The 144179-nt window shown below is 38.0% G+C and overlaps 1 protein-coding gene, 1 long non-coding RNA gene and 1 other non-coding gene across 9 annotated transcripts; 2 read left to right on the top strand and 1 right to left on the bottom strand.

Annotated features, from left to right (window-relative positions):
- Window positions 1–6964: 6964 nt before the first annotated feature.
- Window positions 6965–120560, top strand: CHIC1 (cysteine rich hydrophobic domain 1). 7 transcript variants are annotated; one of them, XM_058291623.2, is made up of 7 exons: window positions 6986–7418; window positions 23579–23633; window positions 39739–39894; window positions 91429–91485; window positions 91760–91819; window positions 105969–106076; window positions 120380–120467. In XM_058291623.2, exons 1-6 carry the CDS (start codon window positions 7153–7155, stop codon window positions 106041–106043), a joined length of 669 nt encoding a protein of 222 aa, XP_058147606.1. In that variant the 5' UTR covers window positions 6986–7152; the 3' UTR covers window positions 106044–106076; window positions 120380–120467. The 7 variants fall into 7 exon arrangements, with proteins under 7 accessions (XP_004470859.1, XP_058147606.1, XP_071069108.1 ...); XM_004470802.3 differs by lacking the exons at window positions 105969–106076; window positions 120380–120467 and adding an exon at window positions 93025–99573 and having other exon boundaries at window positions 6965–7418; XM_071213007.1 differs by lacking the exon at window positions 105969–106076 and having other exon boundaries at window positions 120380–120560.
- On the top strand, window positions 12860–12966 carry LOC111767156 (U6 spliceosomal RNA). Its single transcript, XR_002799045.1, has one exon. It is a non-coding gene; the product is annotated as a U6 spliceosomal RNA (small nuclear RNA).
- Window positions 120561–124714: 4154 nt separating the features above from the next.
- LOC139438029 (uncharacterized) lies at window positions 124715–132904 on the bottom strand. The gene is made up of 3 exons (XR_011647892.1): window positions 131562–132904; window positions 125463–130329; window positions 124715–124875 (listed from the first exon to the last, which is right to left on the bottom strand). It is a non-coding gene; the product is annotated as an uncharacterized lncRNA (long non-coding RNA).
- Between the last annotated feature and the right edge of the window lie 11275 nt (window positions 132905–144179).

Genomic DNA, 144179 nt, shown 5'->3' on the forward strand with positions numbered 1-144179 from the left:
CAAGAAGGCAGTAGTTATATTTAAGATACTGCAAGAAAAAAACTGCCAACCAGGAAGACTGTTTTACAAAATGAGGGTGAGTTTAGAATATTTACAGATGAACAGAAACAGAGAGAGTTTATAACAAACAGACAGGTTTGCAGGACATACTAAAGGATGTGCTATAGCCTGGAAAGTAAGGATGGAGAAAGAGTCTTGGAAGAGAGACTAGAAATGAAAATTATATCAGTAAAGGTAACTAAAAGTGTCAAAAGAGTGGTGAAAATAAAATATGACAGATAAAACCCAAAGGTGAAAATGGGTGAAGAACTGTCTTTATAGTAATAACATTGAATGTTAATGAATTAAATTCCCTAATCAAAAGACACAGACTGGAGAACTGGATAAGAAAATATGAGCCATCTATATGCTGTCTACAAGAGACTCACCTTAGGCCCAAGGATACCAATAGATTGAAAGTGAAAGGCTGGAAAAAGATATTCCATGCACACAGGAACAACAACAACAAAACAAACAAACAAACAAAAAACCCAGAATAGCTATACTTACCAGATGAAATAGACTTATAAGCTTTAAAAGCAAAACTATTATTAGAGACAAGGAAGGACAATTATATATTAATAAAAGGGATAATTCACCAGGAAGAAATAACAAACATATATGTATAAGCACCTAACCAGGATGCCCCAAGATACATGAGGCAAACACTGGCAAAACTGAAGGGAGAAATTGATGTCTCTAAAATAATAGTTGGAAACTTTAATACAACACTCTCAACACTGAATAGAACAACTGGGCAGAGGATCAGTAAAGAAATAGAGAGCTTGAATAATATAATTGGACTAAACCTAATAGACATATACAGAATATTGCACCGCAAATGGCAGGATATCTTTGAGAAGATTAACAAATCAAGAAAGCCTTAGTTAACCAGGTCAGATGGCCCCTCTTTGGAAATGGTGTTTATGTGTGATGAATCTGGACTCAGATGGGATCTCCCTTCATAAGACTTTCATGCTAATGTACTGGAGGTGCAGTTAATGTTGGGGTTTAAGATATATTTAGGGGATTTGAATCTCTGGACTGACAATGTGATAGCCAGGTCCTGAGCCTCAACAGACTCCAGCACCTACAATCTGTTTTATTGGACTTACCACACTCAGCTAAGATGGAGTTGAAGAAGGACAACCACCACACCATGGAGCCTAGAGTGATTACAACTGAAAGTGGGAGGATTGCATCCAGCATCCATGTGGAATCTAAGCCTCCTCTTGACATAGAGGTGCAATGGACACAACCAATCCAATGTCCACATAGAAGAGGTGGCATTGGATTGGGAATAGTGGACATGGTGGCTGATGGGTATGGGGAAAGGCAGGAAGAGATGAGAGGTGGAGGCATCTTTGGGACATGGAGCTGCCCTGGATGGTGCTTCAGAGACAATCATCGGACATTGTATATCCTCACAGGGCCCACTGGATGGAATGGGGGAGAGTATGGGCCATGATGTGGACCATTGACTATGAGGTGCAGAGGTGCCCAAAGATGTACTTACCAAATCCAATGGATGTGTCATGATGATGGGAGGGAGTGTTGCTGGGGGGGGGGGGGAGGGGGGGGTGGGGGGGTGGGGTTGAATGGGACCTCACATATATATTTTTAATGTAATATTATTACAAAGACAATAAAAGAAAAGAAAAAAAAAAGAAAGCCTTAGTTAGACTGACAAAGCATATTACCTAGTTTCAGTGTAAAAACAACATGGTACTGGCATAAGGATAAGCACATTGACAATGGAACTGAATTGATGGAACCGATCTATGGTCAAGTGATTGTTAACAAGCCCATCAAATACACCCAGGTTGGTCAGAACAGAATATTCAACAAATGGTGCTGGGAGAACTGGATATCCATAGCCAAAAGAAAGAAAGAGGAGCACTATCTCACACCTTATACAAAAATTAACTCAAAATGCATCAAAGAGGGAAACGGACTTGGCCCAGTGGTTAGGGCGTCCGTCTACCACATGGGAGGTCCGCGGTTCAAACCCTGGGCCTCCTTGACCCATGTGGAGCTGGCCCATGCGTAGTACTGATGTGCGCAAGGTGTGCCCTGCCACGCAGGGGTGTCCCCCGTGTAGGGGAGCCCCACGCATAAGGAGTGCACCCGTAAGGAGAGCCGCCCAGCGAGAAAGAAAGTGCAGCCTGCCCAGGAATGGTGCCGCCCACACTTCCCGTGCCCCTGACGACAACAGAAGCGGACAAAGAAACAAGACGCAGCAAATAGACACAGAGAACAGACAACCAGGGGAGGGGGGGAGTTAAATAAATAAAGAAATCTTAAAAAAAAAAAAAAGTTCATGATTACTTTTTTAAAAAAATTGGATCAAAGACCTAAATATAAAAGCAAGAACTGTAAAGCTTCTAGAAGAAAATATAAGAAAACACCTTTAATACCTGGTGGTAGGTAGTAGATTCTTAAACCTTAAACTAAAGCATAAGCCATGAAAGAACACATGGATTAATGGGAACTCCTCAAAACACTTTTGTGATTAAAAGGACTTCATCAAGAAAGTGAAAAGGCAGCCCACTCAAAGGGAGAACATTTTTGGAAACCACATATCCAATAAGGGTTTGATTTTCATTTATATAAAGAGATCATACAATTCAACAATAAAAGAGCAAATAATCCAATTAAAAATGGGCAAAAGATTTAAACAGACATTTCTCCAAAGAGGAAATACAAATGGGAACAAAAGCACATGAAAAAATGTTCCATATCACAAGTTATTAGGGAACTGCAAATCAAAATGCCAATGAGATCTCATCTCCCAACATACAGAATGGCCATTATTTAAAAAACAAACAAAAAACAATAAGTGCTGGGAAGGATGTAGAGAAATAGGAATACTCCCTCACCATTGGTGGGACTGTAAAATGGTACAGCCTATGTGAAGGACAGTTTGGTGGTTCCTCAGGAAGCTAAATATAGACCTACCATATGATCCAACAATTCCTCTACTGGGAATATATTCAGAAGAACTGAAAACTGTGACATGAACAGATATCTGCACACCAATGGTCATAGTGGCATTGTTCACAATTGCCAAAAGATGGATACAACCCAAGTGTCCTTCAACCAATGAATGGATAAGCAAAACATGGTATATACATACAATACAGTACTATGCTGCAGTAAGAAGAAATTAAATTGGGACACATATAACATGGATGAATCTTGAAGACATTTTGCTAAGTGAGGTGAGACATAAAAGCACAAATGTTGCATAGTCTCACTAATATGAACTAAATATGAAGAATAAATTCATGGATTTAAAACCTAGAGTATAGGTTATTAGGAAATAAGAGGAGGGCTGAGAAGGACTACTGATGCTTAATGTATGTAGAAGTTTCAATTAATTTAAGCTAGTGGAAATGTATAGAGTTGATCGTAACACATTATAGTGAGTAGCAGCTGGTTTGCAAATGGTAACAAAGCTGGAAAGGGTAGTCTAGGGATGTAAATGTCAGTTGAAAGAAAGCTAGAGGATAATCTAGGGACTGAACAACACAGTGAACCCAGAGGTGGATGAGAATTGTGGTTGATGATAATGATGCAAGAGTGTACTTCTGTGAGCTAGAGCAGATGTGCATCACTATTGCAGGGTGGTTGAAACGTGGAAAAACATGGGAAAATACAATTGATGTGACTGATTGACTGTGGTTAACAACAATACTGTAATATTCATGCATCTATGCCAGAGATGTACTGTGTTGATAATGGGGGAGTATGGAAAAAATGTGCCAAATGTATGCTATGGACCATAGTTGGTGGTAATAGTCTGATGATATTTTCTCATAATCTGTAACAAATGTTCCACCAGTGTGGTGTGTTGATGAAGGGGTATTGTATGAGGATTCTACACATGTGCATGATTGTTTTGTAAGTTCACAACTTCTGTAATAAAAATATATTAAAAATTAATAATAGGGTGGATTTGGGGGAAAATACACCAAATGTATGATATAGAGCATAATTAGCAGCAACATTTTGACTGTATTCTTTCATAATTTGTAACAAATATCTCACATAATTCGTAACAATGCAAGGTGTTGGTGGTGGGTTGATGTATGTAACCCCTGTATGGTTTTATGCATGTTTTCTTTGTATGTTTATAACTTTTACTATGCACTTATTGTTTATGTATGTTCATGTATAAATGACATACTTCAATAAAAATTTTTTAAACATCAAGAAATGGGCAAAAGTCTTGAACAGACATCTTAAAAAAGGGTATACTAATGGTTAAAACCATCTGAAAAGATGCTCAACATCACTACCTATCAGGGAAATTCAAATCAAAATTACAATGAGATAACATTTTACACCCACTAGAATGGCTACTATTTAAAAAATACAAGTGTTGAAAAGGATATGGAGAAATAGGAACATTCAGTGCTGGTGGCAATGTAAAATGGTGCAGCACCTGTGCAAGACAGTTGGCAGTTCCTCAGGAAGTATTCAATTACCTTATGACTCAGTAACCCTGCTACTAGATATATACCCTGATGTATTGAAAGGAGGAACATGAACAAATATTTGCACATTAACATTCATAGTGTCATTATTCGCAATTGCCAAAAGATGGAGGCAACCCAAGTGTCCATCAACTGGTGAATGGATAAATAAAATGTGGTATATACATGCAATGGAATATAATTAGCCATTAAAAGGAATGAAGTCTTGATGCATGTGACAAAATGGATGAACCTTGAAGACATTATGCTCAACAAAATAAGCCGGACAGAAAGTGACAAATATTGTATGCTCTCACTGGTATGTTCCCACTATATGAATTAATTAAAATAAGCAAACCCATAGAATTAGAATCTAGGGTATTGGTTACCAGAGGCTGGGTAGTTGGTACAGAATGAGGAATTAATGCTTAATTTGTACAGAATTTCTGTTTAGGTTGGTTGTAAAGTTTTAGAAATGGATGGTGATGATGGTAGTACATTATTGTGAACGTAACTAACAGTACTGAATTATATATTGAATGTGGCTAAGGGGAAATTTTAGGTCTTACACAAGTTACGAGAATAAAAATTCTAAAGCATCTTTTTAAAAATTTAAAAAGTATTTTAAAAATTTAAAATATAAAACATAGGACCATATAACACAGTGGACCCTATTTTAGACAATGGACTAGAATTAATACTAAGTATAAGACTGTTATTTCATGAATAATAACAAATGTTATTAATACAAGGTGTCAATAATAGGGTGGTATATGGGAAAATACATTTACTTGTAAACTACAGTTCGCAATACTATTTTAATATTTTCTTCAATTTTAACACATGTACCTCACCAACGCAAAGTATCAGCAATGAAGGGGGGTATATGGGACCGCTGGGGTTTTTTTTACATGATTTTTCTGTAAACGTACAACTTCTCTAATTAAAACAAAATTTAATAGGACTTATTTCACAGGTCTGTTTATTGGGTGTTTTAAATGTGGTAACCCATGTAAATTGCTTCACATTGTCTAGAACATAGAATCTCTTGATAAATACTGGCTAGTATTGCTTTTAAAAAGTACAATTATTAAAAAGTGCTATTGAGTTATAGCAAATGTTCCTCACCAATGTAAGGTGTTGCTGGTGGGGTGGTGTATTAGTCTGCTAAAGAGCTTCTGATGCAAAGTACCAGAAATCTGTTGGCCTTTAGAGAGGGTATTTATTTGGGGTAAAAGCTTACAGTTACAAGGCCATTAAAAGTCCAATTCAAAGTTGCTTTCTCACCAAAGTCAGTTGCCCCGTGTTGAAGAGAGATGGTCTCTGATCTCTGGCTTGTCTTTCCTGGCATAGTGCCTGTTTCCTTCCAGGCCTACTATATCAGTCTCAGCTGTAGACTCTCTTCCCAAGGTCAGCTGCAAACTATCCCGGAATGGCTTCTGTCTCCCCAGGACTCCAGCTGCTCAAGCTGTCTCCTTTCTGTTACACGGCAGGATAAAAAATGGCAGAGCTCTCTCCTCTGTGTGTGTGTCTAAGTGTCTGTTTATATTAGATCCAGCAAGGACTCAGCAAGGGGGGGACTCAACCTGAGTCACGCCCACTCACATAGGCAAATCAAAATGCCCTAATCTTAACAGGTAATCTAATTAAAGACACCACAGCTGAATATAGTGCAATCAAAGGGTATCGCACCCAGAGGAATAGATTAGTTTACAAACATAATCTTTTTGTGTTGGGATTCATAAAATAATCTCAAACTGCCACAGATGGTGTATGGGAATCCTATATTTTTGTAGGTTGTTCTGTAAATTCACAACTTCTCTAATAAAAATATCTTAAAAAAACAAAACAAAAAGAGTACTGGCCTTTTGAAATCAGAAGAGACCCCCAACTTTAAAACCAGGTCTGCCATTAATTAACTCCATGACCTTGTGAAAGTTACTTATCCTCTTTAAGTTTCCCATCTGTAAAATGAGTTCACCACCGTACATACCTCACAAGGTTGTGGAGGATTTAATGAGATATATACATAGAGCACTTAGCACATTCCTTAACATTTAGTAAGTCCTCCATAAATGTTATATGGTATAAGTAGTAATCGAAAGTTTCCTCTTCAATTAAATGTTAATAAAAATGCTTACACTGCTTCCTAGGCAAAGTTCTGATGCAAAAAAATCTTTTAGATTTTGATGCTGAACGGATGTAAGGTATTTTGGACACAACTCTAACCTCACTTTTATAAAATTTGCTTTCCCTTCGCCTGCCTGTAAATACCCAGTATTAATTAAAAGAAGAAAAACACAAGCTACGTTCCCCAGATACAAGTACCAGAAGCCCAAAGAACAGTATTAAGATCAGCACCCGCAGACCGGACCTCGGTAATTCCTTGGAGTTCACCTCTAACGGCCCCCTCCCCTTGGAGCCGCGCAAGCGTACACTGAATTAGCTCTTCTCTCCCACGTTTCCTCGCCTCCAACCCCCTTTTCCCCAGCTCCCCCAACACGCAGGCGCGTCTCCTCAAATCCTGTCCCTAACCCCCTCCTCTTTCTCGTCCTTTTATTCCCCTTCCTCGTCCAACGAATAAGCAGGTTCAAACGCTGCTCTGTGCGGGTGGAGGCGATAGTGAGGTCACGTGATGAGCATCCTGCTGCCCAACATGGCGGAGTTCGACACCATCTCAGAACTGGAAGAGGAGGAGGAGGAAGAAGCGATAACGTCGTCGTCTTCGTCGCTGTCGTCTTTATCGGGGCCCAACGAGGATGATGAAGATGAGGAGGAGGAGGAAGAGGAGGAGGAAGAAGAGGAGCAGGAGCCGCCCCCGCCTCGGGTAGTGAGCGAAGAGCATCTGAGGCGATACGCCCCCGACCCTGTATTGGTTCGGGGCGCCGGCCACATCACTGTGTAAGCGAGAGGGGGCCGTGGGGGTTGAAAAGGCTGAGATTTGGCGACAGAAGAATGAGAAGGTGATTGAGTGGCCTATGGAGTGGGGGAGGGTAGACTGAGGCTTACAGTTAGAAAAGGACACTTGGTCTAAATGGAGAATCCTGAGGGACGGGTGGAAAGGACTTGAGGCGAATGTAAGTGTGATACCTGGCACCAAGGTGCAGAGAGAGTGTAGGATAGGGAAATTAGAGGTTTGGGAGCCAGCGGGATTGGAGTAAGGGTGATATCTCCTTTCTTCTGCGTATTCTGGTAAGAGAGTAGTCTTTGAACTGCAGGATGTACCATGATTTTGTCCTGCTAAGATTGGCGTCTAGTGGAACACAGTGCTATGACATTTGACAAGGTTAAACCTGGATTCTTCAAAACCGAAAACATGCCATATTTTGTGAATAATATGATAGTCGACCTATCCACCCACATATTCATCCATCCATTCTTCCTGTCAAATCCTTGTCTGAATGAACACAATAATCCTTTCCCTGACCTTATCTCTCCTCAATCTGACATTACTTAAGCATTAGAGGTTAACTTTGAGAGGTGGTTATGGAAAATAGAGCCAGGGATTTTGGATAAGAGTCCCAGCTTTGCTTATTAGCTCTGTGAACTCAGGTTACTTCTCCATCTGTAAAATGAGGGGTTTGGAGTGGATGGGTTCTAAGGCCTTTTCCAACACTGAGATAATTCTAAGATACCACCAGGGGATTTTGTAGGCACAAATATTAAATATGCAAATTTTAATATATATGAAAATTAGTCCCCCAGGAGCTGAGGATGATTTCTTGAAAACTTTTCCAGAGTGACTTTTTGAAAAACTGAAATCTGGAATCATATTTGGGAAAATAAAAGGGGAGGGACTTTGTAATAGTAATTGCAAAGCAAAAGAAAAAAAATTAAGGGATCTCTGAGCTTTAAAGGTGCTCCCTCATTTTTATGTGCTTGTACTTGAAAATTTGAGTATTGTGTCATATCCTTTCAATTATGCTATGTTTGACTGCATTTTCAAAATAGACTTTTTTTTCCTATTAAGTCATGTTGCCTCTAATTTTGATGATGGCTCACCTAGCCCCTTTGTCAATTGAGTTCATATTATATGAAATCATATTATAATAATATGCACCAACTCCCCCCATCATGTTAGGTTTTAATTTTGACATGTTGAGGATTTTGCTTATGCATTTTTGTGATTTTTGCATGAAATATATTAATAACGATTTTGGAATTGTGAAGGGTTTGGGGAGATTTTTAGGTCTGCCCTTCGATTAGGCAATTTTAATAGTTTTTCTTGGTCCAAGAATTTTGCAGATAGCCTACATCATTCAGATGCCTCCTTACTGTGCTGATATACTTCCATTACTTTCTGTCACTAGGGAGACGGTTTATTGCTTGAACTAATTATGATTCTGACACCAGAGGTTACTTTCATTGCAGATTATTCCACATGACTAAACAGAAACGTTTTCTTATAACAGTTCATAATTTTATACTCCATTTCAACTCACCCCCTTCATTATTTTCTAAATTCAGACAGTAGAGAGGGAAGAGCAACGAAACAGAATTTCAGTTCCCTGAAAGTTAATTGTTGTTCCAGCCTAATCTCCATTAACATGGTAAAATAATCAGTTTTCTTCATTAAAAGCAAAGTATTGTCATTTGCCTTGCCCAGACCCTTGTGATGGGTATTAGATCCCTCCCAGCTCAAAAATTCTGGAATTGGATGGAGCAGATGTGGCTCAAGCAGTTGAGAACCTGCCTCCCACATGGGAGGTCCTGGGTTCTGTTCCTGGTGCCTCCTGAAAAAAAACAAAAATGAACAATAAAACCAACTCAGCAAAGCCAATGTAGCTCAGTGGTTGAGCACTGGCTCCCTACATATGAAGTTCCGGGTTCAATCCCTAGCCCCCAGTACCTCAAAAAAAGAATTTTGCGATTGGGAGTGTGAGTAGTGGTGCTGGTAATAATTATTGGTATTAACTGACTTCGAAGTCAAAACCTGAAAACATCAAACCAATACTGGGACTGCTGGCCAATGTATATAATTTGAAAACTTATTTAGTTGTATTGTATGCATTCTCTCTCCTGGAAAGCACATTTGATATACAATGTCTGGGATTTGATAAAAGATTAAATGTTTAGAAAAAAGTGTTACTGAACCTGAGAAAATGGTCTTCCTATGGGAAAGCCTTCCTTGGATCAGGTAATATTAGGAAATATTTAAGCTTATCCTGTGACATCTGAAATAGCAGCTTGTGTTTAACTTTTTCTGTCTGGTAATTGTTAGAGTTGACCTAAACTGTGTGCCTTATCTGAATGAAAATTTCTTATTCTCACCCAGTACTTATTTTTTTTTCATTCTGTGTGCAGTCTTCTATAGAGTTTTTTGTTTCTCTTCAAAGTGTAAAATTTGTGTGTCATCACTTCAAATTCAGTATATGTTAAGTCCAACATTTTTCCCTCCCCATATTGGCTGTTTTCCAAATGCCCTCTTTCTGACCCTGATATCATCATTCTAATATATATATTAATATATATTTATATTTTATATCATATTTAATATCCTGGAGTCATTTTAACTCTTCTTTCTCCTTGAATTGCCCTATACCACTTTGTTCCAGAATTATGTCATTATAGCACTTGAAAGGGCTCTTAAATTTTTCATTTTCTCTGTTCCTACTGGTACCACTGTAGTGTGAGATACTATCGTCTGCTTGAATCACTGCAAGATTTGCAGTCTCTCGCCACTTCATTCCATTCTGCATGATTTTGCCAAACTAATTTTCTTAAAACGCATTTTAATTCTGTCTCTTTTCTACTGAAAACACCTGCATTGAATCTTAATTAGGTTTGAATTCCTGTGCCTTTCTGCAGCCTCAGAGCTCAAGGAGTCCTTCCATTTGCCCAAAGCTCATTCCTCCACTCGTGTCTTCAATTCCTTTTTCTTCCAGCTTCCAGACCTTGCTCCATTGGGCAGCACCTTTATCTCCAGCATTACCTCTCTCTGACTCTACTGGCACAGCCTGTAAACATGCCCAGAGACTCTCATTCTTTAGAAGCAAAACAAGTCCCCCTTAACCCAGATTCCCTTTTAGCTACTATCTAGTCTCTTTTCTTTCCTTCTCTAATTTCTTAAGAGTGGCTATATTCACTATATCGACTTCCTTTTCATCCCTCTGTAATCTGGATTCTGCCACCGTGACTACAGGGGGACTGGCTTCTTGAGAGATAACTATGTCCTTGTTGCTAAATCAATAATCATCTTTTATCCTCTATTTTTCTGGGCCTCTCTGCTGCATTTCACACTTAAATGATTTCCTCCTTCTCAGGCTTCTATTCCAGGGGTCACAAGCACACAGGCCTTCAAGGGCTAGGCACATCACAGAAAATGGTACAGCATAAAGAGCCATGGGGCCTTAGTTGAACTAGAAGGTATACGTCATGCCTAAGGATATTTCATGATTCCAACTACATGATGTCTCCCAAATAATTATCTCTGTACCAGACTCTATTCAGACTTTTATCTAGTTGCCTGCAAGACTTCTTCATCTGCTAGCCCACTGTCATATTAAATTTAATATGTTCAGTACAGAATGCATCCCTCCACATCCCTGCACATTCCCACTACCACCCATCAAAAAGAAAACCTTCATATTTCTATATTCTCCATCTCAATTGAATGTACCTCCATTTATTCCATTACCCATACTTGGTTCCTCCTTCCCATTCACTAATCATTAGCAGTCAGCAAATATTAACAATATATAACCTAAACTTTTTTCCTGTCTACCACCTCTTTCCGGATTCAGGCCTTTTTCACCATCCTAACTACCCATCCTTCCTTCATCCTTGTTACCCTCACATGTATCCTCCAGCCTACTGCTAGACTGAGATGCAGATCTAGCCAAGCCAACTCCCCGTTTAAGACAATTATATGGTTTTCCCTGTACTTATAGGATAGTTGAAGCTCTGTAACATGGCATATAGAACCCTTCATGAACTGAACCCTGCCTATCTATCAACCTAATCTCCTGTCATTTCCCTTGCTGCTTGTATTCATGTTATGGCATGTTCTTTGCCTCTACTTAAGCTGGGACCTCTATCTAGAATGCCAGTGTCTACCTCCTCCTGACCAGCTCTTCATATGTCATCACTTCCTTTCAGTCTTCTCTGTTCCCAATAAATTGTAGCCTGCAATGGCAGGAACAATGTCTGGTTTCCTCTGAATCCTCAGTTCTTAACAGAGTTCCTGGCATGAAGGAGATACTTTGTAAAAATGAGTTGAATGAATACTGGTTTGCTTTAGTACACTCAATATACCCATTATAGTGCAAGTTATATTACAGGCCCTTATTAAATACTAGTTGGTTGACTCAGTCTGTTCAGACTACTTCTCTCTGAGCACAGATATATGCTGATACAATAATATCACCAGTCCCAGGGATGGAGTTTATGGCATAACCTTACCTCTGAAAGCTTTAATAAGTTAGTTCCTAAGTGTCAGAGTACCTTTGTCTACTTTTATCATCTTAACCTTTTGAAATTCTATTTTCTTTAATGCATTATTACTATTTTAACATGCAATTCATTACAATAATTTCTTAAGAAGTAGTGACTTAACCACACTAATTATATATTTTAAAGAATTCAGATTGCACATCCAGTTCTGACTCAGTGATCATAAGTGGTTATTTGGGGATATTTATCCACAATTTTTTAAATGTAGCTAAATTAATTTCCATGGATTTGAGGCTATGGAAACAGAAATAATGAAATGTCTCTTGGAAGTATAGTGTTTCAGAAATATTACACATGTAAGTGATAAAACTTAGTACCTATCACTTTTCCTCTTGATTTTTAATGAAAAATATTTAGATTCAATGTATTGAAATATAAGGAAAATTATATCTCATGAGATTTTTTTTCTTATTTATAGGCAGTGACCACATTTTTGTAGTATTTAAAATATATAGAGGGCGGCGGACTTGGCCCAGCAGTTAGGGCATCCGTCTACCAGATGGGAGGTACACGGTTCAAACCCCGGGCCTCCTTGACCCATGTGGAGCTGGCCCATGCGCAGTGCTGATGTGCGCAAGGAGCCCCATACGCAAGGAGTGCGCCCCGTAAGGAGAGCCACCCTGCGCAAAAGAAAGTGCAGTCTGCCCAGGAATGGTGCTGCACACGGAGAGCTGACACAACAAGATGACGCAACAAAAGGAAACACAGATTTCCCATGCCGCTGACAACAACAGAAGTGGACAAAGAAGATGCAGCAAATAGACACAGAGAACAGACAACCGGGGTGGGGGGAAAGGGGAGAGAAATAAATAAAAATAAATCTTAAAATATCTATCTGTATATATAGAGATATTTACCTTTCATAGTGCACCTGTATAGATGTTAGCAGAGTGCTCACTTTGGCAGCACATATAATAAAATTGGAACAACATAGAGAAGATTAACATGCCCTCTTGCGAAGGATGACATGCAAATTCATGAAAAAGTTAACAGATGCTAGGTTACCAATTCTCAGGGATTTATAAAATTGGCACATTAAAATTAATCTAAAAGAGCTGAAGTTATTACATATAACTTGAATTGAAAAAGATGGCCAAATATGCCAAGCTGTCAGTGAATTTCTGCAAAAATTCACAGTACTCTACACATATTGATACTTCTAAAATCAGAGAATGAAGTGCCTTTTTATAAACAGTTATCTTTGAGGAATTATAGTAATACATTCTCAATTTGTGTTTATGTAAGGTGAATAATTTATAAGGTTCTTAGATTTTGAGAAGGTTATAGCTACAGTAATTTGCCAATCGTATGTCATGGTAAAATGTGATTATTTCCATAAGAAAAATTAAAGAGATTTAACCAGAAGTTTTTTTAAATCCCTTTGAATTGCATGGCATAGACTTGCTTTTTCCTTATAGCAAATAGTTAAATGGGCATGCTTCAGAATGAGTGTTACTATAGGTGCATGGTTTCCTAGTGAGATTATGTTCCTTGTTGGCAGAATTTATTCCACTTTTGATCTATTTGTATAGTTCCCTACCTTTCTTAAACAACCTCAGCATATGAACTTTCATTTCTACAAGTGTTTTTAAAATATGCTATTATTTTTTAAAAGATACTTAGGTTATATAAATGTTACATAAAAAATAGAGAAGATTCCCATATACCCTGCTCCCTTCACTGACTCCCACATTTTCCCACATTCACAACATTCATCATTAGTGTGGTACATTTGTTACAATTGATGAACACATTTTGGAGCTTTAACATGGATTATAGTTTATGCTGTAGTTTACACTGTGTCCCACCAATTTTGTAGGTTATGGGAAGATGTATAATGGCCTGAATCTCTCATTGCAGTATCATTCAGGACAATTCTCAAGTCCTGAAAATGCCCCCATATTACACCTGTTTTTCCTTCTCCCTGCTCTCAAGGTTTTGAAAGCCATTTTCACAAAGATGAAAACCAGTGAGCGATGTGGAGAGGGAGAGAAGAAGGAAGAACAACTAAGAGGATTCATCTTTCTTTGCGTCAATGTTCTTTATTCCAAAGAAATGTTCTTTATAACTTGGGCATTGATACTTGAACTTGGCAAATAAATTACAATCAAGGAGAACCACCAACCAGTTTGGCTTCAAACATATTATTAAAACATACTATATTCTGTATTTAATAAGGCCACTAAAATGACAGTATAGGCAGTTCCTACATGCCTATTTGTCTAATATTGAAAAGCTCTACATCTTGGCTAATGTCAGTAAGTGATCAGTAATGAGTAGATGAGCTTGTTTACCCTTGTGAACTTAGTTGGAACTTAATGGGTGGTTTATGAGACAGAGCTGAGGTGTTTGTTCACCAGAAGCTATTTCAACATTTTCCTAGAAGCAGTTATATGAAGTGTTGTGCCTAAGGTTGTCTGAATTTAACACTTTTTTATATGCTGAGTCTCTAAAGGAGAAAGTTAAGGAAAGAAATACCTGGTAGGCAAGAATAGCATTGCTACGGCTATTAGTCAAAATTATAAAATTGTGTTGTCTAGTTTGCTTAAGGGTATGTGGGACATAGAGGAACATTTTTCAAAGTAATCGTACTTTTTTTACTATTTATAATGTACTTTTTAAAGATAGAAAGAAAAATCCCTTTTTATTTTAGAGAAGAAAATTGATAACCTGAATATAACAAGTATTTCTTGAGAACTCGAGCGTTGGGCTAAGTACTGTGAAGAATTCAGAGAAAACAAAGTATGGGCCTTGCCCTACAAAGCTAATGAGTAGTTTGCCTTTAAGATACTGATATGGGCAGCAAATTATAAGAGACAATAGTTTATTAGCTCTTGAATTTTAGAAATCAGATTAGAAGTGACTGTGAGTGTTCAGAGAAAGGTGGGGGTATCCATGAAGGCTTGAATGTTGAAGGCATCACAGAAGGGTTGGAACTTAAATTTAGCCTTGAAGGCTGAGTTGGATTTAAACTAGCGAGAGGAGGCAAGAGGAACCACATGTGCAAAATCAAGAACAACATGGCAGTGGCAGTAGAAATGAATGAAACATTATGTGAATGATTTCAAAAGAAGAAACAACAGAACTTAGGGACCATCTGGATGTAGGGAAGGTGCAAAGAAATAGAGGGAAAGTACAAAAATAATGCCAAGGTCTAGGTTAAAGGAAGAGATGAATAGTGCCATGGATAGAGCTGAGGAATTTGAAAAGGAGAACCAGCTACCAGAAAAAGGTAACATTTAATTTTAGCCATGTTTCACTTGAGGTGGTATTTGGGAACAAGATAGCTAAATGGAAATTTTCAGTATATAATTAGAGGTGAGGGCTAGAGCATGTTTGAAAACATAGGACTAGAGGTATAGATTTGATGGTCATGGACATAAAAATTGTCAAAGTTATAAAGATGGATGAACTGTTATGGTGCCCTTAGAGACAGAAGCAAGTAAATAAAAGCTAAATTTTGGGAAAAGTCAAGAGTTAGTGAGAGGAGAGTGGAAGAATGGGACAGTTAGGAAGGGAATGATCAACAGTGTCACAAGCTGCAGGCAAAGTCAAGGAGAAAACAAAGGAGAAAAGTCAAGGAGAGAACATTTAAATTTGGCGATAAACAAAATGAACTTTGAGAGATTATTTTCAGTAAAGTGATAGCATCAAAATCAAATTTCAAGACTGCACAACACAAGCAGTGAACTCTATTGTAAATGATGGACTATAGTTTTTGGTACAGTTATAAAAATGTTTTTTCATGAATTGTAACAGATGTGCCACACTAATGCAAGGGGTTACCAATAAGGTAGTATATGCGAACTCTATATTTTATGCATAATTGTTTTGTAAACCTACAACTTTCTAATAAAAAATGATAAAATTTCAAGAGGTTAACAAAGGAGGGTATTTAGGGAAATGGACATAGTGAAAATTCATTTGTCTGGCAGTAAGTACAAAGAGAATAGCAAAGCTAAGAATTGAAAAAAATATATTCCATTCATTTTGAGGGATTTATCTCTCTGTGTCCCCTATATATTTGATATCTAGTAGAGGTATGGCAGCTGGAAAAAACTATAATGGCAGCAGTCTCTAAAAAAGATAGTAACATGTTATTGACTTTGCATCTAAAAAACATTTAGGCAAGATATGGAAATAGAGCTGTACTTTAAAATGTATCATTTCTACTTTCTAAAAATAAAACTTGCATCTATTTCTCTGTTATACAATAAGAATTTTTTAAAAGTTTTATTCACACCCCAAATAGTCCATCCAAAGTGTGCAATCAGTGGCTCTCCGTGTATCAGAGTTATGTATTCTTCATCACAATCAATTTTAAAACATTTTCATTGCTCCAAAAAGAAAAATTCCCTACCCTTTATACCCCCTATTATTGACATTTAGCATTGGTGGGGTACTGATGAAAGAATATTAAACTATTACTGTTAACTATAGTTCATAATTTGCACTAGGTATATTTTTGCCCATATACCACCCTATTATTTACACCTTGTAATAGTGACATACATTTGTTCTAATTCTTGGAAGAACATTCTCATATTTGTACTATTAACCACATTCATCACCCTCAACAGGGTATACTATGCTATATAGTCCCATGTTTCATCCTCTAACTTTCCTTCTAGTGACATACATGACCCTAAACCTCCCCTTCAACCTCAATTACGTGCATAACTCAGTGTTCTTCATTACACTCACGATTATGTGCTACCATCACTTCTATCCATTTCCAAATATTTACAGTCACCTTTTTAAAAATTCTGCACAAATTAGGTATCAGCTCCCTGTTCACTATCCTAATTCTCTCTCCTGGTAACCTGTATTCTAGATTTTAATCCCATAAATTTGCTCATTATAATTAATTCATATTAATGATTTTCAACAATATTTGTCCTTTGTGTCTGGTTTATTTCACTCAACATAATGTCCTCAAGGTTCAGGCATGTTGTCATATGCATCAGGACATCATTCCTTACAGCTGAATAATATTCTATTGTATGTATATGCCAACATTTTGTTTATCCATCAGTTGATGGACACTTGGGTTGTTTCCATCTTTTGGCAACTGTGAAAATGCAAAACATTAGTGGGCAAATGCCTGTTCACATTCCTGCTCTTAATTCTTCTGGGTCTAAACCTAGTAGCAGGATTGCCAGATCATATGGCAATTCTACACTTAGTTTCCTGAGGAACCACCAAACTGTCTTCCACAGCTCCTGTACCATTTTACATTCCCACCATTGTTCCTGTTTCTCTACATCCTCTCCAACATTTGCAGTTTTCTGGTTTTTTTAAAAAATAGTGGCCATTCTAGTAGATGTGAAATGATCTCATTTTGATTTTGATTTGCATTTCCCTAATAGTGCTGCTGAGTATCTTTTCATGTGCTTTTTAGCCATTTGTATTTCCTCTTTGGAAAAATGTCTTTTCAAGTCTTGCCCATTTTTTTATTGTGTTGTCTTTTTATTGTTTAGTTGTAGGATTTCTTTTTATATTCTAGATAGTAAACTCTTATCAGGTATGTGGTTTCCAAATATTTTCTCACACACAGAATTTACTCTTGTAGAATAATGAATTAAATTACATCTTTTTGACTAGTACTATAAGTCACTATTTAACTAGCTAAATAGTGATTTAAATAAAATGTTTCCTCTAGTATTAAATATCTATGATACTGATTGCTGACTTAGCACATAATTGCAAATACATGTTTAATACCAGAGTGTCAGTTTCTCAAACAATGAATGAAAGTTTTCATAAGAAAATTCTTGTACAGGGGTGTACTGTTTTAAGTTTGACTATATTCCTGTGTCTATGTGTAGATTTAAAGGCAGTGTATTTTTCATATTATATTCTCAGTGGATGAACAAACACCTGAAAAACAGAAGTAATGAACTTTTTTAATAGAGTTAAGTTTTTTCAAAATTGTTTATTCAGCTCTTTTAAAAAGTATAATTTGTTTTAAAATAAATTTTAAACATACAATATATAGTGTATTTATGCACAGGTATGTATCTTGTCCCTAGCTGCTAAATATAGAGAATCTCTGTGCTTAAGACTGCCTTGTGTCCTTGAAAAGGAACTATAAGCATAAATGGTAAAAGGTGAATATGATTTCACCACATAGGTATTTTAATAGGACATTGGATTCCTAACTAAGGACCTGATGTCCACATTTCTTTAAAGTGACCCTAAAATCAAAGTCCTATAAATCAGTTGAGTAAAACAGTACAAACCTATTATTTAACATTTCTTAAATATCTACTGGTTTTTAATATATATATTAAAAACTACAATTGAAGAAAGCAAAATAAATAAGCTACAGTCCCTACTCTTAGTATTGTTAGGCTAGTACAGAAAGGACTTTGGGGTCAGCATTTGAATATTAGATTCTTCCTGCTTATTACATACATGACTTTGGGCAAGTCATTAAATTAATTAGTTATTTTTAATTTTTTCTGGGTATCAGCTTCCTTGTCTGTAAAATGGAGATGACAATATTTCTCTTGTTGGGTTATAAAATTTACAAGTAATGTATTTATAGTGACTATCACAGTGTCTGACCTATAGTGACTACACAGTTAATAGTAACTCTTTTTTTTTTTTTTTTTAAATTTTTTAAATTTTTTATTGACTTTGTAATAATATTACATTAAAAATATATATGTGAGGTCCCATTCAACCCCACCCCCCCACCCCCCCCTCTCCCCCCCCAACAACACTCGTTCCCATCATCCTGACACATCCATTGGATTTGGTAAGTACATCTTTGGGCACCTCTGCACCTCATATACATTGGTTCACATCATGGCCCATACTCTCCTCTATTCCATCATGTAGGCCCTGTGAGGATTTACAATGTCCGGTGATTACCTCTGAAGCACCATACAGGGCAGCTCCATGTCCCGAAGACGCCTCCACCTCTCATCTCTTCCTGCCTTTCCCCATACCCTTTGTCCATTATGTCCACTTTTCCCAATCCAATGCCACCTCTTCTATGTGGACACTGGATTGGTTGTGTCCATTGCACCTCTATGTCAAGAGGAGGGTCAGATTCCACCTGGATGCTGGATGCAATCCTCCCATTTTCAGTTGTAATCACTCTAGGCTCCATGGTGTGGTGGTTGTCCTTCTTCAACTCCATCTTAGCTGAGTGTGGTAAGTCCAATAAATCAGATTGTAGGTGCTGGAGTCTGTTGAGGCTCAGGATCTGGCTATCACATTGTCAGTCCAGAGATTCAAATCCCCTAAATATATCTTAAACCCCAACATTAACTGCACCTCCAGCACATTGGCATGAAAGTCTTATGAAGGGAGATCCCATCTGAGTCCAGATTCGTCACACATAAACACCATTTCCAAAGAGGGGCCATCTGCCCTGGTAGTTAACCCCATCGGCCATGACCATAACTCCCGTGGGTCTCTTTAGCCCTCAAAGGAACCAATATCTGGGGGTTGTATCTGCTTTATCTGTCTCTCTGACTCTGCTCAGTTGTGCATGAGGGCAAACCTTCTGCCAGCCTCCAGACTCTTTTTTAGAAACTCGTAGCCATATAAACTCATTTCTCTTTTCCATTTCCCCCTTACTTTAGGTCAAACAGCATTTTAAAGTCATGGTATTTTATGTAGACATGGATATTCTGCTGATCCGCATTGAACCTTCCGTATAAGGTCATTTTCCAGTTGCATCATCAGTTGGTAGTTGATAGTGGTCCCTCGTTGCCAGGGAGGCTCATCCCCGGGTGTCATGTCCCACGCTGGGGGGAAGGCATTGCATTTACATGCTGAGTTTGGCTTCGAGACTGGCCACATTTGAGTAACATGAAGGCTGACAGAAGGAAATTCCCAGGCACAAAGTTGCTCTAGGCCTTGTTATTATTTTGGGTTTATCAGCTCACAAGCATAATCATTAGTATCAGGGGCTCACTGTTGAACCCTCACTCCCTCCCGGTCCCCACCACTGTACCTGGGAGACTGTCGCTGCTCCCCTAGGGACCACGACAGAGCACCACTGGCCAGGAACCCAGTACCCCCCTTACTGTGGTTTTTAATTGTTGCCACTATGAGTATATCCAAACATTACCATGCACCCTGGACATATGTTCTGTACAGCTCCCTGTCAGTCATATATCACCTGTCGTTGGTATCCCATACCAGTATCCCTCCATTGCCATTGTTGAAACACTCTGTGATCCAGAACTCCCCGAAATTTGAAGCCCAATATAATGTCATGGTCCCTTACTAGGGAATGGCATATAGCGATGAGTTTAAAGGATAGATAAAGAACTTGGATAAAGTTAGATAAAGAACTTAGATAAAGAATGTTGACTTGAAAAAATTCCACATCCTATTTTTTTCTTTTTCTTTTTTTTTTTTTCCCCCCCCCCCTAATTATTCAGCTTTTCTTCACAGGAGTCCTAGACCACAGCAATGTATATATATAATATACAGCACTCCCACACATCCACCAGAAAACCTTTTCCCTTCCACAGTGATACTCTTACGCCCTATTCATATCATATTTACTTAAAGTGATGTACAGAGTCTGAGACATTAGCTTTCTAACAAGGTGACATCTGTGTTTACATTATGGTGCATACTTTAGGATACACAGTTCTTTACATTTTTAGTTATCCTATGTTTTACATTATGGTTTACATTATCAGTCTGTCATCTCCTATATGTTATGGTGTAATATTACATGTTTTATATCCATCCTTGTGTACTCTCAAGAAACTCCTCTCTTACCCCCCATTTACTTTGGTTCCACACATTTAACGTCCATTTTCCCTTCCACCTTGGTGCCCTCAGTGATAGCCAACCTCCGTTTCCTGAGGAGCCACTTCCAGAGATAGATGGAATAGTGTTCAGGGCCTAACTTGCTCAACTGCCCCAATGCCCTGGGAGCCACCCTTTCTCTCGAGGGATACAGTTCCCTCTATTGGATGGCATTAGTCCTCCCCAGGATGTGGGTCCACCCCCACTCTCACTACTTGGGTTTCTACCCCATGGTGTCACCCACTCTGGCAGAATGAGCATTTAGACATTCCCCAGGAGCCCGTCCTGCATCAGACCCTCCCCTCCGAGCATTCTAAACAGGTAACCCTCTTTATTATATTTTGATATGATTTTCTCGGCATTTTACTCTCCACCAACACCTGACCCTCTCCTGGTTCGTATGCTACCCCTCCCTCCCCCCACTTTTGGGCAACGTTACCCACCCGTCCCTCCCCAGCCACCCTCAAACCCGCAAAGCCCCAAGCAAAGGCAACCCCTTGCCCCCCTTTTATCTCTTCTTTGTGTTCATACTTACCACCATCTCGTCTTAAATTCCACCCCTGCAGACATCGGCTCATATCCTTCCTCCACCCTCCGATTTCCTGCAAGCCTATCGTTCAGTCTCTTGCTATCTAGGGCAGCTTGTTTATTTCATATCATTGAGGTCATGTAGTATTTGTCCTTCAATGTCTGGGTTGTTTCACTCAACATAAGGTTCTCAAGATTCATCCATGTTATCACATGTGTTTGTAGTGTGTTTGTTCTTACAGCCGAGTAGTATTCCATTGTGTGTATATACCACATTTTATTGATCCACTCGTCTGTTGATGGGCATTTGGGTTGATTCCAACTTTTGGCAATAGTGAACAATGCTGCTATGAACATTGGTGTACATATATTGGTTTGTGTTCTTGTTTTCAGTTCTGCTGGGTATATTCCCAGCAGTGGTATTGCTGGGTCATATGGCAAATCTATGGCTAGTTTTTTGAGAAACCGCCATACTGTTCTCCAGAATGGTTGGATCCTTCTGCATTCCCACCAGCAGTGGATGAGTGTTCCCCTTCCTTCACATCCTCTCCAGCACTTGTATTCTTCTGTTTTTTTCATAGCTGCCAATCTTATGGGTGTAAGATGGTATCTCATTGTGGTTTTGATTTGCATTTCCCTGATAGCTAGAGATTTGGAACATTTTTTCATGTGCTTTCTTGCCATTTGTATTTCTTCTTCGGAGAAGTGTCTGTTTAAGTCTTTTTCCCATTTTTTAAATGGATTGTTTATCTTTTTATTTTCAAGATGTAGGAGTTCTTTATATATGCAAGTTATAAGTTTCTTATCAGATATATGATTGCCAAATATTTTCTCCCACTGTGTGGGCTCCCTTTTTACTTTCTTGACAAACTCCTTTGAGGTGCAGAAGGCTTTAATTTTGAGGAAGTCCCATTTATCTATTAGTTCTTTTGCTGCTCGTGCTTTTGGTGAGATATTCATAAATCCATTACCTATTACAAGGTCCTGTAGATGTTTCCCTATACTGCTTTCTAAGGTTTTTATGGTCTTGGCTCTTATATTTAGGTCTTTGATCCATCTTGAGTTGATCTTTGTATAAGGTGTGAGATGGTAATCCTCTTTCATTCTTCTACATATGGCTATCCAGTTCTCCAGACACCATTTGTTGAATAGGCCACTCTCTCCCAGTTGAGAGGGTTTGGTGGCTTTATCGAATATTATGTGGTTGTATATGTGAGGTTCTATATCAGAGCTTTCAATTCGATTCCATTGGTCTATATGTCTCTCCTTATGCCAATACCATGCTGTTTTCACCACCGTAGCTTTATAGTATGTTTTGAAGTCAGGTAGTGTGATTCCTCCAATTTCGTTTTTCTTTTTCAGTATGTCTTTGGCTATTCGGGGTCTTTTTCCTTTCCAAATAAATTTCATAGTTAGTTTTTCTAGTTCCTTAAAGAAGGCTGCATTGATTTTTATTGGGATTGCATTGAATGTGTAGATCAATTTTGGTAGGATAGACATCTTAATAATGTTCAGTAATAGTAACTCTTATTGCCAATCTCATGAGATTTTCTCAATAAATTTTAGTGTCTTTTCCTTTTTCCTTATAACCTATCATCCCCTAACATAAAATTGTAGTGTGATATGGTATTATATAACCTATAGGAAGTGATATTTGTTTCCTTACTGAAATCAAAAAGTAGGTATATGAAGACTTGTAAAGTTAATTTTGACTTTTTAGTACAGGTTTCAGTGGGTGTATATAAAGAGAGTGAGGGCTTTAAAGGCTAATTTTATTTCCTCAAAATTAGCTGAGCATGTACATGAAAGTCAGCAGTAAGGATATTTGAATAGTAACTGGTTATAAGTTGTTAAATTCTGTAGTTCCAAAGCCTAAATTAGTGTGATGAGGGAGGATTTACACAAAAATAGAAAGAATAGTATAATGCACTCCCAAAGACTACCTGTCATCCAGCTCCAATAGTTATCAGTTGAAGTGGATTTTAACAGAAACATTTCAGTCAAAAATTATGACATTTCCAGCACTGTATCAATGTTTGTCTAATTTAGTATTTTTTAAATACCATATCATGGGTCTAGTTAGAATTCAACTTTAACATTTGCTTCTTGTCAAGCTTCTTTTGCTGTTAATTTGGATCAGTAGTCAAAGATTTATTTTCGCTGAGTATTATATACCAGTTTTTTCAGGACATGTTTTTAAAATCACAAGAATAAAAAAATGCATGTCTGTCACTTTTTTGAAAAAGGGAAAGAGTTAAATATGCTAAGTAGAATATATTTTGTTTTTTGTTTTTAAGGTTTGGCTTGACCAACAAGTTTGATACTGAATTTCCCTCAGTTCTAACAGGGAAGGTAAGTAAGAGTTTGCTTTGAACTTTCCAATTCTAAAAAGCACTGTTTTATGGCTTCTTTGGTGTTATAACAGACACTTTAAATCAGTGATAATGAAGTAAAATAACAGAAGGCCAGGGTACTTGCATGCTCTCTTGTTAATGACTGAAAGCTGTCTCCCTGACTACTAATCTAAGACCAGTTATTTTGTCCATTGTCCATGAATGACAGACATATTTATTTATCTGTTCAGGTTCTCCAGTTTTACATTTTATTCCTCAACATGTAGCTGTAATCTGTCTTCATTTTGATCAGTAACTTCCTATGTTTTAAAATTTTGGGACCCATATCATTGTTTAACTTTGTATCACTCTTTGATTACTTGAAGTGGTATGATTTGTTATAAATGAAAAGAATCACATTTTGTTAGATGTTTTTCTACCTTTTAGATAGTTTAAGATTCTAAAATTAGACTCACTACAATAAATTGTTATTGCCTTTCTGTTCCGTAGTTCCTTTATATTCAGTAGTATCTTCTAGTGTTGAAACTCAATATTCAAAACTTTCTAAGACTTGAAACTTTGTTTAGAGCGTCCTCTTACAATATTATTACTAACTTTTTAGGCCTAAAAGAGAAGGCTTTGACTAGCAAAAAGTTATTTATACGCTTTTGTTCCTTGAAGAGGAAATGTGAAAGAGGAGAGAAAAGCCATTATAATACAAAGCACTCAATAATTTCCAAATGGTCAAATAGCTGAATGATTCCATAGTTACTTGATATGATGACTTGGGGTTAAAGAAGCTAACCTTTGGTGTTTTGAAGCCTGTAATTTACTTTCATTCTCTTTAATTTTAGTATTAGAATAATGCTATTTGTCAGTTTAGATTTCAGTCATTTTTTTTCTGTTGCCCCTGACTACTCCTTGCATTGCAAAGAGCCACAGGAGCATGGCTTATTTTCTTGTGGTGTTGTCCTTACTCAGTATCTACTTTCCTGGTTGCTGGCCTTTAAAAAGGCTAACTCACTAACTATAAGACCACTGCCCTTATTCCAGACTGTATTCCCAGAATTGCTTATTTGTTCTAACCTGGTGTATTAACCAAACGGGTGCTGATGCAAAATAACAGAAATTGGTTGGTTTTTATAAAGGGTATTTATTTGTGGTAGAAGCTTGCAGTCACAAGTCCATAAAAAGTAAATTATTTCCCTCACCAAGTCTGTTGCCATGTGTTGGAGCAAGATGGCTGCCAGTCTCTGTGAAGATTCAGCCTTCCTCTTCAATCTAATAGGCCCAGAGGAACAGACCAGTTTATAAACATAATCCAATATCTATTTTTGGAATTCATAAATAATATCAAACTGATACACCTGGTATTTTTGTTCTGTACGTGGTAGGTTTTCAGTTTGGTCCTGGTATTTGTCCTTGAAAGCTGTGGGGGTTGCAGGTAAAAGGAAACAAAAACATGGTATAAATAGCCCTATCTCATAATGTTGTTTTCCCCCAGGTATCACATTGGTTATGTCTCCGGATTCTTGACCAGGTCTTTTTCCCTTAAGGAAATAATAGTAAAGAGAGAAAGATGATTGATATATGATGGATGATAGATAGATAGATTAGATAGATAGATAGATAGATAGATAGAAGGTACTTTGAAGTATTTTTAAAAATAATTAGGATCAATGTTTTTCATATTCTGAATCAGTATATAGCAGTATAAAAAGCTGAGTTAGTGTGACCAACTGTTCTGGTTTTCCTGGAACAGCAGGATTTTCCTTTTTTTTTTTAAACATTTTTTTCTCTCCCCATCCCTACCCCCCGCCCCGGCAGTTGTCTGCTCTCTGTGTCCATTCACTGTGTGTTCTTCTGTGACCGCTTCTATCCTTATCAGTGGCACCGGGAATCTGTGTTTCTTTTTGTTGCGTCATCTTGTGTCAGCTCTCCGTGTGTGCGGCGCCATTCTTGGGCAGGCTGTACTTTCTTTCACGCTGGGCAGCTCTCCTTACGGGGTACACTCCTTGCGCGTGGGACTCCCCTACGCGGTGGACACCCCTGTGTGGCACAGTACTCCTTGCGCACATCAACACTGCGCATGGGCCAGCTCCACACGGGTCAAGGAGGCCTGGGGTTTGAACCACGGACCTCTCATGTGGTAGGCGGACGCCCTATTCATTGGGCCAAGTCCACTTCCCAAGATTTTCTGAGATGTGAAAATTTTAGTGCTAACATTGAGGAAGTCCCGGGCAAACTTTGATAGTTGATTACCTTATGGGAGATTTTGATTCAGACTAAAACTATGTCACTGGTCAAGATTCTTAACTAAAGCCCTCTTTTTCATCTGTTTTTTAATTTATTTTAAAACAGTTTTATTGAGATATATTCACATACCATACTATACAATAAATCTGTTTTGTACTGGATTTCTGCCACTTTGTACAAGAATTCTTTTTTTTTAAAGATTTATTTAATTTATTTATTTCTCTCCCCTTCCCCCCCCATTGTCTGTTCTCTGTGTCCATTTACTGTGTGTTCTTTTTTTTTTTTAAAGATTTATTCATTTATTTATTTCTCTTCCCTTCCCCCCCCACCCCAGTTGTCTGTTCTCTGTGTCTGTTTGCTGCGTCGTCTTTGTCCGCTTCTGTTGTCAGCGGCACGGGAATCTGTGTTTCCTTTTGTTGCGTCATATTGTTGTGTCAGCTCTCTGTGTGTGTGGCACCATTCCTGGGCAGGCTGCACTTTCTTTCACGCTGGGTGGCTCTCCTTACGGGGTGCACTCCTTGCGCCTGGGGCTCCCCCACGCGGGGACACCCCTGTGTGGCACGGCACTCCTTGTGCGCATCAGCAGTGCACGTGGGCCAGCTCCACACAGGTCAAGGAGGCCCGAGGTTTGAACCACGGACCTCCCATGTGGTAGACGGATGCCCTAACCACTGGGCCAAGTCTGCCGCCATTTACTGTGTGTTCTTCTGCATCCACTTGCATTACCAGGCGGCATTGGGAAACTGGGTCTCTTTTTTGTTGCGTCATCTTTCTGTGTCAACTCTCCATGTGTGCAGTGCCACTCCTAGGCGGGCTGCACTTTTTCATGCAGGGTGGCTGTCCTTGCAGGGTGCACATATTGGGTGTGGGGTACCCCTACAAGGGGGCGACCCTGCATGGCACGGCACTCCTTGCACACGACAGCACTGCACATGGGCCAGCTTGCTACATGTATCAGGAGACCCTGGGGATCAAACCCTGGACCCTCCATGTGGTAGACAGATGCTCTATCTGTTGAGCCACATCCGCTTCCCCAAGAATTCTTATTAATAACTTGTTACCATGTGCATTTTGGTCATATTTAAACATCATTCCATTCTTTAAAGGGCTTTTATGCTAATGTTAGTGTTACTTTTTTTCTTTTTATATCATTGGATAAGAAAATAAAGGTGCAGATCAGTGTGTATAGTGTGTAAGAAAGCACATTCATATTTGTATTTTTGTATAAATAAACTCTAGAAGATATATGTTAAATAAGTAAAAGTGATTACTTTTGGTGGGGATGGGAGTGGAGTGAGGGATGGGAATGAGGAAATGAGATGGATGGAGGCAAAGATGGGGATGAGACTGTTTTCTGAATATCTTTTAGTATTGTTTTGATTTTTGAACTGTGTGGCTAACCTATTTTTAAACTTTAATTTCCTTTTAATTTGTCCTCTCTTGTTCTAAACTCTTTTAGAATAGGATAAAATGCATCTACTAATATTGGTTCCTTTTTTATCATGATGCTTTTCCAGCTGCTTATACTCCTCACCTTTGACCTAAACCCAGTCTTCTCCCCAGTCTCCTTAGAGGGAAAAAAAGACAAAGACAGCAGATCTAATTGGTTTTTCAGATGGTATCCCTGAGATCATAAGACTTTATTCAGTTTAACCCTAAACTGTATTTTACACGTTATTTGCCTCAATTTCCTCCCTAAAAAAATGGGAGCTAGCTTAAGACAGTATGGAATAGTAAGCTTTGTAGTCAGATCTGGGTTGGAATCTAAGTCCTGTCACTGGCAATGTGGTCATGGGCAAGCCATTTCTTTGAGCCTCAATTTTTATGTGAAAAAGATGATAGTGGCAATTATTTCACTTCTTGTTGTAAGAATGAAATGAAATAGCATATATAAAACTTCTAAAATTTTGTCAGATATTTATTAGCATCCCAATAAATGTTAATTTGTGGTTGCTGTTAACAATCCATTGTCAGTTTATTGCAGTTTCACTCTGTTTTTCCAGTTTTCTCTACCCACTGACTTTCAAATTTGAATTGCCTTTGCTACTGTTAGATTCTTCAACTGAGTAATGATTTATTTTCTGGGTTCAACCACTAATTTATCTATTGACTACTGACCTGTGTATTAGTTAGCCAAAGGGGTGCTGATGCAAAATATCAGAAATTGGTTGGTTTTTATAAAGGGTGTTTATTTGGGGGGGAGCTTACAGATACCAGACCATAAAGCATAAGTTACTTCCCTCATCAGTCTGTTTTCACGTGTTGGAGCAAGATGGCTGCTGATGTCTGTGAGGGCTCAGGCTTCCTGGGTTCCTCTGAGCTCAGCTCCTGGTTTCTCCACAAGGACAGCTATGAGGCTCTCTAGGCTTTGCCTCTCTCCACAAGGTCATCTGTAGACTATCAGGCGAATGGCTCTGCCTCTTTTAACCAGGGCCTCCAGCTTAAGACTTAAGCATCAAACTCCAACATCAAAACTCCAACATTAAGAACTCCCAACTCTGTTCTTTGCCATGCCTCAGTTCTTTGCCACACTGTAATCATAACTCAATCATGCCCAGGTACAGATCAGATTACAAGCATAATCCAATATTTAACTTTTTGGAATTCATCAATTATATCAAACTGCTACAACCTGTTTCTCTCATAAGATATAATGACAAATTTCCTTTGATATAATAGTAACAGGAAGATTATAGTCCCTAAGTTGACATTTGAAAATATATGGCCATTTGACTTTTCAAGGAACAAAAGACTGGTATGAGATTTTGGTCTCACTTTTTAGTGTGTTCTCCCTCCTATCCAGATCAGTTAGAAAAATTCACCAATTGAAGAAGCAGCTTAGACTTATATTTATTTGATAAGAATCAATCAAATGTTTTCTCCAAATGAAAAAAAAAACTATGTGAACTCTTTCAAATAATAAAATATTTGCAGAAAGATAGCAAATTCATTATTAAATGAATGAGAATGGAGTTAAAACAGCTTCAAAGGAAAACTTATTCTTTATGTTTCCTATGCTGATACATGTGTCTGGGCAGTTACCAGCTTTATTACTGGTTTACTTTTTTTAAAGTTTGAATTACAGGTCCAAGAAAGTCTGAAAAATGAATAACGTATAAATATGTCAGGAAATAACGCTTCCAGATATAAGAATTATCCAATTTTGAAATTTCCCAGTTTTATGTACTCAAGGAGTCGTCAGAATTTCTCTTCACAACTCCTCATTCCTTTCAAAGACTTCTGAAACAAAAAATTCCACTGACCCAAAAGATAATATAGCTTTTTATACTAGAAAAGTAAGAATATTTAGCCCTTTTTTGTATGCATTCACACAACCTGCCTGATTTGGACATGAGCTTTTCTTAGAGACATCCATTCTATCCAGGAGACTTTTTTATAGCACATATCCTAATGACACTTAGATATTTATTCCAATGTGTATTATTATAGTGTACAAAATTTGTCATACATTAGATAAGGCATAAATGATATTGTAATGGTTTTCTTAGTATTGTATTCAATGATGAGAAAAACACAAAGGGATTCTGAAGGTCTGATTTTTAAGACTTGTGGTAACATAAGTTTTATTCATTTTCTCTCTTTTTTTAATATATATTTTATTTATTTTTTAAAGATATATAGATCACACAAAATGTTACCTTAAAAAATATGGGAGGTTCCCATGTACCCCACTCCCCTTGCAGTGACAGATGCAGGATATGATATATCCTGCCATAACCCACTGAATGGACTGGGAGAGAGTATAAACTAGAATGTAAACTATAATGCATGCTGTGTAGCAGTGCTCCAAAATGTATTTATCAAATGCAATAAATGTACCACCTAATGAAGGAAGTTATTCATTTTCTCTTTAATGAGGTAATTTTATCTCCAGTGTATATTTAGATAATCAACTCTGATACCTTAGAGAAGAGACAAAAAGAACTTTATGACTGTAAAAAAATTAAAAGGGAAAAAAGTTAGGATTTCAGACATAGCAGCCTTTGTGTTAAATATTTGAAAATGAACAAATGCAATAGCTAAAATAGAAAAACCTTTTACAAAAATCAGCCTTCCAGCATGAAGGTAATTCTAAAATAGCTTTCATGCTTAAACTTAGCAAAATTGTGCAGAGTGAATTCTGAAAATCCTAAAAAGCCATTTTTTAAATTTTTAAAAAATTTATTGAAGTATATCACTCATACATAAACATAAATAAACAATAAATGTATAGTAATAGTTGTAAACTTACAAAATAAACATGTAACATCACAAAGGACTCTCGTACCTCACCCTACCACCAGTACCTTGAATTGTTGTTAAACATTTTTAACTAATGATTAAAGAGCATTGTCAAAATATTACTACTAATCAAAGTATTTTTCCCCCAACCCACCCTATTATTATTATTTTCTTTATATCATTTATATATGGACATACATAAACAAGTGTATAGTAAAAGTTGTGAACTTACGAAGCAAACATGCATAACATCATACAGGGGTCCCATACATCAGCCCTCCCCCAACACCTTGCATTGTCATGAGGTGTTTGTTACAAATTTTAAAAGAATATTGTCAAAATCCTACTACTAATTACAGGCCTTACTTTACATTTGGTGTGTTTTCCCCCAGCCCACCCTATTATTATTTTTTAAATATATTTTTATGACTGAAGTTGTAAAGTTATAAAACAATCATGCACATGTGGAGAATTCCCAAACAACCCCCCTCTATCAACATGCCACACTGTGGTGGAATATTTGTTAAGAGATAAAATAATATCATATGATTGTTGCCACATCCATAGAGTACATTTGTCACACATTTTCCATACTGCCCCATTATCAACACAGTATATCTTTTGCATAGATGCAAGAATATTATGTTATTACTACTAACCACAGTCCATAGGTCACTCCAGTTGTATCTTTCCCATGCTTCTTTTTCCACATTCCCACTACCCTGCAATAGTGATGTACATTTGCTCTAGCTAACAAAGGACACTCTTGCATCTGTATCATCAACCACAAATCTCATCCACCTCTTGGTTTACCATGCTTCTCAGTTCCTAGATTCTCTAGCATTCTGTCAGTTGGCATTTACATACATAGACTTCCATTTTCAGCCACGTACCCATTTATAAACTAGCTATTACTCACTCTGTTACCATCTACTCTATACATTTTCACACTTTTACAATAAAGCTAATTAAAACTTCTACATGCATTAAACATCAGTAGTCCATCTCAGTCCTCCTCTTATCTCCTTTAAGAATCCACCTCCTACCAACAGGTCTTGAAGATATTTTCCTACAATTTCTTCTAGAAGCTTTATGGTTCTTGCTTTTATTTTTAGGTTTTTGATCCATTTTGAGTTAATTTTTGGATAAGGTGTGAGTTAGGGGTCCTCTCTCCTTCTTTTGGCTATGGATATCTGGGTTCTTTCAGCACCAATTGTTGAATGGACTGTTCCGTCCAAACTGTGTGGTTTTGACAGGCTAGTCAAAAATCACTTAACAATGCATGTGACAGTCTGTTTCTGAACCATACATTTGGTTCCATTGGTTTATGTATATGTCTTTATGCCAGTACCATTTTATTTTTACCACTATAGTTAGGTAATATGATTTAAAGTCTGGAGATGAAAGTTCACTTTTACTTATTAAATGTTTCTGGCTATTCAGGACCCCTTATTCTTCCAAATAAATTTGATAATTGTGTTTTCAATTTTTCTAAAAAAAATGCTGGTGGAATTTTTATAGGGATTGCATTGAATCTGTATATCAATTTGAGTAGAATTGACATCTTAATGATATTTAGTCTTCCAGTACATGAACATGGAATGTTCTTCCAGTTATTTAGACCTTTTTTTATTTCTTTTAACGTTGAGTTGAAGTTTTGTGAATACCAGTGCTTTACATTGTTGGCTAAGTTTATTCCTGACTATTTGAGTTTTATCTGTCCTATTTTATTTTTACCACTCTTTTGACACTTTGCTACTTTATTGACCTAATCGTCATTTCTAGATTCTCTTCCAGACTTCTCTCTGCTGTCTTTTCTTTTCAGGCGCCAGCACATCCTTTAGCATTTCCTGAAAATCTGGTCTCTTGTTTAGAAAGTCTCTGTTTCCCTTTATCTGTGAATATTCTAAGCTCACCCTCACTTTTGAAAGACAGTCTTGCCAGATATAAGATTCTTGGCTGGAAGTATTTCTCTTGTTGTATCTTAAGTATATCATACCACTGTCTTCCTGCCTCCATGGTTTCTGGTGAGAAATCAGCACTTAATTTTATGGGGTGTCCCTTATATGTTATGCATTGTTTTTTCTCTTGCTGATCTCAGAATTCTTTCTTTGTTTTTGGCATTTGACATTCTGATGAGTATGTGTCTTGGAGTTGGTCTATTTGGATTTTTTCAGGTGGGAATACATTGTGCTTCTTGGAAATGGATGTCTATGTTTTTCAATAGGGTTGAGAAATTTTCTACCTTTATTTCTTCAAATATTCCTTCTGCCCCTTTTCCCTTCTCCTTCTGGGACACCCATGACCTATATGTTTGCACATCTTTTGCTGTCATTTAGTTTCCTGAGACCTTGTTCAAATTTTTTCCATCATTTTCTTCTTCTGTTCTTTTGTATGTTTGCTTTTAGAGGCCATTTCTTCAAGCTCACCAATTCTTTCTTGTGCCTCCTCAAATCTGCTGTTATATGATTCCAATGTTTTTTTAAATTCATTTACTATGCTTTTCATTCCCATAAGATCTATTTTTCTGTGTATGCTTTCAAATTCTTTCTGATTATTCAGTCTGTACCAGCCAAAGGTACCTGCAAATGCTTGGATAGTCTGGTGCAAGGCCCACCAGCCTCCTCCCTATCAGGTGGGGCTGAAGCCTAGGCTAGGGCTGCAGGCCATTCTGAGTGAAAAAAAATCAGTCCTGTTGGGCTTTGCTTAGATTTTCTTTCATTAAGAGTCTCTGGCATCCTGTTAAAATGTTGTGATGCTTTCCCCACATTTATCATGTAGTTTACCTTTTTTCTTTCCGAAAAAATCAAAAGAAATTAACTTTCTTTACAACCTACAATTGAGCCGGAAAGTATGGCACTTCCATATAATTTTCATTACTAGATATGCAGTTACATGGAAGTAAATGAGTAAAACATTATTAACTCTGATTCCACACAATTAACTAAACTGTTTTTTCCATATAGTTTAAAATAGGGCGTTGGGCAATTTACAAATATAAAGATTAGTTTGTTGTCTAAAATTCTAATTAAAAGTTTTCCTTTCAATATATTTGTCATATGGCTTCAAAAAGTTTGAGTTCTCACTTTTAGTAACTTGTCCCTGGAAAGAGATTTCAAACTGAGAATATTATATGTTAAAAGTGGAAAGTGTTTGTAGGAAAGAAGGAACACAGTCATATTTTAGGAATGTTTTTGTTAATTTGTTACCAGAATCATGTAATAAAAGACAAATTTTATAACAAGTTTTATATACTTTGACTTATAAATTATTTCATTTACAACATTTAAAGTAAAAAACAAGTTTTCTTTTCTCTTTTTCCTTTTACTCTTTAGCTTTATTCTCCCTAAGACTGTTCATCCAGGGTAGAAGTGGAGCTTTCTTTTCTAAGACTTTTTTTCTTTTAGACTGACTCATTTCTGCCTTTGACTTCTTCCTTTACTTTTAATTTTTTTCATCTGTACATGGATGTGCTTTCAAATAAAAAATTTAAATTCTAAATACAACTCATTAAATAAAGTTAAAAGGATGGATTAATAATTTTATAATTTTCATGACAATTTCAGTATTTGTTAGGTTTAAAAGATACTTTCATGATTCTGTATATGTAACATAGAGAATTGATTATAATTTTACATTACACATTAAAGGTGAATATATAAATGTATTTTCCTTATTTTAGCTTCTATTTGGTTGATTAGTTGCTCACTAGGAATAAAGAAGTTGAATATTGTTGTTTTGAGGGACAAATCTTCATAGTATCTTTTTTTTTTTTAAGATTTATTTATTTCTCTCCCTTTCCCCTCCCACCCCGGTTGTCTATTCTCTGTGTCTATTTGCTGCATCTTCTTTGTCCACTTCTGTTGTTGTGAGCAGCACGGGAATCTGTGTATCTTTTTGTTGAGTCATCTTGTTGTGTCAGCTCTCCGTGTGTGTGACACCATTCCTGGGCAGGCTGCACTTTCTTTCACGCTGGGCCGCTTTCCTTACAGGGCGCACTCCTTGAGTGTGGGGCTCCCCTACGCGGGGATTACCCCTGCGTAGCAGGGCACTCCTTGCGCACATCAGCACTGCGCATGGGCCAGCTCCACATGGGTCAAGGAGGCCCAGGGTTTGAACTGCGGACCTCCCATGTGGTAGACAGACGCCCTAACCACTGGGCCAAGTCCGCAGCCTCTTCATAGTATCTTGGTATTTTGTTTTTAAAAAGAACATCTTTAGTTTCTCTTTGAAGAATTGAAGAACTGAAGAGTTCAGAGTTTGCATTTGAAATACAGCAAATTATCAATTTGTTTATGCTGTATTTTGTAACAAAGCTGTGGAGTATTTACTTGATTAAACTTCTTGCCTTTTGCTGAGGCTCCATGCAAAGAAAGAGCTTTTCTTTTCTTTTTTTCTTAAAATACAATGACACATGATGCTTTTCTTTCTCCAAATCTAGGAAGGCATGATTCACAACATTCCAGTTAGGAGATTTTTTCTGAAGTGAGGTATATAACACAAAGATTATTATTCTCATTTTATACATTGGCAACTGAAACTCAGAAAAATTAAATGATTTTGCCTAGGATTTTTCATGCCTAATGAGAAACTGGAATCCAGATCTCTTGATTTATTGTCTAATGTGCTTTCCTCTTTAATATTAAAATCATTATTAACTTGTTAGTGTTTTCTGTTATGAATGATAAGGCATGGTTGTCTGAATTTATTTCTTTTATTTAACCTTGAAATTTTCTCATTTAGTTGAAATTCTTTTTACTCAGTGATTGTCTTTAGACTGTGTTGCAAACAATCTAGAAGGATAATGAAATTAATTTACTTTCTCCATGTAAACAAAGTTTTGAGCCTTACAATTTCATAACTGTAGTTGATTAAATATTAGGAAGAAAATAAACTTTATGAGTTAAGCAATTACCCTCATTGGGTAACATGAACAATTCTAATAAAACTTATATAATTACTTAATGTTTTAACCATGATCATGCTGAATTCTGTGGTCATCTACATGTGCAAATAGACATGTTTTAAGGTGTTGATTCTAAAACATCTCTCTCAAAAGACAAAATTGTAATCAATTGATTCCTTTATTGAAATTTTTATTTGGAAGAGCTGTAAAATGCTTAATTTTTATTCAAACATGCTAATGTCTTTTTATTTTATAGCAGCTTATTTTACCTAATAATTTCATAAATTTTGCTTTTACAGCCAGGTGCTGGAATTTTTTTCCCATACATTTTACAGTCTGACACTTTTTAAATGAACAGGAATAATTTTTGTAGTCCAGAACTGTGATTTTACTAAAAAGCAAACTATTTTTAATATACTTTTGAACCTTCAAGCAGAATTTTTGTTATAATTCTAACTATGCCTGTCCTACTTATGCTTTTGAACTGACTTTGTCCTTGTTTATAGAGAGGCATAAGCAGCCATTTCTAGGAATGGAGGTAGTAATTAGAATTATTAAATTTATGTATTTAAGGGCTTTTTGCGTTTCAAATTTACATCAGTAACAAGTCCATTTTGTGCTGAATAACATTTTTGAGTAAAATCATTCAGCATTGTGTTTTATTAGTGTAGTTTTTCCCTGCAAAAAGATGGAAAAATGTTGAAATAGGTTTGTTGAAGTATGCAAGGGAGACAATGTCTAAGAGGTACCTTTTTAAAGATAATCCAGGAAACTGGATATCCATATCCAAAAGAATGAGAAAGGATCACCATCTCATGCCCTATACAAAAATTAACTCAAGTTGGATTAAAGAACTAAATATAAGAGCTAATGTCATAAAACTCCTAGAAGATAAACGTCTATAGGCTCTTGCAGTAGGAAATGGTTTCATAAACTTTACATCCAAAACGCAAGCAACAAAAGAACAAATAGATAAAATGGGGCCTCCTCAAAATTAAAAACTTTTGCACTTCAAAGGAGTTTGTCAAGAAAGTGAAAAGGCAGTCTATGCAGTAGGAGAAAATATTTGGGGATCACTTATCCAATAAGGTTCTATTAATAATATTCTACTCCTGGGGGGAATGTAGAATGGTACAGCCGATGTGGTTTGGCAGGTCCTCAGGAAGCTGACTATAGAATTGCCATATCATCCAGCAGTCCCACTCCCCATTCTTGGGAGACCTGCTACATTCTCAAATACAGGTGCAAGAATCTTTCAAGAACATAGGCAGTGTGTAATAAAAGGAAACAGATCAGTATGTCAAGCCCTCAATATTAGTGTGTGTAACTGTGAACCTTATTCTCGAAAATTGAAACTTAGTGGTTACCATAGGTTTCAAGGGGAGGTGGGGCGAAGAATGGGTGGAACATAGAGCATTTTTAGGACGTTGGAATTGTTCTGCATGATCTTGCAATGATGGATACAGGCCATTATACATTTTGTCAAAACCTACAGAAGTATACGGTGCAAAATGTAAACCATTGGCCATGGTTAATAGCAGTGCTTCAATATTTGTTCATCAGTTGTAACAAATATACCTTACTTATGTATGATGTTATTAATAGGGGAAAATGTGAGAGGGAGAGGGGGTGGGGTATATGGGAATCCCCTATATTTTCCATGTGACCTTTCTGTAACCTAAAGCTTCTTTGAAAATAAGTAAAAATATAAGACACTGGGAAAAAGTACAGAAGAAAATATAAATATATGTAAAAGACAACAGATCTTTCAGTGATGAAAGGTACAGTGCAAGAAAAAAATTTTTGACCTTATTTTTGGTGAGGTCTTGGATTGCAAACAGGTTGCAACTTTGGCAGGGGAGGATCACTGGGGTGGGGTGTCAATGGTGGGGGATGTGTGGGGAAAGGCACCTGGGGCATACCTCTATGGAATATGAACATATTCATGTGGTCATGGGGTGTTATGTCAGTGGGTGGACATCTACACAGTAACCAGTGAAATATTGAATTCCCATCCTGGGTAATCCTCCTACATTCTCTAATAGAGTGGCAAGAATCTCTAGAGAACGTGGGTAGTTACTAGCAAAGGAAGACAGACCAATATGCCAGGCCCTTGATATTGATGGTCGTCATATTTATGAACCTTGTTCTTGTGAAGTTGAAACTTCGCCTAGTAATATATATTGCTTGAGTTACCTCGTGAAATCCTTCTTGTTGCTCAAATGTGGCCTTCCCTCTGAGCCAAACTCAGCATATAAGCCTGCTGCCCTTCCCTCCAGCATGGGCCATGATTCCCAGGAATGGACTTCCCTGATACTAAGGGATTATTACCAAGTGCCCGCTATTGATTCATTTGAAAAAAGACCTTGACCAAAAGGGGGAAACATTAAATACAAATGAGTTTGTATGGCTAAAAGATTTAAAAGTGAGTCAGGAGGTTATTCCAGAGGTTACACTTAATGCATTTAGGAGGTTCTCAATAACTGCCATAGAAAACAGTACCTCAACAGGGGTGCTCCTGAGATTCTAGAGCCATCTAGATACTACAGGCAGGGCAGCCAACCCCAGGAAATCAGCACGCCATTGGTGGACCTTATCTTGTAATATTTGATAGCCTATCTCCCTAATATATCAGACTTATACTCATTTATAAATTTTTTACATATGGTTCTTCTGCCTCTTTTATTTAACCTATAATTAGCACTATACCCATTAAATATATGTCCCAGAGACTTAAATCTTTTGGCTGTCATATGCTGGTTGAGCCCTGAATCTCAGCAGAGTTGCAGCCAACACCTACCCTCCAATTCATCAGATTCACACAGGACAACCAACAAAAGGGTGATGGACAATGCTCATTCCAAAAAGGAGAGTATCTACAACTGCAGACAAGATAGTTTCATCCCTCTGCCCCATGGAATCTAAGCCCCCTCTCAGTCTGAAACAGAGCAGTCATCACCATCCCCAAATCCTCAAGGTTGAGGAATGAACAAACATAAGGAGGGGATGCAGCTATGGACTAAAGTAGACTGTTATTCTAGTAATGGAAGAATTTGCATCATTGATATAAAGACAGCGGTCACCAGAGGTTCTGAGGGGAGGGAAAGGGAAGAATAGGTATAACATAGCGTATTTTGGGGACTTTGGAATTGTTCTGCACCATATTGCAATGATGGGTACAGGCCATTATACATCTTATTAAAACCTATAAAATGTGTGATGCAAAGTGTAAACCATAATCTAAACTATCGGCCTTGGTTAGTAGCAATGCATCAATACGTGTACGTCAATTATATAATAACAAATGTACCACACAAAGGAAAGATATTATTAATCGGCGAAACTGTGGGAGGGAGAGGGGATGATGGGGTCTATGGGAATCCCTATATTTTCTATGTAACATTTATGTAATCCAAAGCTTCTTTAAAAATAAAAAAAAAATCCAGGAATTTTGGGAAGGTCTATTTTTTTTTTTATTATTTATTTAATTCCCCTCCCCTCCCCCGGTTGTCTGTTTTCTGTGTCTTTTTGCTGCGTCTTGTTTCTTTGTCCGCTTCTGCTGTTGTCAGCGACACAACACGGGAAGTGTGGGCGGCGCCATTCCTCGGCAGGCTGCTCCCTCCTTCGCACTGGGCGGCTCTCCTTATGGGTGCACTCCTTGCGCGTGGGGCTCCCCTACGCGGGGGACACCCCTGTGTAGCACGGCACTCCTTGCGCGCATCAGCACTGCGCTTGGGCCAGCTCCACACGGGTCAAGGAGGCCCGGGGCCTGAACCGCGGACCTCCCATGTGGTAGACGGACGCCCTAACCACTGGGCCAAAGTCCGTTTCCCTGGGAAGGTCTATTTTTAATTCCATTTCTTGTAGTATTTGAGTTTTTATTGTTTCTTTTTTAAATTTACTATTTTCTAATAGATTTTTTAGGATAGATCATACAAAATGTTACATTAAAAAATATGAGGATCCCATATACCCCCACTCCCTCACCCCTCCCCCCACTCCTTCCACATCACGAATTCTTTCATCAGTGTGGCACATTTGTTGCATTTGATGAGTACATTTGGAGCCCTGCTACACAGCATGGACTATACTTTACATTATAGTTTACACTCTCCCCCAGTCCATTCAGTGGGTTATGGCAGGATACATAATATCCCGCATTTGTCCCTGCATTACCATCCTGGACAACTCCAAGTCCAAAAAAGGCCCCTATATCACACCTCTTCCTCCCTGCCCCCAGCAAACCCTGTGGCCACTGTCTCCACACCAGTGATACAGTTTCCTCCACCACCAGAGCCACAATAATTCTATAGTTGAATACCAGCAAGTCCACTCTAATCCATACTCCGTTCCTCCATCCTAAAGTATGCTTCTAATTCTACTTACCTTTTAGTCAAGGTAAGTAAAAGGAGACTAAATATTATTGCTATAATAATGAATAATGAGAGTAACTGGTGAGAAAACTACCTGATGGATATCATTTATCATCAGTGTTATTGTTATTTCATTGTTGGTCATTTCAGAAAGTTGCTTTTGAAAATATCATCCAATACTATGTTTCATCTGTATTTACAGGGGAGATGGGACAGAAATATATTTAGATATTTGTAAATGATTAAAATATTTATATTAATTAATAAGACAATCATTTTCCTTAAGTGTAGAAATAATTTGGGACAAGGAGCCCACAAACTTTTAAAGAGAATGCCCTTTATTGCAGGTAGCCCCAGAAGAATTTAAGACCAGCATTGGGCGTGTAAATGCATGTTTGAAAAAAGCTCTCCCAGTCAATGTGAAATGGCTGCTATGTGGTTGCCTCTGCTGCTGTTGCACACTGGGCTGCAGCCTGTGGCCTGTTGTTTGTCTCAACAAGAGAGTAAGTAACCATTTTATTGTATAATAACAATAAGAGATAACGATTATTGAGCACTTAACTATGTGCCAAGAACAATTTCCAAGTATTTTACATGATGTATTTAATTTTTATAACAATGCTAATCTTCATTTTAAAGATAAGGAAACTCAGGGACAGAGAAATTAAGTAATTTCACCAACCATTATCAACTCTTATCACTTAATATGGGTTACCATCATTTTAAACAAATGCAATGTAAGAGGAGTACATAAGTAAATACACATGTAAGTGGAATTTACTTATGAAAACCCAAATCTGTAATGTAAGATATTTCCAGCTACAGTTATATGGGAGAGCTCCTTCTGATCCAGAGAAAGGCAGAAATGAGTGTAACCAACAAAGTCAGGGTGAAAATCTTGCTTAGTTTTGAACATGTTACAATAACTTGCTAATATAGCAGTACTATTTATGTCTTGGATTTGAGTTTAACACTACTATTTTAATCTCTTTAAATTTTCATTTTACTCTCTGGATTTTTTTGCCCAATGGGAAGATATCTTTAGAAATTTTAATGGAAGCCGATGAGGAAAATTAATTCATTTTTCCTAAAATTCTTTCCCTGTACCACACTGATGATTTCATTTAAGCTTTTAAATAATAATTAGCCCACAGAACACCATTGAAAATTACAGCACCTTGGGGAGGAATAATTAATGGTACAATTGTTTCTTAAAGGGCAAAAATTATACCCAAGAAGTACTCATTATTTTTTCTTTCCTTCCTTCTCCTATCTTCCTTAATGTTTACTTCAGAAAGTCAAATAATAAAATACCCATAACCATGTGACTTTTAAAATGGAAAAGTTAAAGCATTTATTTATTCTTTTGGTAATTACCAATTGATGAGAGCTTTACTTTAAATAGAGATTAGTTTATTATTTGTCAAAACATGGACAGTATTCCCAAATGGCTTTCTATAAGTTAAAAATAATAGGATAAATTTATTTTCTTAACTGTCATATCTTACATTTTTTCAATATGTTCAAGAATCATGATGTATACAACCTACTCTAAAATGTTCTGGATAGAAGGAAGGAAGGGAGGGAGGGAGGAAGGAAGGAAATAGCATGGATGGAATGAAATAGAATGGGATGGAATGTTAAAAAAATGTTGCAAGATGTTAATATTGCAAGATGTTAAAATTGGTGGATTTGGGTATCTGGGGTGGTGGGAATGTTTGAGATCTCTGTATGGGTACTATATTATTTTTGCAACAGTCCTGTATGTTTGAAATTATTTCAAAATAAAACTTGTAAAGCATAAAATATTAAAATCAATAATTCCTTTACCCATCCCCATTTTAAATATATTTTTTCCTTTATTAAAGAAGTTCTGGGTTTACAGAACAATCATGCATAAAACACAGGATTCCCACATACCAACACACTATCAATACCTTGCCTTGGTGTAGAGCATTTGTTACAGTTGATCATAACACATTTTTATAATTGTACTATTAATTAAAGTCCATGATTTAACTCAGGGTTCATTGTTTCTGTAGTGTAATTCCTTGGATTTTATTTTTTTTTCTGTTACAATATATACAATCTAATATTTCCCCTTATATCATATTCAGATATATATTTTGGTGCTGTTAATTGAATTCATAATGTTATGTTACCATCACCAACATCCATTACCAAAGCATTTCCATCATTCCAAATAGGAAACCTGTACATTTTCAAAATATACTTTTTTTCTTTAAAAAAAAGAAACTTAGATTACGTAAATGTTACATAAAAAATATAGGGGATTCCCATATGCCCCTCTCTCTAGCCCTCCTACGTTTTCCCACATTAACAACATCTTTCATTAGTGTGGTATGTTTGTTACAATTGATGAATACATTTTGGAGCATTGCCACTAAGCGTAGATTATAGTTTACATCGTAGTTCACACTCTCTTCTGCACATTTTTGTAAATTATTAAAAGATATATCTTTTATGTATGTGTCATTGCAATGCCATTTAGGACAATTCCCAAGTCCAGAAAGTGCCCCCAAATTACACCTGTTTTTCCCTCTCCCTCCCCTCAGAACCTCCAGTGGCCACTGCCTCAACATCAATGATAAAAGTTCTTCCATTGCACTGTCTATATGCCAACTGGGCCCTGAACCTTAGCAGAGTTGCAACACCTACTCTCTGGTTTGTTGGACTTACCCAGGTCAGCTACCGGGGAGTTGAGGATGATCAACAACCATACCAGGGAACCAAGAAAGTCTACAGCTGCAAGCAGGAGAATTCCATCCATCAGCCATGTGAGTGCTAAGGCCCTTCTTGATTTAGAGGTGGAGTGGACATCTCCATCCCAGTGTCTTCAGGATGGTGGAATAAAATATGAACTAGAGTGGACTTATTAGTATTCTAATATAGAAATATTGTGACTCTAGCAATGGAAGAAATTATATCATTGATGTGGAGATAGTGGCCACGGAAGTTGCTGAAGGCAAGGAGAGGGAAAAAGAAGTTTGATATTAGGGCATTTTTGGGACTTGAAGTTTCCTGAATGATATTGCAGGGACAGATGCAGGACACTGTGTATCGTGTCATAACCTACTGTACGGACTGGGAGAGAGTGTAAACTACAACATATGCTATAATCCATGCTGTGTGGCAATGCTCCAAAATGTGCTCATCAAATGCAATGAATGTACCACACTTATTAAAGAAGTTGATGTGGGAGGAGTAGGGGGGTGTTGGGAGTGGGGTATATGGGAACCTCATATTTTTTAATGTAACATTTTGTGTGATCCATGCAGCTTTTTAAAAAATAATAAAAAAAATAAAATTTAAAAAAACAAAAACGTTCTTCCACTGCTAGAATAACAATAAGTCTATAGTAGAATAACTCTAAGTTCATTCTAGTTCATCGTTCATTCCCCAATCCTAAGGATACTGTGATGGTGATGCCCGCTCCACCTCTACTTGAGAGGAGGCTTAGATTCCATGGGGCAGATGGATGGGACTATTTTGATTGCAGTTGCAGACTCTCTCTGTTCCTTGAGATGGTCATTGTCAATCGTCATCTTCTTGTTAGTTGTCCTGGGTAAGTCCAATGAACTGGAGAGTAGGTGTTGCAACTCTTTTGAGATTCAGGGCCCAACTGGTACAGAGACAGCCCAAAGATTTAAGTCTCTTGGACATACACCTATCAACTCTAGTACTAACTATAGCTTCAAATAGAAGGGGCAGAAGAGCCATTTGTAGGGAAACCACAACTGAGTCTAACTCTGTCATACTGGGGAGCATAAATTCTAAAGTAGGGCCCACGGACAGGGCACCAAACTCATGGGCTGTCTGTCCTGCCTACAGCATAACCTCTGGAATGACCTCCCGACTTTGAAGTGTCTTAGCCATATGAACTCATTTGTCTTTACCCTTTCCCCCTTTTGGTCAAGGTCTTTTTCTAGTGGCATTGCTAACTGGTACTTTGTAGTCATTTTAATCCTTTTCCCTATTCCCCAACCCATCCCCTGGTAACATATATTCTGGACTCTGACTATGAGTTTAATTATTTTAATTGTTTCAAATCAGTGAGATCATAAAATATTTATCCTTTTGTACCTAGCTTATTTCATGTCTTTAAGGTTCATCCATATTTTCATGTGTATCAAGACTCTGTTTCTTTTTATGGCTGAATAATATCCCATTGTATGTATATTACCACATTTTATTTATCCATTAATTGGTTGATGGACACTTGAGTTGCTTGATCTTTTGACAATTGTGAATAATGGCGCTATGAACATTGTTGTGCAAATATCTGCTTGAGCCCCTGCTTTCAATACTTTCGGGACCTCTATTATTTTTAAAGCCTCAATATGAATTAATTCATGATTTAGATGGTCTATTCTGCAAATAAAGCCTATCTCAATCACTTAAGAACAGAATTTTTGGTTTTAATATTATCTAGGATCTGTCTTTCTTGCTGATGGCCTAGTTAATCTTTACCTGTTTATTAATACCTCCACAGAAAGTCTGAAACAGAAGCCATTTTTTCAATTATTTGATTTTGTTATTAGTGTTCTGAAAGAATATTCTGTAGAAAATGAGATTAATACTGATGCTGTGATCTCTCCTTATCCCCCATTACTTTGGGCTTTTTTTTTTTTAAGATTTATTTATTTATTTAATCCCCCCCTCCCCTGGTTGTCTGTTCTCTGTGTTTTTTTGCTGCGTCTTGTTTCTTTGTCTGCTTCTGTTGTCGTCAGCGGCATGGGAAGTGTGGGTGGCGCCATTCCTGGGCAGGCTGCACTTTCTTTCACGCTGGGCGGCTCTCCTTACGGGCGCTCTCCTTGCGCGTGGGACTCCCCTTCATGGGGGACACCCCTGCGTGGCATGGCACTCCTTGCGTGCCTCAGCACTGCGCATGGGCCAGCTCCACACGGGTCAAGGAGGCCCGGGGTTTGAACCGCGGACCTCCCATGTGGTAGACAGACGCCCTAACCACTGGGCCAAGTCCGTTTCCCCATTACTTTGTTTAATTAAGAGTTTATACTATAGACTATGGATTAGAGTGGACTTACTGATATTCTATTCATGAACTATTGTGGTTAGTAATCGAAGAAAATGTGGCATTGGTGTGGAAAAAGTGGCCATGGTGGCTGCTGGGTGTGGGGAATGGGAGGAAGAGATGAGATGTGGAGGCGTTTTTGGGACTTGGAATTGTCCTGGGTGGTGCTGCAGGGACAATTACCGGACATTGTAGATCCTCCCATGGCCCACTGGATGGAACGCAAGAGAGTGTGGGCTCTGATGTGGAGCATTGACCATGAGGTGCAGCGATGCTCAGAGATGTATTCACTAAATGCAATGAATGTGTCACGATGATGGATGAGAATGTTGCTATGGAGGGAGTAGTGGGGTGAGGGGTACATGGGGACCTCATATTTTTTGAATGTAATATTTTAAAAAATGAATTAAAAAAATAAAATAAAAAATAAAAAAAGAGTTTATACTGAAGTAACACCTGTCAAGCAAAAATTTATTTAGTACAAAAGTCATAAACTGTCATCCCACGGGCCAAATCCAGCCCACTTTGTATTTAAACATTTGAATCAATTGTCGGCATTTAAAATTAGGATGTTTAAAATAAAATCCAACCTCTCTTGAAAAATCTAAAGATCTACAAGTACTGGATCCACATATTCATGTGTCAGCAGTTGGCTCTAGCTGAATGGTGGCTACTCCCTTCCGATAGAACATTGCCATCTCTAATTCAGCACAGAACCACTCAGACCACTTCGTCCATTTCCATTATATGCCTTGCCCTTAGCTCCTGAATATGTACATGTCATATTCTTAATAGTATGCTAGACAATGAAACATTAAGCAAAAGCTAGTATCCTTGTGCAAGTCACTCTTTTTTTTGCAACTTCAGTTTCCTCTCCTATAAAATCATATTACTACTTGGTGTTTTAGTTCCTGGCTGCCAAAGCAAATAGCATGCAGTGGGTTTGCTTTAAACACTGGGAATTTATTGACTCTCAGTTTAGAGGCTAGGAGAAGTCTAAAATCAAGGCATTATCTAGGTGATGCTTTCTCCCAGAAGACTGACATTTTGGGTTGGGCTGCCATGATCCCTGGTCTTTGGCTTTTTTCTTACATAGCATTGCACTTGGTAGCCTCTCCTGGCTTCTCCCTTCTCTTCCAGGTTCATTGGTCATTCAGTTTCTGGCTGCTCCCTGTGGCTTTTTTCTCTGTCTTTCACTCTTCTTATAAAGGATTTAAGTAATCCAGATTAAAGCCCAGCCTGATTCATTTGGACCACACCATAACTGAAGTAACATCTTGAACAGATCTTATTTACAATGTTTCTACAACCACAGGAATAGATTACAGTTTAGAACATGTTTTTCTGGGGTACAATGCTCCAAGCCACTATACTTTATAAGGTAGTTGTAATGATTTTAAGGAACCTAACTGATTTTCAGTCTCTTTGGAGAAATAAAAAGTAAAACACACAATTTAAGAACTTTTCTGCCTGCATTACTACTTTCCTATCTGTAAAATATATTGAACTGAACATAATCCTTTAGTTGAAAGGAATATTACACACATAGCCCAAATGTCTTATTTTATGGATGTGGGAAATTAGGCAAAGAGAGGTGAAGTTACTTTTCCAGGGCTTCACAGTAAATGGCACAACAGAAAAATAATCCAGTTCTTTTGTTTTTATTTTTGTCTTTGTGACACTGTAATCTCTTGACTACACCTTGTTTCTTAGGTCTAATTTCTTGATTGTGAAAGGAGAAACATTACAATAAGTGGTATGATAAACATTTGGTCCTCAGTTTTAATTCTCTAGCAGGAGTCTGCAAACATTTTCTTACAGGATGTGGCAGTGTGAGATGATTTTATGAATCCCAAAAGGAGAAAGATTATGTTTGTAAATTAATCTATTCCTCTGGATGTGATAACCTTTGATTGCATTAAATTCAGCTGAGGTGTCTTTGATTACCTGTTAAGATTAGGGCTTTTGATTTAGCTGAATCCCTGCCCCCTTCTTCGGTCTAATATAAGCAGACATTCACACAGACACACAGGAAGAGAGAGCTGTCATTTTTTATCCTGTCATGTGATAGAAAGGAGAAGGCTCAAACAGCTGAGGCCCCAGGGACAATGAGCCATTTTGCCTGAAAGCTTACAGCTGAAATTGGGAAGACAGCAGAATGGCCAAGGCTGATATAGAAGGCCCAGAAAGAAACAAGCGCTATGCCAGGAGAGTGAGAAAGACCTAAGAGACAAGCCCGATGCCAGCTTGCAGCTGAAATTGGAAGAAAGCAGAGCAGCTGAGCCTAAGAGAGGAAGCCAAGAGGGGAAGGCTGAAACCTAGCAGAGATCAGCAGCCATCTTTCTTCACCACGTGACAACACACCGGGATAACAGTAGCTGACTTTGGTGAGAAAGCATCTCTGCTGAAGCCTTGGTTTGGCTTTGAAACTGTAAGCTTTTACCCTCAAATATACCCCCTTTATAAAAGCCAACCGATTTCTGGTACTTTGCATCAGCATCCATTTGGCAGATTAATACACAGAATCAGTGAGTAGTTAAGCTTTTTGGGCCATGTGTCCTCTGTTGCAACTATACAACTCTGACGTTGTAGTATGAAAGCCACCATAGACAATATGTAAACAAATGACCATTGCTGTATTCCAATAAAACTTTATTTATATAAAAAAGGCAGCAGGCTAGATTTGGCCCTTAGTTTGCTTTCCTGCTTTATGCAGGATGTGTATTCAGCTTTATGGAAGTCATGTCTCTGTTTTTCCACAAAATAAAATGGAGGTAATGTGATTACTCTATCCTATTTAGCAAGGTTGCTATATGAACTATGATTGTAAAAGGTTTCCAAGAAAAGAACTTCTGTTTAAACAATCTGCCTTATAAATTATTTTTAACCAGTATAATTCATGGATATTTTTTCTAGCAAACTAGATGACAGTGAACAGGAATATATATTGGGATACAGTGAGCTCACCCTAGTCTCTCTTGGCTCTCGTAGAATTCCAAAACTATATGATTTATTAAGTGAATTTTGTACCTACCCAACTTTTACATCTACCACAGAAACAATTGTGATATTATAGGCAATTTTCAGGCCTGGAACCATCCTTAAATTTGAAATTACTTTACCATTTACCTTCCCTTACCTTTTTGCTTAAAATTATGCTAAATTAAGAGGAATATTCAGAGAGAAAGAAATATTTATCAGTCTCTCATTATGAATAAGACATTGTTTTAGAAGTTAGAAATTATTTAACCAGTTCACTGTCTTGTTTGATTTTCCATCTTTTTGCACCTAATTATAAAAAGAAGGAAAAAGGAATATGACAGAAACAAAAGCCTGAGAATAATAATAACACATGGAAAAGAAAATCATCTGTGAAAGGAGGGACAAATAGATTTAGGCAGAATACCTGTAGGCTCTATATAATTTAGGCCTTTTATTCATGCTGTTCATAAAATATATCCTGTGCTTTGGGCTGAGATAGAATTTTATAAACCTAGTGCATAGATTAGGGTCATAGCCTTCCTTTTGAAGTTTCCTTTTTTTAATTTTAAATTTTTTATTTTGAAATACTTTCAAACTCACAAGACATGTACAAAAAATAATACAAACCCAATATAGGGAACTCCATCCCCCCAGATACCCAGATCCACCAATTTTAACATTTTGCCACATTTGCCATATCATTTTATCCATCTGCCTATCAGTCTATCAGTCCATCCATCCATCTGTCTATCCATTTATCTATTTATCAATCCATTTTTTGAACTCTGGAGGGTAGGTTGTATAATATTATAATCTTTAAACATTCAGCACTTAATATTGCCATGTACATTTCCTAAGAACAAGGATATTTAATTATGTATACACCTAAGTTATCCAAAATTTAACATTGGTACAAAGCTTACAATCTATATTCCAATTTTTTATATGTCTCAATATGAAATTTTTAAAATGTCCTTTAGAGCCTTCCCTCCTCTCTTGTTAAATTCCATTCAGGATTACATATTCCATTTAATTGTCATTGTTTCTTTAGTAGCTCTTTCTTTATTGTTGGAACATATACACAAAATTAACTTTCCTGTCTAAACCAAAGCATACCATTCAGTAGGATTAATCATATTCAATATGTTACGATACCTTCACCACCTTACATCACTAAAACTTAGCAATTTCCTTGAACAGAAATCCTATACTCATTTTACATGAACTCTCCATTCTCCCTCCCTGCCCACTGCCCCTAGAAACCAGTACTCTAATTTCTGTCTGTATGATATTGCATAATCTCTAACAGATTCTTTATAGTTAGCATAGGGCTTGAACTTAACATCTTAAATCTTTAACATTCTCATTTGCTTTAGTATCAATTAACTTAAGTAGTATGCACAAACTATGTTCATATACCCCTCCATCCACCAACCTTGCTTTAGTTCGTCTCAAATTAAATATTTATACATTATGAGTCCAAAACCACTTATTTATTATTACATTTTTATATTTGCCTTTTAGATCCTGTAGGAAGTAAAGAGTAGAGTTACAAACCAAAATACAGTAGTACTGGCATTTATATATAACCCTGCCAGAGACCTTTATTTTGCCATGTGGCTCTGTTCTGTTGTCTATTGTCCTGTCCTTTCAACCTGCAGAACGCTCTTCAGTATCTCTTGTAGGGTTCTTCTAGTGGTAACAAACTCTCTCTGCTTTTCTCTGGGAATGTCTTATTCTCTCCCTCATTTTTGTATTCTTTACTTTATCTGTTTTTCTGACTATATGATTTTAATCATTCTATCTTCCACTTCATGTATTCTTTCTTCTGCCTATTCAAATTCGGCTATTGTATGCCTCTAGTGTTTTTAATCTCTATTACCATGCCTTTTGTTCCCATACTTTCTAATATGTTTCTTTTTATGCTTTAAGATTCTTCTTTATGGTCATACAATGTCTTAATATCCTTTAGCTCTATATCCATATTTTCCTTCATATCCTTAAATTGATGTAGGGGATTTGTTTGAACTTCTTTTATTAGATTGTTCCAAATTCTGCATCTCCTCTGAAGTTTTAATTTGTTCCCTTGCCTGAGCCATATCTTCCTGTTTCTTAATATGAATTGTATTATTTTGCTGATGTCTGGGCATCTGATTATTTTAATGAAGCTCAACAAACTCCAAATAGAAAACTATTTGAAGATCAGGTTCTCTCTCTTGTCTAGGGTTTTACTGTTGATTGGCTTTGTGTTAAAACTCTTCTTTGTTTCAGCTCCAGGAGAAAGCATCCTTCCTTCTTTTCTTTCTCTGGGAATCTTGATCTGTTATGTTTGTTTTTGTGCAGAATTACCTACACAGATACTATGATTTGTTTAAATTCTTTCCCTCACTCAGTGCCCCCTATTCCTTATAGTTTTCAGTACTGAGACCTATCCTGTCTTACAGCTGTTCAGTCCCCTCCCCCCTTTTTTTCTTTGAGGCCTTTCTGCCTCTGGTTTCTTCCCCAATAGGGTATCCCACGCTGGGGAGCCAGATTAGGTCAATCCAGAAAATTCTACTTTGTGGTTAGGTGGTCCAGTCAACAGAAAATGGATTGAGTGCATGCATTTCTTGCTAACAGTTCTCCCATGGTCTCTTTCTCTCGTTTCCCCCCCTGGGGTCCATTTGTATGCATCATGCAGCAAAACTTAATGGCTTGATTTCCACCGAGGTCTGAAGACTTTGGTCCCTGTTTCTGGATATGCATGGGGTTGTAACTAGCTTCTGTGAGTGACTGTATAGTCTATTTCTGCAGCAGGAAGGACCTAGGCCATCCTGCCCCTATGTGACTCCCAAACTGCATGCGACCAAGTGAGGGGGAGGGGTATGGCCTGGTGGGTCTGAGATGGAAATTTCCTTCCTGTTCTTGGGGATTATATTTCTTTTTCTTTCATTCAGTGTTTGTGGAGTCCTTTTCCAGTCTCTATCATCTTCCAGAGTTCTAAGGAAGTGGGATTGTCCTTTTATTAGCTTAGAGGGGATATTTTTACAGGGGATGTCTTATACCAGTGTGTTGACATCACTCTAGTCTCCCTCATTTTTGAAAGGTAATTTTGCTGGATATAGAATTCTTGGTTGGCAGGTTTTTTTTGTTGTTGTTTTCAGCCCTTTGAATATGTCATCCCACTGCCTTCCTGCCTCTGTGTTTTCTGATGAAAAATTGGCACTTAATTTTGTTGAGGTTCCCTAGTACGTGACATGGTGCTTCTGTTTGTGACTTTCAGTATTCTCTTTATCTTTTGCATTTGCCATTTTGATTATGATATGTTGTGGCATGGGTCTACATGGGTTTTTTCCTATTTGGAGTTTGTTGAGCATCTTGAATGTGTATATTCATGTCTTTTATTAAATTTGGGACATTTTAAGGCATTATTACTAGGTGTATTCTAATGCTTTCTCTCTTTCTTCTCTTTCTGGGACTTCCACATTGTGTATTTTGGCATGCTTGATGGTATCTCACAGGTTCCGCAGGCTCTGTTGCTTTTTTTCATTCTTCCTTCTGCTCCTCAGACTGGATGATTTCAATTATATTATCTTTACGCTCACTGATTCTTCTTCCAGCTCCATTCTGCTGTTTAACTTTTCTAGGGAATCTTTAATTTCTGTTATTGCTCTGTTTGGTTCTTTTTTATAATTTCCATCTCTCTAATGGTATTCTCTTTGTGTTCATCTATCATTTTACTGATTTCCTTTAGTTCTTTGTTCATGTTTTCCTTTAGCTCTTTGAGCATGATTAGGACCACTTTTTCAAAGTCTTTGACTGGTATGTCCCATGTCTGGTCTTCCTAGTTGATGCTTTCTAATACTTTAATCTCCTTTTCCTGAGACATCACTTCTTGGTTTTTTTGTAGGGATTATAATTTTTTGTTGAAACCTGGGCATTTTGATATTTTAATGTGTTATTGCTGGAATTTAGACTTTCAAAGCATCTATTCCTTAAGGTTTTATCCTACTATTGTTATGACAATGCTATCCTTGAATACCAGGAGCTAGCAGCAAAGAAAATAGAAGTAAAAAAAAAAGAAAATATCTTTCCCAGTCCTCGCAGATTGACCTGTGCAAGTGCTCTTTTTCAGAATTTATTTATACAGTAAGTTTAGAGAATAGCTCTGGGCCAAAGCATACAGGCATGTATATGTGGCCCTAGGAATTCCCCCATTTACACAGATACAAATGTCTTTTTTATCTAGGATATAGTTTCCATATGGTCCTGCACACTGTACTGTATGTGCTACTGCCAACAATACTTTGCCCCAGGTGGCCACGTGACTGCTCTCCCATAGCATTCTGTAGGATAGTACTCTGTGCTGCCTTCTCTATAAAGAATAAGTTCTGGAATGGTGAGTCCCTCTGACCACCACCAGACAGATTGTGCTAGAAATATATGCTCTCAGCATGCCCATGAGGGCTACTCTGCTCCCTCCCAAACTGGCACCAAAAATCCATGCTGGGAGTGTGGGCTGACTCTGCACAGAGCTGATGAGGGTAAGGGTCAGCATTTGCCCTGTTACTGCAGTCCTTTCGTTGTTTTCTGGATCTTTTAGAAAGATGTTTTGGTCAGTTCTTATTGTTTGTTCAAAGATTCTGTGGGAGGCAGAGCTTACCTTTTTTATACCCTCTTTGGACCTTTTTTATTTTTATGTCAAACTTGAGTTATTTTGGATAACACAATAGTTGCTTAATGTATATATACAGACATACTCATAACAAAACAAGGAAGAAATATTAATAACCATTACAGTTCTCATTTCTGTAACTGGTCATGTGGTTGTAGCTCATATTTATAACTACCTTCTTCCATTACCCATTCCATATTCCCTTTACCTCAGCAAGCACCTCAGCTGGCCATAGTTCTTTGCTAGGTAGGGTGACCTAAATCTTCACTGCTGAACTTTCTGAGTCATTGGTAGTCCAGCCTACTTGAGTTGTTGGAGTTTTCCATTGACTTTAATCATAGGGCACTGTAGTACTAAGAGATGCCTAAGAGGATCTCCTTATTCCAGAAAAAGTTTTCTTTACTTCCATTGTGTAGTCACAGTCCTATTTCCCCTGGATAGTCAGGATCAATCACCCCAGTCAGTACAGTAATTCCCTTCTTTGCCTGTTGATTCAAAGGCATGAGGAGGCCAATATGGCCAGGTGGCAGTCTTAACTTCAAATTCGATGGAATCATTGTTGTGTCTCCTGGTGGAAGCATTCTTCCTTCGGAACTAAGATCTATAGACCAGCAGAGTTTAAAATTTCAGGGGCAAGAAGCAAAAATTTTCCTAGTGGATACTAGGGGTAGTAGTGAGTGGTGCCGCTCCCATTTCCACCCCTTAATTCTTGGAACCATAATCCTGGGTGTGGGAGAAACAACACCATAGAGTGCATGCTGATGTATAGAATACATAGCCTCCTGGAGAACATTGCCCCAGCCCTGCTGATGGATGTAGGATAACCAAATACCTGAAAGTAACTTGTTTTTTACGCTGTTGCCAAGATACAAAAGAATGAATTATATGTAAAATAGAAAGTAATGAAATATAACCTTCTCTTGGTGCCAAATTCTTCTTTTTGTGGTTAAAATCATCCTATTGAAGCAATAAAGTATAAAAACCAGCTTCAGCCAATTGGCTGGACCTGTACTCTCCTCACTTCAACTTGCTTAATTAACATAGTAAAATTCCCACCCAAGGGTGGAGTTATCTGCCCCTTTTCTGATTATGCAGTGTATGTGCAGGCATGATTTCCTGAACATACTAATCATACAATATGTAATCAGCTATGTGTGTTCATCCTTATGCATAAAAGATAATGCATAATCAAAGCAAATGCTAAGTAGTGTTAATAACTTAAGTATTTAAGAAAGAGTAAAACTGCAGCATGGGAAGTCAGGTCTGAATCACTTTAAACCAACCTTGGCTCCTGTCTGCAACCATAATAAATATAAGTTTTGCCTAACTCTTGTGTTAAAGTTTTTTTCTGGTTATCCCCAAAGTTTCAGCTTTGGGGCCTAACAAATTAGTGACCAAGAAGGGACTAAAATAAATAAATAAAAATAGTAACCAGAAAACACTTCCAAGGTGGACTGTGGAGGGGGTTGTCTGTACCAGGGCATCCCTGACTCCAGCAGCTGCTTGGGATTTTACCAAGAACTCAGGGGTTACCCAGAGCAGAGTCCCTTTCCAGTTGCCAATGGAATTGGCTCACGAGTTTAGGACAGAAAACCAGTTTGTCTCCTTCCCTTGGTAGATGAGTTCATTCCTTTATTTTTTACTTCTGTTTGTTTTTTCCTTCTAACTGACCAAGAGTTGATATTTGGTTTCAGTTTTGCCATTTCTCTTCGACTTCTGCTAACTGTGAGTTAGCATTTGGTTTACCTTTGCTAAAGTAGCAAAGGTTTGGTATTAATGAGAGAGGTTTCATGGGTTTGAGTCCCACTCCCTCACTCCCTTAAAGGGTAAGCCTGCTGCATTTTATGCCTTTGTTTTGGCTTTTCTCTCTCTCTCTTTCTGCCACCATGGGGAGCAAGGCATTGGTACCCTAGTGCGTACCACTAAGATGCATCCTGAAAAATCAGTCTAGATTGGGGGCATCTGGGTTACAGAAGCATAAATTAACTATTTTTTGGTAATGAAGCTTAACCTAGGTATACATTAAATGACAGAAAAATTTGGCCAAAAAATGGGTCTTTATATTTTAACATTATATTGCAATTAAACTTGTTTCGTGAACAGCAAGAAAAATGGGCATAAAGTCCCCTATGTTCAAATCTTCTTTAAGTTGTGGAAAAATAAAGAAACTAAAAACTTGTAGGTTAATGCTTTGTGAGTTCCCTTCAACCCCAAAGATCTTAAAAGCAGTAAAACTCAAAGATGTGAAATTATGGCAAGCTTGGAAACAACCATACCAAGTAAGTAAAAATTGTAAGTCAAATTATTATGTTGGTGCAAAGAAACTGCAGTTTCAGACCCTGAATTTTAAATCATTATAACTAGGCTCAAACACATCTTTATTAATCAAAATAGGAACCATTACAATCAACACATTTTTTGCCAATGAGAAATAAGTTTGTTTATTCCTGTAGTATAAAAATCCATGCTTTGGGATTCAACAAAGTCTTGGAAAGCATTTTCTGCATCCTGCTGGTTGCGGAAGTGTTTTTCCTGCAAAAAGTTGTCGAGATATTTGAAGAAGCTGTAGTCAGTTGGCAAGAGGTCAGGTGAATATGGTGGATGACACAAAACTTCGTAGCCCAATTTGTTCAACTTTTGAAGTGTTGGTTTTGCAATGTGCAGTCAGGTGATGTCGTGGAGAAGAATTGGGCCCTTTCTGTTGACCAATGCTGGCGACAGCTGTTGCAGTTTTCAATGTATCTCATCGATGTGCTGAGCATACTTCTCAGATGTAATGGTTTCACTGGGATTCAGAAAGCTGTACCGGATCAGACGGGCAGCAGACCACCGAACAGTGACTACGACCTTTTTTTGGTGCAAGTTTGGCTTGGGGGAGTGCTTTGGAGCTTCTTCTCAGTCTAACCACTGAACGTGTCATCATCACTGGTTGTCATATAAAATCCAGTTTTCATCGCATGTCACAATCCGAACGAGAAATGGTTCATTGTTGTTGTGTTGAATAAGAGAAGATGACACTTCAAAAATGACAATTTTTTTAAATTTCCATTCCACTCATGAGGCCCCCACTTATCAACCTTTATCACCTTTCCAGTTTGCTTCAAATGTTGAACGACTGTAGAATGGTCGATGTTTTAGTTCTTTGGCAACTTCTCATATAGTTTAAGTGGATCAGCTTTAATGATTTTTCTCAGTTGGTTGTTGTCACCTTCAGATGGCCAGCCACTGTGCTCCTCATCTTCAAGACTTTTGTCTCCTTTATAAAAGGTATTGAACAACCACTGCACTGTACATTTGTTAGTTGTTCCTAGGCAAGTGTGTTGATGTTGCAAGTTGTTTCTGCTGCTTTACAACCCATTTTGAACTCAAGAAAATTGCTCCAATTTGCTTTTTATCTAACATCACTTCCTTAGTCTAAAGTAAATATAAAATGAAGAGCAAGTGTAGCAGTTTGATATGGTTATGAATTCCAAAAAAATAGATATTGAACTATGCTTGTAATCTGATCTATACCTGAGAATGATTGAGTTATGATTAGGGCATTGAGTCCCCACCCCTTGCTGAGTAGGGACTCACAGATAAAAGGCATGGCAAAGAACAGAGTTGAAGGTTTCTGATGTTGGGGTTTCCAATATTGGAGTTTGATGCTGAAGACTTAAGCCCCGGGAAGTCAGCACACTGAAGAAAGAGAAGCCAGCCCCTGGAAGAAAGGAACCTTGAACACAGAGAAAAGCAAGTCCCAGGAACTTAGGAACCCAGGAAGCCTGAACCCTCCCAGACGTCGGCAGCCATCTTGCTCCAAATAGACTTTAGTGATGAAAGTAACTTATGCTGGACGTTATCAGAAGGATTGCCCTTATGCACACCTGAGCAGAGTCTCAGAGACAGATAAAGTAGATACAACCCCAGATATTGGTCATTTTGAGGGCTAAAGAGACCCACAGGTTCTATGGTCATGGCAGATGGGGTTCACTGCCATGCCAGTCGGCCCTTCTTTGGAGCTGGTGTTTCTGCATGATGGAGCTGGACTCAGATGGGATCTCTTTTCGCAAGCCTTTCATGCTACTTTACTGGAATTGTAGTTGGTGCTGGGGCTTAAGATATATCTAGGAGATTTGAATCTCTGGACTGACAATATGATAGCCAGGCCCTGACCTCAGCAGACTTCAGCTCCTACACTCTGATTTATTGGACTTACTCCACTCAGCTAACATGGAGTTGAAGAATGTCAACCACTACACCATGGAGCTTAGAGTGCCTACAACTGAAAGCAGGAGGATTGCATCCAATATCCATGTGGAATCTAAACCCCCTCTTGACATAGATGTGGAGTGGACACAACCAAGCCAAGGTCCACAGGAAGGAGGAATACAGTAAGGATCAGAGTGGACTTAATGATATTCTATTCATGAACTATTGTGGTTAATAATCGAGAAAATGTGGCATTGATGTGGAAAAAGTGGCCATGGTGGCTGCTGGGTACGGGGAATGGGAGGAAGAGAAGAGATGTGGAGGCATTCTCAGGACTTGGAGTTGTCCTGGGTGGTGCTCCAGGGACAATTGCCGGATGTTGTATGTCCTCCCATGGCCCACTGGATGGAACGTGATAAAGTGTGGGCTATGGTGTAGAACACGGAACATGGGGTGCAGCGATGCCCGGAGATGTACTCACCAGACGCAATGGATGTGACATGATGATTGGGGGAGAGTGTTATTGTGGGGGGAGTGGTGGGGTGGGGGCGGTGGGGGCGAATGGGGACCTCATAGTTTTTTAATGTAATATCTTTTTAAAAAATGAATAAATTGAGTAGAATTTGGAAAAAAAAAAAGTAACTTATGCTTTATGGCCTGGTGTCTGTAAGCTCCTACCCCAAATAAATATCCTTTGTAAAAACCAACCAATTTCTGGTATTTTGCATCAGCACCCCTTTGGTTGACTAATACAGCAAGTAATAAGTCATTAGCAAAAAAAAAAAAAAAGTGAGAAATGCACATTAAAATGTTGTATAATATAACCATATTTATTTAAGATATATGCCAATATCAAATGACAGATTTCAATATTGCAAAACCGCAATTACTTGTCAACCAACCTGATAGTAAGCTTCATGTTTCTGTTGTTATATCTTAACCTTTTGTGTTTGTCTGTTTGTTCAGTATATGTTTTCATACCTCCAGATGATATAAAATTAACAAATAAAAATTCTTAAAAGAACTCTATTCAAAAAGCCAAAAATAATTTTTTTTAAAGATTTATTTATTTTAATTCCCCCCCTCCCCCGGTTGTCTGTTCTCTGTGTCTATTTTGCTGTGTCTCGTTTCTTTGTCCGCTTCTGTTGTCGTCAGCAGCAGGGGAAGTGTGGGCGGCACCATTCCTGGGCAGGCTGCACTTTCTTTCGCGCTGGGCGGCTCTCCTTACGGGCGCACTCCTTGCGCGTGGGGCTCCCCTACACGGGGGACACCCCTGCCTGGCAGGGCACTCCTTGCGCACCTCAGCACTGCACATGGGCCAGCTCCACACGGGTCAAGGAGGCCGGGGTTTGAACCACGGACCTCCCGTGTGGTAGACGGATGCCCTAACCACTGGGCCAAGTCCGTTTCCCAAAAAAATTAAATAAGCACTTACGTTAATATAGAAAGCAGAGATTCTTTTTTTATCAAAGTATCTTATTGTACTTTTAGTGTACTTTTAGCTTGACCTAAAACTCCAAAACAATTAATGGCCTTTTTGGGCTTATTTGGGAGTACTGGAAACCCTTCATCCCTCATTTAGCTCAAATATGTTTTTGTTAATCACAAAAGGTTGTACATGGGAATAGAGGACCCCAGTTGCTATTTATAAAAGTAAAGAGAGTAATAGCACAGACTCTAGCAGTAAAGGGGATAAACCCAAACTGATCCTGGAATTGGATGTAGCCAGCACCAATATTAACTTTGGGTCAGATTTGTGGCAGAGACAGCATTCTAAGCAAATACCCTTTGGGTTTTAGTCCCAGCTGTGGAAAGGAGCCAAATCATATGTAGCCCCTTGCAAAAGCAACTGTGTACAACATACCACACTCTGTTGCAATCAGAGGAATTAACCCAATAGTGTCTGGTCACTTTGAAAACTACCATCCCTATCCAGGGGTGAATTGCAAATACTAAAAGCAAAACAGGAACAACAAACTGTTGTGGGCTGCCCTCTGTGGAGGAGAGATCTGTGGAAGTACATCTGAGACACCTGTCAGCGATGACAGGTAACTGTCACATCCCTGGCCACTCCTCTAACATCCCTCTCAGGATTGTTGGGGCAGATACTCTCAGGAAGATCTGAAACTATGCCGTTGAAACCTGAGAAGCAGCAAAGTGATTCCATAAGAAAAAACAAACATCATGGCTACCAGACCCTGTGGCAGCAGTTCCAGCTGTCTGTTACTCGCCAACAACATGTGAACATCACCCACAAGTGTCCATCATGCTCACTGCAACAACTATAACAGTTACCTTACTGAATAGAACATATTGGCCAAGTACAAACTCCAGGAGCATGATGTCAATACATTGGTCCCCTCTGCAAGTTATGCTTTCACTGCCGCAGACACTGCCATGGAACTGTTGTAACCAACAAGCTGCTATCACTACCAAAAAAAGTAAGTGCCTTATACTGGGCTCCAGCCCAATTTAACAATAGCCAAGAAACTCCATTTACTGGTTACCTCACACAGTCTTAAGCTATGAACTTTCCATCTGCCTTATAACTCCACTGATGCAGGTCTTATAAAAAGGATAGTCTTTGAAAGGGGCAAATAAGAAGCGATAAAGGATCTTTACAACAATGAATTAAGAAATTGTCTCCAACCTTAACCTGTTTAAATTCAAAATACCTTAGGGTTATAGCCCCTGCTCCAATTGAAATGCTAATAACAAAACCTGTGTAAACATTCAGAATAGAATTAAAAGACCAGTAAGCCCTATAGCCCAAAAAGGGAAATAATAATAATCTGTTGTTGGCTGTACCTCAAACCATACAAATTAGGAAAATTAGGTCACTTGACCATAGTGCTGGCCTATGCAGCCTTGCTGGTTGAAAATATTACATGCATAGGAAATAGGTGTCACCAAAACATTATTATAAAACTACAAAAAATTTAAGCATCTTTTAATATTTGTAAATACCTTTTCAAAATGAGTGAAAGCCTTTCCCTACCACACAAAACAGCACCACATGGTAACTAAGTTCCCCGTCCAGGAAATCATCCCAAATTTCGGACTGCCCCAAACCATTCAGTCAGATAATAAACCTCCTTTATTTCAGCTGTGGTGCAAGGGGCCAACCAGTGTCTCAGAATTAAGTAGAAATTGCATGCAGTCTGGAAACCTAAGTCAGGAAAGGTGGAAAAGATGAACTATACTTTAAAGAAAACCTTAAATAAAATTTATCAAGAAACGGTTAAAATGGACAGAGACACTTAACCTAGCTCTCCTTTGTGTCAGAGTGGCCCCTAGAAGAGGACTTGAGTTAAGTCCTTTCAAGCATATGTACAGAAGACCCTTTCTAAGCAAGCTGAGGGAAAAACCCAATTCCCCAATAAGCTTAGAGGGAGCCCTCCATAAGTGAGCCTTGGAGTTAGAAAAGTTCCTCACCACTGTGCCCACATATGCAAATATTCACCTAACATACCCAACTTACCAGCCTCTCTACCCCTTCTCAGTTAGGGATCAGGTTCTTGAAAAAAATATACACCCTGAAAATCAGCTTAGACCTAAATGGGAGGGACCTTACACAGTACTATTAACCTCTCATTCTTCTCTTAAGTTACAGAAAATCAAGTCCTGGGTCAATCCTACCTGAGAAAAACCTTACAAATCAGATTCATCAGATAAAAAAAAAGTCCTAAACCAGAAAGCACACCTAAGCATGAAGTAAATATATATAAAGTAGAGCTGGTTAGGAACCTGCATTTCCTATTCAGAAAGGAAAAAAAAAAAAAAAAAACTCTACCAGATACGAATTCTGTTCTTTCTCTTACAAAACCTACCATTGTCTAACCTTGAAGGAAAATATCGATCATCCCTCACACCTGTTTTGCAAGTCATCCAAAACCTCTACAATACAACTAAGTGTTAGTACTTTGTAAATTTGCAAATGAGTATCAAATAATGCCTGGACCAGCTGTACTATGAAATGTTTCAGTTAATCTCCACCTTGAAAGCAGTGGCCAGGAGAGCCTACTTAAGCAAAATTCAACAAACTTTTTTAAAAACAAACTCCAAATCTTGTACCACCACAAATGGTAAAAGAAAACACAATTCCTTTGTTTACCCTTTTAGGAATCACAGCATTCACTGGGACTGCAGCTGCATCCTAATACTTAACCACCAGTCTCTCCAAAGAAGTGGGAGCATTAAAAAACTAAAGAACAAAGCCAATAATGTCATAACACAGAGAAATAAGTTCTCCTTCTAGAACCCACCCAACTTCACCAAGTGGCTGCTTCCCTTCGTTAATTATTATCTTAATTCTTTTGACAGTTGCACCCATACTCATATCAAGCATACAATGATTTTTGCAAAAGCAATTGGAAACTTTAGCAAACCAGCTTTTCCTCCTCAGAACACCTTCTTAAAATAGTTTCCTAAGGGATCAACATCCATAGTGACAGCAGAAAATAATTACAGAAAATCTGAGCTACTTTCCTTTCCCCTGTGATAAGAACATCACCAAAAGCTAGAAGGAAAGAATTGATGGATGTAGGATAACTGAATACCTGAAAGTAACTTGTTTCTCTCCCTGTTGCTAAGATACAAAAGAATGAATTATATATAAATTAGAAAGGAATGAAATGCAACCCTCTCTTAGTGCCAAATTCCACTTTTGGTGGTCAAAACTTCCTGTTGAAACAATAAAGTATAAAAACTACCTTCAACCAGTTGGCCAGACTGGTGCAGAAAAAGTCCCTTACTGTCCTCACTTCAACTTGCTTAATACCATACTAAAATTCCCACCCGGGGTCAAGTTATCCGCCCCTTTTTAATCACTCAGTGTGTGTGCGACCATGATTTCCTGAACATACTAATCATGCTGTTACATAACTAGCTGTGTAAGTTCATCCATATGCATAAAAGCTAATGCATAATCAAAGTAAATGCTAAGTAGCAACTTAGGTATTTAAGCAAGAGTAAAATCACAGGACAGGGAGTTGGGTCTGAATTGCTTTAAACCAACCTTGTGTCCTGTCTGCAAACATAAAAAATGTGGGGCCGGGGGGGGTTGATTGGGACCTCGTATTTTTTTAATGTAATTTGTAAAAATAAATAATTTTAATTAAAAAAATAAATAAAGCAGTTTTCAGAAAAAATAAAAATAAATAAAAAATAAAATTAATTGCTAAAAAAAAATAATAATAAGTTCTGCCCAACTCTTGTGTTAAAGTTTTTTTCTTTGGTTATCCCCAGAGGCTAAGCTTTGGGGTCCAAAACTGCCAGGTATTGCCACCTAGTAGACCCTGTAATTGAGTCTTCAGAAGGCTATTCCACCATGCCGTCGATTCAGCTGCTTCAGGATGATGGAGAACATGGTAAGGCCAGTGAATTCCATGAGCATGTGCCCATTCCCGCCCTTCATTTCAAGTGGGTTCCTTGATCAGAAGCAGTGTTGTGTGAAATACCATGACAGTGGATAAGCCATTCTCTAAGTCCACAGATGGTAGTTTTGGAAGAAGCATTGTGTGCAGGAAAGGCAAACCCATATCCAGAGTATGTGTCTGTTCCAGTTAGAACAAAATGCTGCCCCTTCCATGATGAAAGAGGTCCAATATAACCATCACAAAGACCTGTACATATTTTGTTATATTTACACCTAAGTTTATTTTTTGTTTTTAAGCCATTATGAGCAGCATTGTATTTTTAATTTTGGTTTTCACATGTTTATTGCTAGTATATAGAAATAAAATTGATTTTTAAAATCAGTTTTATTGAAACATATTCATAAACCATCCAATCCATCTAAAGTGTACAAGTGGTGGCTTTTGATATCCTCATCACTGTATTCAGTAGTAGAGCATTTTCATTACTCCAAAAAGAAAAACATCCTATCCCATAATAATCACTTCTCAATCCCTCACCTTCTCCTTCCATATGTAACTACTAATCGATTTCCATCTCTATAAATTTATTTATATTTACATTTTATATAGGTAGATTCAAACAATATGTAGTACTTTATATCTGGTTCCTTTCACTTAGCATACTTTCTTTTATACCATTGGTGGGAGAATATTAAAATAAAAAATATTACTATTCCCTAGTCCCTACTTTGCTTTGGTTGTATTTTTGCCCAACTATCGCCCTACTACTAGCATCTTAAAACATTAATGTACATTTGTTCTGTTTCAGAAAAAAAACATTCTTATGTATATACACTATTAATCATACACATTGTCCACAAGAGGGTGTGCTATGCTATACAGTCCCATGTTTCATCTTATAGCTTTCCTTCTAGTGATATATATGACCTTAAACTTTCCCTTTCAACCACTATCATACCCATATATTAGCACTGTTAATTACAAACACTATAATGTTCTTTCATTTCCAAACATTTTGAGGAGACTTTTTTTTTTTTAACAACTCTGCACAAATTAATTCTCAGGTTTCTGTTCTCTATTCTTATTCTATCTTCTGGTGAACTATATTCTAGCTATTAACTCCATGAGTTTGCTGATTATATTTAGTTCATATTAGTGAAATTATACAATATTCATCATTTTATGTCTGGCTTACTTCACTCAACATAAAGTCCTCAAGGTACATCCATGTTGTCATTTGCCTCATGAATTCACTTCTTACAGCTGGATAATATTCCATCATATGTACATACCACAATTTCTTTACCCATTCATTGTTTGATGGACACCTGTGTTATTTCCACCCTTTGGCAATTGTAAACAATGCCTCTATGAACATTGGTATATGGATGTATGTTTGTGACCTTACTCTCAGTTTTTCTAGGGATATATATATATATATAGCACTAACATTTCTGGATTGCATGGCAAGTCTATATTTAACTTCCTTAGGAACCGCTAAATAGTCTTACACAACAGCTGTACCATTCTACATTCCAGCAACAGTGAATAAGCTTTCCTATCTCTCTACATCCTCTCCACTCTCCATGTCTCCAACATATGTAGTTGGTTTTTTTTTTCATAGTGGCCATTCAAATAGGTGTGAAATGATAACTCATTGTTTTTATTTGTATTTCCCTAATAATAGACTGTTGAACATATTTTTATGGGTTTTTCCACTATTTGTATTTCCTCTTTGAAAAAACGCATATTCAGGTCTTTTGCCCATTTATTAATTGGGCTATTTGTCTTTTTATCATTGATTTATAGTATCTCTTTTTATATCATGGATATTAAACCTTGTTGGGTATGTGATTTCCAAATATTTTCTCCCACTGAGTAAGCTGCCTTTTCACCCACTTGACAAAGTCCTTTGAAATGCAAAAGTGTTTAATTTTGAGGGGGTGCCATTTACCTTTTTTTTTTCTTTCTTTGTTCATGCTTTGGGTGTGAGGTCTAAGAACCCACCTCCTATGACCAGATTATGAAGATGCTTTCCTACATTATCTTCTAGGAGTTTCATGGTCCTGGCTTTTATGTTTAGGTCTTTAATCCATTTTGAGTTGATTTTTGTATAGGGAGGGTGATAGGGGTCCTCTCATTATTTTGGTTATAGATATCCAGTTCTCCCAGCACCACTTGTTGAAGAAACTGTTCTGTCTCAGGAACTGGACTTGGTAGACCTGTCAAAAATCAGTTGACCATAGAGGTGAGGATCTATTTCTGAACACTCAATTTATATCCATTGATCAACGTGCCTATATTTATACCATTTATCATGCTGTTTAGACCATTATAGCTCTGTAATATGCTTTAAGATCAGGAAGCATGATTGCTTTGACTTTGCTCTTCATTTTGGGGATGTTTTTGGCTATTCAAGGCCCTTATCCCTTCCAAATAAATTTGGTAGTTTATTTTTCTAGTTCTATAAATCAGGCTGGTGAAATTTTTGATTGGGGCTCTGTTGAATGTGTGCATCAATTTTGGTAGAATTGAGATCTTCACAATATTTAGTCTTCCATGAATATAGAATAACTCTCCATTTGTTTAAGTCTTATTTGATTTCTTTTACCAGTCTTTTGTAGTTTGCTGAGTACAGGTCTTTTATACTCCTGGTTAAATTTATTCCTAGATATTTGATTCTTTTAGTTGCTATTGTATGTAGAATTATTTCCTTGATTTCCTCCTCGGATTGTTCATTACTAATATATAGAAACACTACTGATTTTTTTTTAAAGAAACATAGGTCACACACAATGTTACATTAAAAACATATAAGAGGTTCCCAAATACCCCACTCCACACATCCCCCACTCCTCCCACATCAACAACTTCTTTCATTAGTGTGGTACATTCATTGCATTTAATGCATACATTTTGAAGCACTGCTACACCACATGGATTATAGTTTACATTGCAGTTTACACTCTCTCCAAGTCCATTCAGTGGGTTATGACAAGATGCATAATGGCCTACATCTGTCCCTGCAATATCATTCAGGATGACTCCAAGTGCCGAAAATGCCCCCATATCACACCTCTTATTCCCTCTCCCTGCCTTCAGCAACTCTCGTGGCCACTGTCACCATGTCAATGATATAATTTCTTCCATTCTTAGAGTCACAATAGTTCTATAGTAGAATACCAGTAAGTCCACTCTAATCCATATTTTATTCCTCCATCCTGAGAACCCTGGGATGCAGATGCCTTCTCTACCTCTAAATTGAGAGAGGGTTTAGATCCCACATGGCTGATGGATGGCATTCTCCTGCTTGTAGCTGTAGATTCTCTCAGTTCCTTGGTGTGGTGGTTAACCATTCTCACCTCTTTGTTAGCGACCTGGGTAAGTCCCACAAACTGGAGAGTAGGTGTTGCAAATCCACTGATGCTGAGAGTGCAGCTGGCACATGGACAGTCCAGAGATTCAAGTCTCCTGAGTATACATCAACCCAGCACCAACCCAAGTTCACTAAAAGGGACAGAAAAGGCATGCATAGATAGGTCACATCTGAATCCAACTCCATCACACTCAGGAGCACAAATTCCAAAATAGGGCTCACTGACAAGGCACTGAACTCCAGAGCCACCTGCCATGACTGTAGGACCTGGGTGTCTCCATAGCCCTCAGGTGCACCACTAACTGGGATTGGATCTACTTTGGCTGTGTCTCAGATCCTGCTGATGACTTCTCTGATGACCTCCCCACTCATTTTGAAGTATCTTAGCCATATAAACTCATTTGTCTTTACCATTTCCCCCTTTTATTCAAGATCTTTTTCTAGTTGCCTCACCAGCTGGTGCTTGGTAGTAATCCCTTGGCATCAGGGAAGCTCATCCCCAGGAGTCATGTCCCATGTTGGGGGGAAGGTAATGCATTTACATGCTGTATTTGGCTTAGAGAGTGGCCACATTTGAGCAACATGAAGTCTCTCAGGAGGTAACTCTTAGGCACCCTGCAGTTCTAGTCCTCATGAAAATTTCAAGCACACAGGCTCATAAGCATAATCATCAGTATCAAGGGCCTATTATTTGACCATCCTTCTTCACTATTCTTTGCCCTTGCACTTGGAGGATTTTTGCTAATCCATGGGGGAATGCAACAGAGCTCCCCAGGATGGGAACTCAGCACTCACTCGTCATGTGAAACTCTACCCACTATGTCGATACCCAACAAATGTCCAAACTCCCACCCGTGCAACCACCATCAATGAGACCCCACACCAGTGCTCCTCCCCTGCCTTAGTTGAACCCTTCTGTGATCCAGAACTTCAAAAATGTAATCTAATATATTGCCAAATTCAATTAATAAGAAAATGACATAATAATGGTAGATTTAAAGATTAGAAATAAAATGCATAATTTAGAAAAAGCAAAATAAAGTAAAAAATGAATTGGGGCATTAAAAAATGAAAAGTAGAGGGGCGGGACAAGATGGCATTAGAGTAAGTATACCCACATCATCTCTTCTGCAAAAAAAAGTGGCTGAATGGGGACAAAATCCTGCCTGAGTGAGTTGTTTTGGGAACTCACAAAGCAGGAGGCTTCAGGACATCAATCTGATGTGAGGGCAGCAGGATGAGTGATTCTCAAGTTAAAACTGTGAGTTTCTGGTGCTTGAGGCTGAAGCTGTGTGTTGGCTGAGCCCCTTTCTTAGGGCAGGAAGCTGTGGCATTCCCCAAACTGAGCTGGTAACACAGCAAGAGGAGAAAAACTCTGAGAGTGGGAGGTTTTGGGTGAAGGTGGAGAGGTGTCCCACAAGTCTGGGTTCAGTTGTCTGGACCCCCTTTTTTGAGCTTTGAGGAGCATACCAGCTGGCTTGAGGAGAAACCAGGAAGAGGGGAGATATGAGTTTGCTGAGGCAGCCTGATTTGTGTAATCTCCCTGAGATAGGGAGAATTGGTATGCTAGAAGGTGGAGCCAGGCATTTGGTCCTGTGCAGCACACCTGGGGGAGGGGGTCAGTCAGAAATGCTTGGTAGGCCTCCAGGACCATATTGGTGTTCCCCACAAGGTGTTCTCTCTTGGGGAGACTGAGTGTCATTGTTTTCTGTAGTGGGTTGGTTCACCAGGGCCCCATTTGAATTTCAGAGGGGAGCTCTCATGTGGGCTTCCTTCTGCTGTGGGAGAAAGGTTAAGTGGGGAAGGGAGAAAGGGGGAAGGACATATTCCTAATCAGTTTATTCAGCTGCAAGGAGTCGATCCTGCCACAGGAAGGGGACTCATTCTGAGGAGCAGGTTGACCCAGAGGGAGGGTTTGGCTCAGTGGAGGAGTTTCAGCCTTGAATGTGCAAGGTCTCTGATTCAGTTCCCAGCTCCTCTTAAGAGTAGTGACCCACTGGCCTATTAAACAACTAACTGATACTTTGGGACAGGTAAAACATAGACATTGTTTTATTCCCTTGGCTCTCTTATCTTTCCTAAAAAGAAAAAAAAAGCTTTCTTTTGTTATATAATTTAACTTAGTTTACTCACGAAAACCCACTTCAAAATCTGCAGTGAGAAAACTTCAGGATAATTAATAAACACCATCAGCCTGACGAGCTCCACAAGGGCTTAAGAGGGAAATGTTTTTTCTTAGTATTTGGTTGACTCCTTCCTTGTGGGTTTGTGTGGGGTTTTTTTTGTTCTCATCTTTCCTTCTTTATCTCCACCCCCCATTTTTTTTTTAGATTAAGTGCTGCCAGATTATTTCTTGTTCACTGTGTTTCTTCTTACTCAATTTCCTCTTTTCTGTGTGTATTGATTTTGGCTACCAATGCTATCTCTTTTCCTTCCTACATCTTTATATATTCTGTCTTCTGTCATTGCTCCTACATTTTACCCCTCTTTGTTTAGCCCCCAATTTTTCTGGCTTTTTACTTCTAATGATCCTATGCTGTTTTCTATCTTTTATTAACTCTTTCTGTTCTTTTCTCTTTCCCTCCCTCCTCATCCTGCTGGCCTTTTAATTCATACTACATATTCTTCTCCATATTCAGTTTCCCATTTCATTATAGATATTCCACTTTTTTATTCCTATACCTCCACATTGCTTATATGAGTTTAATATTCATTCTCCTAGGTCTTATACAGTTCTTTTGCTAAGTTTTACTATTAATATTACTGTTAGACTTTTTTTTTTCTCTTACCTCTTTTGCTTTCCCAGGCCCTAATATTTTTCCTTCAAGGGAACTTAGACAACAGCAAGGAAATAGAATGAGAAGAACAAAGTGTCAAAGGGAAAATTTATCAAACACACAACAACAGCAACAAAATAAAACCCAAGATTAGAGGGAGAAGCTAATCAACTGAATAAATGCATCAAGATAAAATGACCATAAACCAGCAAAAAATTATAAACCATACCAGTAAACAGGAAGACATGGCCCAGTCAAATGAACAAAATAAAAACCAGGAAGAGGAGCAGAACATCAAACAATTAATCAAACTTCTGCAAACAAATATCATGGGCCAACTTAATGAAGTGAAGGGAAGAGATTAGGGATATTAAGAAAAAACTTGGAGAGCATACTGAAGAAATTGTAAACATACACAGTAAATAATGGATATGATGGTGATGAATGGCACAATCCAAGAAGTCAAAAATACACTTGCAGCAAATAGCAGATTTGAACAGGCAGAAGAAAGAATTAGTGATGTGGAAGACAGTACATGTGAAATCAAACTGGTAGTAGAATTGATAGATAAAAAGATGGGGAAAAATCCAGTACGGACTTAGGGATCTGAATGACAACACAAAAGACACAAACATAAGCGTTATAGGCATCCCAGGAGAAGAGAAGTAAATATGGACAGAAGGGGTGTTGGAGGAAATAATGGCTGAAATCTTCCCAAACCTGTTGAGGGAGTTGGATGTACATGTCCAGGAAGTGCAGTGTACCCCAAACAGTATAAATCCCAACAAGCCTACTCCAAGACTCAAACTTGTCAAACTATACAATACTGAAAGCAAAGAGAAGATACTGAAGGCAGCAAAATAAAAGAGAACCATCACATACAAGAGAAGCTCAATGAGATTAAGTGCTGATCTCTCATCTGAAACCATGGAGGCAAGAAGCAGTGGTATGACATAGACAAGGTACTAAAAGAAAAAAAAATTCAACCAAGAATACTCTATCCAGCAAAGAGGGCATTCAAAAATGACAGTTCAAAATATTCACAGATAAACAAAAACTAAGAGTGTATGCCAATAAGAAACATGCTCTTCAAGAAATACTAAACAGAGTTCTGCAGGTTGAAAGAAAAAAAAGCAGGAGGGACAGAGATGGAGGAAATTACTAGAACAACTAAAAAGACAGAGAAGTAAAAACAACATATGACATAAATAAACCCAAATAAATTATGCCTAATGTAAATAATTCCTTGAGAGTAATAACACTGAATGTTAATGGATTAAACTCACCTGTCAAGGGACATAGATTGGCAGAACAGATAAGGAAATATGACCCATCAATATGCTGTCTACAAGAAACAAAACTTAGACCCAGGGATTCAAGGAGGTTGAAAGTGAATGGCTGGAAAACAATTTTACAAGAAATCAATAACCAAAAAAGATCAGGAGTAGCTATACTAATGTCAGACAAAGTGGACTTTAAAAGCAAAACTATTATGAGATACAAAGATGGACAGTACATATTAGTAACAGGTAATCCTTCAAAAAGAAAGAACAGTCATAACATTTATGCACCTAATCAGGGTGCCTCCAAATAAATGAAGCAAATACTGGAAAAACTGAATGGAAGAATAGCTGCCACTACAATTATAGTGGGGGACTTTACTACAGCATTATCGCCATCACACAGTACATCTCAACAGAGTATCAATAAAGAAGAAAAGATTTTGAATAATATATTAGAGAAACTGAACCTAATAGACATATACAGAACACTACACCAAATACAGCAGGACATACATTATTCTCAAGTGCACATGGATCATGCTCCAAGATATACACCACGTTCTAGGCCACAGGAAAATTCTCAGTGAATTCAGGAAAATTGAAATCATACGAAATAATTTCTCTGATGACAATGGAATGAAGCTGGAAATCTGCAAGGGCCAAAGAACCAGATTAGACACAAAGATATGGAAGTTAAGAAACACACACTTAGACAAACTGTGTCAAGGAGGAAATCGCAAAAGAAATCAGAAACCACCTTGAAATTACTGAAAATGACACCACAACATGTCAAAACATATGGGATGCAGCAAAAGCTTCTTCTTCACCAAGAAGGAAATTCATAGCCATAACTTCATATAGAAAAAAAAAAAAACAAAGAAAGAAAGCTAAAATTGAAAACATTACTGCACACTAGGAGGAATTAGTGGGGAGGGGGAGGAAACTAACCCAAAGGAAGAAGAAAAAAAGAAAAAGCAAAGATCAGAGCAGATCTAAATGAAATAGAAAATAAGAAAGCACTAGAGGAAATAAAGAGCTGGTTCTTTGAAAAGATCGATAACATTGAAAAACCCTTAGCTGGACTAAGAAAGAAAAACAGAAGAAGCAGATACATAAAATAAGAAATGAGGAAGGGTATATCACCACTGACCCCACAGAAATAAAGAGTATCATAAGAGGATATTTTGAAAAACTATATGCCAACAAGGACAATTTAGAGGAAATGTACAAATTCCTAGAAACACCATAACCAACTTACATTGATGAAAGAAGAAATTGATGATCTCAACAAACCAATCACAAGTAAAGAGATAGAATCAGTCATTGAAAACCTCCCAACTAAGAAGAGCCCTGGGCAAAAGGGCTTCACAGGTGAATTCTACGAAATATATCCTGAAAGAACTAACACCAGTCTTGCTGAAACTCTTCCAAAAAATCGAAACAGAAGGAGCATTGCCTAATTCATTCTATGATGCCAACATTACCCTGGTACCAAAGCCAAACAAAGACATCACAAGAAAGGAAAATTATAGACCAATCTCTCTAATGAACCTAGACACGAAAATCCTCAACAAAATACTTGCTTATCATATTCAACAACACATTAAATGAATTATACACCATGACCAAGTGGAATTCATTCCTGGTATGCAAGGATGGTTCAACATAAGAGAATAAATTAATGTAATACACCATGTAAATAGACTGAAGGAAAAAAATCATATGATCATACCTACAGATGCAAAAAAAGCATTTAACAAAATACAGCACCTTCTCTTGATAAAAACACTGTAAAAGATCGGAATAGAAGGAAATTTTCTGAACATGATAAAGGGTATATATGAAAAACCCACAGCTAACATCATTTACATTGAGAAATCCTAAAATGTTTCCATCTAAGATCAGGAACAAGACAAGGATGCCCACTATCACCCCTTCTATTTAACATTGTCTTAGAAGCACTTGCTCGAGCACTGAGGTAAGAACCAGATATAAAAGGCATTCAAATTGGAAAGAAAGAAATAAAAATTTCATTATTTGCAGATGACATGATCCTATACATAGAAAACCCTGAGAAGTCTGCAAGAAAGTTTCTAGAACTCATAAATGATTTCAGTAAAGTCGCAGGTTATAAGATCAATGTGCAGCTCATAGGGGGCAAGATGGCGGCTGAGTGAACATCCCTGTTAGGGTCTTCTGCAGGGAATCGGCTGGGCGGCGTTGGAGACTCTTTGGGACCGGATTGTTTCGGGATTTTTGCTGGTCCAGAGGTGTCTGGACATCGATTTGGAGGGAAGGTAACAGAGAGGATCCGTCTGTGAAATATACACGGAGATCCCAGCTACCTGTAGAGGATTCCCTCCTTGGTTTTTTTTTTTCGGTTTTCTCTTTCCCTCTTGTCCCTCATCTTCCACTTATTTTATTTTAATTCAAGTATACAATAGGTGCTACAGGGAACACCTCACATTTGCTAGGTTTTCCCATCCTCCACTGCCTCATTTCTGTTTGAACTGATTTAGGCTACCTACACTATCCCCCTTCCCCTGCATCTTGATATCCACTATCATCTACTGTCTCTCCTATATTCCACCCCCCACCTCCCGTTCTGTGATCCACAAAGTGTCTAACTCTTAATTTCTAATACCTTTGTTCTGTTTTCTGTCTGGTATCCACTCTTGAAACTATTACCTTTCTTTTCTTTTTCCCTCTCTCATGAAAACAATAGCTTTATAGTTCATACCATATTCCCCCCATATTCAGTCATCTACTTCATAAAAGGTACTCTACCTACAGCTATAACTCTATACAATCTACATAAATCTAACCTCCATCCTCCCAGATCTCATATTCTTGCTTTGTTAACATACATCACCAATACTACCTTACACTTTTCCCTTGCTTACACAATTGCCTTTCCCCAACACTAATACTTTCCTCTAAAGTGAACTTAACCAACAACAAGTAACAAGAATAAGAAGAAAAAAGTGACAAAGAGAAGATATAACACCTATGCAAAAATAACAACTAATTAACCTCCAAGAGCAGACAAAGAAGCTAAGGAACTGATTAAATTCATCAAAATAAAGAGATGACCAGAAAGCAACAAAAATCTACAAACCAAACCAATAATCAGGAAAACATGGCTGAATCCAATCAACAAACCAATAATCACGAAGGGGAGCAAAACTTGGCACAAGCAATGAAAGATCTCAGAACATTTATCACCGACAAATTTGATGCAGTAATGAAAGAGGTTAACAACATGAAGACATCACTTGGAGGGGAAATTGCAGACATACGCAAAAACATAACAGATATGATGGGAATGAACACCACAGTTCAAGAAATCAAAAATACACTTGCAGCAAATATCAGCAGACTAGAAGAGACAGAGCAGAGAATTAGTGATGTGGAAGACAGTACATCAGAAATCAAACAGATAGTAGAAGGGGTCAATAAGAAGATAGAAAAAATCCAATTAGGATTTAGGGACCTGAATGACAATGCAAAACACTCAAACATACGTATTGTAGGCATTCCAGAAGGTGAAGAGAAGGGAAAGGGGTCAGAAGGAGTGTTGCAGGAAATAATGGCTGAAAACTTCCCAAATCTACTGAAAGAGACAGATGTACATATCCAAGAAGCACAGCGCACTCCACAAGTCATAAACCCCAACAGGCCCACCCCAAGACATTCACTTGTCAAATTATCCAATGCTCAAGACAAAGAGAAAATCCTAAAAGCAGCAAGAGAAAAGAAAACCATCACATACAAGGGAAGCTCAATTAGATTAAGTGCTGATTTCTCTTCTGAAACCATGGAGGCAAGAAGACAGTGGTATGATATAGTCAAGGTACTAAAGGAAAAAAATTTCCAACCAAGAATACTCTATCCAGCTAAACTAGCATTCAAACATGATGGAGAGTTCAAAATATTCGCAGACAAACAGAAACTGAAAGAGTATACCAACAAGAAACCTCCCCTTCAAGAAATTCTAAAGGGAGTTCTGCAGGAAGAAAGGAAAAAACAGGAAAGGCAAAGTTGGAGGAGAGTATAAGACCAAAAACAACAACAAAAAAGACAAAAAAAATATACTAACAAAATATGACAAACACAAATCCAATCAAAATATGGCTAACACAAATAATTCCTTGATAGTAATAACACTGAATGTCAACGGATTAAACTCACCTATCAAAAGATTCAGACTGGGACATTGGATAAGGAAATATGACCCATCCATATGCTGTCTACAAGAGACACATCTTAGACCCAGAGACGCATGGAGATTGAAAGATCAATGTGCAAAAGTCAGTAACATTTCTGTACACCAATAATGTGCCATCTCAGGAGGAAATCAAGAAACAAATACCATTTGCAATAGTAAATGAAAAATTCAAATATCTAGGAATAAATTTACCTAAAGATGTAAAAATCTTACACACAGAAAACTACACAATACTGTTCAAGGAAATCAAAGAAGACCTAAATAAATGAAAGAATATTCCCTGTTCATGGATAGAAAGACTAAATATTATTAAGATTTCTATCCTACTGAAACTGATCTACACATTCAATGCAATCCCAATAAAAATCAACACAGCCTTCTTTAATGAACTAGAAAAACTAGCTATGAAATGTATTTGGAAAGGAAAGAGGCCCCGAATAGCCAAAGGCATATTGAAAAAGAATGATACTACCTGACTTCAAAACATAATGCAAAGCTACAGTAGTGAAAACGGAATGGTATTGGCACAGGGATAGGCACACTGACCAATGGAACCAAATTGAAAGTTCTTATATATATATATATATATATATATATATATATATATATCCTCATATATAGAGTAATATAATATTTGACAAGGCCACCATACCCACTCAACTGGGAGAGAATGACCAATTCAACAAATAGTGCCTGGAGAACTGGATATCCCTATGTAAAAGAATGAAAAAGGATTACCAACTCACACCTTATACAAAGATCAACTCAAGATGGATCAAAGACCTAACTATAAGAGCCAAGACCATAAAGACCTTGGAAAGCAGTGTGGGGAACCATCTCCAAGACCTTGTAATAGGAAATGGCTTCATGAACTTCACATCCAAAGCACAAATAGCAAAAGAACAAATAGATAAATGGGACTTCCTCAAAATTAAAGCCATCTGCTCCTAAAAGAAGTTTGTCAAGAAAGTGAAAAGAGAGCCTACACAATGGGAGAAAATATTTAGTAACCATATATCTGATAGCAGACTAATATACTGCATATATAATGAACTCCTATGTCTCAAAAATAAGACAAACAACCCATTTAAAAAATGGGAAAAAGTTTTGAACACTTTTCAAAAGAAGAAATACAAATGGCTAAAAAGCACATAAAAAATGTTCAAAATCACTAGCTACTAGGGAAATACAAATCAAAACTACAATGAGATACCATCTTACTCCCATTAGATTGGCAGCTAAAAAAAACAGAAGACTACAAGTGCTGGAAAGGATGTGGAGGAATGGGAACACTCATCCACTGCTTTTGGGAATACAGAAGAATATAACCATTCTGGAGGACAGTTTCACAGTTTCTCAAAACACTAGCTGTAGATTTGCCATATGACCCAGCAATTCCAGTACTGGATATATACCCAGCAGAACTGAGAACAAGGACACAAACTGATATATGCACACCAATGTTCGTAAGAGCACTATTCACTATTGCTAAAAGTTGGAATCAACCCAAATGCCCATCAACAGATGAATTGATATTAAAAAAAGGTGGTATATAAAACAGCGGACTTGGCCCAGTGGATAGGGTGTCTGTCTACCACATGGGAGGTCCGCGGTTCAAACCCCGGGCCTCCTTGACCCGTGTGGAGCTGGCCCATGTGCAGTGCTGATGCATGCAAGGAGTGCAGTGCCACGCAGGGTGTCCCTTGTGTAGGGGATCCCCACACGCAAGGAGTGTGCCCCGTAAGGAGAGCCGCCCAGCACAAAAGAAAGTGCAGCCTGCCCAGGAATGGCACTGCACACACAGAGAGTCGACGCAGCAAGATGATGCAACAAAAAGAAACACAGATTCCCGTGCCGCTGGCAACAACTAAGCAGACAAAAAGAAGAACACACAGCAAATGGACACAGAGAACAGACAACTGGAGTGGGGGGCGGGGAAGGGGAGAGAAATAAATAAAATAAATCTTAAAAAAGAAATACATTACAAACACATGTGATAACATGGATGAATCTTAAGAACCTTATGTTGAATGAAGCAGCCCAGGCATTGAAGGACAAATACTACGTGACCTCTCTGATAAGAAATAAGTAATTCAAGCTGTCTTAGAGAGCTAGAGAATGGATGATATGTTTAAAGGAAGTTGGGGGGTAGAGGAAGGTTGCCAGCTGACACCTACCTGGGTGAAATCTATGATAAGCAGGAGGTAAATATTTGTACAGGGAAGGGATAAAATGGGGGAATAAGGGTACCTCTGCATGGGGCTTTGAGGACTTTATATGGCCTAGGGATGGGAGGATGGGTAAGATGGCCCACGAAATTGGGGGAGGGTGGGGGGAACATTTGAACATAGGAGATTGTCAGGTATGCGGTTGAAAGTATTATGTGAAAACTCTTTAGAAAATATAATACAGAAGGTTACCTGTTTAAGATACTTAAGGGGGGGGGGGCATCTGACACAGGGCAAGCTTCTAGGGAGTGTGTGAGAGCTGTTTTGTCATAATGGGTTATATCATTGGTTGGAGACCCATACAATGAGAGTGAACGTATACTCACATCCTGGGGAGGATTGATATTCTCAAACAGAGGGAATTGTATCTCCTGAGAGAATTGGTGGCTCCCATTGTGTTAGGGCAGTCGAGTAGGTCAAGCCCTCAACATTGTTGCAAGTATCGCTGAATATGGTCCTTCAAATAATGAATGTTGATTGTCATGGTGAGATGTGAGGGGAGGGTAAAGAGGTGTTGAATACATAGAATCAGTGTAACTGTGGGGCAAAGGAAGTATCCCACAAGACCATGCAATGATGGATATAGCATTTGGCGTAATGCTAAATTACACCAAAAATATATAAAAATCTATAGGCTAAAATGTAAAGTGTGGGGCATTATTGGTGGGGGTGCACATGGTTGGAAAGGAGTTCTCCAGGGCATGTATACAGGGTACATGGAAAGGTCTGGATATTTTCATAGTGGTTTCATTTGAAAACGACAGCTGAGAGAGTACTGAGTTCCTGCCCAGGGGAGCTCTATCACATTTCCTAATGGAACACCAGCAATCCCCCAAGTGCAATGGCAAAGACCAGCAATGATGCATGGTTCAACAATGAGCCCTTGTTACTGATGGCTATGATTATAAGCCTGTGTGCCTGAAATATGAACTAGGCCTAGAGCTGCAGGGCGCCTAAGAGTTACCTCCTGCACACCTCGATGTTGCTCAAATGTAGCCACTCTCTAAGCCAAACTCAGCATCTAGATGCATTGCCTTCCTCCTAGCATGGATGAGCCTCCCTGGCACCGAGGGATTACTACCAAGCACCAGCTGATATTGTACCTAGAAAAAGACCTTGAATAAAGGGATCAACTCAGACTGGCAGGTTATCTCAGCCTACATGTAATATCAGGTGTTAAAAACTGCTTTTTGACTTTAGATAAAAGGGAGAAAAGGAAAAGACAAATGAGTTTATATGGCTTTGAGTCTCCAAAAAAGAATCGGGAAGTCGTCAAAGGGATGATACTTATGCACACCTCAGCAAGGTACCAGAGACAGCCAAGGTAGATGGAAACCCAGGTGTTGGTTCTCTTGGGTGCTTCAGAGACCTACAGGTTCTGTGGTCATAGCAGATGGCTCTGGAGTTCAGGGTCATGTCACTTGCCTCTTCTTTGGAGTTTATGTTCCTGAGTGTGATGAAGTTGCACTCAGATATGACCTTTCTACACATGCCTCTTCTGTTACTTTGTCCGGACCTGTGGTTTGCGTTTGGATTGGGGTATACTCAGGATACCTGAATCTCAGGATTGTCCATGTGACAGCCTGGCCCTGGGCCTCAGCAGACTTGTGGCTCCTACCCTCTGGTTTGTTTGACTTACCCTGGCCAGCCGACAGGGAGGCAAAGAGGGTCAACCACCACACCAGGGAGCCAAGAGTGCCTACAGCTGCAAGCAGGAGAATTGCATCTATCATCCTTGTGGAATCTAAGGCCCCTCAGATATAGAGGGGGACTGGTCATAACCACCCCAGGGTCCACAGGATGGAGGAATAGAGTATGGATTAGAGTGGACTTACTAGTATTCTGCTGGGGAACTATTATGATTAGTAAGGGAAGAAATTGTAATAGTGATGTGGAGAGGATGGCCACGGTGGCTACTGATGGTTGGGAGATGGAAGAAGAGATATAGTGTGGGGGCATTTTCAGGATTTGGAGTTGTCCTGGGTGGTGCTGCAGGGGTGGATGCTGGATGTTTTGTGTCCTGCCCGTGACCCACTGGGTGGACTGGGGGAGAGTGTGGACTACAATGTGGACCACTGTCCATGTGGTGCAGCGGTGATCCAGAATGTATTTGCCAAGTGCAGTGGATGTGCCATGATGATGGAAGAGGTTGTTGATGTGGAAGGGGTGGGGTGGGGGGTTGGGGATATGTGAGGACCTCATATTTTTTTAAGGTAACATTTAAAAGAAAACGAAGAAAAAAATAAAGATGACCCAAGAAATTGGGGGGAGGGTGGGGGGAACATTTGAACATAGGAAATTGTCAGGTATGTGGTTGAAAGTATAATATTGAGAAAACTTTTAAAAAATATAGTAAGGAATGTTACCTATTTAAGATGCTTAAAGGGGAGAATCTGACACAGGGCAGGCTTCTAGGGAGTGTGTGAGTGCTCATTTTGTCATAGTGGGTTATATCATTGAATGGAGACCCATACATTGAGAGGGAAGGCATACTCACATCCTGGGGACAACTGATGTTCTCAAACAGAGGGAATTGTATCTCTCGAGATAATTGGTGGCTCCCAGTGGGTTAGGGCAGTTGAGCATATCAAGCTCTCTACATTGTTGCAAGTATCTTTTAGTATGGTCCTTCAAATATTGAAGATTGTCACTGTGGTCCCTGAGGGGAGGGGGAAAGAGATGTAGAATAGATGGAATCAGTGTAACTGTGGGGCAATGGAATTTTTCCACAAGATTATGCAAAGATGGATATAGGACATGTTAAATTATACCAAAAATGTATGAAAGCCTATAGGCTAATATGTAAACCATAAAGTAAAACATAAGATAACTAAAAATTTAGAAAATTGTATAGTCTAAAATATAAACCATAATGTATAACACATGTAAACATGTGTAACCATGTTTGAAAGCTATTGTCTCAATATCTGTATATCAGTTTCAGCAAATATAATATGAACATGTCAAATGATCATTGCTGGAGAAGGGACAAAGTGTTTGATATTGGATATGTGGGAGTACTGTATATTGTATATGTGAATTACTGTGATCTAAAACTTTTGTGAAGACAAACTTAATTAGTAAAGAAAAAAGAAAACGAAAGGTTGTAGACACTGAGGAAGAAATGGAAGAAATTGCCTTGCCACTGTACATACAAGGTAACACTTACTTCAGTGATAAAAGACAAAACATGAAAAACAAAGCTTTTTAATTTTTTGATACCCAAATTTATTTTCCTTTAATTTGTGTAAATTAGTATATATTCTATACCTAACCTTTAAACCCATTACTATATTCCATTTTACTATTAATGGAATCTGGTAATATATTAGGCTTCATTTAAGAAGAATTTTTGACCATAGAGGGGTGCAGCTTTGACAAGGGAGGAATAATGGTGTGGGATGTTATTGATAGGAGGCACATGGTTGGGAGTGAGTTCTCCAAGGCATGTATACAGGATACATAAAAATGTTTGAATATTTTCATAGTGGTTACAGTTAAAAATGGCAACTGATGAATTGATGAGTTTCTAGCCAGGGGAGCTCTATCACAGCCCCTAAATGAAGATCAACAATCTCCCAAGTACAATGCCTAAGACCAATAAAGAAGGATGGTACAACAATGAGCCCTTGATACTAATGACTATGCTTGTGAGCCTGTGTGCCTGAAATAAGAACTAGGCCTAGAGCTGCAGGGTGCCTTAGAGTTACCTCCTGAGAGCCTCCATGGTACTCAAATGTGGCCACTCTCTAAGCCAAACTCAGCATGTAAATGCATTACCTTCCCCCCAGCATGGGACATGACTCCCTGGGAAGAGCCTCCCTGGTGCAAGGGAATACTACCAAGTACCAGCTGATTATGTAACTAGAAAACGACCTTGAATAGAAGGATCAACTTATACCAGCAGAATATCTCAGCCTACATGTAATATCAGGTGTTAAAAACTGTTTTCTGACTTTGGATAAAAGGGAGAAGTGGAAGGACAAATGACTTTATGTGGCTATGAGTCTCCAAAAAAGATTTGGGAAGTCATCAGAGAGTCACCCTTACACATGCCTCAGCAGGGTCCCAGAGACAGCCTAAGTAGACACAAGCCCAGGTATTGGTTCTTCTTATGGCTACAGAGACCCACAGGTTCTATGGTCATGACAAATGGAGTTCAGTGCCATGTCAGTTGGCCCTACTTTGGAGTTTGTGTTCCTTCATGTGATGGAGTTGGACTCAGATGTAATCTTTGTTCACAAGCCTCTCCTGTTATTTTTACTGGACCTGTGGTTGACCCTGGGGTTTGGTGTATACTCAGGGGACCTGAATCTCTAGACTGTCCATGTGATAGCCAGGCCCTGAGACTCAACAGACTTGCAACGCCTGCCCTCTGGTTTATTGGACTTACCCAGGTCAGCTAAGAGGGCGGTGAAGAAGGTCAACCACCACACCAGGGAGCCAAGAGTGCCTACAACTGAAAGCAGGAGAATTGCATCCATCATCCATGTGGAATCTAAGCCCTCTCTTGATATAGATGTGGAGTGGACACAACCATTCCAAGGTCCACAGGATGGAGGAATAGAGTATGGATTAGAGTGGGCTTACTGATATTCTATTCATGAACTATTGTGATTAGTAATGGAAGAAAATGTAGCATTGATGTGAAGAAAGTGGCCACAGTAGCTGCTGAGGGTAGGGAGAGGAAAAAAGAGATGTGATGTGGGGGCATTTTCAGGGCTTGGAGTTGTCCTGGGTGGTAATGTAGGGACATTTGCTGGACATTGTATGTCCTGCAATGGCCTACTGGGTGGACTGAGGGAAAGTATAAACTATAATGTAAACCATTATCCGTGTGGTGCAGCAGTGCTCAGAAAAATGTATTCACCAAATGCAGTGAATGCCCCATGATGATGAAAGAGGTTATTGATATGGGAGGAATAGGGTGAGAGGGTTGGAGGGCATATGGGACCTCATATTTTTTTTAATGTATCATTCAAGAAAATAAAGACCAAAAAAACCCAGTCAGAAATAAAGAGATAGAATCAGTCATTAAAAACCTCTCAACTAAGAGCCCAGCATCAGATGGCTTCATAGGTAAATTCTACCAAACATTTCAAAAAGAACTAACATGAATCTTGCTTAAACTATTCCACAAAATTGAAATAGAGGGAACATTTGCGTAACTCATTCTATATTGTCAACATCACCCTAATACCAAAGCCAAACAAAGATACCACAAGAAAGGAACATTACAAATGAATCTCTCTAATGAAGCTAGATGCTAAAATCATCAAGAATATACTTGCTAATCATGTTCAACAACACACCGAATGTATTATACACTATGACCAAGTGGGTTTTATCCCCAATATGCAAGGATGGTTCAACATAAGGAAATCAATCAATGAAGTACACCACATAAACACATCGAAAGAAATTACACGATGACATCTATAGAAGCAGAAAAAACATTCAACAACATACAGCACACTTTCATGATAAAAACACTGCAAAAATAGGAATAGAAGGAAACTTTCTGAACATGATAAAGGGTATATATGAAAAACGCACAGCTCACATCATATACAATGATGAAATTCTAAAATATTTCCAAGATCAGGAACAAGACAAGGATGCCCACTATCTATCACTCCTCCTATTTAACATTGTGTTAAAAGTACTTGCTCGAGCACTGAGGCAAGAACCAGATATGAAAAGCATGCAAATTGCAAAGGAGGAAGTCAAAATCTGTTATTTGCAGATAACATGATCCTATACATACAAAGCCCTGAGAAATCTATGACAAAGCTTCTAGAACTTATAAATGAGTCGCAGGTTATAAGATCAATGCGCTAAAACCAGTAGCATTTCTGTGTACCGATGATGAGCAATCCGAGGAGGAAATCAAGAAAAAATACTGTTTACAATAGTAAATTTTAAAAAATTAAATACCTAGAAATAATTTTAACAAAAATGTAAAAGACTTTTACACAGAGAACTACAAAACACTGTTAAAGGAAATGAAGACATAAATAAGTGGAAGATATTCCCTTTTCATGGGTAGGAAGACTAAATATCAATAAGGTATCCTTCCTAAACTTATCTACAGATTTAATGCAATCTCAAAAAACAACACAGCATTTTTTAATGAACTGGAAAAGCTAACTATGAAGTTTATTTGAAAGGGAAAGAGGCCCCGAATAGACAAAAACATATTGAAATAGTAAAATGAAATTGGATAAATCACACTATCTGTGTTTGAAACATACTATAAAGCTATAGTGTTCAAAATGGCATGGTATTAACCCCAGGTATTGGTTCTTCTGAGGGCTACAGAGACCCACACGTTCTGTGGTCATGGCAGATGGAGTCCAGTGCCATGTCAGTTGGCCCTACTTTGGAGTTTGTGTTTTTGTGTGATGGAGCTGGTCTCAGATGTGATCTTTGTTCCAAAGCCTCTCCTGTTACTTTTACTGTAACTGTAGTTGGTGCTGGGGTTTAATGTATACCCAGGAGTCCTGAATCTCTGGACTGACCATCTGATCGCCAGGCCCTGAGCCTCAACAGACTTCAGCTCCTACACTCTGGTTTATTGGACTTATCTCACTCAGCTAACATGGAGGTGAAGAAGGTCAACCACCACACCAGGGAGCCAAGAGCGCCTACAACTGAAAGCAGGAGATTTGCATCCATCATCCATGTGGAATCTAAGCCCCCTCTTGATATAGATGTGGAGTGGACACAACCATTCCAAGGTCCACAGGATGAAGGAATAGAGTATGGATTAGAGTGGACTTACTGATATTCTATTCATGAACTATTGTGATTAGTAATCAAAGAAAATGTGGCATTGGCATGGAGAAAGTGGCCATGGTGGCTGCTGGGGGTAGGGAGTGGGAAGAAGAGATGTGATGTGGAGGCGTTTTCGGGACTTGGAGTTGTCCTGGGTGGTGCTGCAGGGACAGTTACCGGACATTGTATGTCCTCCGATGGCCCACTGGGTGGAATATGGGAGAGCGTGGGCTATGATGTGGACCATTGACCATGAGGTGCAGCGGTGCTCAGAGATGTATTCACCAAATGCAATGAATGTCTCATGATGTCGGAGGAGGTTGTTGTTATGGGGGGAGAATGGGGGTTAGCGGTGTGGGGGGGCATATGAGGACCTCATATTTTTTAATGTAATATTAAAAAAATAAAGACAAAAAATGGCATGGTATTTGCACAAGGATAGACATACTGACCAGTGGAATTGAATTGAGAGTTCTTATATAGAGCCTTGCATTTACAGTTATCTGAAATTTGAGAAGGCCACCAAGCCCACTCAAATCAGGGAGAATGGCCTCTTTAACAAACGGTGCTTGGAGAACTGAATATCCATATGCAAAAAAAATGAGGGAGGATTACCATTTCATACCTCATACAAATATCAACTCAAGATGGATCAGAGATCTAAATTTAATATCAAGGTCAAAAAGACCTTGGAAGACAATGTAGGAAAGCATCTACAGAACCTTAGAATAGGAAATGTCTTCATGAAATTCACATCCAAAGCACGAGCAGCAAAAGAAAAAATAGATAAATGGGACCTCCTCAAAATTAAAACCTGTTGTACCTCAAAGGGGTTTATTAAGAAAGTGAAAAGACGGCCTGCCCAATGGGAGGAAATACTTGGTGACTGTATATCTTATAGGAGCCTAATATCTAGCATATATAAAGAAATCGTATATCTCAAAAATAAAAAGACAACCCTTTTAAAAAATGGGCAAGATCCTCTAATATATTATTCAGTCTTTGTTTCTTTATTGTTTTTTTTTTGAGATGTTCTCTCTAATGGTAATAATGGTATATATTAAAGTCCCCCACTATAATTGTAGAGGCATCTATTCCTCCACTTAGCTTTTCCAATGTGTGTATCACATACTTTTAGGCGCCCTAGTTATATGCATAAATGTTTATGATTGTTCTTTCTTCTTGAAAGATTACCAGTTTTACTAATATACAGTGTCTGTCTTTTTCTCTCAGAATAGATTTGCAGTTAAAGTTTATTTTTTCTGATATTAGTATAGCTATTCCTGCCCTTTTTTGTTTATTGTTTACTTGTAAGATTGTTGTACAGCCATTCACTTGTAAAGGCATTTACCTTCACCCCAGCATGGCACATGACTCTGAGGGATGAGCTTCCCTGGTGCCAAGGGATTACTGCCGAGCACAAGCTGGTGATGCAACTAGAAAAAGATCTTGAATAAAAGGGGGAAATGGTAAAGACAAATGAGTTTATATGGCTAAGAGACTTAAAAATGAGTTGGGAGGTCATAATGGGGGTCACGCTTATGCACATCTCAGCACTATCTGAGACATAGCCAGAGTAGATACAACCCCAGTTAGTAGTGCTCCTGAGGGCTACAGAGGCACCCAGGACCTATGGTCATGACAGATGGCTCTGGAGTTTGGTACCTTGCCAGTGGGCCCTACTTTGGAATTTGGGCTCCTGAGTATGATGAAGTTGGATTCAGACGTGACCCATCTATGTATGCCTCTTCTGTACCTTTTAGTGAATCTGTGGTTGGTGCTGGGGTTGGTGTATGCTCAGGAGACTTGAATCTCTGAACTGCCTATGTGCCAGCTAAGCCATGAGTTTCAGCAGAGTTGCAGCACCTACCCTACAGTTTCACTTACCCAGGTCAGCTAACAGGGTGGTAATGATGGTCAACCAGCATACCAGAGAACCAAGAGAGTCTATAGCTCCAAGCAGGAGAATCCTATCCATCAGCCATGTGGGATCTAAGCCGCCTCTCGATTTAGAGGTGGAGTGGACATCACCTTCCCAGGGTCCTCAGGATGGAGGAATAAAATATGGATTAGAGGTGGAATTACTGCTATTGTAGTATATAATTATTGCAACTCTAGCAATGGAAGAAATTATGTCATTGATGTGGAGACAGTAACCATGAGATTTGGTGAATCAGGAAGAGGGAAAAAATGATGTGATATTGGGAAATTTTCCGGACTTGGCATTGTAATGAATGATATTGCAGGGACAGATGCAGAACATTACATATCCTGCCATAACCCACTGAATGGACTGGGGGAGAGTATAAACTACAATGTAAACTATAATCCATGTGGTGTAGCAGTGCTCCAAAATGTACTCATCAAATGCAGTGAATATACAGCACTAATGAAAGAAGTTGTTGATGTGGGAGGAGTGGGGGGGGGGTGTGGGGAGTGGGGTATATTAATTATAACATTTTGTCAACCACAAGTTGACTATCCTCACCTCTTTGTTAGCTGACCTGGGTAGTTCCAACAAACTGGAGAACAGGTATTGTAACTCTGCTAAGGCTCAGGGCCCAGCTGGCACATGGTCAGTCCAGTGATTCAAGTCTCCTAAACATACACCAACCCCAGTGCCAACCATAGGTTCAGTAAAAGTGACAGAAGAGGCATATGTAGAGAGATCACATCTGATCCAACTCCATCACACTCTGGAGCATACGTATCAAAGTAGGGCCAATTGGTAAGGCAGTGAACTCCTGAGCCATCTGTCCCAACTGTGAGACCTGGGTGTCTCTGTAGCCCTCAGATGCACCACTACCTGGGGTTATAGTTACTTTGTCTGTGAGATCCTGCTGAGACGTGCATAAGTGCAACCCCTCTGATGACCTCCCTACTCATTTTGAAGTCTCTTAGCCATACAAACTCATCTGTCTTTACCATTTCTGCTATGTTCAAGGCCTTTTTCTAGTTGCATCACCAGCTGGTGCTTGGTAGTAATCCCTCAGTGCCAGGGAGGCCCTTCCCCAGAAGTCATGTCCCTTGCTGGGGGGAAGGTAATGCATTTACATGCTGAGTTTCACTTAGAGAGTGGCCACATTTGAGGACCATGGAAGCTCTCAGGAGGTAACTCTTAGGCAACCTGCAGCTCTAGGTCTAGTTGAAATGTCAAGCATACAGGTTCATAAGCATAGTCATCAGTATCAAGGGCCCATCACTGGACCATCTTTCAATGGTCTTTGCCATTGCACTTGGGGGATTGTTGCTGCTCCATTAGGGAGTGCAACAGAGTTCCCCAGAATGAGAACTCAGCACACCCTCAGTTTTTATGCGACACTACCCACTATGTCAATACCCAATGAACATCTGAACATATCTGTATACCTTGTATGTATGCCCTGGAGAACTCCCTCCTACCCATCCATCCCCTATGAATGACATCCCACATCAATGCTCCTACCCTGCCATGGTTGAATCCCTCTGTGATCCAAAACCTCTTAAAAAATTGAGTCTAATATTTTACCAAATTCAATTAATAGGAAAATGAGATAGTAACAATAGATTTAAAGATAAGAAACACTACATAATTTAGAAAAACTAAAATAAAAAAATAGATTGTGTGTTATAAAAATGAAAAATATCGTAAATTTTTTTTTTACATTTTACCTTTCATCAGTGTTATAGGTAATGCCCTGTATGTACATTGGCAAGGCAATCTTTTCTATTTTTTCCTTGGTGTCTACATCCTTTTTTTTATTATTATGTCTTCAAAAATGTTTTAGGTCACTGTAGTCATATTTAGAATATAGGGGATTCCTATATACCCAACATCAAACTCTTTTCCCCTCTCCTCAGTAATATTCTTTTTACATGTGGATGTTAACATTTGCTGCAACCTAGGTATAGATATTAAAACATAGTTAATAACCATGGTTCCATTATAATTTACATCACGGTTTTCATTTTAGACTATACACTTTTATAAATTTTTGGTTACATTGTGGTTTATATTTTAGAGTATACCGTTTTATAAATTTCTGGTGAAATTTAAAATGGCCTGTATCCATCACTGCAAGACCATGCAGAACACTTCGGTTGCCCCCCCAGTTACCCCTTCTTCCATCTATTCTATTCTCCTCTAACCCTCCCCTTGGGGCCCAGAGTGACAACCAATCTTCACTGCTTGAAGAACAAGATTCTTAGATACTTGCAACAATGCTGAGGGCTTGACACACTAGTCTGTCCTCCCCCATTGGAAGCCACCCATGCTCTCGAGAGACATCCTCTCCTCTGCGAACATCAAACCTCCCCAGGATGAGGTACAACATCTTCCTGCTCATTGTATGGGTCTCCACCAACTGATATAACACACTACAACATGATGAGCTATAATTTCCCTCTCAGCACTGCATTCACTGCATCCCATAAGTTTTGGTAAGTTTTGTTCACATTTTCATTCATCTCGAGATATTTACTAATATATCTCTTGCAGTTTCTTCTTTGACTTACTGATTGTTTGAATGTATTGCTTAATCTCCATATATTTGCAAAATTTCCCTTTTCCTGCCTATTGATTTCCAGCTTCATTCTGTTATGGTCAGACAAGGTTTTTGTATAATTTCCATCTTTTTTAATTTATTGAGACCTATTATATGACCCAGCCTGTGGTCTATGCTGGAGAAAGATCCATGATCCTCTATCTCATTCTCTCTATTGATGTGAGTGGCATATTGAAGTCCCCAATCATTATTGTAAAGACATCTACTTCTCCCATTAGTTTTCCATAGTTTGCCCGTGTATTTTGGAGCATCTTGGTTAGGTGCATAGATATTTATGAATTTTATTTCTTCCCGGTGGATTGCACCTTTCTTAAATATATAATGGCCTCCTGCATCTCATAATATTTCTGAATTTAAAGTCTGTTTTGTCTAATTTTAGTATAGCTATTCCTACTCTTTTTTGGTTAGTATTTGTGTGAAATATCTTTACCTACCTTTTGCTTTCAGCCTATTTGTATCCTTGGGTCTGAGGTGTCTCTGTTAGCTTAACGATGGTTCATAGTTTTTTTTTATTCTTTCTCTCTTTTGATTGGAGAGTTCAATCCATTAACTTTCAATGTTATTACTATAAAGGCATTACTTCAACCATTTTGTCCTTTGGCTTTCATATGTCATATCTTATTTTTGTCTGTCTCTTTATCCTTTTGGATACCCTCTCTGATAATCTTCATTTCTACACTCTCCTCCAAGCCTTGGTCTCCTTCAGGCTGCAGAACTCCCTTTAGTATTTCTTATAGAGCTGGCCCCTTGTTTGTGAACTCTCTTAGTTTCTGCTTATCTGTGAATATTTTAAACTCACCTCCATTTTTGAAGGTCAGTTTTTCCGGATAAAGAATTTTTGGCTGGCAGTTTTTCTCTTTCAGCATCTTAAATATATTATACCTCTGTCTTTGCACCTTCATTTCTGATGAGAAATCTGTAGGTCTTACTGGCCATCCCTTGTAAGTAATAAATCACTGTGTTCTTGGTGCTGTCAATTATCTATCTTTGGCATTTGACATCTAAATAGTACGTGCCTCAGAGTAAGTCTATTCAGATATTTTCTGTTTGTTGTTTGTTGAACTTGTTAGAAATGTATATTCATATCATTCATGAGAGTTGGGAAAATTTTGGCCATTATTTCCTCAAATAGTCTTTCTGCCCCTTTTTCCTTCTCTTCCCTTTCTGGAAATCCTGTGACACATATGTTACTGTACTTCATTCTGTCATTCAATTCCCTGAGCCCCTGCTCCATTTTTTCCATTCTTTTCTCACTTTGTTCTTCTGTTTTTTTTTTTTCCAGCTTCAGCTGTTTTGTCTTCTAATTCATTAGTTCTTCCTTCTGTCTTTTCAAATCTGTTGTTAAATGCCTCTTATGTATTTTTAATCTCATCCATTGATTTTTTCACTTGTTTGTTTTGTTTTTAGGAGGTAGCAGGGATTGAACACAGGACCTCATACATGGGAAGCAGGTGGCAGGTGTTCAACCACTTGAGCTACATCTGCTCCCCAGAGAGTTTTTAACATGAGTTGGTATTGGATTCTGGCCAGTAGTTTTTCTGCATCAATTAAAGTGATCATTTAGTTTTGTCATTTATTCTAATAATATAATATATTACATCAATTTATTCTCATATTCCTGGGATAAATATCAATTGGTCAGGATATATAATCCTTTTCATATGTCGAGAGATTCAGTTTGCTAGCAATTTGTTGAGAATCTTTATGTTTATATTCATGAAGGATATTGTGCCTGTTTTTTCTTCTCTTGTAATATATTTATCTGGCTTTGGTATGAGAGTAATAATGTTCTCTTAGAATGAGATATTCCCTCCTCCATTTTCTGGAAGAAATTGTGAAAGATTGATATTAGTTCCTCTTTAAATATTTGGTATAATTAGTCATAGATGCCATTTGGACCTGGGCTTTTCTTTGTAGAAAGATTTTAAATTACTGATTCAGTCTTCTTTTTTTTTTTAAAGATTATTTATTTAATTTCCCCCCCCCCTCCCCTGGTTGTCTGTTCTTGGTGTCTGTTTGCTGCGTCTTGTTTCTTTGTCCGCTTCTCTTGTCGTCAGCGGCACGGGAAGTGTGGGCGGCGCCATTCCTGGGCAGGCTGCACTTTCTTTTCACGCTGGGCGGCTTTCCTCACGGGCGCACTCCTTGTGTGTGGGGCTCCCCCACGCGGGGGACACCCTTGCGTGGCACGGCACTCCTTGCGCGCATCAGCACTGCGCATGGCCAGCTCCACACGGGTCAAGGAGGCCCGGGGTTTGAACCGCGGACCTCCCATATGGTAGACGGACGCCCTAACCACTGGGCCGAAGTCCGTTTCCCGATTCAGTCTTCTTATGTGTTGTCCATTTAATTTTTTGTAGAGAGATGCTACCAAGTACAGAGGCCCCAGTGTATACTCAAAATGTTTAACTGGCATTGTTGCTGAGTTGACTCTAAGTAAATCAAGATTACTGCTTATTTAGGATTTCATTACCATTGATTATTAATTTAGATAGTTAAATAGGATAGTTTTTTAGATTGGTGCTTTGAAAATCATTTCAGATATAGTCTGGTTTGTAAGAATCATTTCAATTTTAGGAAGTAGTTTTCAAAGTTAAGAACACCCACCAGCCTTGTTTATCAGAAGAAAACTTATAAAATTCTTCCAATGAGAAATGAAAATTCATAATAATTTTGTATTTTAATGTTTGTAAAGATTTTGCTAAATTTTTTAAATTCCTACAAAATGCATTCTTAAAAATTTGGCCTGTATCTCCCTGTTTACTACAGTGCTATTTCTCTGATTTATATTTTCCTTCTAAATACAAGCTTTTTCACTGACTTTTTTATTTTTATTGTTTTTTTAAAAGACATGTAATGTAAACACACAAACTGTTAAATTAAAAAATATAAGAGGATCCCATATACTCCGGCACCTCCCACTCCTCCCACATCAACAACCTCTTTCAGCAGTGTGGCACATTCATTGCACTTGATGAATACATTTTTGAGCACTGCTACACCACATGGATTATAGTTTACATTGTAGTTAGCAGTCTCCCCCAGTCCATTCAGTGGGTTATGGCAGGATATATAATGTCCTGCATCTATCATTGCAGTATCATTCAGAATATCTCCAAGTCCTGAAAATGCCCCCATATCACACCTCTTCTCCCCTCTCCCTGCCCTCAGCAACTCCCATGACCACTGTCTCTACATCAATGATAAAATTTCTTCCATTGCTAGAGTCATAGTAATTCTGTAGTAGAATACCAGTAAGTCTACTCTAATCCATATTTTATTCCTCCAACTTTAAGACCCTGGGATGATGTCCACTCTGCCTCTAAGTTGAGAAGGGGCTTAGATCCCACATGGATGATGGATAGGATTCTCCTGCTTGCAGTTGTAGACTCTCTTGGTTCCCTGGTGTGATGGTTGACCATCCTCACCTCCCTGTAAGCTGCTTGGATAAGTCCAACGAACCAGAGAGTAGGTGTTGCAACTCTCTTGATGCTCAGGGCCCAACTGGCATATGGACAGTCCAAAGATTAGTCTCCTGAGCATCCACCAACCCCAGCACCAACCACAGGTTCAGAAAATGTGACAGAAGAGGCATGTGTAGAGAAGTCATTTTTGAGTCCAACTCCATCACATTCAGGAGCACAAATTTCAAGGTAGGGCCCACTGGCAAGGCACTGAACTCTAGAGCCATCTGCCATGACTGTAGGACCTGTGTGTCTCTGTTGCCCTCAGGAGCACCACTACCTGGGGTTGTATCTACTTTGACTGTCTCTGGGATCCTGCTGAGAGGTGCATAAGTGCGACCCCTCTGATGAACTCCCAACTCATTTTGAAGTCTCTCAGCCATATAAACTCATTTGTCTTTACCATTTTCCCCTTTTATTCAAGGTCTTTTTCTAGTTGCATCACCAGCTGGTGCTTGGTAGGAATCCCTTGGCACCAGGGAGGCTCATCCCTGGGAGTCATGTCCAATGCTGGGGGGAAGGTAATGCATTCACATGCTGATTTTGGCTTAGAGAGTGGTCACTGGCTCTTTTTAACATATTTTTTTCCCAGTGGAAATTCTGATATTTGTTGTGTTACTTTATTCATCCAGTAGACTTTGACAGACTACTCTATGCCATTTGTTGTGCTAGAAACTCTGATGGAAAACTTTCTGTGAGGGATCCGTTTAACTTTGCCTATAGATGCTTACTTACTGAAATGCTGAAAAATTAATCCTATGAAAAGATATGTGCAAATCTAGATTAGTTCCTCAAATGGACTACTATTTCAAATTGTAGTATTGGTAAGATTTTCACTATAGTCTAGCAATTGGACTCATGATACAGATTAACTTGTACATATTTTATTTTGAAATCCATTTATAATTTTATTATAACTATACCAAAGTCACCTAAAATAGTGCTCCTTTTAGCAGTTTCTATCAATTACATTTGTTTTTTATTTCTAATAGAAAAACAAGAAGAGAAATCATAGATCTTACAAGTAAGCAGTAAAATATAGAAATACACACTTTACAAAGCTCTTCAGTTCACCTTGTAACTAAGTCTTGATCATTTCTCTTAGACCAGAAGATCAATTCAGAAGTTGCTAGAATGGGAAAATAACAGATTGTATCACAAGGTAAGAAAATTTAAGCAAATAAGTACCTCATTCATGTATTTGCATTACTAAATTTTAAAAATACGTACATTAAATGGGAGTTTTGCAGGCCAGTAAAGGAATGGATTGGAGGACTAATATTCAATTTTTATACATATTCTTTACAAGATGGTTTTAAATGCTATATTTTGTACCTTATAGTTATTCCTGGATTATTGTCAGTGATTTATTCACATGTGTAGGCTGCTATTAATTAAATTGATATCAAAATACCTAACAAACTGTATTTTCTTAGCTTGCTTTACACTGGAAATTGACTAAAAGGAAATGTGAATCTAGCAATATGATGGAGTATGTAAGTATGCAGTTGTTTTCACTATGTTTTTGGAGTCCTTAAGTGTAGCATTTTGCTCTGTGTATTATTTGTTAGGTCTTCTTTCTGCCTTTAATCTCCTCAATCTGAACTTTTGTCAGTTGGAACCTAGAAGTTTCTACTTTCTTTAGATTTGTAGCCAACATAAAATATTGTAGAAGCTAGCAGTAAAGTACAGATCTTAGAAAAGTCTCAGCTAGTATGCATAGTTGAAAAACTTTGCACCACCTTAATCTTTTTTACATAGGAATGTATCATAGCTTAAGGTTATGGGTACAACTTCCATCAAACAAAATATTTCCAAATATAATCTTGTCAGAAGTTGCATAAAGTAAGAATTGACCTCTCTTCTCTGGATTCATAGTCCTGGCTTTTTTTTTTTTCTTGGCTGACATTACTTTGAGGGAAGAAATTATAGGTTCTAATTTTTTTACTGAAAACTATACCATTCACATATGTCCAATGTGATAAAGTCAGTATGAACATTCAGCATTCAAAAGAATATTAAAATGTATCTAAGCTTCAAGTTGTTGGCATGTAGGGTATAAAACATTCCATTTGCATTTCATAAATAAGGATTATTATAATATCTCTTTCTACTTTAAATCATTTTGAAAAAAAGTACAAATGACCACAAATCTAAAATCCGCTGTAGACAAAACACTCAAAAATATCTTAAATTTTTATTATTACATTTCTAAACCTTTCTGTCATTAAAGTGTTTTAGTCCATTTGGATACTTTATTATTTTTCACAACAACCTGTTAAAGATATTAATACTCAATATCAGCTGCTTTAATTGGAAATATATATAGATATAATACAATGTATCTTTTCTAATCAGTATTACACAATATGATCCCTTCTCAACTGAAAGAAATCGTGGGGGATACATGATAATGTAGTAGGATTTTCTTTTATTAACCTAAACAAATATTTATTATAAATCAGGCAATAAAAACTGTCCACTACAGTAAGTGGTTATGTTTTCTAGTTTAATTGCCAATCTAGAAATAACTTGTAGTAAGTTCTTTATATAATTCTAGTTAATATAGTTCACTGACTTTATTGTGCAGTATCAAAACGTAGTCCTGTGAAAAGTAGTTATAGACAGTCGGGGTTATACATAAATGATACTAAAATAAAATTATTTTGTCAATATATTCTTGTTTGTTTTTCTTTTTCAGGTAATTCTAATAGAATTCTTACCAAAATATCCCATATTCCGACCTGACTGAGGAATTTTATTCAGTCACACTTCTGTGTGTTACCCGTCATTTCCCACCCTTAGTGCCTTGTAGATTTTGGAATGAAGATGGTCTCCTTTGCTGTGTTCAAATTATTCTTTATAATGGTAGAATATTCTCCTCACTCTCTTTTATTTGTGTTCATTTAAGAAGAAAGTTTGCACATCTTTTTTTATGTTAAATAAGGCTTGTATTTTGCACCCTCAATTTTTACACACGCACACATACATAATTGGTCACTAAAGATAAAACATCACTGCTGGTGGTCAAAAAAAACTTGTTTTGCGCATGCGGCCTTATAATTTTCACACTGTTTCTAAATATGCAGCCTTTTTCCAGACTATCTATGCTCTGTAATCCCTTGCTGGACACGTTTAAATAAGCTTTGGTAGCTTTTAGAAATGATTTTACTCTAATCTGCTTTTAAAGGACATGCAATTAATAGCACTGGTTTTGTCCTGCACTTTGCTAAATTATCACTTATGCTAGTGTATAAAGGATTTAATCACCTAAAGACCTGTAAATATTATCTCTCTGCATAATGTAAAATGTGGTATGCTATGTTTACAAAATGTAATATTACTCTTACTGTATTGCCAACAATTCTGCATAGATCTAAATATGAATGAAATTTGCAAGCATCCTTTTGAATGTATAGACCATTAACATGCCGTTTTATGGCAAAGCCATAATAAGTGTGTTAAAAATTTCAGGGTGTAGGGCAGGATTGCCCTTTGTAAAAAAATGGCTTAAAATTTAAGTAGTTACCCAAGATGTTCTGCATTGCACCTGAAATGAAGAATCTTATTTTTTTAGCCTGTTTTTTTTTTCATTTAATTTAATAATTCTCATTTTGCTCCCCACTCCCACCACCAAAGGAATTCCTTTGGCATCTGAAACATCTCAGCCCTACAATCACTCATTTTTTTTCCTTTATGTATCCTCTCCCTCTTGAAAATACTCACAACTATGCCCTTTAAAGAATGTTTTAAGATTTCAAATGTCTTAAGAGATTTCTAGACCTCCATGAAAGCTACCACTAATACCTTTCTGGAGATCTGACGTTCTACTTGGGGAAAGCAGTTGCACCTAAAGAATAACGAGTGGCTGGTTGGTAGTTAATAAAATATTCTAAATCCTCTTTTTGAGGATCTTTTTAAAAATTTGGATATTATTAATGAGGAAATACAAGTGTTTAAACAATAGTATTATTAGTTTATAAATTTACCACATATGTAGCTATTTCACTGGTGTTTCTCCTTACAGTTAAAATTAGTGTACCACACACTAACTCTCATGGAATTTAATTTTTTTTCAATCATGAAAGCTTTATTTATATCCTGTTAATTCAACTACAAATGTATGCCTCTTTGTAGGCATTATTTGTAATATATAGTACTAAAATAGATTAAAACTATCTGGGAGTGAATATTTTATCTGTCATCTTATTCATATTGCTTTTAGTAAACATTTTAGGCAAACATTCATCCCAGTGAAGAGGACAATCTTTTTTTTTTTCATACAAGGTCAAGCCCTTTTAAGCTACTTTTAAGATTTGTGCCTGCTTTAGAATCCACAGTCTTTGACCAGTTAAAAATGAGGGGACAAGGAGATAGTATTTAATATATGATTCTAATTGTTTGCACACTTTTCCACCTCCCTCTGTACAGCTCCACTACCCCCATGCCATCCAGCCACTCATAGTCTCTAACTTTTAATATATTGTGTATGCCTGCAAGTATCATGCTTCTTTCTGCTGCACAATTCAAGTTGTACTTCTTTAGACGAGGTGGAAACCTCTGAAAATGTATACCAAATGTTTTGTTTTATAGCTGTCGGGGGGAAATTGTTATCCGTGGTGCTTCAAACTGTGACATTTTAATACAAAAATTGCTTTCCAGCATAGTGCAAAATTTATAATTATCACTGATAGAATAATTGCTTTTATGTGTCAACCCTTAAAATTTCATTTTTTCTGTTAGCTTAGAATTTGCCCATGTTGTGGTCATAGTAACTTTTTTCTACATGTATAAATCACACTTGGTTTTGCTCAAAGAACTCTAGGAAGTAGTGGATTGTTTCCATGAAACAAATATTGAGACAGTAATAGAGTGTTTTTGGAGATGACAGTATGTTTCTGGAGGAATAGTGTTGTTTCTGGAGGTGACAATATGAAAATATTATTTGTCATAAAAACCATTTGCCAGCATGTGTAAACTTAATTTTAAAATCTCCTTCAATCACTCTTAAATATAATTTTATTGTTCTTTATGCTAGTTGACTCATCTTATTTTCTTGAACTACCCAGAAAATACCCAATTTTCTTTTTTCTCTCCTATGTGACTGCTATTTCAAACTGTTTTCCCTCGGAGGGACCCATTTAGCAGTTGGGTATTTTGGAGTAATTATTGGGGGGGGGTATTTTCTTTTAAATGAAATTAGAAACAGTGACTACTGAAATGACAGAGCACACTGTGGTATTTAATTCCTCCTCTTTTGAGTTTTATTTTTTAATCCTCAGGATAGAACATTCTTAGATTTTTCCATTAGGTTAGTAAAATATTTTTGTGAAGTTGTTTTTAGATTGAAGAAAGTAATTTTGAAATTCTTTGTCACATAATTTTCCTTTATGAAACCTGCTGCTGTACTTTCCAGAGAAAATAACATACATTTGCCAAAGTACATTAATCTCACAAGACTTGGAGATTACAAGTTAAAACTCTTCTTTCTCAAACTTTCCCACCTAAATTGTGTATAAAATGGAATAAGCTCTATATCTTTTCAGCTTCACCCTTACAGGGAAGGTTTGGGACATAATGAAAACAGACTTTGATTTCTGATATGTGCCACTTCATCTTTATTTCAGTGTGAGTTTCACTTCTTTATAGATGATGTTTGATTGCTTCTCATTTGGCCCAAGATTCTGATTTAATACACTGATCCATCAGTCATTTTTAAGCTTTTTCAGAAGGCTAATAGTGTGTGTAGTATTAATAACAAATATAGGTGTTATTTACAGATTATAAACTTGATTCCAGACATGTTCCCTACCATTTGTTCCCTCCTATCCTCTGTGTTAACTTAGGAAAGAGCCTATTGTCATCAGATATTAGAAGTAGGTGGAAAAGTGCCTTGTCTTTTTTGAACAACGCTAACATATTATGCTGAAGGAAGAAAGTGAATGAATTTGTAGGTCATGAGATTAAAAATCGCACTTTTAATCTTTTTTAATGAAATCTTTACGTTTAATGAATAGTTCATTAGTGTATTGTATTTCTTTTTTTTTAATTCAAAGCCCATTTCCTTGTTTTCTCCAATCATGTAATGTATTATTGTCAAAATATTACAGAATAGAACTATCAGCCACTCACATGAACTAGTATCCTTCTAATGTTAGTAAACATTTCGTTTAACATGGTTCTGGAAGGACAGTGATCTTTGATTGAAACCCTTCCAAAACTCACATATTTATTGTACATTCTATTTATATTATGATCTATAAACACTAATGTCTGAGTAATTACTTAAATTGTGTGAATATTTATTTTAATACTATACCATTTTAAATTTATTCTTGTTTATTCATAATTTAAATTTCAGTAACATTTAATAATCTATGAGCAAATAGGGTTTCCCCCAAATGTCTAAGTGCTTAAAAAAAGGTCATTACCATTTTAATTTTGTTTACAAATAAACTGCCACTTAAAAATCAAACCTCACTACTTGAACATAAAGTCTCCAAACAATATTTCCCTAGGATTTACTATATTAATTTGGGAGATTATAGAAATTGTGCACACCTGATTAATTGGATAAGTTTCACATAGTGGAACTACTTTTTACTAATTTGTAAGATTAATAAAAATTTGTGAGATTCATTTAAATTAGGCCCAAATTTTCCTTTCTTGAATCTGAGCCAGCCTTTTTATTTTGATGGTGTTAACTTGAGAATGTCTCATTTTCTTTGCACTATGTCAAATTCATATGAGAAAATGACCTAATATGGTAGGTTTCAGGCAAGTCACTTAAATTACATAAGTCTCAGTGTCTTCATTTGTAAAATCATGGGGTTGAACCTAGAACTAGACAGAAAACATTCTCTGGTTCTAGGAATCCTTAGGAAGTTTTTAGTCTATAAAATCTTGGAATGATTATTCTGAGATCTACTACCCTTGGTGGAAACTCTCACAGTGCCTTGCACATGGTAAAAGTTTAATATTTGCCTACTGGCTGCTAGCTGATGTGTGTTCATATCATGCAGACTCAAAGAATCTGATGCCTCCTAGACCTCAGCCCCTCCAAGGTGATCAAGAATGAATGTGGTTTCCCTGGGAACTGGGGCTAAGGGCTGTGGGTTTTGCCTTTGTGGAATTTGACTGTAGCTATAACTGGTATTCAGGCAAGACTTATAACTGACAATAATGGATATATGGAAGGGCCCACTTTGACATTTATGTATTAAGAGATTCATATCCTATCCAGCATCTGCTTCTTATCAAGTTACACACCCTGAAAAAAGTCTATTGGCACAAATTGATACTATTAGGAAATTGATATGCATCCAAACCCAAGTTACTTCTGGTTTAATTTTTAGCGCTGCTGCTTGATTTCTCTGTACCTCATGTCCCCACCATTGAAATGGGGACAATAATCTGGACCTACCTCACAGGGGAATTGAGATTATCTTTCATATATTAGTGTGCTTTTGAAGTTGACTGAAAGATAAAATGAATATCATAATTGTGTAATTTCTGAATAGATTCCTTTAAATCCATGTTGTTTTCTTGTTCATTCAACCCCTTCAGAATGAGTGCTGCAGTTGAACTATTTTTTATTAGCAAATTTTGTTATTAATCCCCTGTGTGTTCAACATGGGCAATTGTGTTATGTTAATACTTGATTTAGGGAGGCAAAGTAGGTATATGTAAACATTTAGTTCCCACTTTGGGGCTAATGAAGATAGCAACTAAGACATCCTTGAGCCTTTTTCCAATAGTTCAAAAAGTGTACTAGAGGGAAGCAGATTTGGCTCAACAGATAGAGCATCCACCTACCACATGGGAGGTCCAGGGTTCAAACCCAAGGCCTCCTGACCCGTGTGACATGCTGGCCCACGTGCCGTGCTGATGCGCACAAGGAGTGCCATGCACACAGGGGTGTCCCCACATAGGGGAGTCCCACGCACAAGGAGTGCACCCCCTAAGGAGAGCCACCCAGCGTGAAAAAAGCGCAGCCTGCCCAGTAGTGGCACCACACACACGGAGCACTGACACAGCAAGATGATGCAACAAAAGACACAGATTCCCAGTGCCGCTGACAAGAATATAAGTGACACAAAAGAACACACAGCAAATGGACACAGAGATCAGACAACTGGCGGGTGGGAGGGTAGGGAAGGGGAGAGATAATTTTTTTTTAAAGTACACTAGAAATCATATACTTAATAGTATTTCTTCTGAATAAGCCAACTAAGACACTGAATTTCCTTGCATATTGCTAGTATTTTAAGTCTGTCTTAATGCTTATCAGAAGTTGTGACTGGCAGTTTTGCCTTTGATTAATAAAAATGAGAAAGCCTATTATTACATGCAATTTGGTAAACAAAGTACTTGAAAAACATGGGAGGGGAAAACAATAAAGGAGACTTACAGTTAACATGTTGGGCACCACTGTTATAAAGGAACTAAGACTATTTGACCATTTCCACAGAATGCATAATTTTTTCCTGAATAATGTTAGATGCATATGTGTGTGTGCACTAGACTGGACTATATTACATCAGGTTAGAATTTGCCTTCAATTTTTTTCTGTTTCAGGATATAGCTGAGTTAATTTATTTGGGTGTGTATGTGTAAATCATACATACACAAAGGATTGCAAATGTGAAAATGTTATAATGTCATGTTCTAGAATTGAACTAAATATCAATGTCATGTATCTCAAAGTAGTTCTGTGTATAAACTCAAAATGATGAGTCAAGGCAATAATTTCTCAAATGTTCTTTTTTTTATTCCAGCTTATCTGCATTGTTTGTTTCTATATTGGCTTAATTGTTTTGATTTTCCGTTTTTCTAGTAAGTAAATACTGTTTAAAGATTTTTAATGCCAGAACTTTGAAACAAGTTATAAATGTCTGAAATTATATAATCTACAAGCTAGTTTACAATCTTTGGACTAACCACAGACGGATATAAGTCTTGGCTGTAAGAACAGGAAATCCGGGTAGCTGGAAAGTAGGCATTGATCAAAACATATAGTTGAAAAGCCTAGTATTTCCATATTTTGGCTGAGTATTCCTCTTAAGACAGCTTTACTGGAAAAGAATAATAGTGAATATGCCTATCCAAACCAAGAACTTTGATGCATCTTGTATAGTTATGTAGCCTGTTGAATGAATTCATTTTTCTCCCTTAAGTCCTGGAGTGATTCACCTGGAAGAACTCAATCTATATATAGCTGTGCCAAAATAAAGGTTACCTGCCTCTGAAACTTTCACTGATGCTTTTGTTGATGTTCACTTGTCAGATATAAAATTTTATCATCTCAGGATGCAAAATTAAAATAAAGCTCAAATCTATGTTGATGAATTGTGTGTTCTTTGGTGCATCTTCCTTCCCTATGTTTTCATTACTGTAAGGTAAATACTTGGGGCTTCCTTTTAAAATTTGTGTTCTCCTTATTGTCCCCTTCCACATTTGCTAGTGGTATGTCTGATCCTGTAAGTAATTCATGCTCTATGTTTGCTTTTGGCTTTGGAAACCTATCTTGTGCCCCATGTTTGGCATTGTAGCTAAGTAGAAAGTAGTTTCTAAATGATTTTGCATCCTACCTTGCAGGCTTACCTGTGAACTACAAAATTAAAATATATGTAGCCGAGTAAGTTCCACCTTATTAAGCATAAATTTTTTACAACCACATTTTACAAACTATGTATGTGTGTGTGTGTGTGTATATATATTTAGAATTTCAATGGATTTATTCTCCAACTCAGACCCATTTGTGTTTTGCATATTTAATCATCTACTTGGATTGGCCTAAATTTTTAATGCAAGGACTTAACAAAATGTAAAGCCGTTTGACAAGATTTTATGCATTGTCAACAGATTGTGTAAAAAATTCAAGTGTTAACATCCTGTACTTGAATTACTGCTCAGCTTATTAAACGTGCAGTATTTTAAAGCATGTCAAATTTTTGCAAATTCAGCAAAAATGCAAAACACAGCATAAGAAAAACTTTTCCAGTATCTTTGGTAATTGAGCTGAATATTTCATATGAACTTCTAATTTCAAAATGTTGAAGCAGAGATGATACATTTAAACCTACACAGAAATTACATAATGTTTTAAAATTCTTTTTAAAACTACTGTCTGGGTGGGGAAACATATCTACTTTCCATGGATGACATTTTAGATGTGAAGGGTATACATGTGGAAAACACATTTACATTATATTATTGAGGTCAGAAGCCACTCGCTTTTAAATCTGCCATCAAATAATATTTAACATTTCATGGGATGCTTCACTTACACAATTGTAGGAAATTCTTTAGGGGGTACTAGAGCTCTCCAATTGTAATTACTAGGAAGTCTTGGGTTGTAATCCCTATTCTGTCACTAATCTCCCTGGCCTCTGGAACAAATTAGGATACTGTGTGAGCTTTATTTTGTCCATCCTCCCAAAAATAAGGGGTTGGGTTAGATTAAGGTTACCAACTAAGCCAGATCGTGCCCACAGACACGACCTGCTGATTTTTTTTCACACATTCTAAACAATTTGCCAGCACTTAAGAGAATTCCCATAGACATCCAGATTTATTTCTTCTCTTGAAAAATCCCACATCAACAATCAGCCAGATTGAATCTCTGGACAGTCCATGTGCCAGCTGGGCCCTGAGCCTCAGCAGAGTTACAACACCTACTCTCCAGGTCATTTTACTTACCCAGGTCAGCTAACAAAGAGTTGAGGATGTTCAGTCACCACACTAAGGAACCAAGAATGTACAGTTGCAAGCAGGAGAATTCCATCCATTGGCTATGTGGGATCTAAGTCCCCTCTCAATTTAGAGGTGGAGTGGACATCACCATCCCAGGGTCCACAGGATGTAAGAATAAAATATGGATTAGAGTGGACTTACTGGTATTCTACTATAGAATTATTGTAGCTTTAGCAATGGAAGAAATTATATCATTTATGTGGAGACTGGCCACGGAGTTGCTGAAGGCAGGGAGAGGGAAAAAGGTGTGAGATGGCATTTTCAGCACTTGGAGTTCTCCTGAGTGATATTGCAGGGGCAGATGCAGGACATTATATATCCTTCCATAGCACACTGAGTGGACTGGGAGGGACTAAACTGCAATGTAAACTATAATCTATACTGTGTAACAGTGCTCCAAAATGTATTCATCGAATGCAGTTAATGTACTGCACCGATGAAAGAAGTTGCTTCATGTGGAAGGAATGGGGGGAATGGGATCTATAGGAACTTCTTATATGTCTTAATGTAACATTTTGTGTAATCTATGTATCTTCAAAAAAGTACACTTAAAAATAAATAATTACTTAAAATCAGCTAGAGCTGAGTATTAGCCATGGTTTCCACTATTGACCATGATGGCTGTAGAGATAGAGATGTAGATAGATAGATACAGCAATGTGTGTGGAGCGGGGTGGGAGTGAGTATATTATCCTTTGTGGATAGGAAGTGTTTTCTTACCAATGACCTACTTCATTCACTGTTACCTGATGATTATTGAGCACTTGATTTCATGATCTCTAAGCTAGGTGATCTCTAAGGTCTCATCTAATTCTGACATTCTGAGTTTCCATAATATGGTTCTATAACATTGGTGCATTTGGAATCATCATGTCTTTGAAGATTTGTGTATGATGATGAGTGGATTGTGTTTATGAAACAGGTTAAACATGTCACTCTTCCAAATAGAATATTGGCATCACAGGCTCCTCCTTGTGGAGAATATCCACAATCAAGGAAGACCAACACATTATTTTAGAGCTGGTCTTTACTTCATACCCTTTCAACAAAAAGCAGTACTAGCCTTGTTAGCTCTCAAGGGTAGTATTGCCAAAGGTGATGCTACTGTAATAACTCTTTGTAAGAATCTATAAAGCAAACACTTTTTTAAAAAGTTAGATAGGACTGTTTACCTATTGTTTTCCTTTTCTCACACTAAATTTAACAAAATCTATGTTAATAAAATCTAGAGATGTTTTAAAAATAGATTAAACCCAATTTGTGAGAAGAACTGCCATTAAGAGAATTTTTCTTTATTTTAAAAACACTTCCTTATGTTAGAAAATTTAAGAAATAGAAATAAGCATGAAGAGTAAAATAAAATCTCCCACAGTCCCACCATCTGTCAACATTTTAGTATCTTTACATTGCATTGCAGTTTTTATGTATCTAATTATACTGTATATACTATATATTGCATCCTTTTTATACTTAAAATATCAGTATGTACTCTTTGAAACTAAGTTCGGGTTATAAAACAGTAAATTATATGGGTATACCATAATCTAATCATTTCCTAAGTGTTCAGTATGTACTCTGTTGTCAGTGTATTGTTATTATAAATAATATCTTTACAAACATCCTTACACACAAATTTTTACCTGAATCTGATAATTTCCTTAAGAAAGAGTCTTATAAATTAACATTTGGGTGAAAGTGTATGAACTCTTTTCTTTTTAAGATTTTTTTATTTTTTATTTCTCCCTCCCCCCCCCCCCCCATTGTCTGCTCTCTGTGTCCATTCACTGTGTGTTCTTCTGTGTCCGCTTGTATTCTTGTGGCACTGGGAATTTGTGTTTCTTTTTGTTGCATCATTTTGCTGCATCTGCTCTCTGTGTGTGCGGCACCACTCCTGGACAGGCTGCACTTTTTCACACAGGGCGGTTCTCCTTATGGGTGCACTCCTTGCGCATGGGGCTCCCCTATGTGGGGGATACCCCTGCGTGCATCAGCACTGTGCATGTGCCAGCTTACCACACAGGTCAGATGCTCTACCAGTTGAGCCAAATCCGCTTCCCATGTATGAACTCTTTATGACTCTTGATATATATTGCAAAATTGCTTTAGGAGAGACATGGGAAATATAACACGCAGAATCTTTTTCAATATATCTATCTTCTGGATAAATGGGGAAAATTAAGAGCAGGAATTAACAGAGAGACACACTACTTAGAGTGCTAATTGGGGTGGGATGCTGGCAAAAATTGAAGAACTCACACTGCCGTCCTCAGCAGCTAAAAGTATGCTTTTTAAATTTTCTGAAGTCAAATGGAGCACCATCAATCTCCAGCCTTCCAGAGCTGCCCTTAAAAGTCAGTGCTTGCTATCCCTTGAAGGAAGCCACCAGCTTTCAAATTCTATGATTTACAGGTCTCTGATAGCTCAATAGAAAATATCAGCAAATAAAATTTGGATTGGTCTGTAAGTACTCCCTCTCACCTTTCAGCAATTGAATAGGAATGCAACCTCCCTACTCTCCTTTCCCAAACCTCAACCACAGACGTCAATGGTCATGTCTTCTCACTGTTTCACTTGACAGATTTTAAGCTAAATTTTGCCTGTAAAAATCTGTGTATGAAACCCTGCCTCACATAATTTTTACCGTATTCTGGATCCTTACAGGGTTACTTCCCATTCCCCCAAGAAGGCTTCCCATTCTGGGGAGGCAGCCATGGTGCAGAGTAAAGGAGCACTGGATTTAGTAGACCTGATGTTACATTTCCTGCCTGCCATATTCCTCTTTGGACAATCTTTTAGCCTTTGGTTTCTCCTTTTGTAAAACAGGAGTAATTACACATACATAACAGAATTGTTAAGATTAAGTAAGGTAATACGTAACAGGGCTGGAAAGTTATCAAGTCATGGTATTATTGTTTCTAGTAAAGAATAGTCAACTGATCTGTAACTTCTGATAGTTAAAAATTTTTGTAACTATTCTGACACTCCTTGGTCGGTAGTGTCTACTGCTGCTTATGTTAAATGTGTTGAACCTTCAAAACTCTGCCAAGTTAGAAACAGTGGTCCCTTCTCAGCTTCTTTTACTTGAGGAGCACGCCTTAGATGCTTTTGACATTCTTTATACACCTATCGTGTATTTCCACCTACCATGTCTACTGGACATATGATCCCTACCTTTTGCTAGCTAACTTCCAAAGTGGTACAGTTAATTCATTCGTGTTCTTTCATTTGTTCAATCAATATTTAGTGAGTACTTCATATGTGCCAGTCACTGCATTAAACATTCTTCCTATACAGTTTTGTTTCTCCAAAGCCTATGTTCTTAATCACTATGCTATTCTGACCTCATATACTGCCTATGAGTATGCACATACACACACACAATACATTTGAGTATATAACATTTCCTGAGATCAACTTTGCATTCTACTTTCGGTGTGTGATTTTAAAAGTGTTTTAAGCTAAAAATGAATTCTTTGGTTAGAGGTGGAAGGAGGAGTGAAGCCAGTCAACAAACCATCATGAGGTAACTGAAAGGCTGATACTCATTTCTCTTCTCTGAAAGAGTTTCCTGAGATACAGTTTGATGAGTGGTTTCACAGATAAAAGGTGGGCAGCTGTGCAGGTGTTTAGAGTGGCATAAATGATTATCAGAATGGAGGGCAAAGGGAGATCAAAGGAACCTTCCAAATCCTTTCAAATGAAATTTCCTGTGATCAGTGAAGTTTTAATGAACCAAGATAGAGTATACACAGCAGGGACTGAAACAAGAGTAGTTAATGGTAATTTACAAAAATAAGACTTCATATGTTAGATTTTGGGGACATTTCCAGGGGCCCTTTCTCCTCCAACCAATTATCTGTGGTAGCTAGAGGAGAGAATTCAAGTAAATAAATCTTTCAACTGTATACTATTAATATCCACATTTGAAGGGAAATCCATCTGTATTGTGAGCTCCATTCTCAATACTGTCTCTAATGTGAGTCTGACACTTTAGGAACTTATTAGAGATCAGTTATAATGTTGTGTCATAAAATCTTTAATTTCCTTTGGATTTCTGCTTGGCTTTCATTTGTCTTTGTCTCAACCTTGGCTTTTTTCCATCTCTGTCTCAACTTTTTGTTGAAAGCACTGAAAATGATCAACAAATATGTGCTGGCAAATGGGAATGGGAAATCTACTGGCCACCCACAGAATTCATCTGGGCCATATTAGTGTTGGATTGGTCTCCAAGACTAATTGAGCTTTGGTTTATTCCAGGCACCAAGTCAGAACTAAGGCTCACTGGAAGGCAAGTTTACCTAGTTAATAAATACTGGAATGCTATGCCATAAAATTAAGAGAAACAGTTAATAACTCAGAGCAGGCCCATGCTGGGTCAAAACCTACCATGAAAAACAGAGCAAGTGTATTGCTAAATGGTACAAAGTTCATTTTTGAGGTGATGAAAATGTTCAAAAATTGATTGTGGTGGTGGTTGTGAATATACTAAAAACCATTAAACTGTACACTTCAAAAAAGTAAATTGTATGGTATGTGAATTATATTTCAGTAGTGCTCTTTTTTTAAAAAAAAAGAATAAAAACAATCAAAGCAGGGGTTCTTAACCTTTTTTGTTCCGTAAACCCCTTTGCCAGTCAGGTGAAAACCACAGACTCCTCAGAATGTAGGAGCAGATTGTTTTATGACACTGAACTAGTGCTGGGTCTAACAACTACCATAATTTTGAAGTATGGATGAGTGTAAGCGATTTTGTGAGATATGCAACAACTGTAATGTGATGTGAAATGAATACTACTGTAATTCATTACATACATTCATAAGTGAAGAAAATGCTAGATTTCAGTTAAAGGTCAGAGAAAATAAAGATAATAAATTGATTTTTTTTTTCAGTTGAAGCTCACTGGCCCACTGAAATCTTTCTACGGACCCACGGGGGCCCATGGACTCCTGGTTAAGAACCCCTGAAGTAAAGGGATGCATGATGTTGAATCTGAACAAGTCAGTAAGAGTGTTGCCCAAAGACTATCCTCCATTCCCTTTTCAGACCAGTAACAGCTGACAGAGACAATTTATGCTTATATTTTTAGTTGTCTAATTGAACAAATTCACCATGGGATATGGCTTGTAAAGAGTCTTCATGACTGGACAGTGTTCTCCCTTGAAAAATTATTTTTTTAAATGAATTGTTCCTTAATAAATGCCAGTAAGTAAACCTACAGCATGCAATCTACTTTCAAGTCTCTGTTTTCTAGATAGGCAATAGATCTTAATCACTTTCTGGTTTTTTGGGCTAAAACAGACTGGAAGGCAGAACTAAATATAAGGATGAGAAGTGATCATGGACCTGTGAGTAGAAAAATAAACAGTAGGTGTCCCTTGGAGACTGCTGTGAGACTTAGTACCTGAGATCAAGAAAAAATGGTTTTGTGGAAAGAGCACTGAACTTGGAATCAGATTGTATTCAAATTCCAGCTCTGCCTCTTACTAGCTTTAAGACATCTATAAAATGGGGAGAAAATAATAACCCATGACTCGAAGGACTATTTTTAGGATCAAATAAGATCATGGATGTGGAAGGGATTTAAAAAACATAAAATGAAGAAGGGTGTTGCTGCTGTCCAGAACATCTTCACGCATAATGACTTCAAGGGCATAGCAGAATAAAGAGTGACTGTTCCCATCAGGGAAACTATAGGAAGTGGACTCCTACAGCTGTCAGTGCCTCACTTATCCTCTTGGGATGCTCAAAATTTCTGTGAAGCTCAGTGACATATAGTATAAATAAATAATTCCATTTTTTCCCTCCAAATATAGGCCCATAAAGAGGCACTGATTCTTTTATTCCTTTTTAGTCTTTTCAACTGACTTCCAAAAAAGTTTAATATAATTTTAAGCATTTTTAATTTTATGCATTGTTTTCCTCATATTCTGGTTACATTATCTTGACTTTTTTTTTTTACATCAGTTTTGGTACTATACCCAAACACTCTTATGATCAGCTCTCCATGCAACCAATAATAGCATAATTTAGAGCTTGCTGGCTGGAGTTGAAGGAGTAGTCCATAATCATAGAACAAGGGGAACTATAGGATCTAAACTCATTGGCTTGGCCTCATAAGCATGATGCTCTAATCAACTTCTAATTTTACATTAAATATTAAGGTTCCAGGAGTCATAATACAGAATGACATTAACTGATAGATGTGGAAAAGGATCTTCCAGGTCACCTATGAGAAAGAAGAAGCAGAGTCCCAGAGTGGACACATAATCTCTTTGAATGGCAATTGGAAGCTAAAGTTACATGATTTTCACTCCGGGATTTCTGCTCTTATTTTCTTTGGCTTATCTTTGCATTTGTAAGAACAGGACAATCTCCAGTCTCTCCACTATGTATTATAAATGATCTCTGAATCAGGAAAATGATCCAAGGAGCATGGTGTTAACAGTCCAATAATTTAGAAATATCAGCCATTGAAGTGTGGACCTAGAAATTTAACTTCTCACTGTATTTTTCTCCTCCTTTTCATTATATTTTTATGGGAGGCTGTGACTACAATATTTTTATTTTATTTTTTATTAGATAAGTTTTGGGTTTAGGAAAAACAATTGTTCATAAAATACAGGACCCCTACATACCGCACTATTATTAACATTTTGCATTGGTACGGTGTATATGTTACAATTGATGAAAACACATATTTATACTTTTACTAGTAACTACATAGTCCATGGCTTGCAATAGGGTTCACTGTGCTGAGCAGTGCCATGGATTTTTTTTAAAATTTTTATTCTCTTACAGTACATATACTCTAATATTTTCCCTTTTAATTGCATGTGGATATATATTTCAGTGCTGTTAATTAGGCTCACAACTTGGGGCTACCATCACCACCCTCTATTACCAAAACACTTCCATGTTTTACACATAGGAAATGTGAACATTATAAGCCTTAATTCCCTATTCCCACCCCATCCCCTGGTAAACTCTATTCAAGATTCTGACTTTTTGAGCTTGCTTTATTATTTCTTATCAGTGAGATCATACAATATTTCTTCTTTTGTATCTGGCTTATTTCACTCAACAAGATATTGTCAAGGTTCATCCATGCTCCCATATGTATGATAACTTCATTCCTTTTTACTACTGAATAATATTCCATTGCATGTACATACTACCTTTTATTTATCCATTCATCAGTTGATGTCACTTGGGTTGCTTTCATCTTTTGGCAATTGTGAATAATGCCACTATTGACATCAGTGTGCAAATATCTACTCAAGTCCCTGCCTTCAATACTTTTGGATATGTACCTAGAAATGCCACATCATATGTTACTTTTATTCTTAACTTTCTGAGGAACCACCAAACTATCTTCCACAGTGGCTGCACCATTTTACATTCCCACCAGCAATGAATGAGTATTCCTATTACTCAGCATCTTCTTCAACACTTGTAATTTATTTTTTTTCAATAGAAGCTATTCTAGTGGGTGTGAAGTGCTGTCTCATGGTGGTTTTTATTTGTATTTCCCTGATGGCTAATGATGTTGAGCATCTTTTCCTGTGCTTTTTGGCCATTTGTATATATTCTTTAGATAGCTGTCTATTCAGGTCTTTTGCCCATTTTTAATTGGGTCATTTTATTGCTGTGAAGTTGAAGGGTTTCTTTATATATTTGGGATATTAAACCTTTATTGGATATGTGGTTTCCAAATATTTCCTCCCATTGTGTATTTTGCATGATCAAATCCTTTCAGGAGGAATTGTTTTTAATTTTGATGAGGTCGCATTTGTCTATTTTTTCTTTTATTGCCTGTGTTTAGGGTATAAAATCTAAGAAAACATTGTCTAACACAATATCATGAAGATACTTCCCTATGTCTTCTGCTAGGGGTTGGATAGTTCTGGCTTTTATATTTAGATCTTGATCCATTTTTATTTAATTTTTGTATAAGGTGTGATATAGGAGTCCTCCATTTGCTGCATGGAGATCCAGTTATCCCAGGCCCACTTGTTGAAGAGACTATTCTTTTCCAACGGAGACGTCTTTGCCCCCTTGTCAAAAATCAGATGGTGGAGGGCAGGGCAAGATGGTGGTTGAGTGAGTGCACCTGATAATCTCTCCTACAAAGAAGTGGCTAGGCAGTGTTAGAAATTCTTAAGGACCAGGCTGTTTCGGGATTTTGAAGGGCAGGAGATGTCTGGACATCGATTTCGTGGGAAGGTAACAGAGAAAATTCGTGTAAAAGATAAAATTGAGGCTCTATTACATGGAGTTAGGGGCTGAGCATGGGACGCTCCCCCCTGGGGCAGGCAGAACCGTGGCACCAGCACTGCAGTGGCGATTCCTGGAGGCTCTGCGGTACTAAGGAATTCATAAGCCCTGAGTGGGCTATTAAGGGGCTAACAGGGCAGGAGTCCTTTGCAAACCAATTTGGTGAGACAGATGGGAGTTTTTTTGCCAGGCGGGGAATTTTTGATTTCTGACACGAATAATAGCGCTTCCGGCTAGAGCCCCACCCCCAAGGCCAGCTGCTGATCTGGAGTGGCCTTAAATCGCTCGCAGTAAAGAGACATCACCAGGAGGCTATTTCGGGGGATTGCAGGGTGGGAGGTGTCTGGGTGCCGATTAGGGGAATCTTCTGCGAAGCGTGGGATTTTCGGTTTCAGACACTGATACAGCGCTTCCGGCTAGAGCCCCGCACCCTAGGCCTGGCTGCGGATCTTCAGCGTCCTTAAATTGGCTGCAATATAGAGGCGCCCCTGACTGGCTGTTTTGGGAGCTTGCAGGGTGGGAGGTGTCCTGAACTCGAATTGGTGATACAGCCACAGAAGAGACCCTAGAGAGAGGGGGAATTGTGGGTTTCAGACACATAGGTCAGAGTTTGTGGATGTGACCTTGCCCATAGGGCTGGCACCCAGCTGCGGGGATCCCTGAAGGCTGTGTTGCACTGCAGTGCTCCCAGGCTCCCTGGTAACCAGATTTGAGGTTGCCAGGTCTGTGTCCCCTAAACCCTGGTGGCCCACACCCCAGAAACTCACACCTCTTGAGTCTGCAATATCACAGACTTTCCATTTATGAATCTACCATGCCCTGAGTCCCATTTGAGGTCCTTGATTGTCCTAACCTTCAACGTTTGCGTGTTTTTATTAATTTTAATTTTTAATTTTATATTTTTTATTGTCCTGGTTGCTAATATTGCATTAATTCCTAGTCTTTTCTCCCATTGGATCCCCCAAGGTCTCTTTTTGTCATTTATTTAGGGTTTTTTTTTTGTTGCTGTTGGTGGTGTTCTATATCTTCTTTTCTTTTCCTAACATGTTCCCCCCCCTTTTCTTTACCCACCCCCCTTTTTCTTTCTTCTCTCTTTTTTTTTTTTTCTCTTTTCTCTTGTCCCTCATTTTCTTCTTATTTTATTTTATCTTAATTATACAATAGGTGCTGCAGGGAACACCTCACATTTGCTGGGTTTCCTCATCCTCCGTTACCTCATTTCTGTGTGAATTGATTTTGGCTACCTACACTATCCCCTTTCACCCACATCTTGATATTCTACATCATCTACTGTCTCTCCTATATTCCACCTCCCTTTCTTTGATCCCCAAATTGTCTAACTCTTAATTTTTAATACCTTTGTTTTGTTTTCTGACTTTTATCCTATCTTGAAACTATTGCCTTTCTTTTCTATTTCCCTCTCGCACAAAAACAATAGCTTTCTACTTTATACCATATTCCTCCCATATTCAGTCGACTACTTCATTATAGGTACTCTACTTACGCCTATAACTCTACACAACTTACATGAATCTAATATCCATCCTTCCAGATATCATATTGTTGCTCTATTAACATTTATTACCAATACTACTTCACACATTTTCCTTTCTTACACAATTGCCTTTCCCTGGCCCTAATACTTTCCTTCAAAGTGAACTCAGCCAGCAAAAAGAAATTAGAATAAGAAAAACAAAGTGACAAAGAGAAGATATAGCACTTATGCAAAAACAACACCTAATTAATACCCAAGACTAGACAAAGAAACTAAGGAACTGATTAAACTCGTCAAGATAAAATGATGACCAGACAGCAACAAAAATCTACAAACCAAACCAGAAATCAGGAAAACATGGCTGAATCCAATGAACAAACTAAAAACCAGGAAGGGGATCAGAACTCCACACAAGTAATTAAAGATCTCAGAACAAATATCACAGAAAAATTTAATCAAGTAAAGGAAGAGGTTAACAATATGAAGACAACACTTGGAGGGGAAATTACAGACATATGCAAAAGGATAACAGATATGATGAGAATGAACACCACAGTTCAAGAAATCAAAAATACACTCGCAGCAAATAGCGGCATATTAGAAGAGGCAGAGCAGAGAATTAGCGATGTGGAAAATACTACATCGGAAATCAAACAGATAGTAGAATTGATCGATAAAAAGATAAAAAAAAAAATCCAGCTACAACATACGGACCTGAATGACAATGCAAAACGCACAAACATATGTATTATAGACATCCCAGAAGGAGAAGAGAAGGGAAAGGAATCATAAGGAGTGTTGCAGGAAATAATGGCTGAAAACTTCCCAAACCTACTGAAAGAGACAGATGTACATATCCAAGAAGCACAATGCACCCCAAACATCATAAACCCCAACAGGCACACCCCAAGACATATACTTGTCAAATTATCCAACGCTCAAGACAAAGAGAAAATTCTAAAAGCAGCAACAGAAAACAAAACCATCACATACAAGGGAAGCTCCATAAGATTAAGTGCTGATTTCTCATCTGAAACCATGGAGGCAAGAAGGCAGTGGTATGATATGGTCAAGGTACTAAAAGAAAAAAATTTCCAAACAAGGATACTCTATCCAGCTAAACTAGCATTCAGAAATGATGAAGAGTTCAAAATATTCATGGATAAGCAGAAATAGAAAGAGGATGCCAACAAGAAACCTCCCCTTCAAGAAACCCTTCAAGAAATTCTAAAGGGAGTTCTGCAGGAAGAAAGGAAAAAACAAGTCAGGCAGAGCTGGAGGAGAGTGTAACAGTAACAAAAAAGACAAAAAGAGAAGAAGAAACAAACAAACAAAATATGACAAACACAAATCAAATCAAAATATGGCTAACATAAATAATTCCTTGAAAGTAATAACACTGAATATCAATGGATTAAACTCACCTATCAGAAGATTCAGACTGGGACATTGGATAAGGAAATATGACCCATCTATATGCTGTCTACAAGAGACACATCTTAGACCCAGAGATTCATGGAGGCTCAAAGTGAATGATTGGAAAACAATCTTAGATGCAAACAATAACCAAAAAAAGGGAGGAGTAGCTATATTAATATCAGACAAAATAGACTTTAAATGCAAAACAGTTGTGAGAGACAAAGAAGAATACTACATATTAGTGAAAGGGACAATCTCTCAAGAAGAACAAACAATCATAAATATTTATGCTCCTAACAAGGGCGCCTCTAAATATGTGAGGCAAACGCTGGTAAAACTAAGTGAAAGAATACATGCATCTACAATTATAGTGGAGGATTTTAATATACCACTGTCAACTCTGCACAGAATATCTCAAAAGAAAATCACTAAAGAAAAAAAATATGTGAACAGTATATTAGAGGAGCTGGATCTAATAGACATATACAGATCATTACACCCAAACCCAGCAGGATATACATTTTTCTCAAGTGCACATGGATCATTCTCCAAGATAGACCATATGCTAGGCCACAAAGAAAGGCTTAATGAATTCAGAAAGATGGAAATCCTACAAAATAATATCTCTGACCACAGTGCAGTGAAGCTGGAAATCTGCAAGGGCCAGAGGGCTAGATTTCACACCAAGATTTGGAAATTAAACAACACACTCTTAGAAAAACAGTGGGTGAAAGAGGAAATCTCAAAAGAAATCAATGACTACATTGTAACTAATGATAATGATAACACAACATACCAAAATTTATGGGATGCAGCAAAAGCAGTACTGAGAGGGAAATTTATAGCCATAAATTGATACATCAAAAAAGAAGAAAAAGCAAAAATTGAAGAACTAACTGCACATTTGGAGGAATTAGAAAAAAAACAACAAAGTAATCCCACAGGAAGAAGAAGGAAGGAAATAACAAAGATAAGAGCAGAACTAAATGAAATAGAAAATAAGAAAGCACTTGAAAAGATAAACAAGAACAACAGCTGGTTTTTTGAGAAGATCAATAAAATTGACAAACCTTTAGCGAGACTAACAAAGAAAAAAAGAAGATACAAATACACAAAATAAGAAATGAGAAAGGAGATATCACCACTGACCCCACAGAAATAAAGATTATCATAAGAGGATACTTTGAAAAACTATATTCCAACATCAACGACAATTCAGAGGAAATGGACAAATTCCTAGAAACACATAAGCAGCCTATATTGACGAAAGAAGAAATTGAAGATCTCAACAAACCAATCACAATTACAGAGATAGAATCATTCATTAAAAACCTCCCAACTAAAAAGTGACCATGGTGGATGCTGGGTGCAGGGAATGGGAGGAAGAGAAGAGATGTGGAGGCATTCTCGGGACTTGGAGTTGTCCTGGGTGGTTCCCCAGGGACAATTGCCAGATGTTGTATGTCCTCCCATGGCCCACTGGATGGAACATGGGAAAGTGTGGGCTATGGATTGGAAAATGGGACATGGGGTGCAGTGATGCCCGGAGATGTACTCACTAGATGCAATGGATGTGACATGATGATGGGGGAGAGTGTTATTGTGGGGGGAGTGGTGGGGTGGGGGTGGTGGGGGCGAATGGGTACCTCATTTTTTTTAATGTATTATCTTTTTATAAAATGAATCAATTGAGTAGAATTTGAAAACAAAAAACAAGAAAAAAAAACCTCCCAACTAAGAAGAGCCAAGGGCCAGACGGGTTCACAGGTGAATTCTACAAAACATTCCTGAAAAAACTAACACCAATCCTGCTGAAAGTCTTCCAAAAAATTGAAACAAAAGGAACATTGCCTAACTCATTCTATGATGCCAACATTACCCTAGTACCAAAGCCTAACAAAGACACCAAAAGAAAGGAAAATTACAGACCAATTTCTCTCATGAACCTAGACGCAAAAATACTTAACAAAATACTTGCTAATTGTATTCAACAACACATTTAATGAATTATACAACACAATCAAGTGGGATTCATTCCAGGTATGCAAGGATGGTTCAACATAAGAAAATCAATCAATGTAATATACCATATAAACAGATTGAAGGGAAAAAAAATCACATGATTATATCTATAGATGCAGAAAAAGCATTTGACAAAATACACCATGCTTTCTTGATAAAAGCACTCCAAAAGATCAGAATACAAGGAAATTTTTTGAACATGATAGAGTATATATGAAAAACTCACAGCCAGCATAGTTTACAATGGAGAAATCCTAAAATCTTTCCCTCTAAATTCAGGAAAAAGACAAGGATGCCCACTCTCTCCCCTTCTATTTAATATTGTCTTAGAAGTACTTGCTCGAGCACTGAGGCAAGAACCAGATAAAAAAGGCATTCAGATTGGAAAGGAAGAAGTCAAAATTTCATTATGTGCAGATGACATGATCCTATACATAGAAAACCCTGAGAGGTCTACAACAAAGCTTCTAGAACTCATAAAGGACTTTAGTAAAGTCGCAGGTTATAAGATTAATGCGCAAAAATCAGGAGCATTCCTATACACCAATAATGAGCAAGATCAGGAGGAAATCAAGAAACAAATACCATTCACAATAGTAAATTAAAAAATCAAGTATTTAGGAATAAATTTAACTAAAGATGTAAAAAACTTATACACTGAGAACTATACAAGACTGTTCAAGGAAATCAAAGAAGACCTAAATAAATGGAAGAATATTCCTTGTTCATGGATAGGAAGACTAAATATTATTAAGATGTCTATCCTACCAAAACTGATCTACACATTCAATGCAATCCCAATAAAAATCAACACAGCCTTCTTTAAGGAACTAGAAAAACTAACTATGAACTTTATTTGGAAAGGAAAGAGGCCCCGAATAGCCAAAGACATATTGAAAGAGAAAAACGAAATTGGAGGAATCACACTACCTGCCTTGAAAACATACTACAAAGCGACAGTAGTGAAAACATCATGGTATTGGCATAAGGAGAGACACGCAGACCAATGGAATCAAATTGAAAGTTCTGATATAGAACCTCATATATATAGCCATAAAATATTCGATAAAGCCACCAAACCCTCTCAACTGGGAGAGAATGGCCTATTCAACAAATGGTGCCTGGAGAACTAGATATCCATATGTAGAAGAATGAAGGAGGATTACCATCTCACACCTTATGCAAAGATCAACTCAAGATGGATCAAAGACCTAACTATAAGAGCCAAGACCATAAAGACCTTGGAAAGCAGTGTAGGGAAACATCTAAATGACCTTGTAATAGGAAATGGCTTCATGAATATCACACCAAAAGCACGAACAGCAAAAGAACAAATAGAATAATGGGACTTCCTCAAAATTAAAGCCTTCTGCACCTCAAAGGAGTTTGTCAAGAAAGTAAAAAGGGAACCTACACAATGGGAGAAAATATTTGCCAACCATATATCCAATAAGAGACTTATAACTTGCATATATAAAGAACTCCTATATCTTGAAAATAAAAAGCTAAACAACCCATTTTAAAGAATGGGAAAAAGATTTAAACAGCCACTTCTCCAAAGGACAAATACAAATGGCTAAAAAGCACATGAAAAAATGTTTCAAATCTTTCCTATCAGGGAAATGCAAATCAAAACTACAATGAGATACCATCTTACTCCCATAAGATTGGCAGCTATGAAAAAAACAGAAGAATACAAATGCTGGAGAGGGTATGAAGAAATGGGAACACTCATCCACTGCTGGTGGGAATGCAGAAGGATCCAACCATTCTGGAGGACACTTTGGCAGTTTCCCAAAAAAATAACCATAGATTTGCCATATGACCCAGCAATTCCACTGCTGGGTATATACCCAGCCGAACTGAACATAGGGACACAAACCAATTTATGCACACCAATGTTCATAGCAGCATTGTCCACCATCGCCAAAAGTTGGAATCGACCCAAATGCCCATCAACAGATGAGTGGATCAATAAAATGTGTATATACATTACAATGGAATACTACTCAACTTTAAGAACAAATACACTACAAACACACGTGATAACATGGTTGAATCTTGAGAACCTTATGTTGAGTGAAGCAACCGAGGCATTGAAGGTCAAATACTACATGACCTCAATGATATGAAATAAGCAAGCTGCTTCAGAGAGCTAGAGACTGGAAGATTGGGCTTATAGGAGATCGGGGATAGAGGAAGGATGTAAGCTGACATCTACATGGGTGAAATCTATGATAAGCTGGAGGTAAGTATGTGTACAAGGAAGAGATAAAATGGAGGCATAGGGTTACCTTTGGGTGGGGCTTTGCGGGTTTGAGGGGGGCTAGGGATGGGGGGATGGGTAATATTGCCCAAGAAATAGGGGGGAGGGTGGGGCAACACACGAACATAGGAGATTGTCAGGTGTTGGTTGAGAGTATAATGCTTGAGAAATCCTTTTCAAAATATAATTAGGAAAGTTACCTGTTTAAGATATTCAAAGGGGATAATCTGATGCAAGACAGACTCCTAGGGAATATCTGAATGCTCATTTTGCCAGAGTGGGTTATACCATTGGGTAGAGACCCATAGAATGAGAGTGAAGGTAGACCCACAACCTGGGGAGGACTAATGCCATCAAATAGAGGGAACTGTATCTCTCAAGAGAAAAGGTGGCTCCCAGGGCATTAGGGCAGTTGAGCAAGTCAAGCCCTCAACACTGTTGCAAGTATCTCTGAACATGGCTCCTCAAGAAATGAAGATTGACTGTCACTGTGGTCCCCAAGGGGACGGAGAAATTGTTATTGCATAGATGGAACCACAGTAAATGTGAGGGCAAAAGAAGTGTTTCACAAGAGTACACAAGGATGGATATAAAACATGTAATATTACACCAAAAACATATAGGGGCCAACAGACTAATAATGTAAACCATAATGTAAAACATAGGATAACTAAAAAATTTAGAAAACTGTATAGCCTAAAGTATAAACCACAATGTAAACACAAATGTTACCTTGTTTGAAAGCTATTGTCTCAATATCTGTACATCAGTTTCAGTAAATATGGTATGAATATGTTAAAAGATTATCACTGTGGAAGGGAAAAGGTTTTATAATGGATATTTGGGAGTACTGTATATTGTATATATGAGTTACTGTGATCTAAAGCTCTTGTGAAGAGAAGCTCAATAATTAGGAAAAAAGAAAAGAAAAAGATAGAATGTAGAATTTTCCAAATCAATATGTATTCTATAACCTTTAAACTCATCGCTATATTCCATTTTACTAGTAAGGGAACGTGACATTATATTGGGCTTCACTTTTCAGGAAGTTTTGGATCATAGAGTGGTTCAACAATGGCAGCGGAGGAATACTGGTATGGGATGTTATTGACAGGGGACATATTGTTGGCAGGGAATTATACAGGGCATGTGTCCAGGGTGCATGTAAATGTTTGGATATACTCATAGTGAAAACAATTAAAAACAACAGCTGGGAGGGTACTGGGTTCCTGGCCTGGGGGGGGGGCTCTGTCATGGTTCCTAGGGGAGCAGCGGCAGTCCCCCTGGTGCAACGGTGAGGATCAGGAAGGAATGAGGGTCCAACAGTGACCCCCTGATACTAATGACTATGCTTGTGAGCCTATACACCTGAAATAAGAACAAGGCCTAGAGCAGCACTGTGCCTAGGGGTTCCCTCCTGACAGCCTCCGTGTTACTCAAATGTGGCCAGTCTCGAAGCCAAACTCAGCATGTAAATGCACTGCCTTTCCCCCAGCATGGTACATGACACTCGGAGATGAGCCTCCCTGGCACCGAGGGATCACTACCAAGTACCAGCTAATGATGTAACTAGAAAATGACCTTGAATTAAAGGTTCAACACGGATCAGCAGAATATCCCTGTCTACATATAATAACAGGAGTTAAAAATGCTGTTTGACCTAAAGTAAGGGAGAAATGGAAAGGACAAGTGAGTTCATATGGCTATGAGTCTCTAATAAAGAGTCTGGAGGTTGTCAGAAGGATTGCCCTTATGCACACCTGAGCAGAGTCTCAGAGACAGATAAAGTAGATACAAACCCAGGTATTGGTTCTTTTGAGGGCTAAAGAGACCCACAGGTTCTATGGTCATGGCAGATGGAGTTCACTGCCATGTCAGTTGGCCTTTCTATGGAGCTGGTGTTTCTGCGTGATGGAGCTGGACTCAGATGTGATCTCTTTTCACAAGCCTTTCATGCTGCTTTACTGGAATTGTACTTCGTGCTGGGGTTTAAGATATATCTAGGGGATTTGAATCTCTGGACTGACAATATGATAGCCAGGCCCTGAGCCTCAACAGATGTCAGCTCCTACACTCTGGTTTATTGGACTTACCTCACTCAGCTAACATGGAGTTGAAGAATGTCAACCACCACACCATGGAGCCTAGAGTCCCTACAACTAAAAGTGGGAGGATTGCATCCAGTATCCATGTGAAATCTAAGCCCCCTCTTGACATAGATGTGGAATGGACACAACCAAGCCAAGGTCCACAGGAAGGAGGAATACAGTAAGGATTAGAGTGGACTTAATATTCTATTCATGAGCTATTGTGGTTAATAATTGAGAAAATGTGGCATTGGTGTGGAAAAAGTGGCCATGGTGGCTGCTGGGTGCGGGGAATGGGAGGAAGAGATGAGATGTGGAGGCATTTTCGGGACTTGGAGATGTCCTGAGTGGTGCTGCAGGCACAATTGCCGGACATTGTATGTCCTCCCATAGCCACTGGATGGAACGTGGGAGAGTGTGGGCTATGGTGTGGACCACAGGCCATGGGTTGCAGCGATGCCCAGAGATGTACTCACCAGATGCAATGGATGTGTCATGATGATGGGGGAGAGTGTTACTGTGCGTGGAGTGGTGGGGTGGGGGCAGTGGGGGTGAATGGGGACCTTATTTTTTTAAATGTAATATTTTTTAATGAATAAATAAAATTTTAAAAAAACAAAAGACAACAGATCTCACAGTGATGAAAGACATAATGTCAAAAAGGTTTTGAATATTTCTTCATTATTTTTATTTTCCAAAAATTTTTAATTTTTTCAATATCTTGTATTTATTTTCTTATTTTTAAAACTATCATTATATTTCATTTTCTTATAAATTGTATTTGTTATTATGTTGACTTCTTTTAAGAGGTTTTGCATCACAGAAGGGTTACAGTTATGACGGGGGAGGATCATTGGTGTGGCATGTCAGGCATGGGGGATACATGGGAGGAGACTCACCTGGGACATAAGTATAAGGCATATAAATGTGTTCAAATGTTTATGGGCTTGGTTATAGTGGGTAGAGATTAACACTAAAGCAGGAAAAATATTGAATTCCCATCCTGGGAAACTCTGCCATATTCTGTAATGGAAGAGCAAGAATTCCCTGAGTAAAGGGGCAGTGGCTAGTGAAGGAGGATGGTTCATTGATGGACCCATGATATTGATGACTGTACTTATAAAGCTTTACTTTTGAAACTAAAATTTGACCTAGCACTATAGGATGCCTAAGAGTTACCCCCTGAGAGCCTCCTTGTTGCTCAAATGTGGCCTCTCTCTAAGCAAAACTCAACGTATAAATGCATTACCTTCCCTCTGGCATGGGACATGACTCCTGGGAAATGAGCCTCCCTGGCACTGAGGGATTACTATCAAGCACCAACTAGCAATGCAACTGGAAAAAGATCTTGGCCAATAGGGGAAAATGTAAAGACAAATGATCTTATATGGCTAAGAGACTTCATAGTGAGTCAGGAGTTCACCCCAGGGGTTATTCTTACGAATGTCTCAGCAGGATCTCATTGACTACCAAAGTAAATTCTACGTCAAATATTGGGGCTCGTGAGGGCTCTGGAGATATACAGACACTGTAGGCAGGGCAGACAGTTCAAGAGTTTGGTGCCCTGCCAGTGGGCCCTACTTTGAAATTTTTGCTCTCCAGTGTGACAGAGTTGGACTCAGTTGTGGTTTGCCTACACATGGCTCTTCTGCCCCTTTTATTTGAACTTATATTTAGTACTACAGTTGATATTTTTACATCCAAGAGACTTAAATCTTTGGGCTATTCATATTCCAGCTGGTCCCAGAATCTCAAGAGAGTTGCAACAGCTACTCTCCAGTTCATTGGACTCACCCAAGACAACTAACAAGGAGATGATGATGGGCAATGACCTTCCCAAGGAACAAAGAGAGTCTGCAACTGCAAGCAAGATAGTCCCATCCATCTGCCCTATGGGATCTAAGAGCCCTCTCAATTAGAAGTGTGGTGGTCATCACCATCTCAGAATCCTCAGGATTAGAGAATGAACAATGGACTAGAGTAGACTTACTGTTATTCTAGCAATGGAAGAATTTATATAATTGATGTGGATGCAGTGGCCACTGGAGGTTTTGAGGGATAGGAGAGGGAAAAACAGGTGTAATATGGGGGCATTTTAAGGTCTTGTCCTGAATGACATTGCAGTGGCAGATACAGGCTATTATATACCTTGTCATAACTTACAAAGTTGTGCAGGAGAAAGTTTAAACTATGATGTAAACTATAATCCAAGCTTAGTGGCCATGCTCCAAAATATGTTCATCAATTTTAACAAATGTACCACACTAATGAATGATGTTGTTAATGTGAGAGGGGCAGGGAGCAGGGCATATGGGAATCCCCTATATTTTTTATGTAAAATTTATGTAATCTAAGTGTGTTTTTAAAAAAAATAAAAATTATTTAAAAAACAATGAAGTTGAAGGACTTTCACTTCTGGACCTTAGAGAATATTGACTAGTTACAGTGATAAAAACAGCATGATATTGGCATAAAGATAGATTGACCCATGGAAATAAATCAAGAACTTAGAAATAGACCCTCACATCTATGATCAAGGGATTTTTTAATATAAAACTGTCAAGCTCTCCCAGATGGGCCAGAACAGTCTGGTGCTGGGGAAACTGGATATCCATATCCAAAATAAAGAAAAAGGACCCCCGTCTCACACCTTATACAAAATTATCTCAAAGGGGATCAATGGACTAAATATAAAAGTGACATCCATAAAACTCCAGAAGAAAATGTAGGAAATCATCTTCAAGATCTTGTGGTTAAAGTAGTATTTTCTTAAACTTTACACCCAAATCAAGAGCAACAAAAGAAAAAATAGATGAATGGTCCTCCTCAAAATTAAACTCTTTTGCACTCCAAACGTCTTTGTCAAAAGGGTGAAAAGGCAGCTGACTCAGTAGGAGAGAAATATTTGGCATTCACCTATCCAATAAGTGTTTAATATCCATGATATATAAAGAGATAATATGACTCAACAATAAAAAGACAAACTACCCAATTAAAAAATGGTCAAAAGACTATTGTCCAAAGTAGAAATACAAATGGGAAAGAAACAAATGAAAAAAATGTTCACCATCACTAGTGATTAGGGAAATGGAAATTAAAACTACAATGACATATCATTTCATACCTATTATACTGGCTGCTTTTTAAGTGTTGGAAAACTGTAAAAGTTAGAGATCTGGAGAGATAGGAATGCTTACTCTCTGTTGGTGGGAATGTAGATTGAAAATGGTACAGCCACTATAGACGACTGTTTGGCAGTTCCAAAGGAAGTTGAATGTAGACATGCAATGTGACCTGGCAGCACCATTACACACAGAATAACTGAGAGGAGTAACATGAACAGACCTCTAAAAACCAATGTTCATAGTGGCATTATTTGTAGTTGTTAAATGGAAATAGCTCAAGTGTCCATCAACCAATGAAAGGATAATCAAATTGAGGTAGTGTATACACACGATGGAATATTATGCAGCTGTAAGAAGAACTGAAGTTGTGAAGTATATTACAACATGGATGAACCTGAAGTACCTTATATTGTGTGAAGGAAACTCTACACAAAAGGAAAAATACTGTATGATTGTGCTATTATGAACTAAATATTTTGTGTAAACTCATGGAGTTAATAATTAGAAATAGACAATAGAATGAGGATAAGAAATAGAAGTTGAGGGTTACTCTGTATAGAATTGGTAAAAAGTTTGTAAATCTTTGGAAATGAATAGAAATGGTGAAAGCAAATTATAGTGTTTTAACTAACAGAGCTATTGTAAGTGTATGACAGTGGTTGAAGGGGAAAGTCTAAGGTCATGTATATTCCTAGAAGGAAAGCTAAAAAATATAATATGAGACTATGATGTGGGCTATGAGTGGGAGGCTCTTTGTCTCTTCAGAGGTAACCTAAGCTGTCTGTCCTGACTTGTGGGTGTGGGACATAAGAGGCTGTAGTCCTGCCCTTGGTAACCATGGCAATGACTCCAGTCCCAGGAGGCCATTTAGTGATGCCAAAACTTAAGGGAACTTGGACTTGGCCTTGAATGGGAAATATAATATAGCCTGTGCATAAATTCAAAATCATCTAATTCTGTATCCAAGTGTGCTTAGTCTCTAGAAATTCAGTTAAGTGATATGGGATTTAAATGTTCAGAAAGGATGTAAGACTGTGTATTCAAGGTTGGATTTAGATGGAATGTGGACAAGATGCTAATTCAGGCTCACCTGAAATGTGGGCGATATGTTCATTGAAAACCTACCTGGTACTCAGGCAAAGACTTAACTAACAAAGAAAGTAGTTTTCTTTGATAAAAGCAGCATTTGACTCCCCAACCTGTATAAAAGGCACTTGAAAATCTTGTTCAAGACTTGGGTTTGAAACAGAAAGCTCCTGAGTCCAGCCAGCCATCAGTAAACCATTTTTCCTTCTCAAAATCATTCTTGAGTCCTTGCCTTTCTATACTCAAATAACTGAACCTCTCTCAACTTCTACAACAACTGTATAACCACATGTGAAATATGAATATGGGTGATATTGTATATATGTCTGTTTTTACCAAATATAAACACAAATAAACTAGAGAGATGGAAACAGAATAGTAGCTATGCATTGCAGGGGAAGCATACAGAGACTGAGAGATGATGAAGTTTTGTTTGTCTGTTATTATTATTATTGGAATAATGATAATGCTCTAATAATGATTGAAGTGATAAATGTACAACTATGTGATTATAACAAATACCATTGATTGTACATTTTGGATGGATTCATGCTTTATAAATAAGTATTGATAAAATCGATTTGTTAAAAAAAAATTTCAATAAGCTTTTTTAAATGAATGTGGTTTTGTCCTGAGAAAATATGGCTGGTTTCCAGGAATATGTTGGACAAGATCTGAATGGATATGGAAGATTGAAGACAGTTTGTGGAAGTGAATTTTGTTTTTTGTAATCAATGCTGGATATAGTAATAACTAGTCTTTGAAGAAAGCAAAGCAGAAATGTGAGGAACAAATTCTAAATGAATATAAAATGTTATAGAACATTTATGGAAACAAATTTTATCTGTTGTGATAAAGGCGAACTAACATTTGATAAAACTATGTATCAAGTGATATACTGATATAAAACAAAAATTTAATTTTCTCTGTTAAAGTAATAAAGTTTTCTTAAAATAACCCACTGAATGTACTGAGGGAGAGTGTAAACTACAATGTAAACTATAATCCATGCAGTGCAGCAGTGCTCCAAAATGTATTCACCAAATGCAATGAATATGTCACAATGATGAAAGAGGTTGTTGATGTGGGAGGAGTGGGGGCAGGTGGGGTGTGGAGTATATGGGAACCTCTTATATTTTTAATGTAACATTTTTTTGTGATCCAAATATCTTTTTAAAAAGATAAAGAATAATAATATAAAAGTTTAAAAAAAGAATTCTACATAGCAGAATAGGATGAAGTTAACTTTCTCTTCTAAATATGCAATGTTTCATAATATTTTCCTTATTACTGCCTTAAAATCAAAAAATTTTAAAAAGCTCTCCAATTAAATTGTAGCGGCAGAATGAGAGGATTCAGTGATCACATATTGAAGGCTAGGATGCAGGAATTCTCTGAGAAGGAAGATTTATTATGACCAGCTGGGCTGGGTAGACTTCTGCCTAAAAAAGCTGAGCCCTGAGCAATATTTCCAGGTCTTTTTTATATAGAGGATTTGAGAGTGGGGGTCAAGTGGCATCTTGATGCAAAAAGGACTTTCTTTGTTAGTTTTTTGGAGTTTAAGGATTTGTTTGGATACCAGGTAAGCTTGGATTAACATATCACCCACATTCCATCTGGATGTAAGTTTGAATACACATTCAGTCTATATCCTTCCTGAATATTTAAGGCCTATAGAGCCTATATCATTTAATTGGCTTTCTGGAAACTGCAAACTTGGATACAGAATTAGATTAGTTTGAATTCATGCACAGGCCTGTGAATGCCCCGGCCAGCGGGGCAAGGAACAGGGGCTCGTGGCTGCATGGAGGAGAATGGTGAGACAGGAGACGTGAGGAATGACAGCGAGACAGGGTGAGGATCAAGCTGCAAAATTTTATTGCAAGAACAAAGCATTTATACTCTTGGGGAGGAGAGGGGTGGTGGGTGAGGGGATAGGGGCTAGGGATTGGTAGCTGCTGTTGCTAGGGTGGAGGGCAGACTTCAGTTTCACGCCTTGCACCTGTGTACTGCCTTATCAGCCTGGGCAGTGGTGGGAAACAGAACAAAGGAGTGGGGAGGAAGGAGAATAAGGAAGTGGGCTCCGCTCTGGTGGCCATGCTGCTGGCATTGCTGAACTCAGTGTATACTTGTATTGACTGCTCCCAACATCTCCCTTTTTCTTTTATTTGCACTGTTTTTCTCATATGGCTAGCTGAGGGAAGTAGAGGCCTCATTTCCCTCATGTAGACAGCTCTGGTTTTTAGGGAAGGGGCTTTATTGAGTGCGCAGCAAAGGCAAATGAGGGGGGACTGTGCCTGTCTTAGGTTGGAACCACACCCGGTGAGCCGTTTCAGCTCACTCATGCACGTGACCACTCTTACCCGTCATCGGGAGGCATGGCAGCAAAAGGCCATGTCCCTGTCTTAGGTTGACTGTTAGGTCGGTTCAGTTGCCCATCATTGGCTAGCCAGCCCAGCTCCCTGAGCAGTCAGAATGCTATCGATGCATCCTGCCTGTCTATGCAGGCCGAATGTGGTCAAAGCACCCTGCCTAGTGACCTTTGCGAACAGAGCAGACCCCTGTATCAATGAGGCGTGCTTCTCAGAGAACAGCTAGGTTGTGCTTACCTCTGTCTCCTGCAGTGCTGTGCCTTGCACCCAGCAGCTTATTGGCGGGGGGAGTTGATTTCATGGGGGAGGCAGTCTGGATGGTCCATAGATATACCCTGATCAGCAAGGTGGAGCCGGTGGTAATGCACCTGAATGGGCTTGCCAAGAGCAGAGTCAATTTGGTGTTTGATTAGCTGGATAACTCTTTTTATTACCCAAGGTCCGAAAGACAGTATGAGAAGTATGGTTATTAATGGGCCTAGTTTGGGGAGGATGTAAGGAAGGATTCCATTAAATCCCCAGGAGAAGTTTCCTTGGGCTTCCCTCTCTCTTTTACACTTTGCTAGTCCCTCTCTGACCTGGGCCATATTGTCTCTAATAAGGCCAGAGTGGTTAACATAAAAGCAGCATTCTTCTCCTAGGGCTGCGCAAAGTCCCTCTTCTTTAAGGAAGAGGAGGTCTAAGCCTCTGCAATTTTGGAGGACGACTTTGGATAATGAGTTTAGGGAGTTTTCTAAATGGGAAATGGAGCTTTCGAGGCGGGCTATGTCTTCATCGACGGCTCTCCTGATAGAGGAAAAGGAAGTTTGTTGTGTGGTGAGGGCTGCAATCCCAGTACCAGCTCCAGCGAGACCTAGAAGTGAAGCAATTGTAATGGTGGTGATAACTTCTCTCTTCTGTACATAGGTTGGTAGAAGGTGATGCTGCCAGGAGTCAAAGAATTGGTTATCATTGTGAAAATAAATGTGGGGGAGTATAATAGCGAGCATGCAGGTTTCACGGGTGGTGTTGAGGGCTTGGACGCTAAGACATGGGGTGAGGCCGGTGAAGGAACACAGTCATTTTGTATTATGGGGTATTAAGAATGTTGCACTTGAAGCCTTTTAACTTTATTTCAAACAATGCCAGACTTGTTGGCATAAAAGCAGCACTGTTCCTGCAGAGCTAGATATATTCTTCCATGTTCTGCTGTAAGCAGATTTAACCCTCTTCTGTAACACTACCTCAGCTAGAGAGTTTATTTGATCTTGAATATCTTGTATAGTGCTCGACAAAGCCTGGACATCATCAATTAATTGCTTAGATAATTTTGTATATTGGGTACGAGAGAGAGTCCTAACCCCACAGTACCAGTGGCTAGGGCTCCAGAAATACCTAAGGTAACAAAAAGTGGGATAAGTTGCACAGCTCTTCTAGAGTGGCCGGCAATGTAGTCCATGCTGGGGATAGGTACAGGTTCAGTTCCAATAATAACACTAACATCGGGGAGGAGGATGACTGGGAGGGCAGTATCCCTTCCCGCAATTCTTGTATTTTAACATTTTGCTCAACAATACCAGATTTATCTATATAGTAGCAACATTCTTCCTGGGGAAAAGGCAGGTTCCCCCCTTTTCAGCTGTAAGTCAAGGGCCTTGCGGTTTTGTAAAGCTACTTGGGCGAGGGATGTTAGTTGCTGCTGCATAGAGTTAAGAGACTGCGCACTGGATTCTAGGCTAATTTGTCGTTGTTGTTCAAAGTATTGCAAGCTGATGAGGCCATGACTAAGAGCGCCATGTGCTGTGGCAGCTGCAGCGACTGAACCTGTGAGGCTAATTTTTTACCAATATAGGGAGGAAGGCCGCTCTCTTTGACACGGATGGGGATAGTAAAATTTTTTAGTTTGCCTTCTCCATAGTATGTTAGTTGTCGGGTAATGGCTACTAGGATGTAAGGCCTCATTTTTATAGAATAGAACATTTTTGGGTTATAGTTAATTTTCCAACCACAAACACATAAAGATTTCTTACACATGCCTGAAGATGAATTTGATTTAAATGCAGATATTGACTATTCTTACTATTATTCCCAATCCATTCTATAGTAGGAGCTATTCCTAGAAAAACTTTCCACAGATACTTCTGCTTGTGTATAGATGTGATATTACACCATGGAGAAGGGATTCATTTCCCCTTCTGTTTTGAAACACTATTATTTTTAGTAAAAATTATTTTTTGTTGTCCTTTACTATTTAGACCATGCCAAATAAATCTGTCATTATCTTCAATGGGACTCCCCATAGGGGCACTTTCCCACACTATTCCATAGGAATCATTAAAAATGACAGATTCTCTTCTTATATGGCATTCTTGCCATCCTTCTTTATCCCTACTGTCTTTTTGTGGACAATCATAAGTAAGATTTTTAGTCATGATTAAATCGTAAGAGGGAAATAAAGTTACAATAAACTGAGTATTATTATTTTTGAAGATAGCTATGGCCTGATTTTTACATACATACAGGAAGGATGATTACCAATGCATAAGCGTTGATAATCAAATGGTAATATGAGATTATCGATTCTTTTTCTTAATAGGGTTTAATTGGCAATCGATTATCAATTGGTATAGGGAATATAGGTTTTATTCAGATATATATGAAAGAATGGACTTCTCCAGGTTAACACTCTAAGTAATGGGGGGTTAGGTATATAGGCCTAATAAGTGTAATTACTGGCAGCTTCCTTATTACTTACGATCACCATCATCAGAAGTTGTAGAAGACTCCATCTCTTCATTCTGGAGTTTAATCCTTTTCGCAGATAACTAAATTTGTTCTCCATTTTCTGAAATGATAAGAGCACAGCCTCACCCCCTTACTATAATCCTGCCTTTTTTCCATACATTGCTTAAAATATCTTTCCAGAATATTGGTTGATCTTCATTTCCTGTGTCTACTGTAGATGTTTGACATTTTCCAGAGTGACATTCCGCAGGTGTTAATGAATTATAAACATTAAGAAAATGTAAAGTAAATAAAGCTTTAGCTAATTGATCTTTTGGTGTTATAATACCATCATCTCCCCCTTTCTATTTTAAAATCATAGTTTTTAGAGTATGATGGCTTCATTTAACTATGGCTTGACCTGTAGGATCATAAGGAATGCTGGTAACATGTTCAATGCCATATTTTAAACAGAAAGATTCAAAGGATTTACTAATGTAAGAAGGTTTATTATCTGTTTTAATTTTCAGAGGGCATCCCATTACAGCAAAAGCAGACCAGAGGTGTGAGTGAACATGATGAAACTGTTCCCCACTTTGAGCAGTAGCCCACATAAAATGAGAATAAGTGTTAATATAAACATGAACATATTGTAGTTTACCAAAGGATGATATGTGAGTAACATCCATCTGCCATAATTGATTAGGAGTCAGGCCTCTGGGATTATTTCCAGCCTGAAAAGGCACTGTAGTTAAGGGTTCACTGGTGGGAAAGGTACAAATAATTTCTTGAGCTTGATGTTTTAATTGAGGAAATTTATGTCTAAGTCCCTTAGAATTAATATGAGTTAATGTATGATATTTATTGGCATCCTGCAAATATCCTACTAATAAATCAGCCCTTGCATTATTTGTTGTTATAGGACTAGGCAAAGAGGTATGAGAGCGTATATGAGTAATGTAAATAGGATGCTGTTTTAACCTAATAAGATGTTGCAAGTCAGCAAAAAGTTGAGACAACTCATCAGTAGCAAAGATATGAGCTGTTTTAATATGCTTGACAGTAAGACTTACATATTTAGAGTTAGAGACAATGTTTAAGGGCTCTTAAAACATTTGTAAAACTTTAATGATGGCTGAAAACTGTGCATTGAGCAGATGAATAAGGAGTTTGCTAAACCTGTTCTTTTTGAAAAGTAATGTATGCTGCTTTTTTATTACTATTACTATCAGCAAATACTGTACAAGATGGTTGGGCTATGCACATAGCCTTGAAAAGCACTGCAAAAGTTTATTTTTGGGTTTTTTACAGATAGAGGAATGCAGCTGGCTTGATTTGTGTAAGAAGACACTAAAGAAAGTCTTAGCAAGTTTTAAAACAAAGTGATAGCAATACAGCTGGACTTTAACTTTTTCCAACAAACTAGCAGTGTTTGGGATTGCTGCATAGTATGTTGTTACTTTAATCTATAAGAGGTTGTTTTGTGATACATACTTTTTTATAATAATTAAAACCATGAATAACCACATTGTACTTTTCTTTAATATTATGCTGAAATATTGGTAACTTTATACACTCTTAAGCATTCATAGAAACCTTTCACTCAGACAACTTTAATTAACAGAGGGTTAAAGGAAAGAAAAAACTTATGTTAATTTTATAACAGTTTAAAACACCTTTTATTTAACTTGTAACATATCAAATGAACTTAATTATTACTTTAATTTTTCTTTCAAGGTAAAAGAACAAATCTCTTACAATTAGTTTGGAATAAAAGGCTACTGTTCTGATTAGGTTTTGAGAAAGCAGTTTTTTTTGTTTTGTTTTGTTTTGTTTTGGTATTTCCAAAAGTATGTATAGATTTTATTTATCTTTGTTTTTTTTAAATTAAAATTATTTATTTTTATGAATTACATTCAAAAAATACGAGGTCCCAATCAACCCCACCGCCCCTACCCCCCACTCCCCCCACAGCAACACTCTCTCCCATCATCGTGAAACATCCATTGCACCCAGTAAGTACATCTCTGAACATCACTGCACCCCGTAGTCAATGGTCCACATCATAGCCCACACTCTCCCCCGTTCCATCCAGTGGGCCCTGGGGGGGCCTACAATGTTCTGTAATTGTCCATGAAGCACCACCCAGGACAACTCCACGTCCCGAAAACGCCTCCACATCTCATCTCTTCCTCCCATTCCCCAAACCCAGCAGCCACCATGGCTACCCTTCCCACACCCATTCCACATTTTCTCTGTGGACATTGGATTGGTTGTGTCCATTGCACATCTATGTCAAGTGGGGGCTTAGATTCCACATGGATCTGGATGCACTCCTGCTGAGAAAGCAGTTTTGAACGTTATGTTCCTTTAAGAGATAAAGCTTTCCTTCTTGGAATACCTAGGAAACGATAAGCACAAGAAACACAAGACAGACTTTCTTTGTATACTGACTGAGGACAAGAACTTTTACCAAAACAGATTAATGGTGAGAGGCCTTGAGAAAGAACAAAAAAATTAACTTTGCATCAGCATACTACCCGACACCAAAGCCTATAAAATTTTATAGATTAGACCCATTAAATTTTATTTAACTTTAACTGTAAAAATTCCTTGTCCACTAATCTTCTGCAGTTTCAGCATTCACTCAGGTTCCATCCTATACTCTACTCTTTCCAATAGTCAATTATTTTATTTCAGGACAAAATTATTTTCTGTTTCTTTAATAATAAAAACAAATTCCATATAGCCTACATACAAAGTTAGTAAGCAAACTTCTTATAACAATACTGTGAACACTAAACAAGCTTGTTAAAATAATGAATTTTTCTTTAAATACTTAGTAGCATGCAATATTAGAAACAGTTTCCTAAAAGCAAGTTGGCAGGGGAGGTTGGTTGCTGTTAATCTTTCCTGTTATAAAATTACCTTTTATTATTATCATCATCAATTCAGTTTTATATATATATTTAAGAATGACCTTTTGGAATTAGCCATTTAATACCTTAATGTAAACAATGCTTTATTAAAACTTTTATTATTATTTATAACCATATAGACTATTGAAGATAAATTTTATCTTTACAGAACACATTACCTTACGTAAAGTTATCACAATACCTTTTACACTTGCCGCATGCAAATTAAGTTTCAAGAGTTTATGAAAAATTAGCCATCCTACTTTAGGACAAAATACGCCTTTTTGCAAAACTTATTACATTTCAGTTAGCATTTTTACAAACTTTTAACCTTTTTAATATTCATATAAGTTTTACATTCTTTATATTATCCTGTGAAGAAAAATAAGTTATTCATTTTAATTTAGGCAAGAACAACCTTTTATGAAGACGTACAGTTAATTTTATTAAGACTTACAATTTTTATTGTTGTAGATATCTTATTAACATTTAAGCTTATGTATTGATATAATAAACTTAAGTATTAATATAAGCACTTATTTAATTTTTGGCCATTTGAATAGAGCTCTTTTAAAGATTTCTAGTAATTTATATTTACCATCCGGAGGTATTACAATATACATTGACATTGAATGAACAGACAAACAAACACAGAACAATTACAACACATTAACAGAAACATATAATTTATTTACAATCGACTTATAATTCTTACTTTCCTGGTATAGCTGCTTTTAAATCCTCTGTTATATAGCATGTCATAGATTATACCCTTGAAGATTTCTTCTGGACTTCATGTTGCCTGTAATATGAAAGCTTGTGCTTGGAAACATTTTTATTAGTTATCAGCAATCAGTTAAAATAACTTGAGCAGCATAATTGTAGTTAAGTTTTCATTTTGCAGTTTAAACAGACTATTAACACACATTTTTGGATTATTACTGTTAAGATTAAACTGAGACTTGAAGTTCTGGAGAAAACTATTGATTTAAAACTGGAAACTTCCTTTAGACCTTGATTCCAATGGAATAACTATATTAGCCTTCACTAGCCTAGAGCTACATTGTCATGTAGACAGCAGGGAGTTTGAAAAGTTGTGAAAGGGGCTAGCTTTCGCTGGGACAAAGTTGATTGCCTCATAAGCTTGTTTGGATTTTGGGGCTTGTGGCTGGCTTTGTTTCCCACTTCCCTGATGGGAAGCAGGGGCAGCGCCTTGCTCTTCATGGTGGCATGGATTCTGGCGGGCTTCAGTCAGCAGGCGCCTACGCCTGTGCCCGCCGAGCTCAGGGAGGGTGCCATGGCCAGGAAGGCGTGGGCCATGTGCAGCCAGCTGCCCGCTGCACTCCCCCAAGCCAGCGCCTGAGGCAGGGCTAATTTCAGAACAAAGCCTGAAGTAACCAGACAAGTTCTCCTACTTTCTGTAAGGTCTAACTGCTGCCTGATAAGCTGCATTTGCATTTACAAAGGCAATTTGCTTTACAAAGTCTGTTTCTGCATTGGTATCACCAAATAGTCTTTCTGCAGCCATGCATGATTTGCCTACAAAATTTGAAAAGGGTTATTCTGGCCCCTGCTTAATATTAGTGAGGGAGGAGGCAGGGCGGAAGTGAGAGCAGCTTAAGATTACAATTTACATCTTCATTGGGAGTTTCTGGGTTATTTTCACAGACCTCATCCTCGGGGGAGGGGGTAGAAGGAGTGGAGGGTTTGTTATCAAAGGAAATTAAACTGAGGGGTAAGTTTGAATGTAAGTTATGGGGTTGTGAGTGATGTTCAGACTTTTTACTGCAACTCGAAGGGGGTTGAGAACCTAATTTTAAAGCAATCTCCCCTTCTGTAACTAAATTCTTTATATCAGGAGGTTGGGGGGTGATTCCTAGTACATCTTGTACTAGCCGCCAGTAGCTAAAGGCGGTGACGGGGGACCCTTCTCTTTTACCACAATTCCTCGCGCCTTGAGTGCTTTCTTTATCTGGTTAAGATATAGATTATGTTTAGATTGTTCCTGTCCCATGATAAGAAAAGTTTTGCTTTTAGAAGAGTAAAGAGAATAAGAGAAGTTTTACCTTAAGTTGATCTTCCCAGGACTCCCTCCTGGACAGGATCCTTCATGGAGTCCCGGACTTCTGCACTGCTAGTTTTGCCTCTGCATTGGCTGGAGTGAAGAGAGCTCTCTATCTTGGTGAGGGCAGCAGTTCCCTCTCACACACAAACCAAAAGTCCCACGTCGGGCGCCAGGTGTGAATGCCCCGGCCAGCAGGGCAAGGAACAGGGGCTCATGGCTGCGTGGAGGAGAATGGTGAGACAGGAGACGCGAGGAATGACAGCGAGACAGGGTGAGGATCAAGCTGCAAAATTTTATTGTGAGAACAAAGCATTTATATTCTTGGGGAGGAGGGGGTGGTGGGTGAGGGGGTAGGGGCTAGGGATTGGTAGTTGCTGTTGCTAGGGTGAAGGGCAGACTTCAGTTTCATGCCTTGCACCTGTGTACTGCCTTATCAGCCTGGGCAGTGGCGGGAAACAGAACAAAGGAGTGGGGAGGAAGGAGAATAAGGAAGTGGGTTCCGCTCTGGTGGCCATGCTGCTGGCATTGCTGAACTCAGTGTATACTCGTATTGACTGCTCCCAACACAAGCCATATTAAAACAGGATTTTAAAAAACAAAAAGTGTATCATGTTATAAATGAATACAGGATATAATGCCACAAGTAATTTTTTAAAATGCTCTAAAGTATATTTCTATGTAAAGCACATAGTCATCTGCCCAATTTGTCATTTGTGAGCTATCAATGTTTATGCACAATATAATTAGACAATAATTATATTAGGTGTATTAGAAAATTGAGAAAATAATGTACTTTCTAAAGTTTGATATAATAAAATATTTTTAGCCAGTAAAAAAAAAATTGGTCTGTTCTAAGTAAAAAGTTATAAAAGTTTTAAAAAATAATCAATATGTAAAACAGTCTGTTTTATCAAAAGAACTTCTTGTAACTTTGTGTCATTCTTATATTTTAATTGTTTATGAAAAAAAGCCTTTACTATCTTGAAGTTGTCTTCTCACTTTTAAAGAAAGAGAACTAAATATTGTTTCTATATAAACATAATGTTCATACCTTGCAACTTTTATCATTTTAATCAAACCCTAAACAATATATTTTATTTTGACCTGTTGCAAATAATTTGTTCATCTTATAAAAAGTAAAGAGCTAAACAACTGTCTGTATTCTATCCTAATACTTATCTGCATGATGTTGGACAAAAGTATGATATTGTTCTTTATAGTTTTAGTTATTCTTAGAAGACTGTAAAATATCATGAATACAACCAAATTTCTTTATCAGTTACAATGTTTTCCCTGAATCTTCTCTAAAAGAATCAGCTCATCTTCAACAAAAAGGTACTTTAAAAGGGAAGTAAGGCAAGTCTATAAGTTATGTTCTACTTGTTAATTAAAATAACCCTGTTAAAATTGTAAAGTAAAATGAAACAAAACTTCTCCTATGGCCTGTGGTTAATAATCTCAACATAAAGTAATTGTCAATTTCTTTTTCTAGAAAGAACTTCATTTAAAAATACTCATAAGGAAATTAGGGCTTAGATTGTAAACTCTTGCAGCAGCCTCATTTATTCTTGGGCCTTATTTATTATTTCTAGATTTTGAGATACTTTAATCTTTGTGTATAACCTAATAAATCCCTAGAACTTTGTGTCTGTATGACATCTGATACTCAGATGAAATGCACCAACTCTATGGTGCTGAAGAAGCAATATTAATTCTAAAAGAACACCCGAATTAAAGAAAAGAAAGAATCAGACTTCAGTTGAAAGCTGAATGGGGCTAATCTAGTTAAAATCTAAGGTGAATCTGAATACACCTTATAGGTATTTTAAAACTGTAATTTCTGTGGAAACCAAACAGGAGAAATTTATTTTATCATAGAAAGATTTTTTAAAATTTTCTGTTGCACATTATCTAATTTAACCTGTCTAGTCCATTTATTTGAACAGCTTAGCTACATGGAACATAAAACAGGGAATGAGATTGTGATATTCCATGAGGAATTGTTGTCAAGCCCTGATTCATTCCAAAATGTTTGGGGCATAAGTCCCTTTGAGGGACTGGGGAAAGAAAGCATAGAACTAGTAAACTTCCCCAACTGAGGATTTCCTGCTATTTTCTCAAGCAATGGGAGCTCCCAACTTACTGAAACTGTAAACTATGCAAGGTAAACCTATGAAAATAAACTCTGAAATATATGAACCCTGCCTAATAAAAAGAAATATGCTAATAAGTCAAGCCCTGGGTCTTGAGACTTGCATTCCTGAAATATTTCTGTAATGACAAAGCTAAGCTTAGTTATAATTAATGACTGTGACCTATTGAAAACCTCTTTTCTTGTTCAAATGTGGTTTCTCTGTAAATCAAACTCTGAAAATAAGTTCACTCCTTTCTCCCATATGTGGGACATGACAATTCCCAGGGGAAAAAAATCTTCCTGGCACTATGGGTCTTGATCAAAAGAGGGAAAAGAAATAGAAATAAAGCAAAATACAGTTTCAGTGGCTAAGACATTTCAAGTAGAGACAGGAGGTCATTCTAGAATTTATTCTTATGGAGGTTTCAGCCAGATTTTGCAAACTACCAGAGTAGACAAACCCCAAAATAACAGTATACCTGAAAACCCTAAGGTATATTCCAGGCTCTATCTAAAAAAATATAAAATTATTTCCCCAATGTAATATATTTCTACTCCTTTTATCTAAATCTGTAATTCTCTATTTACTTATTAAGTTTATTTTTTGGAAACATAAAGTTTCCAGATTGCTCCTATGGCAGGCAAGCCCTGAAACCCAGAGGTACTAATCTCTTCAAGAATGAAAAGAAGTTCCATTCCTCCAACTCCAGGGGTCAATGCCCCTTTTCATCAAGAAGTCAAAACAGTCACTGTCCAGATATCCCCAAGATTGGGGGAGTAACAAACAAAAGGGGAGAGTTGTAAACAAGAGTTAAGAATTAGCAAATGATTTTGATTACTGAATCATTACATAGATGCTTTTGTTCATATTTTTCCACTATACTAGAGAATAGCCAAAAGTTAGTACCTGAAGTTGATGTGGGTTATAGGTGGGAGGCTCTTTGTCTCTTCCGGAGATAACCTTAACCTAAGTTGTCTGTCCTGACTTGGGTGTAGGATGATGAGAGGCTGCAGCCCTGCCCTTGGTAACCATGGCAATGACTCCAGTCCCAGGAAACAGTTTATCAATGCAAACTCTATAAACTTTAAATATTCAGGGAAATTGCAAACCAAATGTGCTAAAAGCTTATCTAGAATGTATGAAGTCCATGCTAAAATCTTACCTAGGATGTGGATAATATGTGCTAATTCAAGCCTATTGAGAACTGAAACAAAAAGACCATTTGGCCTTTCCTCTCTGTATAAAAGGAACTCAAAAGTCTTGTTTGGGGCTCAGGATTGAAACAGAAAGCTCCCGAGTCTGGCCAGCCATCAATAAACCATTTTTCCTTCTCAAAATCATTCCTGAGTCCTGGCCTTTCTATATGCAAATAATTGAACCTCTCTCAAATTCTACAACAAAGTTACTGAAACTCTCTAGACTGGTCCCACCCTTGTTTATAGTTCTTTCAAACTAGGCTCACTCTTCTGTATACTTGCTGTTGTGATGGTTATTCTTAACTGATATCACACTTATTTATTGTTATTCCAAACTAGGCTCTCCCCTGAGTATGATTGCATTTGTGATGGAAACCACTCCACTCTCACCTGTTTGAATTCATAAAATCCATCAACTCCTCAAACTGGGAGGGACAGATTTTAGGATGTTAGGTAATCTGAGCTCCTTGTTATGCACTGGCAATAAACTCTTTCTCTCTTTGAAATGCCAGTGTTTCAGGAATTGTTCATTTGAATTGAATCAGGCAGAGAACCCCACTTTTGCTTGGTGACACCAGAAACCAGGACTGAAATTCCCACTGCTATCTGCCCCAAAGCAGAGGATGGGAGGTGGTAGTGATGTGGGCTATGGGTGGGAGGCTCTTTGTCTCTTCAGAGATAGCCTAAGCTGTCTGTCCTGACTTGTGGGTATGGGACAGTAAGAAGCTGCAGTCCTGCCCTTGGTGACCATGGCAATGACTCCAGTCCCAGGAGGCCATTTAGCAATGCAAAGTCTATATACATATCAGTCAGTCCAGGGAAACTCTGATGGTAGTGATGCCGAAACTTAAGGGAAATTGGACTTGGCCTTGAATGGGAAATATAATATAGCCTGTGCATAAATTCAAAATCATCTAATTCTGTATTCAAGTGTGCTTAGTCTCTAGAAATCCTGTTAAGTGATATGGGATTTGAATGTTCAGAAAGGATGTAAGTCTATATGTGTATTCAAAGTTCCATCCAGATGGAATATGGGCAAGATGCTAATGCAAACTCACCTGAGATGTGAGCGATATGTTAATTCAAAACTGATATGTTAATTCAACACCAATCTGGTACTCAAGCAAAGACTTAACTAACAAAGAAAGTAGTTTTCTTTGATAAAAGCACCATTTGACTCCCCACACTCTATAAAAGGAACTTGAAAATCTTTTTCGGGGCTCGGGTTTGAAATGGAAACCTTCCGAGTCTGGCCAGTGATCAATAAACCATTTTTCCTTCTCAAAATCTTTCCTGAGTCCTGGCCTTTCTATGCACAAATAATTGAACCTCTCTCAAATTCTACATCAGTAGCTGCTGAAGGGAGGATGAAATTCACTGGTGTTTATCACTTTCTTCCTCCAGCTCTTCCTTTTATGCTTCCCAGTGTTCCTCTAAATTCCAAACTTTCAAAATAGTTGATTCAGTCAGTTAATAGTTCAATTGTTGCTTTGATGGGGGGACTAATTCCTGGAGCTTCCTACTCAGCCATCTTCTGACGATCCTCTATGCTTAAGTTTTTGAGGAACCACCAAACTAATTTCCAGAGTAACTTTAACATTATATTTTCACCTGCAATGTACAAGGATTCCAGTTTCTCTACACCCTCTCCAATATTTGCTGTTTTCTGCATTTTTAAATAGCCAATGTAGTGGGTGTGAAATGATATTTCATTGTGGTTTTGATTTTCATTTTCTTAATTCCTAATTATGTTGAGCTTTCTTTGCATTTGCTTATTGGCCATTTGTATATCTTCTTTGAAGAAATGCCTATTTCAGTAATTTTCCCATTATTAAATGGTATTGTCTTCTTGCTGTTGGGTTGTAGTGAAGGTGGGGAAGTGTTGGATTCCTCTAGGTTCTTGGCTATGTCACATAAAAGATCTTAAGAACATGCCAGTCGTCTTCGGGACATGGAGCTGCCCTGGATGGTGCTTCAGAGGTAATCACCGGACATTGTAAATCCTCACAGGGCCTACATGATGGAATAGAGGAGAGTATGGGCCATGATGTGAACCAATGTATATGAGGTGCAGAGGTGCCCAAAGATGTACTTACCAAATCCAATGGATGTGTCATGATGATGGGAACGAGTGTTGTTGGGGGGGGGGAGAGGGGGGGTGGGGGGGTGGGGTTGAATGGGACCTCACATATATATTTTTAATGTAATATTATTACAAAGTCAATAAAAAATAAAAAAATTAAAAAAAAAATAAATATTAATTAACAGTACTAAGGAAAGTTAAAATATGCTTATAATTTCAGCCAGAAAAAATTGGAAAGAGAAAAATAGTTGATTAATTTACTTGCTGAATAAAATAACCAGAATAAAACAAAAAACAAAACAAAAAAAAAAAAAAAGAACATGCCAGTTTAGTTAGACAAGAAAAAAGAATTTATTGGGAAATGGAGGAAAAGAACAGAGCTCAATGAAAGAAAAGGATGGAAATATGCACCAAGATTTGATGCGGACTCCTATAGGCAGAGAGAGTGGCTTTTGGTTTCTATGATCACTTTTTTTTTAGTAAGATCCCACTCTTTTTTTTTTTTTTTTAAGATTTATTTATTTATTTAATTCCCCCACTCCCCGGTTGTCTGTTCTCTGTGTCTATTTGCTGTGTCTTGTTTCTTTGTCCGCTTCTGTAGTCGTCAGTGGCAAGGGAATTGTGGGTGGCGCCATTCCTGGGCAGGCTGCACCTTCTTTCGTGCTGGGCGGCTCTCCTTACAGGGCGCACTCCTTGCGCATGGGGCTCCCCTATGCGGGGGACATCCCTGCATGGCGCGGCACTCCTTGCGCGCATCAGCACTGCGCATGGGCCAGCTCCACACGGGTCAAGCAGGCCCAGGGTTTGAACCGCAGACCTCCCATGTGGTAGATGGATGCCCTAACCACTGGGCCAAGTCCGTTTCCCTATGATCACCTTTTAAGGTATTAATTATTCCTCCCCTTGCTGACACTTAGAAGAGGGGCCCAGCTATTACTGGTTATCCCAACAATGGTGAGGGCTAGTGGTGAGGTCTGTTTGAAATATCTGGGGCCTCCCCTTGACCCCAGAAAGAGTTCTGACTGGGACCTCAAGGTCAAGGTCAAGGTCTCTGTGAGGTCTGGTGGCCAAGTTATCTGTCAGCCATGTTGTATGTCAGCCAGCTCTGGCTCATCTCCTAATTTCCCTCTACTAACCTGCTTCAACTCCATCCTCAAAGACTTCACACTTTTATTCTTAAGGCAGTGCTGAGGAGTGAAGGTCATTCTTCTGTAGTTACTTCCTGCTGGCTAGGGCAGTAGTCCCTGCCTGATAGGGTGCAAACTTCTCTGGCTATTCTATTGAGTTTAAGGGAAGGCAGGTCCAGAACCCTGATTGGAACTGGATGAAATCCCTGCATGATTAATGAGGTATCGATTCTATAAGAAATAAACTTAATTAGAATTTTGAAGACACATGGTTCTATTAAAAGAATAAAGAAATTGGTGGTAGGCAGGACCCAAAAGGGAGCCAACTATGACATATTGGAATATGAGAGTGAGAAAGCCAGGTTCCTTCAGAAGCTGATTCCTCCCAAATTTGATGGGAAACAGCATTCTTCTTTGAGTTCTTTTTTCATGCTGTTGCTTACCTCTAGGGAGAGATTGTGGTAGACCACTGGGTTTGGGTATACACTGCCATCCCCAGTTCCCACACCAGTGGTTATACTTAGGATAGCTAGGAGAGGTATGAAGAGAGGCACTGCCCTAGGCATAAACTTACAGACAGTATAGGCAATAAAAAGACAGACAAAGGGCAAGCAAAATAAAGACAATACTGAAGAAAGCCATTCTTTTGTCTTTTATGCGCATTCTTAGGATAACTACTTAGAAAATGAATTAAGTTTACCAGGAATTTTATCATGTTCAATATCCCTCTGCATATAACTAGGATAAAATCATATCATTATAATCACCAGGTATATAGGTACAGCACATAATACTAATCAAAGCACACGTTCCTCTTAGAAGAGCAATTAATAGATCTAAGCTCTAGGTTTGCAACAGCATACATGATATCTTTCCATGGGAGCAGGCCATAATGCCAATTGTATTTGTTTAAGATCTACTCACAGTACTCTGGTAATTTTTGCTCCACTTGGTATGCCCTTCACACAGCCAGAATTCTGCAGCACTGTTTACCCTAGGGAAAAGGTAGGAAGGTAAGGTTCCAGTATTTCAGTAGCTTGGCACACTTTGGCAGTATGAAACAGAGCCAGTCTGGAGGCAATGTCCATTGTACATCTGGCCATATAAAGCCATTGCTGGCTGATGCAGGAGACTGAAAATGCATTGTACTCTCCATCCACTTCAGGAACATAAATACAGATGTAGTAATGACCTTTATTGTTTTAGGTGTCAGTGACCAACCTAGCCAATAACTCAAATGAAGAGGTGTTTTGCTGGGCATTTTGACCTGGCTTGAATGCACAAGAGAGTTTGACAATACTGAAGTCTATCTGTTAATCTTTATACATTTTCTGAAAACTTCCAATACAATGTATAATATAGAAAATGAGCTTAGCTATTTCAGTACTTTGCTTTTTACTTTTACATCTTTACCATGATTACATTAATTAACAGGTATTTTATGTTAGAGGTATAGGAAAAACTACTTTCTCAATTATTCTAAGAAAATCTAAGATTCCCAATGGAATCAAGGTTGTCTTTCCTTACCACCACTTTAATGTACAGACAGAGGTGGCCTCCAACAGGTTTCACTGTTATGAAGTTACTTTTTATTTTTAATATCAACTTAAGATTCTAGTTAATAGTGGCTTCCAGGAATTCATCACTCAAATGGTTCAGTTTAGAAGATACTTTCACAAACTTCTTATAACTAGAAGTTACTTTACCTTTAAACAAGCTTATTAAATTACAATTAGCAACCAATGAGGTTTACTTTATTCATTGAAGAGGGACAGATCTAAATTTCCTTCTTTAACTTAATTTCATTAAACAAAACTTACAATTTTCATCATCTTAATGATTTAATACATATAATGTTAATTTATTTAATAGGTATTCTATAATCCTAGGGAGATAACACCCAAGCTAAATAAAATTTAAATCATTATAGTTCATGCCAGGAATGTTCTTTTTCTTTCTTTACAGTAGCCTTAAAACATCATTTATTTAATAAAATTCTCAAACTGTGAATAATCTTAAAAGCATACCAACTGTCAGGTTCTGGAATATATTATAATTGTTTAATTTGCTTTAGTCATAATTTAGAAAATATCTGTGCACAGCTTTCAAGGACTTTTCCTTTACTTACTGAAATTTGACAACTGAATTACAACCACCCTTAGTTTAAGGCTGGTAAAAGGTTTACATTGGGGAATTACAGGGCAAACTGATTCTTAATTACCCAGCATAGAAGACAGAGTTTCAATCTGCCAAACCTAGACCCTCCCTTAGAGTGCTTGCAAAGAGAAGGCCCTGGGGGCTGGGTAACTCAAAGAGCTTAGGAAAATCTTTTATACTTTCCCAATAGTTTCTATATACAGATTTCTATATGACTTTTCCATCCTGCTTAGGCTAATTTGTGTTCCAGGAATATTCTTTCACATATATAACTATATATTTAATTTTAGCAATTTGAATAGAGTTTTTTAAGAATTTTCATTTGTTAATTTAATATTACCATCCTAATGTTATGAAGTATGCACTGAGCATATAGGCAGGCACAAATAGAAAAACACACACAACTCCCTAAAATTACTTATAACTTTCATTCTTTAAAAAACTAAGTTTAACTGTAAAATAATATCTAAAAGATTTTTGAAAGCTATTTCTTTTTTTTTCTTTTTTTTCTTTTAAATGTTACATTCAAAAAATATGAGGTCCCCATATACCCCCCACCCCAACCACTCTACCCCTCCCACATCAACAACCTCTTCCATCATTGCAGCACATCCACTGCACCTAGCGAATACATTCTGGAGCACTGCTGCACCACATGGACAGTGGTCCACATTGTAGTCCACAATCTCCCCCATTTTACCAAGTGGGCCACTACAGGACACACAGTGTCCAGCATCCATCCCTGCAGCACCACCTAAGGCAACTCCAAATCATGAAAATGCCCCCACGCCATATCTCTTCTTCCCTCTCCCTACCTTCAGCAGTGAAGGCTATTTCTAATTACTCTAATTTGCACTGTGTGGTGCTTAGGCTAATGTGTTGACTCGGCAAGGTAATTCTGCCCAGTTGTTTGATCAAGCAAGCACTGGGCTTATTGTAATATTGAAGAGGCCAGTAAATTAGGAAATCAATAGATGGATCTGGAATCTGGCAAGAGGTCCACATGGACATTAATAACCCCAAGATGGCTGCTGGAAGACCCTCCCCAAGATTCTGCCACTCAGAAGAAGACTTCCTCCAGAAGCCAGGAGAAGTCCTGGATATAATCCAAGGACTTTATCATTGGGCCCTCCTGGGAAATTGACAGGAGAAATAAACAATTAAAATGGTGAACAGGTGGAACTCCTCCTCTGCCATTAGAAAGGGGTGGGATAATTAAGAGTTCAAAAAGTGGTGCTGGGCCTGAGTTCTCTCTCTCATGCTCTCTCATGCACTTTCTTGCCTCTGAACCCAAACTCCAGCTGCCTTCTCCTCCACTTGGATCACTACGCAAGTAAACCTGGGCATTTATAATCTATAATGGGGAATTGTAGCCTGTAAATCTGTTGTCTTTATCACTTTTCAGCCCCTTCCTCTTTATTTGGGATACCTGATCTGTTATTTTCTCTCTTCTCTTCCCTTCCTACCTGAATAAATTACTGGCCTTACTAACCCAATGTGCTCTTGAAATTCATTTCTGCAGCATAGTCAAAGAACCTAAATTATTTTTTTATTTTTTAATTGATTTTGTAAAAATATTACATTAAAAAAATATATATGAGGACACCTTCAACCCCACCACCCCCACCCCACCACTCCCCCCCCAGCAACACTCATTCCCATCATCATGACAAATCCATTGCATTTGGTAAGTACGTCTCTGGGCACCTCTGCACCTCATGGTCAATGGTCCACATCATGGCCCATACTCTCCCCCATTCCATCCAGCGGGCCCTGTGAGGATTTACAATGTCCGGTGATTGCCCCTGAAGCACCATCCAGGGCAGCTCCAAGTCCCTAAGACACCTCCACATCTCGTCTCTTCCTGCCATTCCCCATACCCATTAGCCACCATGTCCACTTTTCCCACTCCAATGCCACCTTTTCTCTGTGGACATTGGATTGGTTGTGTCCATTGCACCTCTATGTCAAGAGGAGGCTCAGATTCCTCATGGATACTGGATGCAATCCTCTCGCTTTCAGTTGTAGGCACTCTAGGCTCCATGTTGTGGTGGTTGTCCTTCTTCAACTCCATCTTAGCTGAATGAGGTGAGTCCAATAAATCAGATTGTAGGTGATGGAGTCTGTTGAGGCTCAGGGCCTGGCTATCACATTGTCAGTCCAGAGATTCAGATCCCCTAAATATATCTTAAACCCCGACACCAACTACAACTCCAGCACAGTAGCATGAAAGTCTTAAGAAGACAGGTCCCATCTGAGTCCAGATTCATCACGCATAAACACCAGCTCCAAAGAAGGGCCATCTGACATGGCAGTAAACTCCATCTGCCATGACCATAGCACCCATGGGCCTCTTTAGCCCTCCAAGGAACCAACACCTGGGGGTTGTATCTACTTTATCTGTCTCTTAGACTCTGCTCAGTTGTGCATAAGGGCAATCCTTCTGACAGCCTCCAGACTCTTTTTTAGAGACTCATAGCCATATAAACTCATTTCTCCTTTCCATTTCCCCCTTAGATTAGGTCAAACAGCATTTTAAAGTCATGTTATTTTATGTAGACAGGGATATT

This window comes from Dasypus novemcinctus, chromosome X, assembly GCF_030445035.2.
Source record: "Dasypus novemcinctus isolate mDasNov1 chromosome X, mDasNov1.1.hap2, whole genome shotgun sequence".
NCBI classification, from domain to species: Eukaryota; Metazoa; Chordata; class Mammalia; order Cingulata; family Dasypodidae; genus Dasypus; species Dasypus novemcinctus.

What these genes read in the sequence shown, in the direction of transcription:
- CHIC1 (XM_071213007.1), top strand. Translation starts at nt 7,153, where the DNA reads ATGAGCATCCTGCTGCCCAACATGGCGGAGTTCGACACCATCTCAGAA. An exon ending in GGCGCCGGCCACATCACTGT is followed by an intron (nt 7,419 to 23,578) that starts GTAAGCGAGAGG and finishes TTTGTTTTTAAG; the next exon opens with GTTTGGCTTGACCAACAAGT. An exon ending in TTGTTTGTCTCAACAAGAGA is followed by an intron (nt 39,895 to 91,428) that starts GTAAGTAACCAT and finishes CATTTCTCTTAG; the next exon opens with ACCAGAAGATCAATTCAGAA.